At 46.5% G+C, this 144,179-nt stretch overlaps 2 protein-coding genes across 6 annotated transcripts; both read left to right on the forward strand.

Moving 5' to 3' along the window:
* Window positions 1-10,452: 10,452 nt before the first annotated feature.
* On the forward strand, window positions 10,453-90,932 carry LOC126526684 (phenoloxidase-activating factor 2). Of its 5 annotated transcripts, none has more exons than XM_072289583.1 (7): window positions 10,457-10,543; window positions 43,022-43,113; window positions 43,225-43,550; window positions 57,614-57,720; window positions 61,053-61,324; window positions 63,664-63,824; window positions 90,565-90,932. In XM_072289583.1, the coding sequence occupies exons 2-7, from the start codon at window positions 43,038-43,040 to the stop codon at window positions 90,748-90,750; spliced, it is 1,128 nt and encodes a 375-aa protein (XP_072145684.1). In that variant the 5' UTR covers window positions 10,457-10,543; window positions 43,022-43,037; the 3' UTR covers window positions 90,751-90,932. The 5 variants fall into 5 exon arrangements, with proteins under 5 accessions (XP_054924324.2, XP_072145684.1, XP_054924325.1 ...); XM_050174543.3 differs by lacking the exon at window positions 10,457-10,543 and adding an exon at window positions 32,138-32,337; XM_055068349.2 differs by having other exon boundaries at window positions 10,453-10,543; window positions 43,022-43,550.
* A 24,548-nt stretch (window positions 90,933-115,480) lies between these two features.
* Window positions 115,481-121,868, forward strand: LOC140219968 (uncharacterized). Its single transcript, XM_072290138.1, has 2 exons — window positions 115,481-116,145; window positions 121,856-121,868. The coding sequence occupies exons 1-2, from the start codon at window positions 115,481-115,483 to the stop codon at window positions 121,866-121,868; spliced, it is 678 nt and encodes a 225-aa protein (XP_072146239.1).
* The last annotated feature ends 22,311 nt before the right edge of the window (window positions 121,869-144,179 follow it).

Here is a 144,179-nt window from a genome sequence, read left to right on the forward strand (position 1 = left end):
TAGCGCGAAGTGAAACACGGACACAGAAAGGAAAATTTAGTTTAGAGTTAGCGCTCGTCCTGTCTGCTCCTTTCTGTGTCCGTGTTTCACTTCGCGCTAGAAGCCAAAATCATGCGTTTGTTATCATGAGCTCGGCTTGTTGATGGGTGTGTTGTGCGCAAACAGTTTACTGATTCACGAGCTGTGCCAGTTCAGTGCTCAGTGTTGGCCACAAGATTGAGCACTGATGTCCAACACGCAGTTTGCGCAGCACTTCTGTTCTGAGCGACTGAGGGATTACCAGCCTTGTTCCTTTTAACAAGAGACCATCTACTGTGCTAAGAGATGCTCGATCTTGCCAGTCAGGTGCGAGGAGGGAATGTTTCGTTTTCTCAGCCAATTATTTCTACACAGTATGCGCAGATGTTTACAAATGGGGTCAATAATTTAACAATCTCGCACTCGAGACAAGTAAATGTCACCCGTTTCCAAACCAAGCTAACAGGTCTTCGAGTACGCTGCGATGTCCGACACACTCAAGCCTTTTTTTGGATCGCTGCAGGTAACAGGGGACCGCGAAAGAGTGTCGGCTGTGACTAGCGCTTTGGCGGAAGCGTACTGCACACTGAAGAGATAGCGCATTAGGCGCAGCCGGAACCGCTGAATTAGAGGTGGCATATCATCAATGGCCATCTGGCCCAGCAACGATACTAAAGTCTTGTGATCAGTTTCAAAAACAACATGTAGGCCACGTATATGTACTCGTCAAATCTTTCGGCTGCCCATGTCAGTGCCGGCACTTCTTTTTCTATCTGGGAGTATCTCGTACCTTGGCTGTAGTAAGTGAGTCGGGAAATTTAACCACTCCTAATGCCTCCAAGGCTGGCAGTCTGAGAAGTACGTCGCGGAAGGCGCGAACGACATAGCACGTCTGACGAGCAGTTTTCTCTTTGCAGACAGTCTCTGCGACACATTTACCTAATAGAATGAGCTTGTTGCCCCCAGCCCCTGTAGTATTTCGTCTGCCTTATCAAGGTGGTTGGGCAATCCTGGAAAAGTAGACGGTAAAACCGACAATTCTGCTTCCGAATTATCCTTAGCAAGAATAGGCAACAAGTTTATCAGAATCTGGCTTTCCTGGTGGCGTCAATCGCACCAATGAAATTTCCCCCGGTGTCGTGTTGGGCAATCGAGACGTGAACCTTTGTTTGTGCTGGCACCTCTTCCTTGAGGCATGCTTTCGCGAAATGTCCTTTGTTGCCCCAGTTATGACACTTCGAATCTCTGGCCGGGCACGCCGACCTTGGGTGGGCGTTGCCGGCGCAGTAGTGACACCGTCCCCTGTTGTGATGTGGGCGTCTCTTGTGGCCAAGGGCGTCCACACTGTCTCCCTGGTCCTCAACTTCTGGCGAGCTCCCGATGTGGACAGTTTCCAGTCGAAGGCTCTGCTGCTGCTGCCGCACGGTTTCCTTGAGGCGAGCCTTGGCCAGCGCCGTAGCCAATTTCAACTGCCGATACATCTGCAGGGTCTCGGTCAGTTGCGTGTCACGGAGGCAGGCGACAAACCTGCCACGGATGAGTCGTTTCTTCATATCCCCGAAGTCGCAGTGGTCTGCCAGCACGTGAAGTGCAGTTGCGAACTGATCCACCTATTCTTCTCGCCACTGCTGGCGTCTATGATAGCAGGCAGTTTCATAAACTATGTTCCGCTCTTGACGATATGACTGTCGAATACGCTTGACGACATCAAAACTCTTTGCTTCTTCGTCGGTCAACCCAAATGTAGCAAAGACTTCAAGGGCTTGGCGTCCGCTTGTGTACAGTAGTGTGCGTGCCTGGGCCTCCCCCTTGCGTTCGCTGAGAGGTGCGGCGAATCGGTATCTATTGAAGTGGCTGATCCATACCGGCCAGTCCGACGTTTTGTCGAAGTCCAGCGGTGGCGGCTTCTGGAGCCCCGGAGTTACCCTTGCGGGCTTTTTTCTATTATCTGTGCTGCCGTTCACAGCCTTAGCGGGGTAGTTGACCACCGCCCACTTCTGACTCCATGCGGTGACATTGCATATGACCCCGTATGCGTGCCGGAAAGAGTCAGTAGACAAGCTGTGCTCTGGGTGGCAAAAGCGCCAAAAGCTTATGTTTACTGCGATGGCCAATAATATACACTTCGGGGGACATCACGTGGTAGCTTGGTGTGCGTAGCGTCGGCCAGCTATCCGTAGTGACGCCACACGCAGAACACAGGCAGGAGATGTCAGCACAGCCAGAATTTCCGATATTTTATTCAAATGTGAAAAAAAGAATAATCTGCAGTTTCTCGCTGCAAGTAACACAAGATCTGCGCAGAACAATATATTCATTGGAGGGGTCACTTCCTTGATTCGACGTGACATTCAGTCATAGAGTTCCGTGATATCTTGCCACTCGCACAAGGCTTCCCACTCAGCTCTGATGAGGCCCTGCAGTGCGTCCGCAGTCATGACAGCGGCCCGCCTTGAAATCTGCTTCTTCATGATCCCCCACATATTTTGGATGGAATTTAAGTCTGCTCCACACGGTGGCAATTCGAGCTGACGCACACGATAGTGCTCGAGCAGTTTCCTCAGGCTGCGCGCTGTATGGGCAGTGCTGCGGTCATGATATAACAGCCAGCTTCAAACGGCCGGTCGAAGGCATATGGTACGAGTGTATTGGTGAGTATCTCACGGTATCGTGACGCCATCAGTGAACCATCGAACCGCATAAGTGATCCAAGTCCATTATTGCTTAGGGCGCCCAAGCACGCACCGAGCACCAGCTACTGCTGAGAACATGCCTGTAATGGTGTAGATGTCTAAAAATAAAAGAAAGCTTGGTGCAGCGGTGGCGTAGAGGTAGAACACCCGCGTCGCGTGCAAGAGGCCCGTGATTCGAATCCCGGTGCCGCGCAATTTTCCACCGGATCAAAAAGAAAATCCGCGTGTTGATAAAATTGCATAAACAGGCCTGGAGTCTTACCAGAACCGGGAGTGCGTTACCAGAACCGGTAACGCACTCCCTCACCAGAGCAGGATTGGCCACCCTAGTGCAGTACTTGGCCACAACCTCCTATATGAACACAACAATCAAACCCCGGCCCCTCAGTCCCCAGCAGCTGCGAAGCAACTGACCACGGCGGCGGTCAGACCTGCGACGCTGCAGAGGGTGCTAAGAATCCCTGGCTCCGGACAGGCCGCCATTGGAATATGAACCTGGCAACGAATATCAACCTGGCAACTGCAATGCATACTCACTGACCTGGAGAGGCAAACCCGAAGGATGGGTCTAAAATTAATCTGCAGAAAAGTAAAGTAATGTTTAACAGTCTCGGAAGGGAACAGCAGTTTACAATAGGTAGTGAGGCACTGGAAGTGGTAAGGGAATACATCTACTTAGGACAGATAGTGACTGCGGATCCGGATCATGAGACTGAAATAATCAGAAGAATAAGAATGAGCTGGGGTGCGTTTGGCAGGCATTCTCAGATCATGAACAGCAAGTTGCCATTATCCCTGAAGAGAAAAAATTATAACAGCTGGGTCTTACCAGTACTCACGTACGGGGCAGAAACCTGGAGGCTTACGAAAAGGATTCTACCTAAATTGAGGACGACGCAACGAGCTATGGAAAGAAGAATGATAGGTGTAACGTTAAGGGATAAGAAAAGACCAGATTGGGTGAGGGAACAAACGCGAGTTGATGATATCTTAGTTGAAATCAAGAAAAAGAAACTTTCTTCTGGAATTTTGCACGTTGGTTATCGCCACCTCCCTGTCATCTACGTATTGATAGACATGTCTTTCGCCGCAGCTGCTGCCACTCTTGCTGCTTTTGAACTAATGCTTTGTTGTAATTCGTGATACTTTTTTTGTTCCTTCTTGGTTCCTGTTCTTGCTTTTTTTTTTGTCGGATAAGCACTACGTTTGCTTTGGTTGGCGTTCGAGTACCGGTGGACGTAATCTGCCATGAGTGATGTAAGTGTTACCGATTGTGCAAAGTGTGAAAAGGCTATAGAAGCTGACTGTCGATCATTAATATGCAGTGACTGTTCGGGAAAGTATCACCTAGGTTCCTGTTCTGGCGTGTCAGAATCTAGGTATAGATCTAAAGGGAACGACTATAAACAGTCTTGGAAATGTACGACGTGCCGTAAAACCAAGACCACTGCGTCCAGCTCTACGGAACCCGATGACAGCACTGTCACGGCGCTTCTGCTCGACATAAAGGGGAAATTAGATGAGCTGCTTCCTCTCAAGAACACTGTAAATGATATGGAGGCTTTAATAAAGCACATGTCCGCCCAGTATGACAGCGTCCTCGCCTCCGTCGCAGAACACTCTGGCGAAATTAAGCAACTAAGGAACAGAGTCTCGAAACTTTAAGAAGTTAAAACAGACGTTGAACTCAGGAGAGTGTCTGCGGCTGTAAATGACCTTGAATACCACAGTCGAAAGCTAAACCTTGAAATTCATGGGCTGGCTTACCATGAGAATGAATGTCTTATAACCATAATAAACGCCCTTGCTGCCAAACTGGAACTTGATCCTCTTAACGAGCAGACCGTCTCCGCCATTCACCGTCTTCATTCACAAAAAGATAAGACACCAGCCGTGCTCGTTCGCTTCACGCGACAGTCGACAAGGGAAAAATGGTTTGAAAAAAGGAAAATTATATCAAGGGTAGAACATGATACCTATATGTCCGAAAACCTAACCGGGTATAATAGATCGCTGCTCAAAGTTGCAAAGGAATGGGCACACGTAAACAACTTCAAATTTGTGTGGCATCGCAATGGAAGAATATTAGTCCGGAAAGCAGAACATGCCCATGTACATGTAATCAGGACCGCAACCGATCTTGAAAAGCTCAAAGTATGATCCTGAAGTGTTGTCCCTACGTTTTCCTGTTTCGACATGGCTTCTGTTGACTCGTTACCCCCGTCTGATTTTTTGCATTTTGTTGGACCAGACCATAAAAAATCCACACGATGCTTCCATCTCAACTGCCAGTCAGTGAGAAACAAGCATGACATGCTCGACCTTTTTTTCAGCAGCTTGAACTTTCAGTTTGATATCATTATGTTGTCTGAAGCGTAGTATGACTAGCACTCGGTCGTATGGCAACTGCCTAAATATCAGTGCTTTACTAAAAACAGAGAAACGTCGCGAGGCGGTGGTGTCAGTGTGCTTGTCCGTGATAACATTGATGCAAAGTGCATCAATGAATTTTGCTGTGTTACTGATGACTATGAAGTCCTAACAGTCGTGAGTGCTCGAACTGTCTACTCAGTTTTCTACCGTCCACCAAGCGGTAATTTAGACAATTTTTTCCAGTTTATTGAAAAGTTCTTCCTTTACGTCGGTGAATTGCAATTTAAACTCGTGTTGGGTGGTGATTTCAATGTCAATATGATGCTCGACAACTCCATGAAGCGAAATTTTGAGGCAGTTATATACGCACATGGCTGTTTCAATGTCATATCATCACCTACCAGAACTACTCATAATACATCTACGTGTATCGACCTATTTATTACAAACATTGCTTTGAGTAAGATTAAATCGGGAGTGTTTTCCTGTGGCCTTAGTGACCATATGCCTATATTTCTGAGCCTGAATCATGCATGTCAACGATCAACTGCTACCGATACCTTCGTACAAGTGATTACGCAGAATGCGTTAGAAAATTTCCATGCTGAATTAGGAAGCATCGACTGGACGGATGTTTATGCCACGCAAATACCGGATGTCGCATATGAAAGTTTCCTCAGGCTATTTTCCTCGTGCTATCGCAAATATTTCCCCTTTACTATTATGAAAAAGAAACCTTCCAGGATACGCAAGCCGTGGGTCATAAACAATCTTCTCCATCAAATAAAGAAAAAAAATGCCTCTATGATAAGTTTATCAAGTCACGAGATCCGAACGACTGGACGGAGTTTAAACGTTTTCGCAATCGTCTCACGAACGAGCTTCGCAACGCGAAAAACCGTTATCATACTGACTTGTTTAACTCTTGTGAACGGGACAGCCAGGGGATATGGAAACAGCTAAATCTTCTGCGCAACCATACACCTATTTCCCAGTCACGTATTAACATTGTCAGTAACGGTGTTCAACTAACCGATGAGTCACTACCGGATGCATTCAATGATTTTCTAGTCGGTAATAATAATATTCCTGTATGCACGAGTGCCTGCGATTTTATAAGGACAAGTGTTGCAGACACGATATTCCTGCACCCGACCAATGAATCGGAGTTAATATGCCTTTTTTCTGAGCTGAGAAACAGCCGCAGTCTGGATGTGGATAATCTGCAGATAAAGCCAATTAAGTATGCCCTAGATATTGTTGCCCCATTGCTGGTATACATATACAATTTATGCCTCGATACCGGAGTCTTCCCGCATAAAATGCAAGTCGCTAAAGTAATCCCGTTATTCAAGCGTGGGGACAGGACTCTTATGACAAATTACAGGCCCATATCCATTTTGCCAGTCTTCTCAAAAGGCCTGGAAAAGGTTATATTTAAACGTCTTTCTACATTTCTGGAAAATAAAAACCTCTTAACTGACTGTCAGTACGCCTTCCGTAAAAACCGGTCAACACAACTTGCCTTGTTGGATCAAAAAGAATTTATTCTCAAAAACATCGAAGAGTGCTTGCTCACACTTGCAGTATTAATAGATTTTACAAAAGCTTTCGACTGCATTAATCATGAACTTCTACTCAATAAATTGTTTAACTATGGAATTCGCGGCGTCGCCCTTGACTTAATTAGATCATATCTAAGCTCCAGAGTTCAGTTTACACACGTAAATAACCTGTCATCTCAGTTAAGGAACACATGGATAGGAGTGCCGCAAGGGAGCCTACTTGGCCCTCTACTTTTCAATATCTATGTTAATGATATTCTCAATATTGACAATGACACCAAATACATCATCTATGCTGATGACACTACACTATTGTTTTCGTCTCACCATACCTCAGACTTGTTAAGGACTGCCAATGCAGTACTAGACAAACTACATGTGTGGTCCGTTAAAAATGGTCTCATAATTAACACTACTAAAACTAAAGCCATATTATTCCAAGCCAAGAACAAAAACGCTACGCTGCCTGCTGACATTACACTAAATTCGGAGAAAATTGAACTAGTGAGCTCAGTTAAGAGCCTAGGGATCATTTTCGACCACGATATGTCGTGGAATAGCCATATATTATCACTTGTCACTAAACTTTCACAAATAGTTGGACTGGTTTTCTCCCTTAGGTACCTTCCACGACATGTAAAAATGCTAACATATAACGCCCTTTTCATCAGTCATCTGAATTATTGCTCCCTTGTCTGGGGTACCACATCTGTTACAAATATAGGTAGACTATTCATAATTCAGAAAAAAATTCTCCGTGTGATATGTGATGTACCATGGGACTCCCCAAGTGAACCTCTTTTCCAAGAACTGAAAATACACAAAGCGCATGATTTGTACACTTACAGGTTAGCCCGTGCATACGTTAGAGAGTGTAAATCGAATAATTGCTGTATCCGTTCCATAGCTAACCTTAAACAGAACATACGCCATTATCAAACACGATCTCCAGAATATTGGCACGTAATGCACCTGCGCACTAATTATGGAAAGCAAATGATTGCTTATACGCTGCCTGTCCTGCTTAACACACTGATCGCCCTTGATATCGATGTTTTACAGTCTTCGTTAACTAGTCTGTATAATTATTATTGCTGCTAGAGCTGGTTTTATGCCTAATACTTTGTACTTGTAGATCACAATATTACTTTTGCAACACTATCTGCTGTTAGTACGTGTGACTGATCTGAGTGTCGTTTTTTTTTCATACTGCTGATTTCTTAATATGCAAGCTAAGTAACTTGTTTTGGTTTATCAATGTTTGTGTTTGTTTCTTTGCGTTAATTTATTCGCCCTTTTCTGCTTAATTGTTATCATTTCCATATGCACTGTTTTCCCCCCTGCTGCTGCCATAAAAAGGGTTTTAGGACTTAGTCAAGCTGCTGACGCAGCTTTTTTCCTCAAGACCTGTCCATATTCAAATGTATGTTGTATATGGGAATAAAGCACTTACTTACTTACATTTTTTACAAGCGCTGCTCAAGGAGGGCACATGTAACCGGCAAACGGAGGCCTCAGGGGAGCATCTGAGGTTATATTAAAGCAGGCGACGCACCCAGGGCACCCAAGGGGTAGCGGGGGGATCAAAGCTGGAAGCAGGGCGGCCCGTGGGTTGGGGCCATGGAGGCCGAAGCATGCCAGGAGTTGTTCGCATAAAAAATTAGCTGTCCGCGAGAGCGGACAGTCCATCTTACACTGCCCTGGCACACGCAGGGCTCTGCGAGCCCAACCCACGAACCAGTCCGGGTTCTAACTTTGGTGTCCCCGTCGCCGCTTTGGTGTCCTGGAGGCCCCGCCAATAATGCAAAATAATGACACGTCACTTTAACTAGTAAAAAACACGATTGAATAAATATAATTGCGTGGAGCCGCTAACTTGCGATGCTAATTTGAGCACTGGCGCGCCCCACGACTTCTGCCGGCGCGCCTAGGGACAAGCGCATACAACACGCGCTAAGAAATTACTCCGTAGTGCCTAGGCAGAGTCGTATATTCGAGGAGCAAAAGTCCCCACATTTCCTCTAAAAAATAAAAAAAATCATTTATGGGGTTTTATGTGCTAAAACCACTTTCTGATTATAAGGCACGCCGTAGTGGAGGACTCCGGAAATTTCGACCTCCTGGGGTTCTTTAACGTGCACCTAAATCTAAGCACGCGGGTGTTTTCGCATTTCGCCCCCATCGAAATGCGGCCGCCGTGGCCGGGCTTCGATCCCGCGACCTTGTGATCAGCAGCCTAACACCATAGCCACTGAGCAACCACGGCGGGTCACATTTCCTCTCTCGCACCCACTCCTACTCGCGCATGCGCGCAATCGTCCGTCGTCTCCGTAAGTGCCATGCCCCGCTGTATCTACTAGCAATTGGAAATACGCTGCCCGGCGTATCCTAGCGAACGAGCGCTGCAGAAAAGAGAACGCGGAGCGCATGGAGGGTGAAAAAAGCGGCGAGAGCGCAAATGCGCGAGGAGGAATGCGGGGACGGGTGCAGCGGAAGCATGAGGTGGAAAGTGCAGGAGGAAGAGATGACGAAAGCATGAGAAAAAGGCCTAGTGCCGCGCAAGCGTAGTGTCTGCGGCGACGACCGCTACGAGATGACGTTAGAGTAGTTAGTTCGCCGTTGTCTGTTCACCGATGACTTTGTCTTCGATCGTTGCTTTTCACCAGCAAACAAATGTTGCGCATTGTACCTAGACATACGAGGCGCTTGCATGTATTAGAAATTTCTCGAATGTTATCTATTGCTCTATCCGTTGGCTGTTGTCATCAATGCTTCTTGTGATCTGATTGTATGCGTGACGCGAATTGCGTAGTACTTCTTGGAACCAAGGAGGACATTAGCGATTACACAGGAACTTTCGAACAGTCATGCATAAAAGCCGACGCGCTTGACTCGCAGACCTGATTTTCAGAGATCGCCAACTCTGCTACACGTCTCTCTCGAATTGTTTGCCACAGTATATCGCGAAATGAAAACACGTATACAGTTGCACTCGAATTTCCCATTATGTTTATCGTAATCATCATCGAATTTTTCTTGTTCGTTTCTCCTTTTTCCGGAGTCCAGCATTATTGACACTGAAATCTTTTTTTCTTGATTCCAGTTTTAGTCTTCTTACAAATCAGTTTTGTTTCTTTCTATTCTAATCATATGCTGTTAGTGCTGTTCTGAGTTTTACATCTGTCAAGTCATGGTTAGCATAAGTATGGCTTGTTCATTCATTTCTAACCGCCTTTCCTTGTCGACCGGCAGAGTCACTTAGATAACGTTGTGCCCTTTGTGTCTTCAGCCTTATGTTGCTTCGAGTAAAGAATACGTTGATAGTAAGCGCATTGTCCTGTCTGTTTTTCACACGTTGAGTCGTCTGCGCTGTTAAGCCATAATGAATAACAAGAATTTACTGTTTAACTACACTTCACATTAAAACAAAAATAGGTATAAGTGGCAAATTGTAATAGCAATAGCGTGCTTTCATTTGACTTAACGAAATGCTGTGCATATCACGGATTCTCGCGCACATTAGCGACCCCGAACCTGGAACAACTGCTTGAACCAGCTGCAGAAGTTGATGCCTTGGTAAGACGCCATCGGGAGTGAAATGCCAAACCGGTTGCCGCTTGAAGAAAAGCTGGGCGCGCCGTCTTGGCGATCTACGACGTCATGCAACGCCACTAATCGACACCACGTCACAGCCTGTTTTGTTTCCTACGTCGAGACATTTGCTAAGGTGGCGCGTAACTTTAAGGAGGAAACCCGCGGGGCACTTTCCGAGTCGAGAGGCAATCGCTCTCTCTCTCCCCCAGCTGCTCGTCGCTTGCCGTCGAGCCCAGACCAAGGACAGCCACGCTCGCTCGACGCCGCTGTGTGCACCGCCGCGAGTCTAGTCAACCAACGGTGAGTTTCGGTCGGCGTTGAACCACGGACCGCGCTTCATGCGGTCAAGTGAGAACGGCATGGCACTTCCCATACGACTTTGCTTAAAACTTGAATGGTCTGCTTCAGCTCGAGCGCTCATCCGCGAATATATCTATGCATTGAAGTCCTCAATGCGCTTTTTCTAAGCTTATGTGTCGAAACATATGGCGGCGAGTAACCATGATACATGAAGGCTTTCTAACTGCCTTACCAGTTTAATAGCAGGATGCACAGCGTTTTTTTTTTTCTGCGGTATTCTTGGAATTGCCACATGCATGAGCGTCAACTTCGAAGACTGGGAGGCGAGTCCGGAGGAGCTTCCAAGGTTGAACCCGTCCCGCCGCTAGAGACGATAAGGTCTAAATTCACAAGCGTGGAGATTAGCATCGTGATTGCCCTGACGTGCTCTTTCACAGAATGGGATCTGCGGCGTTTCTGACCGCAAGAGTGAGCTGAAAATGTTTGCAGGACAATGCAAATAACGAAACCCCATGGAAAATAGAAAATAAAAAATGAAAGTGATTGATATATGTAGTTCTTTTACTGTTCTCACTGTAATCCACGCAATATCTTTAACGGACGTCGAGATAAATGCCGCCTGAAACGTTGTTGTGGTTAGCATTAACGGGAAAGTACTTTTTATATTAGGCTCATGGTCAGTCCTACAGAGACAGCAATATGTCGACTGCTGCCTAGGCACCTCGTATAGTTTTTTTGCGTTCTGTACACACCAGTCAAATGGCAACATATTCGCTTGTGCAACACCAAGTTGCATTTTCGTTGCATTCGCTTGAGCGTTGATAAAAAAAGAGTGCAGCATCAAATTATTTGCTCACAATAGAAGTCCGCTTTCCTGTAAAGTGCTATGGCTGATGCTGCAATAATTTCAACGACACAGACATAAACATTACCGACTGCCTCAAGCTGCAGCCAATTTAGGACATAGGGCTGCATCGAAATAACATCTGTGTTTTTCAGTGCGTTTCGTAAGAGCCTGCTTCGGCTAACGTTCACGACGAAGGCGCCCAGAAAATTATAAAGAACTTTTGCAATCGAAAAGGTTTGTGGATTTTGCGGCCTACGGAGGCTGATCAATGCATTATGCGATGAGTATTCTTACACACGCCGCTGTGTTTGGGGCAAAAAGATTGCGGCGCGGCGCAGTACACAAGGCCGGAATGTGTGTTAGACGTTCGCCTAAACTGGCTATATTATACTGAAGGTGTTCGCGTGTGGCAAATAGTACCTGTTGTTCGCCGCGAACATTATGCAACTTTACGTGACGTTGACGCTATAGTATTTTAGTGCTTTTTTTTTTCTAAATTTCATGGTTAAGACGAAAGCTAGATGGCTCATGGGTCGAAGAATGGACTGTCCAGCGTTTAGCACCAAAATTCAATGACATCCAAATTGATGGTGCCACCGACGATCACTGCTGGCAGTAGAACCTGTGACCGTTGGTGTTAATTAAGGCAAATTACGGCACAGTTAATTCGGGTAGAATTGAAGCACAGGAACCGCGACCTATCAAGGCAAAGTTAATTAAAATAGAGTTAACAGAGGCGCTCAAGCCCACGATCTTTGGTGGGAGAAAACAAGTAATAGGAAGTAACAACGAATTCAAATGAGAATGTCAAGTAATTTAATGAATGTCTGGTGCCTGCGCAAGCTTTCGTATACATCCTTTTAGATTAGGCTAAAGGGACTGTGAACTTTTAATAACTTATTCTTGCAATGATTTCTAACTCTTACGGCAAACAGAAATGGAACCTTCTATATCATTTATTATATCACTGACCACTACACATGCATTTCATTTGGAAACCAACTCTCCCTCTTCGAACAGGATCTCTTGACTCGGCCTATATATTTGTGAGTCTACCTTTGCGCTCGCTTCTAAGACGGCGAAATCGCCTTGCAGGCGACTTCGCCGAATAGCAATGAGCAGACGCGAAGCTATGAAGGCAAGACCGATATGGTCCCTAGGGCATTGAAACGTGTATTGTGTTCGCTTTCGCTGCAAAATGACGTCCTCGTGAAGATGAACTTCTCTCCAGTTCGTGCCGATCACCTTCTTGTTGTGTATTCGGCCAGAGGTTCTGCACGCCTTTCATGACGATCCAACCTCCGGTGCACCTTTAAAAATTAAATCATGGGGTTTTACGTGCCAAAAAACCACTTTCTGATTAGAGGCACGCCGTAGTGAGGGACTCCGGAAATTTTGACCACCTGGGGTTCTTTAACGTGCACCTAAATCTAAGTACACGGCTGTTTTTGCATTTCGCCCCCATCGAAATGCAGCCGCCGTGGCTGGGATTCAATCCAGCGACCTCGTGCTTAGCAGCCCAACACCATAGCCACTAAGCAACCACTGCGGGTCTCCGGTGCACCTTGGCTTCTCCCGTACGCTTGCGAGGATTGAGGAGAAGTAATACTGGCTGCGCCTAACCACCCCTTGAGTTGAAACAAGCCGTGACTGTCAGCGACGCAAGACACAACTAAGGCCGGAGAGATTGCTACAAATAATAGCGCCTCCTTGCTGACGATTCCAGAAGATAGGGATGGACTTACTTGTAGTTTTTCTGAAGTCAACATATGGAAATACGTGGATTGTCGTGGCCACCGACTCGGCTATGAAATTAATTCAATCATCCTAATGAATACCAAGCTTATATCCGCGGCATGTTTCACTCGTGTTCTCGCAATCATTGTCTACCGGATGATTGGAAAGTGGGAAAGGTCGTTGCAGTATTCAAAGCAGGTAACAAAAGTTCCTCCTTAAACCATCACCCCATTTCATTAACTAGTGTTCCTTGAAAAATCATGGAACATGTCATATACTCGCATATCATGAACTTTTAGACTCGGTAAGCATCTTTTATCCGTCTTAACATGGTTTTCGTAAAGGGCTTTCATATGAAAGAGCAAATATGGGGCTTTACGTGCCAAAACCACTTTCTGATTATGAGGCACGCCGCTGTGGAGGACTCCGGATATTTCGACCACCTGGAGTTCTTTAACGTGCACCTAATTCTACGTACACGGGTGTTTTCGCATTTTGCCCCCATCGAAATGCGGCCGCCGTGGCCAGGATTCGATCCTGCGACCTAGTGCTCAGCAGCCCAACACCATAGCCATTGAGCAACCACGGCGGGCAAAGGGCTTTCATATGAAACACAACTAGCTATCTTCGTTAATGATCTCCACGCTAATCTGGATAACAACGTTCAAACCCATGACATCTTTCTAGACTACTCTGAAGCTTTTGACGAAACGCCTCATAACCGCTTGCTAATAAAATTATCCATATTGAACATGAATCCTCACGCAGTACAATGGGTAAAAGAATTCCTTACTAATCGTTCCCAGTTCGTCCTTGTCAATAACTTCTCCCCTGAAACCCTCCCTGTCACTTCAGGCGTCCCTCAAGGCTCAGTCTTAGGACCACTTCTTTTTGTAATATACATTATCGATCTTCTGTTGCATGTACCTTGCCCTATTCGCATGTTCGCTGACGACTGTGTGACTTATCGTACTCTGACCAAGCATCTCTCCAGAATGACCTCACTAACGTGTGAGACTGGTGCAACCATTCGCAAATGGCCTTGAACCCTAACAAGTGCAAATTCATTTCGATTTCCCGCTGTCGTAATCCTTATCTCCCTACTTAAACAATTGCAAACGTCCCAGTAGAATCAGTTGTAGCCTATGAGTACTTATGCGTAACCCTGCCCCCCGATCTTTCCTGGAATGCGCATGCCACTAACGTAATTTCTTCAGCGAACAAGACCCTTAGGTTCATGAGGCGTCACCTTCGTCATGCTTCACAGGACGTCAAACTACTCGCGCGTAAATCATTTGTCAGAAAACAACTGGAATATGCCGCCGCCATTTGTAACCCTCATCAAACATATATCAATGCATTCGAGTCAGTTCAGAATCGTGCGACTAGATTCATCCATTCTGCATATTCATACATCAGCATTTCACACTTAAAGGCAGAATCTAGCTTGACATCTCTTGTTTTTCGTCACGCTCTCTTGCATATCGTCACGCATATCGTTACGCTCCCTTTATCAGAAATATCTTTACAGCTCGCTAAGCCACCCATCTTACATCACGCCATCATCTTCGCGCATGTCACAGCGCACCAGCCATCAACCCCAAGTTTTTCTTCCTCGAACACGAGCTGTCACTTTTGAATCACATATACACACACCCCCAATAACAAGCATTAAAAGGGGGGATGTATCGTATCAGGTATCAATACTTGCCTGTTATCAACAGTCGGTTCAGTGCAACGTGCTCCACTTCCCTCTCCGTTGTTAACTCCTACCTTCTCTCCCCACGGCCGTATAAATGTACGGACCGCAATAAACATGCATTCATTGTTTCCTGAGTTCGTGCCGTTCATCGTCACGATACACTCCATAGCAACCTTCTCCGGTTGTACGGCAAACTGGCACCCGTAGCTAAGCATGGGGCGTACGGAATCTGAAATCCACGCGCATAAAATGGAATGACAACGTCTTTCTACACAAAGAGGGTGTGTATAGGTTCGTCTATAGCCCCTGTTTTAAGCGACATCTTTTTAGCTTCAACTGACAACCTGTTAAAGCAGTGCTTATCGAGGGCAAATGTGATGCAGATCTTTAGATTTGTGGATGATTTTTTTGTGTTGTTAGATTGTGACAGTCCGGAATTGGAGACCCAGTCACCATCAGTATTGTCAGACTTTCAAACAGCCTTGCACCCTCTAACCCTGACTCACGAGCTTCCGGCCGATAACTGTAAGGTTTTTAGATTTGGAGATTACTTTCGCATCGTGTCTTCTATGGTGGCTGTTCAAGCCAAGGGCTAGCAAACTCAACCTCTCCTACCATTCAGCTCACTCACAAGTAATGAAAAGAGGCATCATTGAATCATGTCTCACGAACGCTCTTAACAAGTCATGTGTACATCGGCTGCAACGCAGTTTTATTGTCAGGTCAGCCGCCTCAAAGGGGCAAGTTAACCTCACCATGTGATCACATCTGTTGCAGAAAAAATGCTCAGGTAGCTGAAGGAGGCTAACCAGGGTCGAGCAGGCTCTTCAGAAACCAGATGTGCTGTCATTCCATATGTTCACGGGATATCTCACAATCTGAAAAAAGTAGGCAAACGAGCTGGTGGTCGGGTTTTATTTTCCGCTCCGAAACGTCTTGGTTTGATGTGTGCCAAGGTGAACGCAGGTCAGTGGGAAAATAAACAGGTGTGCGCCGAAAAACATGGGCAGAAGCATGTCGGATGTGTAAAGAAAGTAGTTTTTTCGGTTCCCTTGTCGTGTGGTTCATCATTTGTAGGCCAAATGGGCAGATGTCTGAATGATAGGTTGCATGAGCATCGGTACAAAATGGAAAACCAGCTCTCCGGTCACACAAGTGCGTATGGTAAGGCTCACAAGTGCATTCCAGATTTTGATAGAACTTGTGTTTTGAACAGAGCTGATGATCAGCTGACAAGGGAGATATTGGAAGCGCTTGAGATGAAAAAGCGTGGTGATGATTGCATCAGTGAAGGCTCAGTTTCCCTTTCGACATAGGAACTGGCGTATCTTGGGAGCGGCACTTAGCAGTTGTTCTGTATTTTGGTTTCCTTGTGCGATGCAGATGACGGCCCTGTTTCTTCTTGCTGTTTTGATCCTTGAAAGCAGGTATTTATTCCTGTGTCAAGAAATAAAACGCTCAGTTGTTAGTGCGCCTCCGTGGTTGTCTCGTGTCTCCTCGCTTCGTCCGTTGTTTTATTTGGCGTCTTCGCTGTAATCGATTGATGTGGGCATAGACACATCGTCTGCAAAATGTAAACGGTGAATATAGCTTCGAATTATTCTAACCAATAATAAAGTGCGCGTGCGCGGAGCCAATCGCAAAACGTATCACCTCGCGACATCGACATTCAGGCAGGGATGTGAACTAGCTAGAAAACGCTACTTCACGAATTTGCGCTGTCACCGGGGCGGGCCCTCCGGGAATGTTTCTCCACGCTCCAATAGCTCCGATGTTCTTTTTTTCGCCGCTGACGGCAGCGCGGAACATCAGCTAAAATTTATTTGCGACAAGAAACAACTAAGAGTAAAGTGACCTCGAAAGTGTGCATATCATGAAACGTTGCACGAAATAGTAAGCCGTTGGCACGATTTTGACTCGCAAGCGGTCAGCGCAGCCGCCGCAGCAATCGTCTCTGCGAAGCGGCTCTCCAAGCTAACGTGTTTTCTCATCCCTACCAACGGCGTCAGGAAAACTAATATTATTGTCATTTATAAGCGACATAAATGTACAGACGTTGTTTGTGTTGACGGATATAGGTGCTTTATTTAGAGTTGCGGACGGATCGCATGTGTTGTCGGCCTCGGATCCGAACGGTCAACGATCTAGGTCTATGCCGTTTCCTAGCGATCGCCAGCCCGCCTGGCTTGTGTTCCGGTTGGCATGTAGCACCCCGTGCAGAAGGATGCTCGACCACCATGCCTCATCGAAACGAAGGGTCAATTCCGAATTTGTTGTGGTCGTCTCGAGGAGTTACCGGTCTTGCTGGCATCCTGCAGGGCTTACAGGCCCCTTTGTGTGTGTGCGACTTTAGAAGAACCCTTTCCTCGAACTGTCAACCTCTACAGGAGAGAGCGCATCAGCCACACTTCCGCAACTAGATGCCGTTTCCCCGAACCAACGTCGACCTGCGGGTTGCCCCTGCGGCGGCGGGCTCGTGAAAGATCACCGGATGCGGGGGCGCCGTCGCCAAGCACCGTGGAACTCAGTGCGCACGTCACGTGACGTTGACGTGCGCAAGATCTAGTCTACGACTTTGGTGGGCCTACTTAAAGGGCCCCGCTACGTACTTTTCTTGAACTTCATTCTCTTCTCCTATTCTTTCACGAACCATTAAGTAAACCGTGCAAGTTTCGCACTAGAAATCGTCTCGTCCTTGCCTGGTCGCCTTGGTCTACCGGAGGCCTGCAGCCCGCCGACAACGCCACGCTAACCAATAGCAACGTCGGTCGAGCTTCGATAAGCAGGCGTCGCAGCAACTCGGCAGCGGTGAGATACGCTACCCTCGGGCCGAACCTTATAACGGTTCGGTTGGGGAACCGTTCCTTTGGCCTCACCTAATTGGTCAAAATTTTGATTGCGTCACAGGTCGCCAGAGGCAGCGGGGCGGTATCCCAATTTTTTAATACGTCACGCATCTGTCCATCATCTTCAAAGCGAGCCGGTCGTATATATGGAACCGGCGAAGGGGTAGTCCGCTTTGGGTTCCGTTGCTGTGGCTTGGCTGTGGGCTTGCGACCCTGGCCGCGCGACCCCGAAGACACGCGGGCGTAGCACACGCGTGCGTTGGTGGCTTCGGAGGCTATTATGCCCCAACCACTGGCACGCGCCGGAAAGCTTCGGCGCGCGCCGAAGGGTCAAATGCGTCAAAGCGTCGGTCGGGAATTCGCCGAAGCGGAACGTCGCGCAGCGATTATGTCTACTGCCGATGCTAGAAGTTTGCTGACGCGCGGCGAAGCTGCGCCGGCGTGCACCAATGAGAGGCTGCGACGCCTCGCAGGCGTCAACCAATGGGAGGCTGCGGAGCCTCCGGCTGCTAGGCCTGTAATGGCCGACTGTGCGAAGGCGCCGGCACCGACGATCGTCCGAGTTTTTTGGACGCACGACGCGTGCGACAGTGTTCCTGAAAGACAGTGTTGTAATAGTAGGCCGACAACGACACGACCGACGACCGTGAGTTGTGGCAGTGCGACGTGGATCCGAAGCGACTTCGAACGACGCCGACTAATCCAACCTGCCCACTGGGTTCCGCCGGGCTCGGTACGATCGTCTGCTAAAACAGCCAACCGAATCACGATTGCCGCAACGTCTGTGCTTGTTGTATGTGCATATTGTTGTGCCCAAAACGAATGGAAACACGTTTACGAGCTCCGAAGTCTGGATAATCAACACTCGCCTATCGCCGATGTTGTTTACGTTACGCGTAGGCCTAGCGCGTCCATCGAGTTCGTAACTGGCGAGTGAACGAACTCACCTGAGAAACTCTGTCGAAGGAAATGAATTTTCAGGTCCGTTTGGTGCTGCAGTGATTTAAAATATGGCACTCTTGACTTCGTGTGACCTGTGATGTGGTGAATGAACCGTGTGGAAGTTGGGTTGGTCAACCGCGGCGTGTTTCGTGTGGTGTCGGTTGACTCAAGTTTAACGGGCAAGCTCTGCGCTGTTTCCAGTGGTAAAAATAACTTCCGAAAGCGAAATACACTAGTAGCCGAACTATTGGAAGTACTTACATAATCAGCCGTGCCGCCTGTTTCAGCTGACACTGCGCTCTTCTATTCGGCATGTGAATCCAGTTCAGTACAAGTTCACTGTACTCATTCACTCACTTCTTTCTAGTGCGTCCGTCTTTTGGGCTAGTTGGGCATAAATCGCTCGTGAAGCAATCAAGAACACTGACGCACTGAAGCATACGTGACAACGCAGTCATGTTTGAGTCAGTGTGTCGTTATAGTTGAGCACTGCAAAAAGAAATTATCTGTTTGCAACGTGTCCCCTGTGTGCAGTGCATAGCAGGACCTGCATCATGCAAGACCTATGCATGTAGCAGCGTATACCACGATTGCTTCGATGCCCGCTTCAGAAGCAGCAAGTACTGAGTCAATGAAACTGTAATTGATTTTTTATCTCACTTTTTGCTTATAGAAAGTGTAGATGGTGTGAGTGCATTGCGGGGAACGTGACAAGGTGTCATCAGTGTTTTGTGCAGTCAGTATGCTTAAACTGCTGGAATGCCTTCAGCCTCTACTAAAATGTTTCTTGCTGCGATACTATAAATTGTAGTCAGGACAAAGAACTACTCAAAACCAAGTTACTAATGCATCTGCGCAGAATGTGTTTCACTAACAAGTTAACGCTTCCACAACAACAATATGCCGATGCACAGCATACGTGCTTACAATAAATACATTCCGTAAAGGTGAACGACTGGGCCTACAATATCAAACTTTGTAGTAGCACCGTAAAAAGGGCTGCCATGCGTATCAGCTACAACGAAACTGCTGCACGTCCAACCTTCTTCCTTGGAGGCACTTCTATAAAGACTATTCGGGCCCTTCCCATTCTGGGTGTAGCATTCAGCTGTTCTCTCAACTTTTCCGCATATGTCACCAGCACTGTATGTAAGCACCGGCCCTTTCTTGGGTTTGTGTCCCGTGTCTCCCTTCCCTGATGACCTAAGGTTTTCCGAGCACTCTACACTTCTATCATTCTGTCAGTATAGTTCCCGTACCAAACTCGCGACGCTAAGAAGCTTAAGCTTGTTCAGCGCCGGACAATACGCACCCTTTACTCCCGTCTTTTCGGTTGTCACAAGCTCATGCCAGCCTTCGAGGATTGCCTCAAACCCCTCAAGTAGCACACCCTGCAATACCAACGCAACATTGCACAAGTCTATACTGCAGGGTGTTTGACGTCTTTCTGGACAGCACTAATCTTTCTTCAGTTCGTCTGAACAAGTGGTCAGCACAGCCCGAGCCCTCATCACGCCTCTATGGCCCGACACCACAACTCCATGATTATATCTGGCATGCAGAGCTTTCTCTCCACCCCACTGGCGATTTGGATTCTCCTTCCTTGGAACCAGACTTCATTGGCACTCCTGTGTGTTGTGCACCTGTCGAATGTGTGCGTGTGTGCCGTGCTGTGTTATTGAGCAAGTGTGTGTGCACGTGGAGGGGAAGGAAGTGTCTTCTGCATCCTACAAATTCCTGCTTTAGATGGCTGGTTATCAGATGCTCTAACATACTGGCATCAGCCTTCTTTTTAGTCTAGTGTGCGAAGTTACCACTAAGATTATTATTATTATTATTATTATTATTATTATTATTAGAATCATCACTTTGACCACATTGATTGTGTTGAAGCCAGCGTGACACATAATTTAAAATATTTCTGGTGCTTTGTGGGCTCTCTCTTCTAAAAGGAGTGCCAAAGATGTACGTCTTCTTCATGAACATAGTGGTGTTGTATCGAACACTGCTGATGCCTTTGCAGAACATTTCTGTTTGCTATATGGTGTGAAATATGCTTCAAGTAACCTTCCTTCTCAGTCTGGCGCAGTGTATGCTAACAGTCAATGAAAACCTCATTTCCAAGTATATGAAGTGCCTTAAGCTATCCCTTTCTTGTGGTGTTGATGGTATTTCCTCCACAGAGCTTAACCCTTTGAGACGCTGTCTATACAATTGGGCACAGCAGGAGCGTGCATCAATAGCAAAAGCACTGATGAAAGTAATGGTATTTAAAATGTGTTTCATACATCTTGAAACACTTATTATTGGAACTGTGCTGCAATTTTGAATAATGTGCAGAATGTTTTAACAAAATGAGTGGGAAGGTAGACGGCTGGGTGTTGTTACTCTGTGTCAGTATGTTGTATGTAGCGGGTTCACTTCTTTCATTGTTTTTTACAATGTCGTGCACCAGGCATAATTGTCAAGTGGCTGGATAAGTGCTTTTCAAGCTTTTCAAAACACGAAATAGTACATGTTTTCATATTTTGTGTTCCTGTAGTGAGTTTTCGCATGGAGTCGAAATTTTGTAAACTTGACAAAACTCGCTAAACAATTGAAAATTCCTAATATTTGCTGCAGCTGTACACTTTCTACGATTCTGAGGATGCAAGAGATGTGGTGAAAGCAAATTTTCAATCAACGGGATAAAGTGGTGTCTGAAAGGGTTAAGACGTATGGAAGCATACTTGTTCCTCGTTCTCACAAGCATCTTCAATAGTTCCCTAAAGTCTAGTACCTTTTCTAGCACTCGGAAGGTAGCATGAACATTGCCCATGCACAAATCAGGTGCTAGATGTGCAGTTACTAACTGCCGACCTATATCTATCCTCTTCAGTGCGTCAGGTGTTCGAATCGATATGGGATTCCTCGCTTTCTGTTAGTGCTGAGAGCATTTTAATAAATGAACAGCATGACTTTGTGTGCCGACATTTCAGACTTTCAGATTATTTCAGACTGTCAACAGTGTTCACCACTGCATCGACTTCCAAAAAGACATTTTTTCACTCTCAAACTGGTGCAGAAGCAATAAGTACTCTTAAGTGCTTCCAACACTATGGCATTAAGTTATATGCACAAAACGCACCATGTGAAATTTTGATACACCCTACTTGATGCTCCACTCCTTAGGGTCGATGAAATGAAAGATCTTGGTGTGTAATTCGACAAAATGCTAAGCTTCTCTTCACATAGATAATTACACAAGATGCCCTTCACGCTCTTGGAGTTGCATGCCGTATATTGCATGATTTCCACTCACCTGTTGTGTTTCTGAAATTTTGCTGTGTCCCTCCAACTACTAGAGTATGCCTCTGTAGGAGGGGGGTGCAATGAGCAAATCTAATTCTGACTTCATTGAACGCATCCAGAATAAATTGATATGTATTTTAAAGCACCACTTTTGCCATTATGGCGACCACAGTTGAGCCTTCTCAAATATACTTCAACTCGCACCTCTAGATTCAAGTCTTAATTAATCGCACCTTTTATTCCTGTATAAGGTGGTCCATGACATTATACATTCCTTAAAGCTTCTTGATTATATGCATTTGTTTGTGCCGCAACAGTATAACAGGTAGCATTCCACATTCGTTGCCTGGGCTTGTTACAAGATTGTGCTAATAAGACTCGACTCCAAAACATACTTCAGAGTTCATTTCCTGTGTATTGTGTATCTGTAGATAATCACGTAGGATTAACTCCCTTTTACTTTTCCGCATTTCCGTTTTTCCCTATTTGTCTCTCTATCTTCCATTTTTTTTGTCTCCTACATTCATGTTTTCTCTACATTTTGTCTCACATAGTGCTCGTTAAGTGCACCAGTACAAAAGCTCTCTAGCTGTTCCTGGGCTCTACAATAAAAATTTGAATGATCGATTATTATCGTAGTATAAAACTGTGCTTTTTAAGTATGTACTAGTATACTATTTTAGTGCAGTAGCTTTCGTGCAATTAAAAAAAGGGCATGAATTAAGAAGAGAGTGAGAAAATGATAAATGAAAGATAGGGAGGTTAACCAGGACTGAGCCCGGTTGGCTGCCCTACACTGGGGAAAGGGAAAGGGGGACGGAAAGATTAAAAGAAGAGAAAGTCCACTGGGGATATCAGTCGGTCACTCAGTCTGGATCACAGACGCTGACTCAATCCGGTATCTTTCAAATATCGCAGCAGCGCTTTTGTGGCCTTTTGTAGCTGCGATATGCGAGGCCATGTTCCCAAGATCTTGTTCAAGGTGAATGGCTTTCCATCTAGCTGATTGAGAGCTCTGCAGAGGTCTTGCCTTTCATCTTCAAAAGATGGGCAGTAGCACATTAGGTGTTCTATGGTTTCCTGGACACCGCAGGCATTGCACTCGGCGCTATCAGCCATTCCAATCAAAAATGCATATGCACTGGTGAATGCGACGCCCAAACGTAAGTGGCACAGCACTGTTTCCTCATTTCGCAGAAGACCTGGTAACAGCCGCAGTTGCATAGAGGGATCGAGGGAATGCAATCGATGTTGAATGAATTCAGGTGTGTGCCACTTTTCCAATGTCAAAAGAGTGCGCTAGCTTGCCTAAGTGTTGGGCTACGTCAGTCCGCGATAAAGGTACAGAAACAAGGGTTGCTCCTTCGTGGGCTTTCCTAGCAGCTTCGTCAGCGAGGTCGTTGCCGGAGATACCGCAATGGCCAGGCAGCCACTGAAACACGACGTCGTGTCCTTTCGCTATCATACGATGGTGCGTTTCTCGTATCTCCGACACTAGTTGTTCACACGACCCGCGACGAAGAGATGACAGAAGACATTGTAAGGCCGCCTTCGAATCGCAGAATATTGCCCACCGATTAGCGGGTTGGTTATTAATATAATCAACGGCACCTCGGAGGGCAACAAGCTCCCAACCTGTCGATGTTGTCAAGTGAGAAATCTTGTATTGGATGCTTAGTGATCGTGATGGTATAACCACTGCGCTGGTGGAGCTGGTCTGAGTGGAAGAACCATCCGTATATGTGTGGACTCGATCAAAGTAGAAAGTGTGCAAATAATCCAGAGCTGCTTGCTTCAAGGCCAAGGTAGGCAGGACGGTCTTCTTTCTTATCTCTGGAACCGTAAGACGCACTTGAGGTTGCTTTAAACACCACAAAGGTGAGGTTGAACGTGCTGAGGGTGTGAAGCCCGATGGTAAGGAGGCACGATGGATGCTGACCTTGTTGGAGAAGGACGCCTGTGGTCGTCGTTCTGGCATAAATTAAGAAAGTGCAATAATATGCTATGTGCCTGATCATATGCATTGTGCAATTAATTTCTTCTGAGTTTTAATAATGGCTGGCTACTGTATGCAGTGTTGTGCAATAAAATAATATGCCACAGCAATTATTCCGTGCCTCGCAGAAAAAATTGAATATATCTTTCTCAGTCAAAACATCATAGCAGGCTACAAACAACTGCAATTTTTCTTTTTGTGGTGACGAAGTGTATAAATTGCGAAAATAACCTGTTTATCTATTTCTTATACTATGCAAATGAGCTGCTCCCATACATTCGAATAAGTGCTTCAATAGTACGACTTGGCAAAGGGCAACGAAAGACTCCTATTAAAACCCTCTAATTCTCAAGCATTTATTATCTGACGGTATGTCATTTCATTAATGTAAAGAAAGGCAAACTTGATATGTGGAAACCAGTTACAATAGAACATGGCCCTTACACTGTGAAAATGTTTTGTAGCAATACACTCAATGTGAAGGCCTCCGGATGCGGTGTTGATGCATCAAAACAACCTAGAATAATAGAGGTGCTCCATGGGCTAGATTTGACAGAATCAAGAATTGGGGGGAGACAAGATACGAATTACATACATTTTAGCTATTCTAGTTTTTTTTTCTGCGAGTGCTACAGGTGTTTCAATTCGTTTGTGCTGATTTTCTCAGAACCCACTTTTTCACGTTTCTTTCATGTACCAACAAGCATAATTATATTGACACGGATGCTTTATCTGTGTCCGGTTACCGTATTTCACCGGCTAAAAAATGTTAAACGTTATCGCTCGCTGCACGATGCGCCTGAACGTATCGGAAGTTTCGCGAATGTTATGGATGGTTCTGTCTGTTGTCGACGAACCTTGCTAATCTGATTGCATACGCGACACGATTTGTGTTGTAGTTTCTGGAAGGCGCGCGGGCACCAGCGAATAGGCTGTAAATTTCGACGACTGCCGTATGCAAACCGACGCGCTTGACCCGCAGATGAGATTTTCTTCGATTGCCGACATTGCTCGCCGCTATCGTTGCGATTGAGCCGGCACTATTTATTTACCGTCACTACTACGTGGCAATATTTCCAACACAGATTTTTTCAGTTATACATTGCACGCCTAATTCTTACATAGTTGGCTGTGCAATAAGCTACCAAAAAATGAAATGGTGCAACAGTTTTTGATATATGGCATCGTCGTGCAGGTGTTTGCAAAGCGATCTTGCAGACAGACGACGCGCGAGCGCTGATGTTGATATTTTGTACACTATTGTTACTTCAAAAATAAACTGTTGCGGCAGGTGTATTTTCATTATTCAAACGTGTTTTTTATATCTAAAAGCGCATACAGATCACTAACTTATTCTTTCAAGCTTAGTTTACAGCAGGCTGTTTTAGGCCGGACTTTGACTGATGAAGACGGAATAGTCCAGCAACAGTGCGCCGCAGCCGAGGAGCGAGCTTCGGCGCGCGTCGGAGCTTGTCTCCAGTGGTTGCGCGCCCTTTCCCTCCAGCCGAAGCGAAGCGGCGCGTTCGCTTTCCAGCGCGCGCCGAAGCTTTCGGCGCGTGCCAGTGGTTGGGGCATTACTTGCCTTCATCGTCTGCTTGGCGTTGCAGCGTTGCTCTTTCAGTATCAACCACGGCTGGAAGTGCGATACGCGTTCGAAGAAATGACGGATATTGAGTTGCACCGCCCCTGCCGGCTTTCTAATACCCCTGCTACACGGGCGACCTTAACCGCGGTTATCGCTAAACGCGGTTGCGGGCTACGCTATCGAATGGAGGAGACTCGCGTGCAAGCGTACCAGTGGTCATTCCACGCAAAAGAAAGAATATCACGCGCTGCGGTTCATCGCCCCCGGCCTCCAGCTCCCAGAGGTCGGTCGGATGTGAAGCATTCATCGGAATGACCTAGATCTCCGCTGCCGACACTGTCCACAAAGCTGCTCTCGCACTTACTGTGTTGGCCGGTAGAAGGGCTTAGTCAGCTTCCCTTGACTTCCGCTTCAAAGCCAGTGCCAAGGGGATATTTGCAAGGTGAAATCGAATTCCCCGTGCTATCGCCAGCGTGAATAGATCGCAGATCGCCGTTCAGCAATCAGAAGGGTTAAACTAGGCTGGTTCAACGCTTCCTTCGTTCGGCTGATAAAACTATACAGTCAAGATGGGAAGATATTGTGGAGATCTCTTATTTGGCTGCCCTTCTTTTTCTAGTTCGGGAGCACAACACTTTGTTCCTCAATTTCATGGCACAGCGCGCACCGCCAGCACCACACTCTTCGATTTTACTTCGCGCAGGCAATGCAGGGCCCGTGTATCGTAATGTTCGATTTCAAGTTCCATTGCTTTAATCACGCGACGCGCCGTGGGGCAGATCGGAGGGATAGCGGCAGCGCGGCGGCGAGCGAGTCATGTCCGAGCCGATGACGAAGCGCGAAAAAAAAAGGAAAATTGATATAGTCGACTAGTAAGGGCGTCCCTAAGAACCAGTTCACGGTTCTGTCGCACTTGCTACTTGAGAAGTGCCGGCAGTGCGTTCCTGTTGCGTGCATCGTGCGAGCTCTTGGTAGCAGACGACATAGCGCTGCGCTCTGCCAACTCATTTACGCTTGCGATACCGCCTGTCGGCTGAGAGTGAAAAAGAATGACATTAATATATTACTTCAGCATTGCGTAAACGCTAGGCACCACACGTTTATACTTCAGAACTTGGCGTATAATATTTAATATACATTTTACATTTATTTAGCAAGCAGAAACATTCTGCAATTCTTCGAATAGCGTGTCATATAATGACGTACACTTCAGAGGTGGCACCCTCTCATCTATTGGTCGCGTCCTCCCCTTCTTCCACCACCGGCTTGGGAGTGGCACATTTAGTGACGTAAGCGGCGAAGCGAACGGTTCGTATTCCGAACCGTTATAAGATTCGGCCCCTGGAGAAAGCAGCACTTGCTCGTTCGCTACCGTCGGCGTCGCCGAGCGGCAGAAGTGGCCCGAGTTCGTGCGTGCCGCTGGACGCTTAGAATGGACCCCGTTGAAGAGCAGCCAGATTTGCTCATTTCGAGCATGCCTGGTATAAGCAAAAGAGACCGTGCTTCGAGCAGTCTGATCTGCGAAGACTGCGTAACCCCAAGCCTTATGCTGTGCTGACTTTTACCCCGCCTTGTGTCCTGCTTCGGAATATGCTTCATTCTCAAAGCGCCCTCTACGAATCGTTCGTACTACTTGTAGCAGTGCGTATGCATATTGATAGCTGTTGCTGGCCGCACTTTCCGAGTCTTTGATTTGTAGTGGATCCAATCAAAAGAAGTTGGCCACGTCTACTACGGCGGCGACTCCCGCCTGCAGGGAATAGTCGCCGCTGCAGGACTAAAACGGAAGCGATGATGACGGCGAGGACATCGCAAAGCACGTGCATACGTAGCAGGAGAACTAGCAACACGAAGCTCGCCCGTCGGCGAGAGCGCAGGCCTGCGTACGTCACAATTTTGTGCGATCAGGGACCCAGCAGTGTTTACATTCCTTCCATGGCCATCTCCTTGCTCTCTGAAACCGAAACTTGGACTGGTCGCTACAAACAAGACTCCAAGTAACTACCTGTCATGCTCTGGAGCAAATGATGTTTCGTGCCGTGATTACTGGGTCATTAGCTACTTATTGCAGTGGAAAAACCAAGATGGAAAATTTTTGTGTCAGTACTCTTTTGAAGGGCGACTCCAGCGATTTTTAGATGTCCACTGAGCTTAATAAAATTTTGACTATACGTTCTCATTTGCACTCTGATTATCTGTGCCAAACAATATGGCTGCAAGTCATTTAGTTTTCCTGAATATGAATTTTAAAGATTGGTCGCGTTCTCTGCTCATTATTTTTTATTGGCCACCCTGTGCTTCTGACGTCAGAGACTACACCGCCACTGTCGCGGAAATCGCCGCTGTCCAGTTCGGAAAATCTGGGAAAGATTCTCATGTTGTCGGGAGACATCATGAGATTCGCATCTTTGATGTTAGCGACATCTGTACTGCGTGTTTAGCACGCGTTAGGCGTGTTCACATTACGGCAGTCTAGGTTCAGATGTTATTGACTCATCGTGACGTCACGCATAGCATCTAGCTGTCTCAGTTTCAGTATCTCGTTTTTTATTTAATTAAAAGTATTGATGAATTTCTAAGCAAATTGAACCACCCTAGCGGTGACAGGACTGTGAGTGCCCTTTGAAAATGACAATATCCTAATATGGTTAGAAAAACGCCGGAGTTGCCCTTTAGGAGGTTTTTTTCGTCGTTGTAAATCGGCACATTGCCGCTGGCACTTACCTAGTTACCCAAGTTGGCGTCAACGACGTTCATTGAAGAGCGGCACACGCTACTTGCACATAACGAAGTTGGCACCGCAGATGGTCATTGAAGACCAGCGCAGACCATGTAGCACATACCCAGTGTGCGTCAAATAGTTTCCTCGTGAACTGGTACCTACTCCGTCCTGTGTCGTCTACAGTGGATAATGTCGGCGCGAAAGAGGTTCGTTGAAGAGCGGCATGACCGCACACAGTGGCACTTACTCAGTGATCTAGGTAGTCGGATGGTTGGTTTCGAATATTCTTACCTTGTTAGTGCGGACTGCATGGCATCTGCCAAGCCTGTGTGCGTTTCGATTTTGGCGTCCTTGAGCCTCAGCCGAGATGCACATATTTCACTTTATTTTTTCAGAAGCGCCAGGCAACTCTGTGCTTTAACTATGAACGATACCGTGATACACCACTTCCGTTCTCCAAATGAATTATATCCTGGCATTCTTTTTTCTGTAGCCAAAATCCAGCAGCTTTTACAAGATTAAAAGATACTTCAACATGCACAGCTACTAACATGCGTCAACGGAGGCACGCTGAGCATCGCCAGGCGGCTCCACTATCGGCTGTGAAAAAGTGCCACCGCAGGTTTATTTTGCACTTCTTGGGAGAGGGTGACTTTGCTTCACTGAAAGGAAGCTCTACCCTCAACAACACTGTACCCACCGGGGGCAAGGAACTACCTCTTCGCGGAAAAAGCGCGCCGTTTCGCACAAGCCATTACACGCCGAAAGTCCAAACAGCTGTCGTATTGTCACATCCAAACAAATTAAGCGGCTCCGCAATGTACTTCACCCTTTTTTGCCATTTCGTCCTCAAACATGTTCCAAATTAATCGATCAAATTTTGCAACGCAATATCGTATAGACGCGCATAGAATATAAGCGCGAAGCTACATCTTCAAGGCGCTGACGGTTAGATTCGCTTTTAAATACGTAAGCATTTCTATGCTTACCGAATGAGAAAAACCGTCCGCCCATCCGTCACGTAAGCCGAACGCTTGTAATATAGGGCCCGCAGCGGCGAGCGAATTCACTTACGTGCAGCCTCTCGCTTCAACGCAAACTAAGCGGCGAGAATGCAGCGTACACGAAACTATCAGCAGTTGGCGCTCTCTGTCTCCATGGCCGATCGCTTTCCAGGTGGGGCCTGCAGCGGCGAGCGAATTCACTTACGTGCTGCCCCTCGCTTCCACGCAAACTAAGTGGCGAGAATGCAGCTTACACGAAACTATCAGCAGTTGGCGCTCTCTGTGTCCATCGCAGGTCACTTTCAAGATGGGGCCTGTAGCAGCAAGTGAATTAACATTCGTGCTGCCGCTCGCTTCAACGCAAACTAAGCGGCGAGAATGCAGCGTACACGAAACTATCAGCAGTTGGCGCTCTCCGTGTCCATCGCAGATCACTTTCAAGATGGGGCCTGTAGCAGCAAGTGAATTCACATTCGTACTGCCGCTCGCTTCAACGCAAACTAAGCGGCGAGAATGCAGCTTACACGAAATTATCAGGAGTTGGCGCTCTCTGTGTCCATCGCAGATCAGTTTCAAGATGGGGCCTGTAGCAGCAAGCGAATTCACATTTGTGCAGCCGCTCGCTTCAACGCAAACTAAGCGGCGAGAATGCAGCGTACACGAAACTATCAGCAGTTGGCGCTCTCTGTGTCCATCGCAGATCACATTCAAGATGGGGCCTGTAGCAGCAAGGGAATTCACATTTGTGCAGCCGCTCGCTTCAACGCAAACTAAGCGGCGAGAATGCAGCGTACACGAAACTATCAGCAGTTGGCGCTCTCCGTGTCCATCGCAGATCACTTTCAAGATGGGGCCTGTAGCAGCAAGTGAATTCACATTCGTACTGCCGCTCGCTTCAACGCAAACTAAGCGGCGAGAATGCAGCTTACACGAAACTATCAGCAGTTGGCGCTCCCTGTGTCCATCGCAGATCAGTCTCAAGATGGGGCCTGTAGCAGCAAGCGAATTCACATTCGTACTGCCGCTCGCTTCGACGCAAACTAAGCGGCGAGAATGTAGCTTACACGAAATTATCAGGAGTTGGCGCTCTCTGTGTCCATCGCAGATCAGTTTCAAGATGGGGCCTGTAGCAGCAAGCGAATTCACATTCGTACTGCCGCTCGCTTCAACGGAAACTAAGCGGCGAGAATGCAGCGTACACGAAACTATCAGCAGTTGGCGCTCTGTCTCCATCGCAGATCGCTTTCAATATGGGGCCTGCCGCAGCAAGCGAATTCAGTTTCGGCGCTGCCTTGCCTCATCTGATGCAGAACGACAGTGAGGGTAACGACTTCTTGTCTGCTATTGTGACGGTGGATGAGTCATGGTGCCGCTAATAGGTTCCTGAACCACGACGGCAAAGCTCACAGTGGAAACATTCGAATTCACCGCCCCCAAAAATGCTAAGGCCGTCCTTTTCCGCCGGAAAGGTGTTGAATTGTCTTTTTCGATCGTCAGGAGCCATTACTGATCTAATTTCCTAAACCTGGAGAGATTATCAATCGTTTCGGATATGGTGAAACGCCGGATCGGCTGCGTGTCAATCAAGAACACACTAAATGGAAAATTGAGGAGTGGGGTCATCTTCGTCCACGACAATTCCCGACAACCTCCACGACATCCCCAAGTCACTGATGTCACGAATACAAAACTGGCAAAGTTCAAGTGGGAAAAGCTTCAAAATCTGCCATACAGCCGAGACCCGTCGGCCTGCGACTTCAACATTATGGAGCATCAGAAAAAACAGCGCAAGGCAACCAGATTAGTATCCTACGATGACGTGAAACAGGCAGTTATTCCTTTTGAAGGAGCAACCCAAGGAGTTTTACGAGACGGGAATCGCGCGACTCGTTAGTCAGTGAGACAAATGTCTAAATGCTCATGGAGACTTCCTTTAAATAAAGTAACCCGTTTGTCATATATTCACATCGGACTTTCATTTGACTCGCCCTCGTATGTTTTGGATTATTCCTGCTTTTGACACGTGCTCTCTGTTGTGACTTTACTTTCGGTGCAATTATTCCCAATACACAACCGGTGACAGCTGCTCCGGTGCAATACATTGTAGCAAAGGACAGCCTCATTGAGATTTTGCCTTGGTCGTTTCATATGTACTAATATGTAAGCAAGGTTCTTTAATGACAAACTTTCATTGAAATATTTGTCCTCCACTTGTTCATTTCGTGACCTTGACATTTTTCATATCAGCGGCATGCGCTACTTTGCTGGTTTCAAACTGATATAGTTCTTAAGCTTGTGTGATATTTTCTTTAGGTATTAAATAGACAAATAACATAGAAGCATTGATATCAGTTATATCGGGCATAACTTTTGGGACATACGAGTACAATATTTTGTGAAAAATACATATTCTACTTGTCTTGACAGTGCGTAGCGTTAAAGAATTTGTTTGCAGCATCTTTGGCAATGGAATTACAGTTACTATTCATTTATTTGTTCCGTCGACAAATTCGATAAGTAGGATGTCGAGCAGCAATGTAAGCCCCCCCCACCAGCAAAATTTTTGGCTACGCCACTGGTAGCTAGTCGCAGAAATGTTTCGCTGCTGTTGCAAAAACTGGATAGCATTTTTCGCCGGGCTGTAGAAAATCCAAAGGCAGGCCGGGAAGACGTGACGCGTGCAGAGACGTCTACTAATCTCGATTACAAACCGAGAGCATCTGTGTCGTCGCTGAGTGGCGGCCAGCAACGGCGCGACACGTGCTGGTCAGGCGTTTCCTAGAAAGCGATTGATGTGCGGGCTTCGACCGGCGCCACGAAGGTTGCGTACTACGCCCGTGATGTTCAGACCCTTTCACCGACACTTTCTGCGCGACCAGGCTGACTAGCCAGGTGAAGGCCGTGGGGTGGCGTCACGTGCACCTTTCCCCTCGCCGCCGGCTTGGAACCGGCCTTGCCACTTATTTAAACAGCCGCCAGCGCGCCGACTGCTTTCTTGCTGCTGTCGCTGCCAGTGCACGTGTGTTTCCTTGCTGCGAGCTCGGTTGTCTGCGGCGTTTTCCGGTCAAAAGCCGCCTCTTCTGCTTGCCGGGGGCTTCGGCGTCGCAAGTGTCTGCAGCAAGGTACGTCGCCTCTCGGGGGCGTGGCTTCCTCGGCGCCCACTGCATATTGAGCTGGGCCCCAAACGAAGCGTGTATTTCCGCACGGAGTAGTTGACTTAGGTTGGAGTTGTTGGTGTGGCACAACTTTCCGACACTGTACCTAAGAGCGGCACACATGACGCTAACATTTGACGGGTTTATTATGAAAGCGTTCACGTACTCATCTCTCGGTGCGTAATAGAACAAGTGCTCGGGGCATACTGACGTCTATCGCTGCATATGTGGGACCGATTTTGTAACAAAACATGTATGCAATGCGCCGAAATGATTTTCTCGATAAGAATATAGATTATTTGTTAATGCAAGCGTCACCGTAGGTGGCTACGTGTTCTGCTTCAATGATTAGCCTGGTCAACTCGTGGACACTTTTATCCAGAATCGCTGTATGGTTAAAGAGGGGTCGGTAGGTGCATTCCTTGCAGTGAAGCGCAAGAAAACCATCAGATTGCTTCTTGCTTACTTTGCCTAAATGTTCACGTACCCTATCGTTGAGGCCAATCTGGCCGATGTAGCCAGCTCCCCATGTCGTCGTAATATGCTAAATGATGCCAGTTTTACACTTGACAAACCTTTCGCTGTGTTTATTTCCACAGCTTGTTTATTTTTTGCGACCTGGTCTTGCCTTCCTGCAAAGACTGCTTAGCTTGTTTGTGGCTGAAAACGCAACACTTATGTTACTACGGTGTTCAATTTTCTTGAGGCGGTGCGACAGTCGATGAGTGTATCACTGCTGACGCTCTCTCTATTGGGACATGTCGTTTCTTTGAACTGAATCTGCTTTAGCAGCACTTCCGCTACCGATACAGTCATACGATTTGAATGACCAGCCGCAAATGCGTTTCGATTGTTGCGTGAAACTAGCGTTGACCAGAAGTTGCCATGATTTTTTTTTAAGGCATGACTTAAGCACGTTATCACAATTCCTCTGTTGAGAAGTTTACAGTGCGCTGGCCAGACTGCCAGACGCCTCAAAGATAGGCTGCGTGAGCACAAAAGCAAAGTAAGGAAGATTTTGCTCGATAGTTTTCTTGCACACTACTGCAAGAAATGCACCTGCCGATCCGTCGTTAATGACAGTAGTTCTCGGTAAGAGCACGAACGAGTTGACCAGGTTAATTGTAACATATAGTCATCTATGGTGACTCTCGCATCAGCAAACTATACGTCTTATTATACGGCATGAACCTTTATCACATGGTAGGTCCCGCTAATGTTACGATAGACATTGCTAAGATAATAAAGCTCACACCCTTGCGGCTTATCTTGTTCGACAGCAATAATTGTCATCTGCCTTGATTGCGTGTTCTTTCTTGAAAATTCGGCGCTCGCCAGTTTCCTGTCGAGAAGGCTGTGCCATGCTCTGTGACCGCGCAGGCCGTGACTTGAAGTACCGGGCTCGCAGAGTTAAGGAAATGCGGGCAAGACAGATCACGGTAATTGTGAGACAATACACGACCTAAAGGGTGTATACCTCTTATTTATTAGTATTATGCTCCAAGAAAAAATTCTATTACGCCCCTATATTTAATGGCATGCATAGGTACGCATTGATCCCGCAAATAGAATCGTTGTTTTAAAGATAGCACCATGTACTATCGTGAGGAATGAGGGAGCATGCGAACGCCTGGCAAACAGCCTCGACGTGGGTTGAGTCGCGGCGGCCGCTGTCGGGAACGAAGTGGAAAGGGCGCAGCGCTTGCGCCGACTGTTTGCACTCGCTAGTGTTGCTGCGAATCGGCAGCTGATTGCGTGTCACCGGCCGCTAGCGATGACACCAGTTCATATCATCGCGCGCATGCAGTCGCATCCAATGAGCCATCAAGCTGCGTAACCACTGAGGGATCGGCTGTGACGTAGCCTGACGTGATAGACAGGATTTCTTAATATTGACGCGTGTACTTATCTTTATCGGGCAACCATGTTTCGCCGCCTAACAAATGTAATCGCACAGCGTGGGACGCGCCTGCATGTATCCGTAGTTTCTGGAAAGTTATCGATGCTTCTATCCGCTGTCTGTTGTCGCCGAACCTTATGTTATCTGATTTCATTACCTGACCCGAACGGTGTAGAACTTTGTGGAAGGCACGCGGGTTCGAACGATTAGTCTGGAACATTCGACGACTGCTGTATAAAAGCCGACGCGCTTGACCCGCTGATCAGATTTTCGACGATCGCCGACTGTGTTCGCCGCTGTCGTTGTGCATTAAGTGTAGCCTGTTTTTGTGGGCACAGGTTCGCCCAATAAAAGCTAGTTTTGCCTTTCACAGTATTGCTACTGTGTTCTTTGACGTCACGACCACGTGGCAAACACTGAAAGCTTCGAAGAGCGGGCACAACTGACGTTATCACCTCAAAACATTGTGCTAATGATCCGGCGGCATAGTACGTACTATTGTAGAACACGTAGTCGCAATGCGTCACAGTGCATCACAGTTGGTGTGTTGCTTACGTTCACCAAGAACCTATGTAAAACGCAATAATTAGCATGTCGTAACATCATTGCCATTGCCAAAGATGCTACAAACAAATGTAATGCAAAAGGATAGAAAGCGGGGCGAGTTCGTACGGTAGCATGATCTTGGATTGTGCGCGAAGTGAACACGGACACAGAAAAGAGCAGACAGGACGAGCGCTAACTCAACAAAATTTTAATAGAACGAAGAACATATATGTATATGTATGTATGTATATATATATATATATATGTGTATATGTTATATGTGTGTATGTATATATGCGTGTATGTATATATGTGTGTATGTTATATGTGTGTATGTATATATGTATATGTATGTATATATGTATATGTATGTATATGTGTGTATGTATATATGTATATGTATGTATATATGTATATATGTATGTATATATGTATATATATGTATATGTATGTATATGTATGTATATGTATGTATATATGTGTATGTATGTATATAGGTGATTGCAAAAACCGCAGCACAAGAACATGACAAGGTAAAAAAAAAAACATCAGTTAAATATTTCAGGAGGTATGGCAGTCAAAGAAGGAAACGCAAGAAAAGATTACTTCAGATTACTACACGTATTGTGACGGTACTGAAATTCGCAATCTAACAGTCAACAATGCATGGCTAACGCAAGTGTCTCCTAATCTTTTGATGTGGAATGCCTCGATAATTTCCCGTGTGGTTTGGCATTTGTGTCTGGAAAGAATTTTTGTCTTCAAAGAAAGTTTTACAACCACAATTGAAACAATGCGACGCTAAATGTGATGCATTAGGGTTGTTTAGTAAAAGTTTGCGTTTTTTTTTGTCTAATATTAATGCACCTGCCGCTCTGTCCAATGTAAGCTTTCCCCCACTTGAGTGGAATCTGATAAACTATACCGGTGTTACAAGGCACTAAAGGGGACACATGTTTAACGCCGCAATCATCCTTTTTTTTTTTTCGCCACCCTGTTCAAGTTTCCTATTTATCATGGGGCACATGTTAGACAACTTGCGAGGGGCCGAAAAAACTGTATCGACGTCATACCTATTGGCCACGTTCCGTAAACCATGGGATAATCTATGTATGTAGGGTACCACAGCAATCTTTGTTTCTTTTTTCTGTTTTTCTTCTTTCTTACCGGGGCTTTTATGATGTTATCGCCCTTGGACTTTATACGAAACATCAGGGTGAGGGCGATGGCAGTAATGCACCTGGACTGTCCGTATGATATCTACCGCAATAATATATTAAGGGTATCCGGCAACTGAAGCGTCTCGTGGCCCATTACGTTCCACAAAAGGAAAAATAGTAACAAAATCAAACTTTCCCCAAGCGACAATTTGCTGCCCCGAGACAATGTTTTCTTTTTTATTCTGGGGCGGGGTCACGAAATGAGAAAACGCGAAGGAAAGCAAGTTGGCCGGAATCGATTGCCTGCTTTCGGCACCTAATGTGGCTACCGAAGGAATACCGAAGAAAACGTGAGACGCTTGGTCCACAAAGAACCATACGCATACTGCTCGGTATCGTACACCGGCGAGACGAAATTTTCCGGTGAGGTTGCACTCAGGAGAACACGTTGCAATCCGTCGAGTCCCTGCAGCAGGGTTGCCAGGTCTTCGGAAGAAAAGGTAGCCGACAAATTCCGAAAAGTAACCAAAAAAGTCGCCAACTGCGGCAAAAGCTTTAATTGGTAGCGAAAAAGCTGGCCACGGTGCGACAAACTAACCTTTGACCATTTTTAACGCGAAAATAAAGAAAACAGATGAGAAAGGCCTGTAGTTTCGTGCGGCGCTGATGACAAACAAGAATAACAGAACAAAATAGTAGTTATCACATAATATTGCATCGTAATTTACCATTATGTCTGGCCGACTGATGTCCTTTGATAATTTCTACCACACACTTGTGTGCGTTCTCATAGCCGAAGTGGTATCGCCAGTTTCAGTAGAATAAGCTTGCTGAACGCGGTCCTTGCACAGATAGTTATATTAACTCCATGCCACTATGACTTCAGTTTAAACGTTTCCGTGCGAACGTTATGACGACACACACGTTCTCCGCTCTGGTACGCAGATGCATATAGTGAAGTAGACATTGGCACCTGTAATGTCATGGCTCCCATGACGTGTTTTTGGCTTTGCCGTCGTTTCTGACACGAAGAACCATGATTCTCGAGATTCTCTATAAAGATAACCGTCGCTGGGGTGATATCAGGACATCACCTATTGCTTCCGTCCTTCGAAGGACGTAAAAGCATTGCCTATAACATTAATTCCTGTTACTCGGCGGGAGCTGCTTGGGCCTGTTCAATTATCCGTCAATGACAGTCCCGAAGCGCCCGAGGCGTTGATTTCAGCCAATGAGCGTTGCATATGAAGCATCTCGGGCAGTCCTCGACAGCCCAGGGTGATAAGTCGAGGAGCATGTGGGAGCCATCATACATTTTCAGCTCCTCACTTTGCTTTCGGAGCTTGCAAGTCACAAAAGCGCGACCTTGAAATTCTGACGTTTGGGTTTGTTGCTTCGAGGGGGCCGTCGGGGGGAGTGGGATTGGGCCACTATCTATAGCAATTATCACCTGCGAAAGTAGTCATAAGGTAGCCAAGTCGCCAAACACGATTTTCGGCTGCCAGAAGCTTCTAAAGGTAGCCAGAAGAACTTGTGGGTGAGTTGGTACGTATTAGCGAACATTGTTTAACTGTGCTAACAAATGGACCACAGAGACAGCATGGGACAAGGAGGGGCGCAGTCCTTGTCCCATGCTGTCTCTGTGGTCCGTTTGTTAGCGCAGGTAAACAATGTTCGCTAAAGGTATCCAATTTGGCGAGAAATCGCCAAATCTGTCCACCCTGCCCCGCAGTCAAGGCGGCGAACGACCATGCATAGTTTCTTTTTCTCGTCTGCTAGCCAGAAAGCGTCGAACACTTTGCCAGGCAAAAATCTACTCGGTCAGAGAAACAAACGTGCATCGAAGCGCGCCGCGCGATGGTCGGGGCAACACGAAGAAAACGCATGCGCTCTGGCAGCCCGCCAGAGGCTCAATGTGTCGTCGCGAATAAGTCAAAGCAGAAAAATAAGAATGGTTACCTTTGCTGACCTTAGTGTCGCGATATGGTTGCTTTGGGGCAGGTGAAAAAATATTTTCTGTGACATGACGGCAAAAACGAACCACCACAACGCTTTGTCTCATCTGACCTCGCTGCATGCTTTGTCAACTTGTCTGATAGTGTGTTGATTTTACTTGTCTCGTTGTATGGTCCGATGTACGACTTTAGATAAGTCAATGCACCTTTGACATCAAACGTTTATAACATTAAACCCACAAAGTTTTGGAATTGAAAATCTACAGCACGACTTTGAAAATGTCAGTGCACCTCTCGCATGAAAAGTTTGAGAACTTTATACCGATAAAGTTTCAGAATTGAAATTCATGTGCTCCATAGATTCCGCGGCCTCTGCGAGATACCGCGATGAGCCCGCTCGCCATCAAAACGCCCTTGAAATTTTGTGCTCGGATGGGGATCCTTGCGTTATGTGACGCCCGTTCCATGGGCGTTGCCGCAAAATCCAGCCCGATTTCCGAATGTTCGCGCTGAAATATTTTTCGAGCGTGAACAGAACATTCTAGACAAAATCCAGAATGGTTTCCAGCGCCGGGGGTTGTCTTGGTCAGCGGTGCATGACAGCACGAAAAAATTTCGGGGGGGGGGGGGGGGGGCTGCAGCCCCATAAGCCCCCCTGGCTACGCGGCTGAATGAGGGCGATCAAGTACGAGGCCAGGGCTCGACACAGGCCTTCGGAATGCGGTGCTCAGGGAGAGTGTGACGTGACGAGGATGTGTATGGTCAATCGAAAAGGAATTTCCATCGTATGATTAGGAAAAATTAAGAGATGTGGACCCAGATCCTAAAAGGCTAGTGACCGGTCCAATACCAAAATTATCAGCAATTTTGTACAGGCTGTTAGTGGTAATAAATACAGATAATTGCTACATATAAGTACTAATTGGTAATCAGTTATTTTTACAACGTGAACAGCTACATAACCTACATCAACAATCCCCCCCCAAAAAAAAATAAATAACACACAGATGAAATATGGCCAGTACACAAAGTAAAGTACATTAGGAAAAGGTCACGCAATGCTTACTTAGAGAGCAAGTGCATGTCGGAACTTTTTATAAGTTTTATTTGAAGGTGTAAGCCGGTCAACTTTTCCCCGTGCACATCGAAGCACACAGGGGAATCAGGATGGCTGTTGCGTGCCTGTCGTGCGTTTAGCTAGGCAAAATGATGTTACGAGGCAGATATGTGTTAGTGTTTATTATTAACTTATTTGACAGATCTCGTAGGTCCGTATAACAGAAAGCGACACGTAGTCTCTCAAAGAGAGTACTAGCAGGGAAGGTTCCAGGCAAATCGCGTCATGAAAGTCTTTGAATTGCTGCGCGATAACTTTTTCGAAAATGTTTATAGTGCTTACTATGGATATCGACCTGTGGCTGCCGGAAAGGCTAAGGTTGCCGCCAATAAAGTGGGCGTCAAATCTAGGATTAGAGTATCTCAGGTGTAGCGTACGCGCACCTTACTGACGCCGGCCGTAGTGCGCAATATTGTCGCGATTGCCACGAAAGAGGGGAGTACGGTAGCGCGATGAAAAGACGGAACAAAAGACGCATAGAGACACACACATCGCTACAGTCGCCGCATACAGTCTCATACAGTCGCCGGACAGTTAGCGCTGTGTGTGTCCCTATGTGTCTTCTTCTGTCCCGTCTTTTAATCGCGCTACCGTACTGCCCTTAGAAGATGCATTACCAACAAGCCCACATTGCAACCCCCACGAAAGAGGGCGCGTAGAGCGTCATGGAGATGGCGGCGCCCTCGCTGCCATCGGCGCCGTGCTAGGCATGGCCATGGGAACTGCAAGAAGCGGCACAGGGCTAGGCGATGGACACCTGTTCGTATTTCGCGAGAACCGGTGGTCGTGTGGCCGTTTTTCGTGGCCCTGCGCGTCGGCGCTCGCTACCAGCAAGGCGTCACAAGAGCCGGGTGAAAGCCGAAGGCAGTACAGCGTGTCTTGTTCCGATAATTACTATCGCCGGCTGTCTTAGGGCCATGAATGGCGGGTGCCTCGAAGGCGATCAAATTGTGGCGAACACGATCGGCCTCCGTCATGTCTTTATTTATTTATTCATTTATTTATTCATTTCCTCAAAGGTCTCTGTTGAGACATTACATGAGGGAGTGGGGAGTTAGTGACAAAGATAGATACTACAAATTACAAAGGGATATTTTCGATGAGTCGCTTGAATGCAAGTGGGTCGATGATAGTTGCAACTTCGGCAGGCAGGCCATTCGAGTCTCGTGTTGTGCGCAGCAAAAATGATTGCTGAAAAGTAACGGTATGGGCTTGTGGGGGATATACTGTATTAGAGTGACTGGTGCAGGCAATGCGATGTGCTCTTTTTATGTACGGGTTGTCAAAAGGCAAGGAATGAAAGAATTTATGAATTCTTTCATATCAATTTATGTATTCATATGAATTGCAAAGAATTTATGAATTCACTTACTGAGCGGCGGCAGAGAGCCCGGACGTCCAAAATATATGATGTGTAGGATTCTTCCGGCTCTTAGGTACGCGTCGCCAGCTTTCGTTTTGCTGCTTCTGAACGGCAAGTTGATCTGTTGAATTTTGGGGCAATTTCTGACTGAACAACGACCAGGGAAGTCGGGTTCATGGTTTAGGGACCATGTTTTCGGTAAGGTAGAAAGTGACGTTCGGTAGTTTATGCATGCTTACCTCTAGCGTTGGCGGTTTCTGTTCCTCGTTATTATTTGCATTTGCGCTACTGGCCTGTTTGGCAAAGCATCCTGCCAGTCCTTTTAAGTCTTTGAAAGCGTCTGCCACGACATTAATTAAATCGTATTAGATCCTTGAATTTCGTTGTCGCTCTCCTTCGCGTGGTGCGAAGATACAAACGAAACGTTTTCGGCGCTGCTAACTGGCGCAGAAGCTGGGATCATGCACTGCTGACGATTCCAAAATGCATGCGCGAGTTCAACATCTATTCCTCCAGCACGGCATTAGGGGAATCGCACCAACCGAAATTTGCTTTCACGTCCCTTAGGCCCGCACATCTGCTGGCACCGTTGCTACACGCACCGGTTTCTACCAGTATCACTATTTTTTTCCGCTCACTTGGTATGTGACCTTCAGTAATTCTTCAACCAGTCTTTTAGTTTACGTTAGGTGAGGGGCGTTTTGCATTACCCAGCCGTGCTCCTGCACGCGGAAGTGTTATGGCTCTGGCTTCAGAGCCCTCTCCGATGAGCAGCACTTTTGCACGTTACCAAGATTCCATTAGCGCATTCACGCGCATTGCATCGGGCTCCTGTCAACTAGCTGTTGGCCCCAGAGAAACTTTGCGCGGAAAGAAGTCGGAGGTGGCGTCGCTGGTGGCGGCAGCGCCCGTTCGTGCAGTTGCTTCACAGCGAGCGGCGCCATGCCACACTCGATCGTCCTTTTATATTTTACTCGTTAGACGAGGTCGTTGTCTATGTTATGCTTACTAATAGTGCTCCACTTCTGTGGCACCAATTTTCATCGGTTCGTATTCAGTAGGGCGGCAGAACAAGCTAGCAGTAGAAGGGAAGTCCCTGCGCCAAGTCATACTTGCCAACTCGTAAAGGTTGAGAATTTGGGCTCGTTCTACCATTTTACCAATGTTGAGTCAAGTTTCGCGAGTTCTATTTTCGGAAAAGTAAAAGAGGCGCTGAAGATTGGCGCGACGCAAGATTGCACGAAATACATGCCGAACGGTAAATAACAGGAACAGCCATAATTATGTTGCAGCGCAAGACTCCATATGCCAGAGGGCTGCTTGCCTCGAACAAGTTTATTAAGGCAAGTTTGTAAAGCAGCCGAAATCAGCAAGGGCACAGTCGCCGGAAAAGTCACTGATATAAAAACAATGGTCACTTAGCACTGGCTGCGGTTCGAACTTTGCTCCATGCTACATTTATGCTGCATCTAGGCTTAAATTAACAAACTACGTATGCACTCGAAATAGGCTTGCGCTCAGGGTGTATTTTTAAAATTTGCGCTATTTCCTCCCCACACACAAACTCCTTTGTAGAGTCTACAGGGCATTCACCAATATTTTGCCAGCTATGGATGTATACAAAAAACTGAAAGTTCATTCGCAGACGAATTCCTGTACATATTTAAAAACGGTCGCGAAGTATGCTGTGACATTGCGTCGTATTCTTCTGCATGACCAGCATGGCTAAAATTCCTCTTGCGCTCTAGGCCAGCAATTGCACTCTCCATAGACAGGGCTGGCCTATTCACGCACACACTGTCGTGTTTAATAAAATGGGCTCCTGCTGCGGGCGACCTGTTCGAAATGCGGAACGATGACGCGCTGCGGTCGCTCCCTCGAATGTGCTCACGGAGCACATCATCAGCGACACTAGCGATTTGCGCTCTATTGGTCCGCGGCGGCCAGCAAAAACTCAACAGCACCGACGGGTGGCGGCTTTCGCGAAATCTCCTCGCATACAGTGAACGTCCGAGCGCTAAACGCAGACTGCGTGGAGACAAAGACAGAACAAGTTTCCAAAACATTTCCCTAGCTATGTCCCTAACACAAATTATTTGAAATGCGCGACGTATGGCGCTAAAGTACCGGTGCGAAGTTCAACAAATGGAACTTAGACCTTCTCTTTTAGTAATCAACCTTGCGGCGCAAAAGTAATGAAAATCGTTTTACAAGAAGCCTTCATTACTTTAACCACATCCGGTGTTTCTCTTCATGTTGTGCTTTTAAGGTCCGTTAGCCCGATGCCGCCACAGCTCGCGAATACCTTGTATAGACTACACCCGTTTTGCGCGAGGTTAACGGGCTGGTCTGTCGTATACTCTGCGATGGCAGCGCGGACGCAGGAACTAGTCACACGCTAGTGTGAAGGTGTCGCACACCTTTGGTTCTGTAGGGTTGATGTAGCCTAAAGTGTTCGCCGTAATTATTTTGCTTAGTTGGCATCGTAACGCCTTTCAAGGCAAAACCAAGGGTCAGGCGAGCCTCACTTTCGTGGTACCTCCCCACAAAAGCCGGAGGTCCGCTGCGCGTGCTCGATAGCTGTACGCAGTCTGCTGTCACTGTGCGCAGGGACGCAGCTTGCATCATGTGGCTCTTGCTGGCGACACTTGGGGCGGCCCAGTGCTTGGCAGCCCTGGCGCAGCTGGGCGACGGCGTGGCCGGTAAGTACGCCTTCCGGCGGCTTCCCCCGCCGCAGCCTCTGCCCCCGCAGAAGGACTTGGCCTACCTAGGCGAGCTGCCTTCACCTCCTCTGGGTGGGCACTCACACACAGGCCCCGAGGGAGGTGTCCCGCCGCTGGGTGACTGCGTGTGCGTGCCCTACTACCAGTGCAAGGATGGCAAGGTGTCCGAGGACGGCGGCGGACTGCTGGATGCGCGCCGCAAGCTGCCGCCCAAGGAGGAGATCCCGCTGGATGGGCTCGGCGACCGGAACCAGCAGTGCCCGGGCGTCGACCAGGTGTGCTGCGCCGAGCCGTCGGCCGTCACCGAGACTCCGTACGTGGCCTCGTGCGGCATCCGCAACGACAACGGCATCAACAGCCGCATTCTCACCAAGGACGGCAAGGGCGAGGCCGAGTTCGGCGAGTGGCCGTGGCAGGTACGCTTCTTGCCCGCATTTGTCGACATCGGTGCGAGCGCACGTCATAACTGCGGTCACCGAAGCGAGGCTTATCGACACTTGCCGGCTACACTGTTGCCATAGAAAGCGCGTAACTGTTTTCAGAGCCCATTTCCGTACAGATGGTTTTCATATTGGAGTGGCCGCATCCTGATGCAGACGGAATGCACAAATGGTTCACCGTTTTTTGGCCCAGCGCGCAGAAGCAGTGCCACCGGCAGTGCTGTGGCCCTCCTCTCGCGCACTTTATTCCCGTGCCAGCTGATCCTCACAGCCCGGTTAGTGGCAATTACAGAAGCCATATCCGCTGTTTCACAGCGAGGCGGCACATGTCCGTCGTCCGCGAACTAGTTCGTTCTCGGCGCAACCGCGCGCTGCTGCTCACGCGTGCGTCGCCTCCTTCCACATAACTGGCTCCGTTGCCGCTCGTCATTCCAGCGCGGAATTTGGTTTCTCTTGTGTCGTCATAATGAGGAGGCCGCGTTAAATCTTTTCATTTACCAGGTATATGTACAATTGAGTAAGGGGTATGAGCCATTCGTTGTCTTACGTGACGGACGCGTTTAATAACAGGGATGATACGCGAATGTGTGTGCGTACCTGTCGTCGCGATGACGAACGATGACAATAACTGTATCGTGCTGTTTAGCCCACGACCTGTGTCGTGGGCTAAACAGCATCGCTGGTCATCCACCTTCAGAGTGCAATTGCTCATAAATCTTCTGCTTTGCGACGTCCAATGCCATGAATGGTTCGCGAAGGCACAATCGATTTCACTTGACATTTAAGCGGGCTAGTCACTTTTACGTGCTAACTATGGTAGCTTAAGCCAAAAGTAATGAACGGGCTTAAATTAACAAAACAATGACGGGCGTTTCGTGTGCATTCATTAATTTGCTTTAAGCTACCAGAGTTGGAATGCAAGAGCGACCACCCCAGCAGTCCTGCAGTTGGTTTTGCTTTTTGCGTTACTCGATGGCCGCGAGCTGATCACGCACCTACAGTCGCCGTGGGTCTTTTAGTCCCTACCTTATTAAAAATCTGCGCGCTACAACTGTACTAGTAGTGAAGCCCGAGAACAGATTGCACGCACCTTATTCTTGCGCCCGGCGCGCGTGAATCTGTGTCAACATCGTTTCTGTTCCCGCTTCAACACGAGCAGCCAGGAGGTGGCGTGTGCATCTTGCTTTTTCTTCGGAGATGCCCGCCTGCTGTCGGTGAGTGTTCGCTTTCGCAATGGGTGCCCTGCTTCGAGGACGAACGTGGTGCAACCTGTGGGCCCGCCGCGTGGCTGACTCACCTGCAGCGAATTCTCCGCCGCGAAATCGACATGCTGCGTACACTTGCGCAATTGTTCCGGCCGCCTAGTTCGTCTCGTGTGCACACTTCCCCCTTTTAATTAATTCATGAGAAAGTTTCGGGTTACCTGCTTCAGGGTGTCTGCAGGCCAAGACGTATATAAGTGGAATCAGCTACATTGATTGGATATGTATGCATGCATGGGCGCATGTCTATAACGCATTACAGCTGTGAAGAGAGCAGTATTAATAAAGTAGCAATGATTTTTTTACAATATTCAGAGCAACTCATAAAGGTCCTCAAAAAAAGGAGTGGTAACTTTCAACATTGCGTGTTATGGGAAAGTTGAAGTTAAAATGCTACATTAAAATGCGGAAACATAAACGCAGTATCCAATCAGTATTCTTTGTCTTTGTTTATCTGTTTGTTTCTACGTCTTCCTTCAGTTGCGCTTACACACTATCATGGATTCAAACCAACTAGCCCGCGAACGTGTCTTAATCGCTAATAAAGCTAAACTTAAAAGTGAATGCACAAAATCTGACTACAAAGAAAACGATAGAATAAATTATATTGATACTATACATCAAGGTTTTATTTATCAATCTGTCCTATTGTGTTAGATAAAAGCTCTCGACTACAAATAAAAGCTTGAACTGGTTCTCAGCAGCACATTACAGATGACATTAATTCAGCGGAATTACTTCTTCTGCTTGTTCCTATGAGTGGGCAACGCAACCCGGACGAAAGACACGATACGAGCATAGACTAACAACGTTTTTTTTTTTTTTTCAAGCAAGGGAATAATATATACAGAAAACGTAAACACGTGTGAAGTACATATTCTGTATATTTTATTCCCTCGTTTGAAAAAAAAGAATAAACCAGTTCTGCACTCGTATCGTGTACTTCCTCTTGTCTTTCGTCCGGGTTGCGCTGCCCACCCATAGGAACATGGTCAATCACCAACTCACCCAGGTTGCCGTGTTAATTCCTGTGCTTCTTGGTCGGCAGAAGGAGCGCTATATTCAGAAGAAAGTAGCCGGAAACGTTGGCCAAATAAGTCATCCTGTCCTGTCCCCCACTTTTATTGTTCCAAAATTACGCGCTACTTTCGTCGTCTTGGACATCAGTGCCAATATAAGGTGGCAAGAGATTCTATTCAGTAATTTTGTATGCAAGCATAAAGGATTCCTTCACACCTTATGCGCATAGCCCTAACAATAATGGCTTACACAGGCTGAATTCACTAGTCACGACACTGACAAAGACGGGCTGCTAGAGGTGATAATGGTCGTGTGAGACAAGTGACGCGTTGTTGCACAATGTTTACTTCATCTTATGCTACGGTTCCCGTGGTACTTCTGGCTCGAAGGTTGCCTTCATTGTCTAAACTGTTAGACAGAATGTATATGGCGGACTTGTACAATTGTACGCAGACTGCTCTAATGACAAATAGAATGGAGCTAATGCAGCGGCGTACGTGATACCAGGTAAATGTGTTATCGGCTTGACCGCGTCGTGTCTTCTACAGCACGTGAAAGTGTCGACATCCAAGGAGCCTTGTGGAACATGAGTTCCTATCAGCGCCAGCCTGTTCTCTTTGCGCACAGCAAGGCTGCGCTGCAAATATTACTGCGCGTGTTCCCCATAGACAACTGTGCCTAGGATGCATTACATGCGTTTCAAGAATTAGAGTAAGCCAAATTTACCGTTGTGTTCCACTGGGTAGCTTCCCATATCGGCGTACCAGGCCAACAGGTCGCTCACAGTCTGGCGCGCAAAGCGCTGCAGTACAAGGAAATGAAGGACGCGAAAGGAGGCCATCTTCAACCAGTTCCGTTCCTTGTGGTCTCCACCACACAACAGCAGTCGTGTGTGATTACGGGACTTATCCGTACAGGGTTCGTCCAAACTCCAGCTTGGCGGTGCAAGACAGGACTTGACCCATCATCGTCGTCGTGCGTGCATGGTGAAGGCCTTGATGTCATTGAAAATTATATACTAAAGTGTACCGAACTTGAAGCAGTACGTAAAATATTAGATGGACTGAAGTGCACGCGAAATGGCACCACACTCAAATGCAATGGGTATGCTTCCCCGGAGGCATTGGGTATTTAGAAGAGAGAAGCTCCGCTCCTCCTAAAGTTCCTCCGAGATGCAGAATCGCAAAATGAGCCCTGTGGGTCGTCGTGGTTTCGAAAAGGCGCATCCCATTGGGCTTAGTCTTGTAGCAACTTAGTAGCAACTTAGTTGCAACTTAGTGTAGCAACAATAGCAACTATGTGGACACTCCAGGCGCGTTTCTGTCATCGAATATCTGGCGTTGCCGTGATGTTCCGTGATAAGCACAAGGGCGATAACATCGTCGCCACCCGTCGTATGCGCGATTGAAAGTGCGCCAGCCGGTGATAGCGGCTCAGTCTGACTCGCGCAAGGGAGGAAAGCCGGGACGAAGTCTTCCACCGCGCTTAGGGCGGCTGCGTGTGGCACGGCCGCACGTGGCTATTTTGAAAGCGGTCTGCGACTGGTACAGAGTCTAGGTTCGGCGGGGCTTTGTGTGCGCTGTGTTCTCGCCACTTAGTTCGCCTTGAAGCGAGAGGCAGCAAGCTGGTCAATTCACTCGCTGCTGCTTACGCTCTTCCTCAAGGCAGCATTCTGACAGCGAGTGCCCGCGCTCATCGAGTGAAATGTTTGTTTGCCTGCGCGCGCGTGGCACCATGCTTCTTAATTTAGTTAATAAGCGGATGTTTACGAGTTTACACGGCCGATAAAACTATCCTTACTTCGTGTGGCTGTCTACTAATTTGCTTTCGCAATCGATGCTTCGCTTGTCGGGCCAAACGGCGACTTTTTGAACGCAGCTCTTAGGCGCAAGTTACGGCAGCGGGCGTCGGCGTAACCGAGCGAACGAGCAAGCCAAAGATGAACGCGAATGGGATGAAATACGCGAGGAGCAAAGTGGAGAAAGGTGCAGTGGTACCGTGAGACGGAAAGCGGAGAAGGTAGTTGGGGTAAGAGCATGAGAAAAGGCGGCGACGATCTCTACGAGATGGCCCCCGAGTAGCGCGCGTCGTCTTGTCTGCAGCGGCTGCTGTGAATCACGCGTCACCCATGCTGTCTCTTGCAATCTAAGGTTAGCGAGACAGTCGCCCAAAACTTCGCTCCGTTTGCAACGTTCTGCACGAGACAAATTGCCGCGCCTGCCAATATATTGCGAAATCACAACACTTGTAGAGCTGCGCTCAAATTTTATAGCACTAGCTCTGCTGCTCCAGGTACAAATCCAGAAAACGCTTGTTCCGAAACCTGACCTTCAAGCTCAGCCAAGGTCAAACTGGGACTTGGCCTGCGACTACCGGCGGCTGTTGCGTACGCTGCGTGGGCGTCTATATCTTCAAAGCGATTTCCGATGTTGACGAAGTGCGCGGGGGCCTCATCTTGAAAGCGATGTACACTGTGTACAAAGTGCGCCGACTACTGCTTGCTTTGTATGCGCTGGGCGTTCGACGCTTAGTTCGTGTTGAAGCGAGACGCAGCATCAAGGTCAACTCCCTCGCTGCTGCTGCCGCGCCCATTAGCGCCTGTGTGTTTTGTGTTGTAATTGCAGGTGCGCTAGTTGCTGACGGCGCCGAGCACCGTTTTTGTCCTTTCCAAAAGCAAGAAAAAACCTTGCTGTCGCTCGAGAAATTTGGTTTACCCCGCGTTCGACCACGGCAAATGCTTTTTAGAGCGAAGCTCTTAGGGGGCCCGTTCCTGCGTCAGCGTTCCCGACGTAACCGAGCGAACGCGGAACGCAGCGAGGGATGAAAAAAGCGCAGAGTGCAATGAGGGAAGCGAAGCAGGAGGGTACAGCGGAAGCATGAGGCGGAAAGTGAGTGAGGAGGGCGTCGCGAAAGCGTCAGAAAAGCGTAATGCCGCGCAAGCGCGGTGTCTGCTGCGACGGCCGCCACGATTTGGCGCCAGAATCAAGACCGCGATATTCCCATAGGGCCAAGGGGGCCATAGGGCCAACCGACGCTAGCACCGCGTGGATTCTAAGGGTAGTTGCACTGGTACCAGGAAAATGTTCACTAATAGTAGATAATGTTTTGAATATTATTCACTTACAATCTAAATGTAAAAATGACAGGCGACGTCTGAATATATATGTCTATATATATATATATATGTCTATATATATATATATATATATATATATATATATATATGTATGTGTCTATATATATATATATATATATATATATATATATGTATCTATATATATATATATATATATATATATATATATATGTATCTATATATATATGTGTGTGTGTGTATATGTATACACACACAGAATTAGCTTGTACATTTACCTTTGAAGGTTGGCACTGCTGCATAGGCCGAGCGAAATTATGACGCTAATCACACTGCCTTGCTGCCAATAAACAGCTTTATTATAACATCATGGATGTTTACATGAAATAAGAAGCACGTGAATAGCGTTCAGTCTCGCCACGCATTTGTGGTGAACACAAGCTGTCCGCCATTAAGTGAAGAAATACATCCGACCACATAAAGCCGTCGCACGCTGGTATGTTGCTAAAGTTCCTCTAATTTTTTAGGTCAGAGATGTCACGCCACTTCGTTTACAATATTCATAAACTGTAACTTGATTTGAGCGAGTGCCTCCTGTTTGAGCAGAAACACGTAGCTTTCACAACGCTCAATTCTGCCGCGACTGTTCGTCTTCTGGTCCCGAATGCCTGCTCTCTCTCTTGCAGTTAACCATTCGAGAAGCCACGTTATAAAAATTTTAAGCGTTTAAGCTGAATTCGCTTCGAAAAGTTTATAATTTCAGATAGAAATGTTTTTCTGTGCGTGCTGGTTTGATGCGCGCTGCAAATAAAGTTTGCATAATAAAGGCTTAGCTGGCGTTTCGATTACCGCTGCCGGCGGTGCGCTGCCGTAGTTTCGATGGTGGCCCCACCCCAAGGCTTGGATGCGAAGCACGCCACAGGCTTGCCGGAGTACTACGCCGTCGTCTGTTCACCGATGACTTGTTCCCGTCCTGGGTCACTGCCTTTCACCGGCTAGGAAACGTTAAAAATTATCGTTCGATGCATGACGCACCTGCATTTATCGGAAGTTTCTCAAATGTTATTGACAGTTTTTCCGTTGGCTGTTGTTACCAAAGCTTTTAGTAATCTTATAGTACGTGCGACGCGAATTACGTATTACTTTCTGGAAGCCACGCGTGCACAATGAATTACACTGGGACGTTAGACGAGTCATGCATAAAAGCCCATGTACTTGACCCGCAGGATCAGGTTTGCGACATTCGCTAACTCTGCTACATGTCTCTCAATTTTTTTTTGCCTCAATATATCGCAAAATGAGAACACGTATAGAGCTGCGCTTCAATGTCCAATAGTGCGTATCGTCGGTGAATTTTTTTTTTTTTCATGCCTAGTGTTAGATGAACTACGAAGTGTTTCAGACTGTACCCCGTCTGAGAGTTCAGGCGCAGTAATTGCCAGCCACTGCCTCCCCCTGCGGCGGGCAATCCTTGCCCAAAGTTACTACGTTAGATAGCCTCGTGGATCCAGGAGGCTTAGCTCGCATACTTTCGTCAAATACTGTGCTTAACCAGAGTTCCATTTGGCCCGAGCGGGCACGGACTGCGGACACATTAATAAACCGTAGCCACGCTTACGTATACAATATTTACGGGAGTGCGCTTAGTTGCGTTTAAGTAGAACGGATGCTTTGCTTGAGGCCAAACAAAATTCAAATTGACGTAAACGCAGCAATGGCTGTTACGAAACAATGCTCGGATGGATTTCAATGAATTTTATCGCATTTGTGAGAAGATACTAGTGACAGCAGTAAGCATAATTTTTATAGTTTCTCAATGTTTTCTCGAAAATTTTCGGTAGCAGTTGTCTAAAACATAAACAGAAGTTGACCTACCGGTTATGTTGCACTTCCGTAAACTGCACTCATTAGAGCATCGTATAAAGCGGACAAATTTGCTACATGAATTTACAGCTTACGTGGACTTGTTACACGATTTGTTTTGCAAGATTCGTACTCGCAAATTACTGGTGTATTTCAAAGCGGCGTACGGTACATTAGATTCGCCAGCTTTAGGTGTATTATTAGATGCAGTTTACAGAATTGTGATTTTTTTTTCGTAGCTAGGGCAGTTCTAAACTTACTAGTTTCAGTTACTGAACTTTTTCAATGATGATCAATATTGCTGCAGATCCTCATCCCGCCCAACCTATTTCTGCTGTTGGCCTATTTGGACCATTCCATCTCTCCGCCTTAAGAAATAAGTAGGTTGCCGTCGCTACCGATTATGTTTGACGGTATGCAATCACACGAACACTCCCCAAAAGTTGCGCTGCTGACGTAGCGGATTTTATCCCCAACGACGTGAACAGTGGGCTAGGCCAATTACTTACTGACCATGCCCATAACTTCCTCTCTACGCTCTCCACGGTTCTATAAAAAGAAAATACTTCCTAAATGAACACATTCCTTGGCACTGCCACCTAATTTTAACTGGTTATTTTAAATACCAGGCGCCTCGTCACATTTCATGCAGCTCACAGTAGCCGAGGAAAAGGATTCTTAAACGTCCCTAGCAAGATATTCCCCTTAAGTTACGCTGCTAAGGGACGCCTAAGTATAATAGGTTGCCGCTTATATGCTGAGATAGGAACTTGAGTTCGATCGCTGTAACACAAGATATTCCTTAAGAAGGTCTAGAGGTATTGCGTGCTCGTATTCGCTGCGTCTAAGTGCATTCGAGTTATCACAATAGTGAAGACATGTTACTATTAAGTGGAATGTGTTAATTCTCCTAGTGTGTGCTATAATATGTACCATCTCTTTCTAGTTTAACACAAGCTTACCTGTACGTGCGCATATTTTTACCCTCGGTGGTGAAACCGCTCTGTAAGGCCACTAATTTAATGATAAGCATTACTCGAAATCGGCATGCCAAATAAATCACAATTTTTTCAAGACGCTTCCGGAATATGGCAGCAATAAGTCGCGGAGAACGCGAACTTGAAAGGGTCTTCACTGTGACGTCGAAAGCTGCTGTGTTCGGTAGCCTACACAACTGCCACCGATGCCATTTGCACTGCCACAGTGGCTGCCTTCAGCAGTCGTATGCCTATTTAACACCGCTGGAGCGTGTTGCACAATGCACGCATATTGCAGTAAAAGACGGTGCACGAAATGCACAGCAGTAAACAACAAAAACGGATGTATATATAGCACAAACGACGCAGTAACGCGAAATAGCGATATATATTTTTTCGCAGTGCGTCCTTGTTGGAGTGGTCGATGATGGCTTGTCGGTTGTTCTTGAAATGAGCGAGTTGTGGCGGGGACATGAGAAGGCACTTTCTCCTGTGTATGCTCGCTGGTTTCAAGAGACGGCCGTTCACAAGAACGTGTGCCACATACGTTGTTCCATTCAATATGTGGAAAGTTGGGCTAGTTGGTGATTGATCATCATACCTTGCTAGTGAAGCAGCGCACTGACACGGACACAGAAGACACACAAGATGACACTCGCTGAAGCAGCGAGTGTCGTCTTGTGTGTGTTCTGTGTCCGTGTCAGTGCGCTGCTTCACCAGCAAAGTATGATCCATCCTATATATTCAAAATAATTGCCAGCTTCGTCTCAGCTGTGAAATATCAGTTTGAGAGATCAGTTTGTGATCAGATATTGTAACGCTTGCACCCAATAACTAACCTGTGAACGTTATTCTAGCGGGTGATTCAATATTCCTAATGAATAAACGTAGCATGACTGACTGTACAAGAAATGACTATTTAATATGTAATGATGGGCCGCTAGGCAAAATGCAGTCATTCTTTCACCTTGACTTGCTTCTATAGTCTCCAGCACCTTGGCGTAAAATAACTTCAATTTCACACATTTATCTACATCATCATCATCATCAGCCTGGTTATGCCCACTGCAGGGCAAAGGCCTCTCCCATACTTCTCCAACTACCCCGGTCATGTACTAACTGTGGCCATGTTGTCCCTGCAAACTTCTTAATCTCATCCGCCCACCTAACTTTCTGCCGCCCTCTGCTACGCTTTCCTTCCCTTGGAATCCATTCCGTCACTCTTAATGACCATCGGTTATCTTCCCTCCTCATTACGTGTCCTGCCCATGCCCATTTCTTTTTCTTGATTTCAACTAAGATATCATTACCTTGCCTTTTTTCCCTCACCCAATCTGCTCTTTTCTTATCCCTTGACGTCCGTGACTCCCTCGGCCGTTTCCCAGCAGCCCCATTTGGCGTCGTCGCCACTCTGGCGTTCACAATCGCTTGCTGCCTGGTTGCACCACGGCCGTGCTCGACCCTTGCTGCAGGCTGCGCTAACCATGTCAAGAATGAACAAGCGCAATTAATAAAAAGAAGAATGTGCCACTCCACGCTAGTCGCAGCGACAAAGGAAACCCAGTGCGGGTTTCTTATGTAAGGCTGCACATATGAAGTCGTATTTCGCCGGGGGCAACTTTTTTTGCTTTATTTTCTGCGAGGCTTCTATTGTGTTTTCTTTGTAGCATTTGCCACTGTGGGGCTGAATAACATGATTAATCCTTTACCTTGCGGGCTTCCGCAGAGTTCTACGGAACTCAGTTGACTTCCAATTACGCTGTCTAAGACTGCTGCAGGTATTAACAAACCACTGAACAGCCGGCAAATAGAAGAGCGTTGTCCTATTTTCTCGCACATCTTCATACTTGTGTTACTTGGTCTTTTCGGTAAGGCGGTGTGTTCCTTGCAAACTTCGCGACCTTATCCTGTGTTGTGATAAAAAAAGAAGATATATTGTAGTTGGCATGTTTTTTTGTTTTGTTTTTTGTTATCGACTGAAGAATCAGTCCTACACCTTTTATGCTCAGTTCTACAAGTCCTGAATTCTTCCAATCTTGCCAAGTAATTCTTTGCAAGCGTGAGGGGTTTCTTCGCAAGCTGCAGGTACAGATTGGATGGAACAGCAACTTATTTTTCCGGTCACGTAGCAATTCATGACCAACATGTCCACTTTGCCTCTTTCAGACTTAATTAATTTTCTCTTACATTTCGTGGCAATGTCAATACTTGGGCGTTCTGCCATCTGCAAAATACGCCGACGGCCTGTATGGGAAGTGCCATGGTTTATATAAGAGACGGTTAACCAAATGTCAGCCCAAATGACGTCGAAGGGTTTAGACGCTTCAGTCCTACATGGAAGCCTTGTTTATCGTCATCAGGTCTGCATAAAGTAAGAAACTGTTCACTTAAAATTCACTTAACTTAATTCAATGTTCACTTAAAGCTGCTCGCATAAACGGTTGCCGTATAAAACTGTTCTTCTGCGGAGCTGTATCATCTAAGAAGCACACGCGTAACGTGGCTCATTTTTACTCATTTTTAGTCCTTGGAATGTTTGCTGTTCTATGCCGATGAGCAGAAGGGAAAATAGAACTAGGCGGTATTTTTAAAAATGTATTACGTACTCTGGAATCAACGTGCAAGCAGTGTAGGAGTCATAATTAAACAGAAAATGTAAATTTAGTGAATAAACATTGAAGAGTTATTATTGGAAGTAATAGCGGTAAGGAGTTTATTTTGCAACAAGGTTGCGAGGTTTTTGACCTATGCAGAAACCAGCTTGAGGGGAGCCTGGCCAGCTCATACACATGGCAGCTCCTTAGCGGTTAAACAGAAGCAGACATTATGCATGAGCTTCATGCTAAAAGAGAGCAGCCACGCTCAGAATTATGAACAAACTTATCGTAGAAACATTTGGCGCAGCTTTAAGGGAAGAAAAATTCGTGTTTGGTATTCTACGTGGGGAAAAAACTGAAAGCATATTTAACGCCAGCTAACAAGGACGGGACGGAGACGACACCACATTGCGCTACCTGTCGTCTCCCTTCCGTCCTTGATAGCTGGCGCTAGATATGGTTTAATTTTACCAGCACGCCCAAAAAATGGCAATGCCGAAAAAAAGGACACTTAAATTTGTTCGTGGAAAATAAGGTCTTGGTGAGTTATCAGGATGGTGTATGGGACGTCTAGTCATTAGGGGTGGCACAAATTAGGAGGGTTCAATTGCTATAGTTCATTGTAATTAAGTATATGAGCGAAACGCAACCTCAGTTCTTTGCTTCGTACTTATAATGATTGAATTTATTAACAAAATACTGCAGGCCCATGTGGGCCCAAGCAGGAGTGGTAAAGTTACAAAAAATAATCGTGCATGGATTCAGAAGAAAGCAAACAAAACGCTCACATCTCTGTTGCGAAATTAAGTCAATGCTGTTTAACAATGAAAATGGTAGTGAGTTTCATTCTTCATTTGTACGGAGGGAAAAGAAAATTTGACGGCGTTAGTTGTTTGATAGGGAGCTAAGGATTCAGTTTGGGTGGATCGAGAGGTTATTTTTGAGGAGAAAAAAATTTAACCCTTAGGATCTTTCGCCGTAGTTCCAATGTCTGTATACCATGAGTGTGCATGATACTTATTGGCGAGTCGGTTATACCGCACATAGAAAAAATTCTAACTGCTTTCTGCTTATGTGGATCCCAGACGTATTTCAGTTTCGGCCTAATGAGTGACCTGTGTGCATGATGTTTAGTTTCCGGGGGCACTTTCAGTTTATGACGCCGAATACAGAGTTAGCGAAATTATGCAGCACACACATTAAGGATATGAGAATTCCAACTTACATTGGTAGGTATTGTCAGAACTAAATATTTATGTTCAAGTACTTGAACGAAAGGATGAGTAAGAAAACTATAGGGAAACATCCACCTACATCTTTTCTTGGTTATCTGCATGTATACTGGTTTTTCGTCATCTTGCTTCATGTCCCATTGTTTACACAATGAATAAATGTTATGAAGGTTAGCATTCAGTTTTCTATAGTCTTGGCAAGAAAGCTCATGAAACAAAATGCAGTCGTATGCAAATAAAGGTATTTTTAGTGGTTCAATAATAGCGTTAACAATATCATTATTAAAAACAAAGAAATGTGGTCCTGGTAGGCTACCTTGGGGTACCCCGGGAGCAGCAGGCAAACGACGCGAGTGGTGATCATTAACAGAAACCGACTGTGCACGATTTTCTAAGTAGTCGGAGATCCAGTTTATTATGAAAGAGGGGAGGCCAATGCATGTTAGGTTCAATATTAACTTTGTATGTGAAACATGGTTGAACGCTTTTCGAAAGCAAAAAGAAAATACGTCACTTCGAGCAGACTTGTCGATAACACTTGCAAAATTGTGGATTACCGTGGTTAGTTGTGCAACCATATAAAAGCACTTTCTAAAACCATGTTGAAGAGATGTTGTGTGTTAAAAACTTCAGCATATTGTCACTAATCATATAATCAAGCATCTTGCATCTCGAAGAAGTCAGACATATATAGGACGATAATTTGAGATCAGCCAAGTCTCGCCTGTCTTGTGTACCACCCGTGCCGTTCGAATGTGCATCCGCGAATATAGACGAAAGAAAAATGCGTGCAAGGAATCGGGCCAAGGATTTCAGCGTAGCAACGAAAGAACGCATGTGGAAGACCATCAGAACTAGGTGATGCTTTAGTCTTTAGGTTAAGAAGCATAGCCAGAGAACCTTCTACTGATACGATATCTTAGAGACCAGAGCACGATACAGGGATGAGACTGACTGCTTGAGAAGGGACAAAGCACGCTGTGAAAATGCAAGTTTCAATGGGCTCTTTGTCAAGAAAGTGTTGAGGAGATACAACTCGTTGGCGTTCCAATTGTCTAGTGCCATCGAGTTGTATCTGGTCAACACTTTCTTCTGACTCAATACCCGCCGTGGTTGCTCAGTGGCTATGGTGTTGGGCTGCTGAGCACGAGGTCGCGGGATCGAATCCCGGCCACGGCGGCAGCATTTCGATGGGGGCGAAATGCGAAAACACCCGTGTACTTAGATTTAGGTGCACGTTAAAGAACCCCGGGTGGTCGAAATTTCCGGAGTCCTCCACTACGGCGTGCCTCATACTCAGAAAGTGGTTTTGGCACGTAAAACCCCATAATTAAATTAATTATTCTGACAAAACAAGTCCCAGAACTTCTGACGGGATTCTTCTAAAAGATTTGGTAGGGTATATTGAAAGTAACTCCATTTATAACGTTTCAAAGCCTTATAAAACGCTGTTCGAGCGGCTTTGACAATGTTTGCAGCTGCACCGCGTTTTTTTTTTTTTTTTTGGAATGCGCTTAAGCTCTCTTTAGATTTGAGACCTCTCTTGTTATCCAGAAATTCAATTTTTGTTTTTTTCAGTGCATTGTTTCTGTGGGAGAGTCGGATACGGAAAATTCGTTAGATAAAAACCGCGCAGCCTTTCTTTGCATTCTTTATAATGTATTAGTGTACACGCCGTTCTGTGCTATGTCGTAGAGAACGGCGCGTACACAACACGGTGAAGTAGGAGCCGAGTTCATTCTGTCTGCTGCTCTTTCTCTGCTTTATGTAATTCGCGCTGTTTTTTACCGCGCGCAAATGACGACAAAACTCGTGCGCAGGCGCCTTTCTCTCTCGGCACCGCGCCGCCCTTCGACGCCGCTCCAGAATTGCCGTGCATTGTCAATGGTGTTCGGAGCGGCGTGTTGCGCAAGGTTCCCGAATTCTCGTCGCGCGGTGCGAATGTGCTGCTGGTCTTCTCCTTTTTTTTTTTTTTTTTTTTTTTTTTGCTAAAGGCTGCAGTGCTGAAGTACGAGAGTGAGATCCTCAAGTTCGAGTGCGGGGGCACGCTGATCGCCAGTCGCTACGTCCTCACGGTCGCTCACTGCGTCGCTCGGTTCACGTAAGTGCAACGCAACAACGTCTTCCATATTGCCCACATATGCAGAGCGTGAGCAGAAATCGCTAGTCCATGTATGTTGTGTAGTGGATAACCCGTGCGCAGCGCGCGGGTATTTGAAATCCTCTTAACTAAAAAATATTACCATTCAGGCAGCGTCACCTTTGGTCGACGTAAAATCTACCGCATGGCAACAGAATGCACTTTCGTTTGTCGGTGACCCTTGGATAGTTTATTTTTCATTGTTTTTCGAGCTTACTTGGTGCAGTAAAGGCAACCTGGAGACCTGAGCACTGGACAATCTTTTTTTCACTTGTTTGTTAGCTTGAGTGCATGGCAGCCATTTTTCGTCGTTTGCTTTTGACCTTATTGGTGATCCCACTTTTGGATCGCTACAATTAAGAATTCCTTCTGTTACGGAAACCAAACCAGCTTCATGCAGGCGTCCGCTTTGCTGGCTGCGACGTTTTGGAGCACAACACTAACATTGCCATGCTGTTCATTGCAAGATTTGCTCTCGCATGCCTGTTTAAAAATTAGGTGGTGTGATGAAAGGAGGAAAAGTGCAGGCACAACTTGTAATGAGTCAGCGGAAGACCAGTAGTTGTAGATGGCTGTGAGAGACCCTCGCCCTAAACTGGAGCTAACACAGCCGGCTGATGATCGCAAAGCACACGTTTCACCAGTGCTGCGTCATGGGCACAGCCACAGAGCAGCTAGTGTGAGAATTGCAGTGACAAATAACATTTTTCGGCAAAATTTTGTGTATCACTACATCCCTGTTGCTGGTGGCATAAAAGAAACTAATTTCATACGATGTTTCGCACGCGCAGTAATATGAACGTTCTCGAAGTGAACAACAGGAAATCAGCAGTATGTATTGTCATATTTCATTTCTGCCCTTGTCTGTCGGGCACTACTTATTGTAGTTCCTTCTCGTATATATACCACCACTGCTGGCGACATTTTAAATAAGTTTGTTAATGTGAACATATCTCTCACTGCGTTGAAAAACAAATCTTGCAAATATTGACCAGGGATCGAAACGTTCTCTTCGAGCCCCTCAACTTGCATAGACCGCCTTTACGTATTGCCTTTCGTAAAACTAACCAGTATTTTGTTAATTTGTCCCTCAAGCAAGTGAAGCACCGTTGCATTTTTGCCACATTCATGACATTGGTAAACTAACTTACTTTACTTAGTTACAAATATGTTGCAATACAACAGGTGTCTGAGACCGGTGGGCGCCTGTAATTTATCTTAACTCTCGTTATTGCTGCATTTTTGCTTAGATGTGCGTGCGTATAATTGCTCCACTCCCTGTCGCAACGCCCTGTGCGCCCTGAAAATATTTCAATAAAGGGAAATAGTTTGAAAAAGCGGTATTTTCGAAAGTGCAGAAGCTCATGTTTAATACTGAAACCTGCAATTCAATTTTTTTCAAGAAATGAAGTAAACAATTGTTTGCGCTTACCACAGTTGTTTTCTCGCACATTTCTCAACGAGATTGCATTCATTAGCCCGCATCGTTCATCAAAGCAGTTCGTGTTTTTGTTGGTGTTTCTACTTCCGAACAGGTGCCTGAAAGACGATATGACAGGTGACATAACTGAAGCCTCCCTTCATCTACATTTCTAGTTTGCATTCATCTATTACATTTACGCTCAAATGAGTGCCAGAGTGAAGCAAGAAGGCTTGAAGCAGGAAAGCACGCGTGCCAAAAGTACTTCAATGCCAGAATAGTAAAATAACTATAGTACAATGCGATTTCAGCGAAACGAAGAAGTGTGCGCAGGATATTACTTTTAATTTATCGGCATCAAAGCACAGCCATAGTACTTGCGTATACGCGTACACATTTTAGCAATGTGAACCAAAGCTTCAGTTCGGCCAGGCTCGAGCCGGTCAATGCAGCATCAACCCGCACGCAATGGCTTGAAGCGTGACTTTCGACATGTTCTGCACACGGCGGTGGCATCGTCTCGGATACCGTAGGTGCAATTGGTATTCCTTGGTTCGGATTGCACGCGGTATCGCACATTGTGCGCATTGCTTTCGACAAAGAGCAGTTCGTTTGCGTTGTCATGGTTTTAAAAGTAAGCTGCACTGCAAAGATCTCCTACAGCAATGTAATTGGCGCTAGTTCTGCTCCGTCTACGTTTGCGAAAAAACTGGAAAGTAGTTTATTTGTAGCGTTTTTTCGAGTGTTGCCTATCTTAATGTGACGTTTGTTGTCATGCTCAATTTCTACTCCGACTCGATCGTCCTGACCAGAGTGGTGTTGTGTCAAAGCAGTTGTCTCCGGTGTTGTCTCGGCAGCTCGTTGAACACAAATACAGGACTATGCATGGTGAATCATTTACGCATAGAATTCTTGTGCAGTAAACAGACATCTACAAATATCGCTTCCAAGCATGGCGATTAGAGACCAAGTACCAAACTTGGTTGCAACGTCAACAAACGCAGACGAGGCACACATGATGAGCGCTGGCTCACAAATAAAAAATTTAAATAAAATCTGACATATATAAGTGATTGCAAAACAGCACACTCAGATCCATCGCAGTGCCAGAATCTGATTGGCGTGAGCCCTGTTTAAGTTACAGAGGTCTTGTCTATGTCTGCGTCGCGAGGGCAGTGATGCCGGTCGACCGAGAAACGTGAATGAGGTGTAGGGCACAGTTAATGATTCATGCACAGTTCTAGGGAATTGCTCAAGATGGACACAGTGCCGAAGTCGCCTGTTCCGCCATTTACTAGGCCAGACACGTCTTGGCACCTGCTTGGCACTTGCTAGGCAAGGTAGCAGCTGTCTAATTGACCCAAGCTGTCTGCGAATAAACGGCGAATTGCACCTGACCCCAGGGAAGAACCAACGAAAGCTTCGTTGTGTGTGTGTGATCAGCAACGCGAACACTAAAGCAAGAGAAATGCGCACATGCGCCTGACGTGTAGGGCAAGCGCACGTCCTGAGCAATTGATCCTATTCTTTGTCCGATAACGAAATATACGACTGGCAGACACATTCGTCCCATGTTCTATTGCGTTGCTGATGGAGTCCTCTGATTGGTTACTGTTTTGCAATCGCTTGTGCTAATTAAATCCTCAGTTGTGAGTCAGCGTTCGTCCTATATCTCGGCTACTGCGATTTCTATAGAAATAAGTTTAAGTTCGATAGAATTTATATATTTAACCATGCCCTTTGCTTTGTACCTAGTCGCACTGATTACCGCCTACTTCTTTGATGTTAATAGTGGTATCTGTGCTTCTTGGGCATGCCAGCAAAAGGACGTGCTGGCAGCACTTGGTCTAACTCCGCAGAGCTCTGTTCTCAGGGGTGCCGACCGCGTGCCCTTGAAGGTCCGCTTGGGCGAGTGGGACACGCAGTCGATGAAGGAGTTCTACCCGCACGAGGACTATGATGTCGGCAACATCTACATCCACCAGTACTTCCGCAACAGCTCTCTCTGGAACGACATCGCGCTGCTCGAGCTCACGCGACCTGTATCGTTCGCACCGCACATCTCTCCCATTTGCCTGCCGAAGCTCGAGGACGTCTTCGAGGGCAGCTCCTGCGTCGTTACCGGATGGGGAAAGGATGCCTACCGTGAGCTTATATTTCCTGTTACAGAGCGCGCAAACAAATCAAATTTTTATTTCCAGTAAGCACATTAGATGGAGGACAACGAACAAAACCTTGCCAAGGCAGCTTGACGAAAACAGTCAAAAACAAATGTAAACGCCAGATCAGTGCAGAACAAAATGAAGAGACAAGTCTGAAAAAATGCCATGATAAGGAGAATGTTTTCTTTTCCTGAAGTAAAGTCAGTTTTATTTTTCTTTAAACATAGAGCTAAGTTGATATGTTAGCAGTGATGGTAACAAAGGCACTCCATGCAACAGTTGAAACAGGGTGCAACAGCGTTCCCATTTTCTCCATGTCTGTGGAGCACGACATGGAGAACACGGGAAGGCTGGAGATGAAAAACCGAGACGGTGAGCAAAACGAGAACACGGTAAAAGCAGGAGCCGACGTTTCGACAAGTGGACTTCTCCTTTAGAAGGCGCCATATGCATTCCTCGGCCCAGCATGTATAGGTAGGCTACTTCTAAAGGGGAGAAGGGGTAAGGCGGGTGGGAGAGACAACGACCGAGGGTGTGTTAGCGGCAAGCATGTAGAAATGAAAAGAAAGGGGTGCTATTCAACGTCGGTGAGGAAATGTAATGTAGCGCCGTGTCAGCCGGTTGACGTGTCATGTGGGCCCCTTTTTGTTATGGAAGGGGCCTGGATGTCCACTGAGGGCATGATTGGGGTTAGTTGCCTGTGTGCTGATCAGCCAAGTTAACATTATCTGGTGAAGGCGAATATCAGGATCGAAATAACAAAAGCTTAGGCCAACAGAGATGTATTGGCGCCGGCCAAGACCTTAGGTCGGGATTAACCAGTCAAATTACCGGAAGTCTATTGCACTTAAATTTCGGCTGCTGGGGGCCAAGGTAAGCTGAAAAATTTCCCCACATTCTGTTTCTTCTGGATGTTCTGGTATTTTTGTACAGGTACAGTGTGAAAAAAGATTGTATTGGAAAACAGGCGGGTGTTGTCAGATGTTTTCTTTTTTGTTTCTATTAAGAAATTTTTACTGTAAATGCCACGAAAAACCAGGAAAGGTATACCAGGCAATATTGAGAAATGAATTCTCTACATCATCATTGTAAAAATATTTCCATCAATAAGTTATATAAAAGCACCCAAAACAATTTATATCGCAGGTTATTTCAGTTATTGTTCTACAATAAAACATTGCATCAGGCCAGCTGGAACAGAACAGCTTTAGGAGAAACACTGCGCGATAAAACGTGCTGAGAATAAAGGCACATAAACTAGACAGGAGCGCTTACAAAGAAAAAAGCTCAACGAGCGTATCTATTGTACGCAGCTATCTGCGTTTTTCCTAATTCAAACCACCACAGCATGCTCTATTAAAAGGCACACGCCAAGACGAAATGCATTATCTATCTCGCAACAAAATGCAACCCTTGCCTTACATATCAATGACAAAGCAATACGCACATCCTGTTATAACGTCAGGCTCTCTCCTGGAAAAATAGGATATTGTTGAAAAACCACCGCCTGAAGAAAATCAACAGAATGCTTAAACAAATAAGGCAGTGGCCCATAGTCAAAAACCACCTACAAGAACACGTACCCGATGTGATTAAAACATGTCTTCCTCGCTTTGGATCCGGAAGGCCCAAGTTTAGGGCGTGCTATTGCCCAATCATTATACAGAGGTCAAACACCCTGCAAAAGAAGAAAAATCCGTGGGTAGTTTTGATTTGCGAGCATGTAAATGCACTGGTGGACGCTATATCTACAACCTCGCATTTCCTTGGGTCTCTGGCGGCTACGCTCAAGAACTTCAGTTTCGCCTAGTTGGTGTTTACTGCATACCATATTGACCGCAAATAAAGACGCGGACATGCGCAAGAGACACGTAAACAACACGGGCGGTACCGCCCGTTTTGTTTATGCCTTCTCTGCTGCTGGCCCCGTCTTTATTTGCGGTTAATATGATATGCGGCTACGCTTAAGCTCTTCGTAACAATTCCGCTTAAATTTCCTTGCGGTCATTTGCAAAATACGGGGTGCTCCTGTATGGCGGGTGTGTATGGAAAAAGGCCGGAGCCCGAGCCGGAGGCACGCTCTGCCAGCCGAATCGAGCAGATCGTCCTTGTCCAAAACAGTATCATTTTTTTCCCTGGTTTCCTTCTCGGGGGACTTAGGCCGAGTTCGGGAACCAACGTCCTGACAAACTGCTGTATAAGCAAACTTAGCCATGAATTGCCAGTTCGTGGTCGTCCTTGTCTTGTTCGCCCGTCTTGCTGTTCGATCACGCGCGCAGTCTAGCCAGCGCGAGAACTGAGCGAAGCACTCTGTGATCGCAGGCACAGGCAAGTTCGCGAACATCATGAAGGAGGTGACGGTGCCAGTGATTGACAACCCGACGTGCCAGAACCTTCTGCGCCAGACGCGACTAGGCCGCTACTTCCGCCTGCACGAAGGCTTTATCTGCGCCGGAACAGAGGACGGCGTCGACTCCTGCAAGGTACGTAGTAAAAATTTTGCGGAGTCCAATGAAATAAATTCTCGGTTAGCATACTAGTGGACAAACTGAGCTAGTTCTGGGTGCCAACTAAATTGTCTCAAGAAAAAAATATTGCACCTGAATCAAGTCCAAAACTGATGCTTTGAAAGTAGGTGTTTCCTGATGCTGCCCCATACAATTCAAGTTTCGTTCATTTAGTATGGCGAGAGCTTCAAAGACTTGCCCGTTTCAGTTGAAACTCGGCTGGTTTTTGTGCAAAAGCGAGCGCTAAGGTGTTGTCGGAAGAAGTTGAGAAGATGAACAGAAAGGACGCTTATCGGATGTGTTGCGTTTAATTTTTTTATTTTGAAGTATACCAAGAATTGTGGAATCCTGTATACAATTTGAGCATTCAAGGCGCCAAGAGTGCGTTAACGCCAGGAGTGCGTTAAAAGCAAAAATATTGATGAAATTATTGATATTTGAAATGTGTCGTATGTATCTTAAAACTGTTCTGATTGGAATCCCGTTGCAAGTTTCGATAACGGACTGAAAATGTTTTAGTAAAACGAATGGGAAGGTAGACAGCTGCGTGTACTCGCTCGGTCCGAGTATGTCGTGTGTAGTGGATTCACCCCTTTCGTGGTTTTTCAGTGTGTGGCATCGGACATAATTTTCAAGTGCTGGGATAGGCGCTTTCGAAGCCTGCTATACATAAATAGTTGATGTTCTCAGATGTAGTGTTCCTTTAGTGAGCTTTTGCATCAAGTCCATATTCGGTAAACTTAACTCACTGAAAAATTGAAACTTGTGAATATATGCTGCAGCTGTATGCTTTCTATGCTTTTGAAAATCGAAGACATGCGGTGAACATCGTGCATTTGCAAAGTAGCAGAACATGCAGTACACAATCGAATCGTCTAACACGTTGAAAACCACGAACTATTCAGGCATAATATAATAGGTTTTAGAAAGGGACTCTCCACACAGGACTCAATGCTCCTCCTGAAAAGATCTATATTCGATATCGACACGCGGGACGTACGAGGTATCATTGCACTCGACCTCGCTAAGGCCTTTGATAAGGTGGTTCACGAACACATCTTGAACGAAATTTCCAATCTCAACCTAGGGCGGAAATTCTTTAATTTCACTCTCTCGTTCCTATCGGAAAGGAAAGCGTTCCTTCGACTGGCCACGATCTCGGGCGGTCCTTACGAACTGGGCAACTGCGGAACCACTCAGGGCTCGGTCCTATCCCCGCTGCTATTTAATATCGCCATGCATAAACTCTCCGAAAGGCTGGCCGCACTCCCAAAAATAGGCCACGCAATCTATGCAGATGATATCACAATCTGGTCCCCGGGGGGATCTCTGGCCGATCTAGAGCAATCTCTCCAGGCGGCCATAGATGTAACGGAAGAATTTCTCACATGCACGGGTCTCAAGCTGTCACCAACCAAATCCGAACTCCTCCTCTACAGACAGTCGAGGCAGAGCGTTAGGAACCTCGAGCCTCTGGAAACGCTGCCAGTTGAAATTACAACACGAGAAGGGCACCCCATTCCGAGAGTGAACTCCATCAAAATTTTAGGACCTTTAATCAACACAAAAGGCTGTAATGCAGAAGCTCTAAACAAGCTGGGTGCGCAGGCGAAAAACATATTAAGACTCATAACTATAATCGCAAGCAGAAGGGGGGGGGGACTCAAGGAGGACAACTTACTCAGGGTCGTCCAAGCTTTTTTCATCAGTCACGTTACTTACACGGCACCGTACCTCAAATGGAGCAAAATTAAAAAGAACAAACTCGACACGCTCATCAGGTCCGGCATCAAAAGAATACTCGGTATTCCACAATCGGCTAGCACAGTAAAACTACTTGAACTCGGAATTCACAATATCACAGACGAATTATTTGAAGCACAGTTTATTGCAAATTGATTAGGTATAAATAAATTATATTTATCAATGAAACTTGAAAATCGTGTGTGCAGAATTTTTTCGAAGGCCTTTGAGAACACAGGCCATATAGACACAGGTCTATAATTGCCAAAGTTATTTCGGTCACCTTTTTTGTAAAGCACGGTCACTTTTGCTGTTTGCATATTTAAAGGAAAAACAGTTAGTTAAACAAATGTTAAAGATATCGGCTAAAATCGGCGCGATAACATCAGACACGTCTTTAACAGGACGTATTTGAATTCCGTCGATATCACAACTGGCGCTATTTTTTATACTTTTTATTGCCGATAAGACTTCGTGGGCAGTGACAGGACACAAGCACAATGACTGAGCGTTGTGAGTATTTACGTATTCGCACGCATCAGCCGGGGTTCCAGTCGTTATCATACCAGTGCAAAAATTATTAAATGCGTCAGCCAAAGCTGATCCATCCATATCAATACCGTCTACTTCTAGTTTGGAAACAGGGGCGCTACAATGGCCGCGATGAAGGAGTGTGTTTAATCTAGACCACAGTACGTCAGAACGATTGCCAGGAACTTCAAGATATGTGAATTGATACTGAGTTCTCGCGGATCGCAAGCGTTTTGTAAGTTTGTTACGATAAGACTTGAAGGCCAGCCAGTCCTCCGGTGAATGAGTATGTAGGAATGTTTGGTAAAGTTTATCTCTTGTTTTGATTTGATGACGCATCTCCGGCGTTATCCATGGTTTTCGTGTTTTACAAGTTAATCTGCGCTCTTTTAACGGAAAATTCAAATGATATAATCGCTTCAATATTGCAATAAATTTATCGTAACCATTGTTTGCGTCAAGATATTTGCTTACATCGCTCCAATCTGCCTGCAATAGACTGTTACGAAATGCACTGAGCGCCACAGGTGTAATTAACTGAAACTTAATTATTTGAGGCTTTGTTCTACTTTGTGTCAATAGCTCCGCACATAAAAATATTGGAAGATGATCACTGATACAACATGACAAAACACCTGACCTAATATTATTCCCAGACAAATTTGTGATAAAAAGATCTAGGACTGACTCGCATTCAAGTGCCACTCTCGTGGGTTATGTTAATTGTATTTATGAAACCATTAGACAGTATGATAGTATTAAAGTCACAGCTAACAGAGCCTGTAGAACTGACGTCAATATTAGTCTCCCACAGCAATTATTGTATACTTATTTTCTGCCATATATGAAAGGAATTGATCATAAAAATCAAGAAACTTTGCAATATCGCCATTTGGTGGACGATAACAAACTGAAAACACTTTATTGTTTGCACGTACACAAAGCATTTCATAATCAGCGTTTGTCTGGGTAAAGTAATCCAATAGCTGACATTCAACGCTTTCGTAAACTAACAAAGCAACACCCCCACCACGGCCGTGCATGCGATTTAAATAAGATGTCCTGTAATTGGACAGTCTAAAGACCTCGCATTCGTTAGTGCTCCAAGTTTCAGTCAGCATTATGGCGGAGTATTGGAATGAAAATTCAGTGCAAAACTCTTCTAGGCACGAGACTATTTCTAATCCACCTCGCATTTAGGTGCACGCATCTGCATGAATTAGGAGGTAGCCGACATACAATGTGGTTTAGGTCATTTGGCAGATAATAGTGGTGATTTGTCATTTAAGTTACTTTCACAAAGGAACATAACTGCGATTAGATTGTCTAGAGTCAGTTAAGGTCACCATAGCTCCCAATGTGAACAGCACGTGCTCCCTTCGTCTTCCGCACCAGAACCTTACCGTGGCTATACCAGACGTATTCGTAGCCTTTATCCTTAGCCATTTTCTTTGATTCTCGGAGCAGTTCCCGGCAGTGCCGCGTCAGATTCTCTTGAATGAAAACCATCGGGTCGGACTGTTTCAGGTTACTTTTCTTCGTTAACCACGCATCCCTTGTTTGTTGCTGAACAAAGCGAACAATTATTCCTGGTATTGTCTCTGGTCTTGTTGGTAGCCTATGAACAGATACCACGTCCGATTCTATCACATGGGGAACTTTAAGTTTGTCAGCGACTGTGTTTAGTGATGCAATCAGGTTTCCATGCGGCACTACACGGACCCCATGAATTTCCAAGTTCAGCCTTCTGCTTCTGTATTCAAGCTCATTTGTCTGTCGCTCAAGATCACTTCGTGCGGTTGTGCGAGTAGCATCTTTTGCCTCCAATTCTGCTACCTTCTTTCTTAGCTCTTTAATTTCATTGTCCTGGCGACTGATTGTTTTCTCAAGATCGTCAAATTTGTTTGACATGAACTGTAGACTGTGCTCCATCTTCTGAACCTTTTCTGTCAAAATCGGAAGACTTTCAAGCTTCTTATTGATGGAAGACAGAATTGCTTTCATATCTGAACCATCATGGTTGTTACTTTCTACGCAAGCTGACCCCGAACTACGGCAGGGCGGACACCGCCAAGTTTCCTTCTGCGCAGCATTTTTACCTTTGAAAGATTTTTCTGTGATTCCTGCACACTTTCCTAAATGATACATGCGACGACATTCGCTACACTCTACAGCACAGTCGTCAGATATAGACAGATGACATGTCGAACACAATGTTGACATTGCAAGAAGCAAAATGTTTTCAAAATTTTTTTGGCAGCGGAAGCAGCAACAACACCATGCAAAAAGTGTTTGACTTAATTACTGACCTGCGACAACGTGAAGGCAGTGCCGAAAGTTAGCGGTGATTGCAGGGTGCTGCCGCCGCTGCCGAAATGACCGCCGCCGCAGGAAGGAACGCTATTTATACTGATGTGGTCCGCTGAAAATGGCGCCTGCGCAGTAGTCCCGCTGTAAAAGGCAGCGCGGTCAGGTTGGTCGAAGCTTCCGAAAATGTCGGCAGATGATTCCTCTTGCAGCTGACCACGATGGCGAAACTTTCGACGGGCCCAAGCGGCAGGCACTGCAATGTCCGAACCAGCGTCTATTCCTGCGACAACGTGAAGACAGTGCCGAAAGTTAGCGGTCATTGCAGGGTGCTGCCGCCGCTGCCGAATTGTAGTTAACATCTAAAAGCAACAACAGCATATAATAAGGAAGTATACAAGCAACAAAAAAGAACGGTTACAGAAGAAAATACAAAATTACAAAAAATAACATGGTTTATCATATCTCATAGGGTAGCAGGAAAATTGTGCGGGAACAAAATACCAGCAGTTTATTTACAACAAGAGAAGAAAAAAAAAAGGTATGAAGTCTGCATAGGTATGAGAATTTGGTGGGGTGCATCCGTTGCATGATAATTCCATGGACATATCGAAGAAAACGTGAAATTCTTGGTCCACCGAAAACCTTACGCATACTGCTCGATATCCTGCACCGGCGATACAAGACTTTCCGGAGAGGTTGCGCTCCAGCGAACGCGATGCAATCCGTTGAGTCCCCACAGTGATGTCGGTGAGCGACCATTGTTTCTTTTTCTCGTCTGCTAGCCAGAAAGCGTCCAGAACTCTGCCAGGCGAAAATACACTCGGCCAGAGAAAACCGAACGCGCACCAAAGTGCGCCGCGCGGTGGTCGGGGCAACCTGAGAAAAACGCATGCGCTCTGGTTGGCTCTGGCAGCCCGCGGGTAGGGTAGTGAGAACAAAAAAAAAAAAAATGAAGCGGCTCAATGTGCCCTCGCGAATAGAGGTCAAAGTAGTAAAAATAACGTAGTGAACTTTGCTGGCTTTAGTGTGTTGACATGGATGCTTTGGCGTAGGTAAAAAAAAAAATGTTGATATTTTTGTCTGTGACATGGCGGCACAAATGAACCACCGCAACGCTTCGTCTCATCGGACCTCGCTGCGTGCTTTGGCAACTTGTCTGATAGTGTGTTGATTTACTGAATACTGAAAAGATTTTGCGCCAGAAGAACACACACAAGAAGAAAGACGACGACACCACAGGCGCTACTTCAACTGTTTAATGAGGGTGAAAGCACTCGACATATATAGCCCTCCAATACACCGCGCATGCGTACAAGGCAACATGGAGTACAAGGTTTTTATCAGAGTAGGCGCGATAGAAACTTCAGCTCAGCATCATAAAGAAAAACCGACGTATCACTAACACAGTTCGCACCCGCGTTCTTGATGTAGAAGGCTTCCAATGTTTCACGCGATGTCTGATGCTTGCCTCTACCCAAAATCCTCGCATCGCGGAACCGTTGAAAACGATCGGTGCAAGCCCTACAGTGGTCCACAAGTCGCTCACCTTCATTATTCTTTATATCTTTTGCATGTTCCCTAAGTCGGTCGTTGACACAACGCCCCGTCTGGCCAATGCAGGATTTCCCGCAGGACAGAGGGATCTCATATACCACGTTTGTGGCACACTTTACGAAACGCTGGCCATGCTTCTTCTGACAGCCAGGCTTTTGGCTTTCGCAAGTTATGCGGCGGCTTAGCTGTGCAAGCTTTTGGGGAGCGGAGAACACCACCGGTACATTATACTGGTTAGCCACTTTTGTCAGGCTGTGCGTGACTTTATGGATATATGGGACCACTATAGGCCACTCTTTCTTCTTCGGCTCTACCCTGCTTACCCCAGCCTTCAACTTCTTCAATAGCATTTCTGCCACAGGGACTAAGACCGACTCAGGGAAGCCAGCTGCAACGAGCCTGCCCAATTGTTTGTCAAAACTTGCTTGCATCTCATGGACACACGACTTCCGGAGCGATGACTCCAGGAAGAGGTTGGCCTCATTTCACTACCTATGAGTGGGCAGAATTGTACGGCAGGAGCCCTTTTTGCGCCCGAGGGGAGTAAGCCCGACAAATGTGCCCATCTGAAAACTTTAACTGTAAATCTAAAAACTGAAACAAACCATTATCCAGGAGCTCATAAGTAAAACAAAGCCCTTTCCCCAGGTTTCTAAAATCATCTAAAACACTGCTCACTGTATCCTCATTCGAAACGGTGCACTGCTTGTTTAAAACCACTAAAAAGTCGTCCATGTACCGAAGCACTTTAAGGACTTTGTCATTAAGAAAATGGTTAAAACGATCGTGTAGAGATGGATCGATAGATGATAAAAAGATATTGCAAAGTATAGGGGCTATGCAAGAGCCTATGCATATGCCTTTCTTCTGCAGGTAACGTTGCTCGTCAAACAAGATAAAAGTACTTCGGAGATAAAATTCTAAAAGGACTAAAACGTTATCAATAGTTATACCAGCGGCGCTTTGGAAAGCCACCGGGCCGCTCTCGTCTATGCAATCTTTAACAGAGGCAAACAGGTCCGGATAGGGCACTGAAAAAAATGGTCTTCCACATCAACAGGAAAAGCATAATCTATGTCATTCTTTCCTTCGAAAAAATGGGCTACTTCCCCTGAACGTTTTGTAAGAAAGGGATCAGTTATTAGTCGGCTATTCAAACTTTTCTGAAGGAGCTTACTCACGCAATGTTGCCAGGTACCAGCTTCACTCACAATGGTACGGAAGAGAGCTTCGGGTTTATGCGTTTTAACGGAAAAGAAAACATTTAACGCCCCCCTCTCACTCTTAGTTATATCTTTAGCTAGTCCTTGCAGATCTAGGCGCTTGCAAAGTTTAATCGCTGTGCTCTTAATTCTCGTTTCAGCTTTTTTCACAATCACGAAGTTTTTGTTTACCGCCTGTGCTGCTTTCTCTCTATACATGGTTCTAGGCAATACTACGAAGCCGCCTATCTTATCTGCCTGCAAAAGGCAGAGATCTGTGTTGAAACTGTGTTGATTTAGCTTCTCTTTGTATGTTCCGATGTACAACTTTAGAAAAGTAAATGCACCGTTGGCGTCAAATGTTTATAAGAACAATCAGCCCCCAAAGTTCCGCAATTGAAAATCTAAAGCACAACTTTGGAAATGCCAATGCACCTTTCACATCAAAAGTTTGTGCGAACTTTATACCCATAAAGTTTCGGAATTGACATCCATGCGCTCCGTAGGTTCCGCGGATTCCGCGAGATGCCGCGCCGACCCCGTTCGCCAAAACGCCCTTGAAATTTTGTGCTTGGATGGGGCTGCTTGCGTTACGTGACTCCCGTTGCACGGGCGTTGCCCTGAAATCCAGCCCGAGTTCGCAATGTTCGACATGGAATGTTTTTTTGAGCGTGAAAAAGACATTTTAGACAAAATCCAGAATGATTTCCGGCGCCGATGGTTGCTTTGGTCGGCGGTGCATGGACAGCACGAAAAAATTTCGGGGGGGGGGGCTGATGCCCCATAAGCACCCCCCCCCCCCTGGCTGCGCCCCTGCTACAAACTGATACACAGATGACACTTCTGGCACTGTTTAACTCTGTTTGGGCTGGTGGATACCTCCCATATTCATGGAAAGAAGCTATCGTAGTACCGGTCTTGAAACAAGGCAAGGACCCATCCGATGTTTCAAGTTACCGTCCAATAGCACCGACAAGTTGCTTATGCAAACTCTTAGAGAAAATGATAAGTCGTCGTCTTTTACATTTCCTTGAATCGAATAAAATGCTCGACCCTTATCAGTGCCGCTTCAGAGATGGTAGGTTGACTACTGACCAGCTCGTGCGCATTGAGGCAGGCATTCGCGACGCCTTTATCCATAAGCAGTTGTTTCTTTCTGTTTTTCTAGACATGGAAAAGGCATATGACACGACTTGGAGATATGGGATTTTGCGAGACCTCTCAGAAATGGGTATTCGAGGGAATGTGCTTAATGTAATTGAAAGTTACCTATCAAACCGTACATTTCGCGTTAGGGTGGGCAATGCTCTATCCAGGCCATTTACACAAGAAACTGGGGTGCCGCAAGGAGGCGTATTAAGCTGTACCCTTTTTATGATCAAAATGAATTTCTTGCGCTTATCTACACTACAGAGCATGTCTTATTCGGTATACGTAGATGACGTACAATTAGGTTTCAAGTCATGCAACCTTTCTATTTCTGAGCGACATGTCCAGCTTGGCTTGAACAAAGTCTGTAAATGGGCAGAGGAAAACGGCTTTAAACTGAATCCTGTCATGAGCACTTGTGCCCTTTTGACACGAAAAAGAGGCCTATTTGCAGAGCCCTATGTAGAACTACATGGACAGCACATACCAGTTGTCACACAACACAAATTTTTAGGAGTCATATTAGATTCAAAACTGACCTTCATTCTTCACTTAAAGCACCTAAAAGAGAAATGTCTAAAAACAATGAACATTCTTAAACTTTTATCACATGCAACCTGGGGCAGCGACAGGAAGTGTCTGATGAATGTGTACAAAAGTCTTATACGCGCACGCTTAGACTATGGGGCCGTAGTATATCAATCTGCAAGTCCAAGTGCCTTGAAGATGCTTGACCCTGTTCACCACTTAGGTATCCGCTTGGCGACCGGTGCCTTCAGGACAAGTCCTGTAGAGAGTCTCTACGCTTGAGCTAATGAGTGGTCGCTTCATCTTCAGAAGTCATACTCCAGTTTCATGTACTTTCTAAAAGTTAACGCAAACTGCGACCATCACTCTTATGCAAGCGTTAACGACGTGGCATCTGCAATGCTCTTTATCGACCTGCAACCAGAGAACCATCTTCTCTGCGCATTAGTAAGCTTACTGAGGAAATGAAAGTTCCAATTCTTCAGCAAAACTTGATGGTCCCAGCTACGCCATTGCCGCCATGGCAGTGGAAGCCCATAGAATGCGATACATCATTCGTAGAGGTGACGAAACACGCCCCAGAGGCACATATTCGAATTTACTTCTTGGAACTTCAAAGTACTCGTGCATAGAGTTTTACACTGACGCTTCTAAATCACATGCCGGCGTGTTTTATGCTGCAATCGGACCATCCGATGGACTGCATCCGGAAACAAGTATATTCACCGCGGAAGCTTATGCAATTCTATCTGCTGTAAAACAAACCAAGAAAGCAAAGTTGCACAAATCCATTAAATACACCAACTCTCTAAGCGTCGTAAAAGCCCTAATGTTCCTCCCCAATCATCGAAACCCTGAACTTACCGAGCTTTATTCCGTTATTTGCACATCGTACATGTCTCAGCAGCAAGTCATAATATGCTGGGTGCCTGGACATAGGGGCATTGCAGGTACTATGCTGGCTGACCAAATTGCCACATCAATTGCTTCACAAGATATCCATTCTACCACTGCACTACCTGCCTTAGACTTAAAGCCTTTCATCTGAAAGAAACTCGGAAGCCACTGGCAGCGCTTATGGGATGCTGAAACAAATAAGCTTCACTTGATTAAACCAAAACTGGGCAATTGGCCCTCCGCAACAAATACACGACGAACAGATGCCCTATTCTGTCGTCTCAGAATAGGACACACATATGCCACACACAGTTTTTTGCTAACTGGAAATGAACCACCATCCTGCGGTAGATGCAGTGAAAGGCTCACCGTCCTCCACGCCCTCCTGGAGTGTCGGCAAGCCGAAACAGAGAGAAACTTTCCGCTACCATACCGGCAGCACATCCCCCTTCATCCTGTAATGCTTCTTGGTACAGAACCGCTGTTTGACACCAGAGCAGTCCTAATTTTCTTAACAATGTTCCCTTACATGTTGTTAGCCCTACTAATTTGTAGCACATCCTCTCTCAAGAGGAGGCCGCTGCGATATTTTTGTACAGCACATGCCTTCAGGCCCTTCCGTTTTAAGGCTCTCTTAGGCAGTTGTGCGTCTTGCAAACGTTTGCTTTCAAGTATTTTAAAATATGATCATTCTATCACAATGTATCTTTTGTGTTCCTATTAGTACTCATTAGTCATTGCCATAATTTCATTACATATAGCTTTTATGCATTTTACAGAGATCGCTTTTAGGCCCCTTTACAGCTACGTCACAATACCTTACTGAATTCAACCACCCACTGCAAACCCATCATCACTGACCTGGCGCTCTTGGGTCATAATTTGCACTTGCGCCATAAAACAACAAATTCATTCATTCAGATGCAGTGGCCGGTTTCAGGCGTGGCCGCTTTTCACTTGACAACGTTATCGACTTGGTGACTTACGTCGAGCACCAGAAGTCCTGCAAAAGACTATCTGCTGCCCTGTTTCTGGATGTTAAAGGAGCGTACGATAACGTAACGAACGAAGAAATTTTCCACGCGTTAGAGGCAGTAGGACTTGACGGCGAGGTCTATGTCTGGATAAGTAACTATCTACATAAGAGATCCTTTTACGTTACCGAGGATGGCCCGACCTCTCAGCATCACAATAACCGTGGGGTGCCTCAGGGCGGAGTACTGAGCCCAACGCAATTCAGCCTAACACTCATTGTGCTCTCCGACATCCTACCATGCACCGTTAGGCTCTTCATCTATGCCGACGACATTTGCATTTGGACGTCTGCTGTGACGCGACTGTAGCTTCGCGCGCGGCTACAGAAGGCAGCCGCTTTAACATCATCCTACCTTCGAGAACAAGGACTTGATATATCATGAAAAGTGTGCAGAGGTGGCGTTTACCAGGAAATCAATGTATCCATACGTGATATCTGTCGACGGACAATTGATCTCGTACAGCACGAGTCATATTTTTGGGGGGTGGCCATTGACAGAAATCTCTCCTGGACCCCTCATGTGAATTATGTGAGAAAACGCCTGACAGGAATTTGTCATATGTTTAAGTTTCTAGCAGGAAAGACTTGGGGAGTGCCTATACAATCTATGCTGCAACTGTACTGGGTCCTCTTTAATGGATCCCTGCGGTACAGCCTAGTGGTCATGTCCAACACCTGCAGAACTAACCTGAATATAATCCAAAGCATCCAAGGCGAAGCGCTCAAGATATGCCTTGGCCTACCGCGAAGTACGTGAACGACTGAAGTTATAGCAGCCGCTCAAGATTCCACTCTTAGAACGCGCATTAGCATTGAAACAATGCTTGTGCACGTAAAACACTTCGCCTGGACCTCTACCCACCACCTCGCAAGTCTCCCAGTAGATAGGCCCCACACGACATTCAGTGGGAGTGTCTTCACGCACCGTGCTTCTCTCAGGTCAAGGTCAAGTTACACACCTGTGGCAAGACCTTCCATTCCTCCTTGGTGTGTGCGCCGTACTCAAGTAAATCTTGCAATCCCAGGACTTCAGAAAAAGTCGGACTTGCCGTCATCAACACTAAAGCAACTAACGTTACTTCTTTTGTACAAGAAATACAGCGACGGCACACACATCTATACTGATGGATCAACTACATCAATCAGTTCCGGTGGTGCTGTAGTTATACCAACAATGAGCATAACCCAGCGGTTCAAGACTTCCCATGTCACTAAGTCTACAGCTGCAGAGCTCGCGGCTCTCCGCGACGCGCTTCATGTGATAAGCGCTGAAAGTGCTAGGAAATGGGCAGTCTTCTTCGATTCAAGGCCGGCCTTGCAATGTGTGCAGTCGTTTCTCTGACTTGGAACTAACGACCAGCTCACGCGCGAAATCATGGAACTTGTCCATCATTTAGGAGAAAAAGGCCATGATATATCTTTTCAGTAGATACCAGGTCATTGCGGTATCATAGGAAATGATGAGGCAGACAAGGCAGCTTGGATGTCAAACCAAGAAGACCGCTGCGTCCCCATTCCTCTCTCAAGGACCGACGCCGCGAGACAACTTCGCAATCTAGCTCGCAAGATCTCCTTAGCAGAGTGGAATACCGCACATGCAAGGCGCACAAGACTGCACAGACTAAACCCGTCACTTGAACTCAGACCTCCGGCCGGACTGCACCGACGCGAAGCGTCTCTTCTGTATCGGTTGTGGCTTGGATTTGCCTTCACGAATGCCAACTCAGCACTAATTAGAGTGGCTGATAGTCCTACGTGTGATGTTTGCGGATGCGAGAACAATGACCACTTATTGTGCCATTGTCCTCAATTTCAAACACAAAGACGATCTTTGTCTAGCGCATTCAGCAAATTCTATGATCGGCCTCCGAGTGAATAGACATTACTAGAGCACCGTCCACACCGATCATCTGCTCAGAAGGCAGTGAAGGCACTTTTGTGCTTTCTCAGAACGTCAGGTTTGCGAGAGCGGCTTTAACTCAAGTACTGTTCGTACACGTATCTACACCTTCTCTCTCGCTTTCTTTTCCCCTTCTCCCTTCCCCAGCGTAGGGTAGCTAACTAGACCCTTGACTGGTCAACATCCCTGCCTTCCTATATTCCTCTCTCTCTCTCTCACACAGTGGAATTCCCACAACCAACCCAGTGGAATCTAGCGTTTGATAATGGGCCGTGTAGGGGTCGATGAGGATAGCAATAGTGGCTTGTTGGTACAGCATATCGTATCTTGTTATAGCGCAAGCTTGACAAAGACGAGAGAAGGCACATCTAACAAACACAGTGAAGTTAGCGCTGTGTGTGTCAGATGTGCCTTCTGTTGTCTTTGTCAAGCTTGCGCTATAACAAAATAAGATATGTCGTGGAGGAGACTGTAATAACGCAAACATTAACAAACAAAAAAGCAAGCATAATGAAGAAAAAGGCGAAAAACTTCCAGAAACACGCATCTCACGATGACTGTCAGCGTTAGTGCGGCTAACCTTGCCTTGCAGAGACACACCCTATTTCCACCTAAACGCGTCCTGTATGAAACGTGCTGAAACACGCTGTGCCTTCTTTGCAGCGCCGCCATGAAATCTGCGCGCGGCGCCTGCTTGAATTTATATTCATGCAAGATTGCTTCAATATTTATTTATTTTATTTTTCAATACTGCAGACCACTGTGTTGTCCACGCAGGAGTAGCATACAAGTATTAAACAGATTGATAACAAGCAAGTAACAATGAGAAAGGAAAGAAAAGAACAAAGATAGAGAATGCAAGAAATTTATTTATTTCACTTATTTCAAGGCCCGTTGGGCGTTACAGAAAGGAGTGGTTGTTTATCAACATATTACATAACGAAAAAAAATCTGGCAAGATACATGGGAAATCGACAATTACGATGACAGCAAAAGCACCACATCTGTCATGTAAACTAAAACATGTCACACAAAAATGTTACAATATTAAACAAAATTAACAAAGAAACACGGTTAATCAGGTACAGAGAAATGATCGACAGCGGTTTTGAAACCAGCACTATCTGCAAGATTTGCAATGGAGGACGGCAAGTTATTCCATTGTTTAGACGTCTTTACAAGAAACTAATAGAATGAATTGATACGGGCGAAGGGGACACTTATTTTGTGCGCGTGACGAGTACGTGAAGATAGGTATCAAGGTGCCGAAAAGAACTCGTGTTCTAGATTCGTTTTGTGATGGTAGATTTCGTGGAGCAAACCGAGGCGAAACAATTTCCTGCGAAAAGGGAGAAGAGGCAAATCAAGCGATAGTTTCATGGAAGATACGCTAGAAGTACGTTAGTAGTCTGATAGCATAAAGTGTGCCCGGCGTTTTTGGACAGATTCTCTTCATGAGCCTGGTTACGCCCACTGCAGTGCAAAGGCCTCTCCCATACTTCTCCAGCTCCGCTCATGTACTAATTGTGGCCATGTCGTCCCTGCAAACTTCTTAATCTCATCCGCCCACCTAACTTTCTGCCGCCCCCTGCTACGCTTCCCTTCCCTTGGAACCCAGTCCGTAACCTTTAATGACCATCGGTTATCTTCCCTCCTCATTACATGTCCTGCCCATGCCCATTTTTTTCTTGATTTCAACCAAGATGTCATTAACTCGCGTTTGTTCCCTCACCCAATCTGCTCTTATCCCTTAACGTTACACCCATCATTCTTCTTTCCATAGCTCGTTGTGTCGTCATCAATTTAAGTAGAACCCTTTTCGTAAGCCTCCAGGTTTCTGCCCCGTAGGTGAGTACTGGTAAGACACAGCTGTTCTATACTTTTCTCTTGAGGGACAATGGCAACCTGCTGTTCATTATTTGAGAATGCCGGCCAAACGCACCCCTGTCTATTCTTATTCTTCTGATCATTTCAGCCTCATGATCCGGATCCGCGGTCACTACCTGCCCTAAGTAGATGTATTCGTTTACCACTTCCAGTGCCTCGCTACTTGTCGTAACCTGCTGTTCGTTTCCCAGACTGTTAAACATTACTTTAGTTTTCTGCAGATTAATTTTTAGACCCACTCTTCTGGTTTGCCTCTCCAGGTCAGTGAGCATGCATTTCAACTGGTCCCTTGAGTTACTAAGCAAGGCAATATCATTAGCGAATTGCTAGTTACTACGGTATTCTCCATTAACTCTTATTACCAATTCTTCCCAATCCAGATCTCTGAATACCTCTTGTAAACACGCTGTGAATAGCATTGGAGAAATCGTATCTCCCTGCCTGACGCCTTTCTTTATTGGCATTTTGTTGCTTTCGTTATGGAGGACTACGGTGACTGTGGAGCCGCTATAGATATCTTTCAGTATTCTTACATACGGCTCGTCTACACCCTGATTCCGTAATGCCTCCATGACTGCTGAGGTTTCGACTGAATGAAACGCTTTCTCGTAATCAATGAAAGCTATATATAAGGGTTGGTTATATTCCGCACATTTCTCTATCACGTGATTTATAGTGTGAATATGGTCTCTTGTTGAGTAGCCTTTACGGAATCCAGCCTGGTTCTTTGGTTGACAGAAGCCTAAGGTGTTCCTGATTCTATTTGCGATTACCTCACTAAATACTCTGAAGGCAACGGATAGTAAGCTGATCGGTCTATAATTTTTCAAGTCTCTGCCGTCCCCATTCTTATAGATAAGGATTATGTTAGCGTTCTTCCAAGATTCCGGTACGCACGAGTTCAAGAGGCATTGCGTATACAGGTTGGCCAGTTTCTCTAGAACAATCTGCCCACCATCCTTCAACAAATCTGCTGTTATCTGATCCTCCCCAGCTAGCTTCCCCCATAGCATAGCTCACAAGGCTTTCTTTACTTCTTCCGGCGTTACTTGTGGGATTTCAAATTCCTCTAGAGTATTCTTTCTTCCATTCTTTCTTCCATTATACGCTTAATTACCTCCGTCGCAATTTCTCTATGGCACCCGCTAACTTAAACCTACTTCTATACAAAACACTAATACGTCCTAAGCTTGAATATGCCTCTTCTGTATGGGACCCTGGCTTGGATTACTTAACAAATGCCATAGAATCTATACAAAATCGTAGCGCGCGGTTCATTCTTACTAACTGTTCTCTGACATCAAGCGTAACACCTATGAAGGCTACTTTAAACCTCCCTCTCCTCTCATCCCGTAGGAAGTTAGCACGCTTATCACTGCTGCACTAAATTTATTATTACAATCCGGAATTAAAATGTGAGCTTTTGTCCGAACCTGCATATATATCATCTCGTACTGACCATCGGCATAAATTGAGCGTTCCACACTGTCGCACGAACCTATTTTTTTATTCATTTATTCCTAAAACTACCAATGAATGGAATCATCTGCCGGCCTCAATTGTTAACATAACCGAACATCTGCTTTTAGAACTACTATTGAAGAATACTTTTGTTAATCCGCACTTTCTAATTTTTTTCTTGTTATTATTACACCCTGTTATCTGCACATGCTGTGTATTTATCTCCACTCCCTTCTGTAACGCCTTCGGGCCTTGAAGGTACAATAAATAAATAAATAAATAAAAATAAAAATTATCGTCGTGGGTGCCACTGGTACTGTGTAAATCTCTATCGAACTTCTCAGCTACTTGAACTATCTCATCCATATTAGTAATGATATTGCAGACTTTGTCACTTAACACATACATCTTATTCTTGCCTATTCCTAGTTTCTTCTTCACTGCTTTTATTTATTTATTTACAAATACTGCTATCAAATTTAGAGACATAGCAGAGGTGCGTTACGTAACTTATGAACACAAGATGTCAACCAACAAGGTTAGGCAGTTCTTTCTGCACTTGATTATTCGGCAATGAACGCAGAGATCTAAGTCATTCCATAATGCAACAGTGTGTGGACAAAAAGAAAACTTATAGCAATCTATTGTTGGAACGAAGGGATCTATGTTTAATGGGTGAATACGTCGGGTTACTCGCGCAGTAAGTGTGATTAGCGATGTAGGCGCTTCACTGTTATTCGATCCGTGTACGATTTTGTGCAGCAGGATTAGACGCTCACACGTGCGACGAAACGACAATGGGTCCAGTGGTAAAGTGTGTGCGTGGGATGGCGGTGAAAACATACGGTCGCAACGGCCATAGATAAATCTAACTGCTTTTTTCTGAATGGATTCTAATTTGTAAATATCCTTTATGCGATAAGGCGACCACATACAGAAGGAAACTCCAAAACAGGTCTAATTAGTGATTTATAGGCCGTAAGCTTGCACTCTTTAATGCCGTGTTTTGAAGTTCGTTTCAGGCACCCTAATTTTCGCATCGCTTTAGAGCAGACTATATTGATGTGATTATGCCAACTAAGGTTAGTTGCAATAGTAAGTCCAAGGTAGTTGAACTCGTTAACTTCGTTAATACTGTATCCTTGTGTGCTGTTCGTAAATTTTAGGGGCTGTCTCTTATTAGTAAAAGACATTGCCACAGTTTTGCTGAAGTTAATGCTCATCTGCCATGTGTTACTCCAGTCTTAAAACGATGAAAATATGTTGTTAAGCACTTCTTGACCACGAAGAGTACAAATGTTAGAAAAGATCACGCAATCATCTGCGTAGAGACGTATTTTCACTTTTGTGTTTCCGGCTACTTCAATAATGTCGTTAACGTATATGATGAATAAGAGTGGCCCGAGAACTGAGCCCTGCGGCACCCCTGACTTGACCTGAGCTATAGAAGAGGTTTTGTAATTAAATGTTACGGATTGTAATCGGAGGTGCAGGTAATCGCATATCCAGTCAATTAGTTTGTTACCAGGAAAAATTGCAGCAAGTTTTAGAAGCAATTTTTATGGCTTACCGTGTCAAATGCTTTTGAGTAGTCGATAAAGAGGCATGAAGCTGACCGCGGTTATTTAGGGATGTGGCTATGTCATGCGTGAATTCACCTGATGCACCTGATGGAAAATAAAGATTTGATAATTGCGTTGTTGTAGAAAATCCTGCTTGAAAACCATGCTGCTGTGGGTACAGAAAGTTATTTGCCGATAAATATTGTATGTGCTTATGGATGATGTGCTCGAGAAGTTTGCAACACGTGGGCAGGGACGATATAGGCCTGTAGTTATTGATTAGCTGATTGCTGCCAGATTTGAACACGGGAATAATGTTAGCTTGTTTTGAAACATGGGGAACTGTCGACATCTCCAGAGATTGGTAAATATAACGGTCAAGTACCGGGCGTTCCATTCAGTGTATCTCTGTAAAAATTTGTTTGGCACTCCATCAGCTCCAGAACTTTTTGTAGTATGAATTGTTAGTAATAGGTTGTGAACACAAACGTAAGTTATAACGAGAGTAGAAAGTTCTGGTAAAGTGTCGTTGACTCAAAAAGGGGGATCGACGCCGTCATCCTGACAAAATACAGACTGAAAATAAGTGTTGAAAGTTTTGGAAATATTCACCGGATATGAGCAAGGGTGATCGTTTATGGTGAATGAAGTGTCATGAGCAGCCGGAAGCACCGTTTTCTAAAATTTTGAAGGGTTTTCTTTCAAGAATGTTTATAACGTGGTGTCGAAATGAGTGTCAGGCTTCGTGCATTTTGGTTTTTAATTTGGACTGAAACAGATGCAGTATTGAGGATTGGTTGCTCCGACTCACGTTTTTACGTTTGCGGAGCCTCTTGATGCGCCTGATAAGATGAATAATGTCCCTATTATAGCAAGGGTGCTTCGGATTGCGTTTCACACACTTCTTGGGAACAAACTGAGAGATGCATTTCTTAAAAATGTTGCAAAACATATCAAGCAGCTCGTCCACACTGAAAGTGCTGCTAAATTGAAGAAAACCGTCGGAAGAGGATGCTACAATATCAACAATGGAATTGTCATCAGCACGGGAAAAATCATTAACAATCCGAAAATCAGGTCTGTTGCGCTCACAAGTGACATCTACCTTCAGCAGAACTCCCTTGGGATCGGACAGGCCTTCTACGATTTGGCAGTCATATCCGTTTTGTGGTAACTTCTGGTTAAGGAAAATCAGGTCTAGGATCGAGCTTGCGCGGGTAACGCCACTAACAATCTGTCAGATCTAACGACAAAACCAAGTCAATAAGCGAGTTACAAATCTGTCTGTCGCGCCCATACGAAGCCAATGTGCTCCAGTTAATACAAGGAGTATTGAAATCACCAGCAAGGATCAATTTACAGTCGTGAAGCTTGTGTTTTAATATATGATCGCAACAATCTGGAAATGCATTTTTTTTCAGAATCGGAAGGCCAGTAAAAAGCCCCAGCAGCCACCACAAGATCACCTATATATCATTTGCACCATACCGAATCGGTGTTAGGAAGACTCGGTAGCACTACAACATCAATGCCTTTGTGAATAAATAAAGCTATTCTGCCACCCCTACCACATAACCTGTCAAATCGCAAAACAGAGTAATTAGGAGGCACGAACTCGCCTTCCGTGACGGAGTCGTTTAGCCATGTCTCACTGACACAGATCAAAGATGGTTGATGGAATTCAATTAGCCAATTGAAGTGAGCTAGCTTGTTCAATAGGGTGCGTGCCTTTATATTCAAAAGGTTTAGATTGTGTCTATCACGAAGTCACTCTGTGCTGCTATGGGTACGTAGCTGGAAGTTTTGATAAGCGACTTGCTAGTGTCATCCCACGAGTAGCGGACCCTGTCTACTATCAGGGTGTCGAAGCTCAGTCGAACCTTGTTCGCCTTCTTCCTAAGCTCGACTGAATTATCCTATAAAGTTTTGGGAGTCTGGCGCACACAGAAAGAAAAATCCTGACATGAGTATCTGACCCTTTTAATTTAACAGCATTCCTTCGTATCGAAGTCTTCACTCTGAAATCAAGCAACTTAAGTATGATAGGTCTTCCCATTTTTTGTGCGCCGAGCCTGTGGCAGCCGTCAACGAAGTTGCATTATATTTTCTATTTCGTGGAAAAGAGCTTCAGCACAGCGGCAAGTAGTTGCTCAGGGGATTAAGCTGATGGCTCAGGCAGGCCATAGCTTAAGTTGTGCCGACGTGATCGGTTTTCTAAATCATTTTTTTCTGTCCAGTAGTTTGATGGCTTTTCTAAGCTCGTCGACTGTTTCTTCTAAAGTATGCACACGGTGATCGACGTTAGCGGTGGCCGACGCCCACGCTTCTTTCTTCGAGATCCTATATTCAAATGCATCAATTTTAGCGGTCCGAATCACTAAGTCTTTGCTTATTCGTGTTTGCCCCTCTAGCAGTTCCGTGAGTATACGTTCAGTTTTTGTCTGTGCCAGGATTTGACTCTACATCACCCGACATAATTAGCAAGATTCTCAAGGAATGCAACAAACAAAAAAGGTACACAAAAGGCACTCTGGGTCCGGCAGCAGCAGCAAACAACGATCGTCACTTCTGAAGCAATGTACACGGTGTCTATTGCTTACCTGCAAGATGAAACAAGCAAAGTTCAGACAGCCATTCGCCATGCCGCTACTGGACCCATTGAAGAGCAGAAGCGGCGAGTCCGTCTTTATATCGTCCTGTGACCACGTGAGCGTTCCAGCAGTAGTCTGCCATCCCCTGTTTGACCAGCACCTATGAAGCCCGTCGTTGTTGATAGTCAGGTTCTCATGTAATACGAAATCACACGTGCCGTTGAAGGTGTAATCCAAGTTCAGACGGGCCGGAATGCCATGCAGTGGACAAACGGAAAAAAGCAGTCCTCCGGATTGTGGCGGCCTACGCAAGCAGAGATCTGCAACATGAAGCAAGCAAGGTTCAGACAGCCGTTCGCCATGCCGCTACCGGACCCCAGGCTTCCTCCGTTCTTGAGAGCATGTTCAATTCTAACCATATTATACTTCTTTATGTCCTACGGACGCTACGTACAGAGTAGGGGTAAGTAACCTGTGCGATGCAAACAAATCTCATTGTTCGCAATCTTGGTCGATGCACTTCACCGTGCCACTGACGAGACCTTCACCTTTATACTGTTGCTGCCCGACGACGTCACAAAATCCTGTTCATTCTATGTGGCTCTTATGCTTGTGGATGGTAGGCAGTGAAATCTTGTCTTCAATGGCAAAACTTCCGGCATCGATATTGCTCCGCGAAATGGCAGGAGCAGAGCCTGTACGATCAAAATAAATCGCGTGGTTAGCGCTCTTTGTAGATGGGCTTCGCCATGCCCACTGCCAATATCAAGAGTTCGATTCCGCCCAGCACCGGAGAAATCCTACAACATTTTTAAAATGCGATTAGCGTTCTTTGCCTACTTCAGGGATATTTAGTGTGCGTCTGTCTGTGCCAACCTAGGCGTCCAAGTTCTTTACCAGCTTGGGCCACAAGGCATGTGCTCATGGTCGTTACATAGCCTTTATTCAAGCTTCGTCATGTGGTGCGCCATCGGAAATCTTTATTCAAAAGCTGCGTTCAGTGTGCATTCAGTTTCGCCTGCCGCGATTGGACTTGCCGGCTCCGAGTCGTCACCGAGCGCGGCTGACGACCCGGCGCGGCCTAGTCCAATCGCGTGAGGTGAAAGTGAACACAACTGAACGCGCGTTTCGAACAACAATCTCTGATCGTGCCCTCTATTCTTGTCATGCTGTCCTACACACGAATTTTACGCCGACACATTGGTCCAAGCTCTCAGATACCTAGGGTCATGAAGTACGTGCTCATGGTAGTGATGCCGACGTGATCATTGCATTTTTTTCCATTCCAGCTTCGTCATGCGACACTCTTCATGCCGACGTCGTCACGCCATCGTCTTCATACAGTGGTCATATATTTGTTGTGATACCGTCGTCGTCATATTTTCGTAGCTATCACATTGTCCTCATTGTGTTGTCATGATACACTCTTCTTCATATTGTCCTGCATGCGTCGTCACACGTCGTCCTGGTAACATGGTAGTCGTTCCATCGTCATTAGCTCTTTTTCATTGGAGTCTCGCCTTCCCGCCGTCGTCACGTCCTACCATCGTCAGCAATTCATAAATGTCGTCCCATCATCGACATGCCTTTGCTGTCAAGCTCCTCCCCCTTCCACTCTCTTTTTATCCTCTTAATCCTTCCCTCCGTGCAGGGTAGCCAACGGAACTGCCTCTAGTTAGCCCCCCTGCCTTTCTATGCATCCTTCTCTCTCTCTCCCGTTCATCGCTCCATCGACATTTCTTCTCTCTTCTATCGTAATCATGCTGTAGCCTTTCAATCGTGGTCATGCCTTCGTTGATATGTTATCGTCGCCATCGTGTCATCTTCAAGCGGCCGTCGTCATGCATTCCTTGTCGTGCAGTTGTGGTCATTGCATCGTCATCGCACACTCTTCGTGATAGTCATCCTCACGCCACCATCTTCGCACACTCGTCGTCGGCCCGTTGTCATGCCAGTGACATGTTGCTGTTGTAATTATACCAACGTCATCATTTCAGGTTCGTCATCTTATTGTCTGCATGCCGTCGTCGTGATATCACCTTTGTCGTTCCGTCGATGTGATTCCTTCATCATTCCATAGTCGTCACTGCGTCGTCATACAGTCATTCTCAAGCCGTCAAGCTCATATTCGGCTGTGTCAAGTGGGTGCCGTAGCAAAGTTGGCTGATACCTGACCACTGTATTTGTGACGTAGCTGAATTAACAGAATTACCGAAATAACTACTATAGATTTAGAAGGATGTGTCAAAATCAACGGATGAAACAGAACACAAACAGCGCCATTCCTTCAAACATCAAAATCATTTTGCTACGGCTTTCTGAGTGGAATGCCTCCTGTGTGATCTGCGCCTTTGTTTCTTGTTTAGTGATGCCATATCGCTCTGTATAACAAAACGCACGTCATGACAATCGCGGACAACGCAGGGTCTGTGCGCTCTTTCATGCGCGTCGGATATTTTACCTCTATATTAGAGATGCTGCAAGGGCTACTTTCCCCACTATCCGGTCCGCGTGTAGAAGAGAATCCCGAAGATAGTGCAATACCTGGCCGTCACGCGGCGGAGGTGAAGCAGGCGTTAAGCACACCCCATACCTGGCCTGTTCCCGAAGATAGTGCAACACCTGGCCGATACGTGGCGGAGGTAAAGCAGGCGTTAAGCGCTCCCCATACGGGGGCCGAGCCCGAAGACAGTGCAACACCTGGTCGACACGTGGCGGATGTGATGCCGGCGTAAGCGCTCCCCATACGTGTGCCGATCCCGAAGTTTGCGCCATACCGTGCCGACCCGCTGCGGAGGTGCAGTTCGCCAATAAGGGGGCTCAGATACACAGCTTCGCTGGGCATCCTTCTTGACAGAGCGGAACGGCACTGAGTTTTTTTCCGTGGCCATGAACCAATTCGCCTGCCAATCAATTTTTGCTGCGATGGGCGAGAATTCCGTCACCGATTGATTTTCGACCTCATCGCTTGACGACAATGCTGAGTTTTTCCTTTCCCTTCTGCTCGCACACCTGTCCGGCGCTTACTTGCCCCGCTCAACACAAATCGTGCGTAGCAGTGTTTTTTTTTTTTTTTTTTGAAGTGCAAAGCATCGTTGGCGTCTATTTCTGTCTTCGTGCGGTGAGCCTGGTAATGCAGTCTAGCCTACCAAGTGTTGTGAGTCGGCGCACATTACATAATGAAACAATAAGTCACAAAATAAAACCTCTATATTTAATGACTGCCCACGGGCATCCAGAACGAACACATACCTGTCAATAAAATAGCGGATGTTCAACCTCTCCCTTGGTTTCAGGTATTCTCGATTGTATCAACCAGAGTATCTGGTGGCGCAAAGATCAATTTTTACCAACAACGTAATGCCAGTGAGTGCTTCTCTGTTCTCTGTGATGTCTGGCCACTCAATGTACGGCCACTGTGCGTATTCTTGACCAATCCTCCAGAACCTGTATATGATACAACGTGTATTGAATGCTTAGATTCAGATATGTGGAATAACACTTCTTATTACCACTGTTCTCTCGACACGCATACTTTTGTTATTATACAGCGCGTTTCAGCGAAAACTTTAAAATAAAAAAGGCAAACATCGCTTGGAGAGCAGACTTTTGGGCTGGTTGGTTACGCATAGCAGATCACCGTCAAGCGTTAGGATAGATAGTTGGACGTGTTTGTTAAGCATGATCTGAAGGGAAGGCGCCATGTGTATGTGTGTTCCTTCTTCGTCCACGGGCGACGTTGCGCCTTCACTTCAGATCACGGTCAAGCGCGCACAAACAAGGACCAAGTGAGGAGCAGACAACACAAGCGCTTTACATTATTTGCACAAAAGTTTTAATTGCATCGTCGACTAAATAACGTTCACTAAGGAAGTTTTTAGCTAATTACCTTATGGCATATATTGCAATATACAAATTCTAGGGAATGGGACTTCAAGGCATATCTACATGAAAATAATTGAGGGTGACACCATTGACGAGATGCGCACCGTCAAACTTGCCCTAAAAAACTCGCTGTCTCTACACTTACTTTCTGAACAAAACCTCGTTTCATGCATTGAAGCACGGAAGTAGCTGGAACGCCATGCATTTGTACGGCTAGAATTTGTAAATTGCAATATGTGCCACAACGTAATTAGTTAACCTTAATTAGTCGTTTTTTAATTAGTTTATGCTACACTTCAATTGTTTCCCTAAGTAATGCCCGCTTCTTCGCGTAGACCAGCTCACGGACTAGAATTGCGGTAACTTCCGAGGGCAATTTAAAACAAAATTCTGCGTTCGCTGAATCATACGGTATATCTCCTTAGTCAGGTATCCGCATCGACGTCTCACACTGAGAACCTGCCTAATTTGGTGTTGGAATTTGGGCCTAGCAGCTGCAGAACCTTGAGATCAAATTGCGCACTAATAATGACCTATATAGCTATGGACGCACTCCGGGCGCATGTTCGCCGTATATCCAGAGTCCCTGACCACCATCTCGCTCGCTTGCCTGAGAAAAGACCCAAGGCAGCGTTCTCCTGATCAATTGCGGCTAACCGGCACTCTTTGTCTTTGAGGTACTCACCCGCAACAAGAACGACATCCCTTATGTGGTGCTTAAAAAAGCTTCCTGTGTACCTTGCTGTTCTAGGAATAGTGAAGAAAGCTAGTCTGACCACCGCGGCTCTCAAGCAGATCACATTGGAACTTCTGCATTGTTCATACGCTAACCGCATCCATGTTAGCACGGATGGTTCCGTCTCGGAAAATTCTACGGGCGCCATTGTTCTACCATCGCAATCGGTCGTCATCAATTTTAAGACTTCACACGTAACATCTACAGGTTCCGAAGTGGCCTCTCTCCACGCTGCTGTCTAATACATTGAAAAAGAACCGCCTAACAAATGGGCAATATTTTGCGATTCGAAAGCAGCCCTCCAGAGCTTGCGAAGTTTACGACGCGGCAATTATGAACAGCTGGTGTCACAAATAAACGAAACCTGCCATTGCGCTTCTGTACGAGGACATGATATCATTTAATAAAGCAATGAAGGGGGCTAGTTGCTGAACGTTCATGGTTATATTGCGCTCAGTTTTACACAGACGATATTAAGGAAGGAAGGACAGGACGTGGACGGACGTAGCGCAAACTACCAACTGTTTAATACTGTTAAATAACGCGCCATATAACTATGAACATATCATATTTCAGTGGCTGCCGGGACATTGTGGCGTCGTTGCTAATCACCTCGTCGATGACGCTGCCCGACGTGCCCAGGCTGGCTCACCGACACTCCTTATACTTTTATCGAGAGTCGACGCTCCAAGAGAGCTTCGCAGTCTCGCTCGTACCATCACGCTAAGTTACTGGTATACACCACAGAACTCTAAGTGTCGTTTATACAGCCTCGACCCATCACTGAAACTTAAATTACCAGCGAACCTTTCACGACGTGACACAACACTGCTGTGTCGGCTGTGGGTAGGAGTAGTATTCGCCAACTCTTACAGCTATCGTATTGGAATGGCCGATTCACCAATGTGCGCCAAGTGCAAGTGTGAAGAGACGATCAGTCATCTTCTGTGCCACTGTTCCCGCTTCGATAATCAACGTGGGACTCTATAGTGTGCCTTGAATAGACTGGATGACAGGCCATTTACGGAAGCGAAGATCTTGGGAGCCTGGCCTCACAGTTCGATAGCCCAGAAAGCAGCTCGAGCGCTTTTTCACTACCAGACTTGACTGCCCAGACTTGAGTGCCCGACTATAGACATCCTACACCTAAGTTTCCTCTCTCTCTCTCTCTCTGCGTACTGCGGCATTTCCTTGCCGGAGTTCAACAAAGTTGTCAGCGGCGCTTTGCTGCTGCTGTCGTCACATAATCGCTCGGATTACACAAATCTTTGAACGTGCTGCATGCACAATTGAGCCGTGTCATCGTTTAGTGTTCGACGAAGACGCTCATTTTAACTGCTCGGGATATTTCGGTGCACCTTGGCGAGCGAATGTGTAATACTGGTGCTCGCACGCTGAAGTGTTTCGGAACTTATTCTAGCTATGCACTTAATGCTGGTTGGCGATGCAAATGAGCGGTAATAACATAAGCTCAATTAATAATTAATCATATCAGTATGTAGCACATCACGTTATTCGCGCTGGTTCATGTTTTCCTGACCTTATACTCTGCCACTGCTTGTTATAAGGGACCGCAGGCCACGTGAAAGCATGCAAAAGCTTTTTCCGTGGTCTCCAACACTTCGATATTGAAAGTGAATTGAATGAGTCAGTCCATTTTACTTACCGCTGTGCTGCGCCAAATGACTCTCTCGCATACCGAGACCTTTAGCAGGTGCGTCATATTGCTGGGCTGGTTACGCAGGGCGACGGCGGTGGGCCCCTGTCGTGCTACGCTGCGGACGGGCGCTACCACTTGGCCGGCCTGGTCGCCTGGGGCATCGACTGCGGCACACCGGACGTCCCAGGCGTCTACATGCGCGTCGCCAAGTACCTCGACTGGATCTCTGAGGTCACCCACCTCCCCATCTCCGAGTTCTACCCCAAGTGATCAGTGCCGGCGGCGATCACGAAGCGGGCACTTTCTTCCAGTTTTTAGCCACGTTGCTCTCACCGCTTTCACGTTGCCAAGTTCAGCCAACCGCATGGAGCTCTGTTTCATCACGTACAGCTGGGCACATTTGTCAGTGCAGTCCTGTACATAATTTTAATAAACGGAACAATCTTTGTGTTTCGGTGGCTTTAATTGCTAGTACTGTAGTGCTAATTGGCGCTTCACGGTCTCCCTTTCTTCTGTCCCTTTTCCAGAAAAGTATTTTGCGCCACAAAGTATACCTAGGAAGAACTGTAGTGCTACCCTAGGGCTGTCACGTGGGCACCAAATAAGAATCGAGTTACACATTCCAAATCATAAACTCAACTGGGAGAAAGCACCGCTACATTAAATATTATGACTGTTTAGTCCTAAAGTGAAGCACAGCGATGGCAAGCCTTATGCTTCAACTCTTCGGGCGCAGTTTTAAGTGTGCGCGGGTAGGACATGCTGGCGCGACGCAAGGCAGCTCGACAGAAAGGACTCGCGTGATGAGGTGTACGAGGCCGACGGGAACCCTTAGTCGGCGCCTAGTCTCTCGGATAACGTGACGCTTGGTGTTCACTTTAGCAGGGAGGAAGTTTGGGCGTTCTGGTGGGATACATAAAAACTGGGATACATAGCGCGAAAATGACACAGGGACAAGCAGGAACACAGGACGAGCGATAGCGCTCGTCCTGTGTTCCTGCTTGTCCGTGTCATTTTTGCGCTATGTATCCCAGTTTGTTTGCTGTTCACACCTAGAGCCTGTACGCAGCATAAGCGCAAGCCAGCTTATAGCCCGCATGCGTACAATGTTGAGCTTATAATATTTTGAAAATGTTAACACAGTTTATTTGACAGGCATGGCACGCTGGTTTTCGTAGATTTCACTATGGACAAGCCTTTCAAGTGCCTATAGGTGGCGCCCATTACTTTTTATGATGGTGAGGAGACTGGGAACGCCGCGGGCGGCAGTGGTCCACAGCGCATTTGCGGTCGCCCGCGATGGATGGTTCCGAAAGCACTGCAACCGTCTTTTCGTCTACGAATGCCTGTCAGTGCGGCTTCTCTAATGGGATGACATTTCAGCTGACGGAAACATACCACGCGGATAATTTAGCGAGAGGACCTTGCGATACCATCAGCGTCGTCTGCGTTACTGCAGTTGCAACGTCGTGCAATTGGCCGAGGATGTTTCCGGAAGATCTGCAACATTATACACGTTTTTTTTTTTTTCCTGAAGGGGGGAAGGGGCAGAACTTTTTGTTGGGCTAGTTGGTGCATGTTACTGAAGTACTATAGCGCCAAACAGATGACACAAGAAGAGACACGGACGAGCGCTTTGAAACACTATGAATCATACTAGACGACATTCAGTACGCTATAGGGTCATTCCTCGCGGAACGCAGGAGGTCCCTAAAGTGTCCATCGCTGATTCTAATTAATAAAAATTCGTTTTCTTGGTGATTGTGTGCGTGAGGCTTGACCAAGGTATATTTATCAAAATATTTTTGGTGACGTAAGCACTCTTGCAAGTTCACGCGAAGAAGCAAAAGTTGGTTGGAGCTATATTCTTTTAATCAAGTGCGCAACTGGGTACTATGACAACCTTAGAATATTATACTGATGTTTCTTTCATAGGTTGACACATTAATTTATTTCGTTTATTTCGCTCAGTTAAAGAAAAGGCAACAAATTGGATTTTTAACTTTTCTCCATAAACCATTAGGGTAGAGCCACAGCATTCTAGTATTTTGCCCCATTTCTATAGTTTATTTAGAACTGAGGTTAAACAGCGCAAATAAAACAGGGACAGGAGGAAATACCACAGACAAGCGCTGACTGCCAACTGGAAGCTTATTTGAAATTCCCCAGCAATTTTATACCTTTTTTTTTTCACATAGGCATGCGTACACCAATCGCAAGAACATCTGCGAATCGGCATCATAATCTTTCATTCAAAAAAGCTGTTTCTTTACCCGACAAGGCGAGAGAGGGAGCGCTTACACATTTGTCTTTCTTTTCTAATGTAATAGGCGTCTATTTCCCTTTTCCTTTTCCTATGAATTTTGTTTTTTCAAATATGGGAGTGCAGGGACACTTGTTACAATGTCCTGCTGAATGACTCCCATAATCACTCTGTAGGTTACTGCTCTGCTGACGAGCTCTTTCATTGAAACACTGTCCCGTTTGACCTATGCAAGTTTTTCTACAGCTCAGCGGTAACTGATAGATAACGTTGCGCCTGCTGTCAGTGAAACGGGATTTGATTGGTAATGCGCAGGGGCCTTTCGGGCTTGTTCATGCGATTGCATATCGAGGACAGCTTGCACGGGGCACTGAAAAGCAAATTAATGTTATGTCTATTGGAAACATTCTTTAGATTGTGTGACAACTTGTGCAAGTATGGCACCACGTGCGCTTGTCTCTTGTCTTTATTCTTTTTTTTCGGTGATGTTTCGGAAATTATTCATACTTATGCATACGGAACGCATACTGAAGTGATCACAGAACTGGGAAAGCCTGCGTTCTGCAATCTCGCTATCTGATTTGAAAAACTTGATAGCACTAATGTTCACGCGACTGCTTCAGTGCTGCCTTAAAGCACGTGGTTGCTTTGCCTGTCTTAGTCAATTTAGAGTGTGCGCTGTCGAAGCGCAACAAGGTTTTCTTCCATCTAGGATGATATACCCAGCATACATGCGCGTCCAAAGAAAAACAGATTAATATCGAGAAACTGAATGCGGTTGTTAATTGGCAGTTCATAAGTGAACTTAAGTCCTCCCGGTGAGTTAATGAACAAGTCCAAAATTTCTTCGACCGCGCCATGAAAATGCATACAGGTATCTTCAGCACAATTAGGTAGTCGTCAACGTATCTAAACACTAGCGTCACAGGCACGTCCACCAACTCAACTAAAATTACATTGTCAACCGAGGATAAAAAAATTTCGCCTAAAATTGGGGCTATGGCTGATGCTATACAGATGCCAGTGCGTTGATGTAGAAATGGCCATCATAATTAATAGCAGTTGAATGAAGAAAAAAATCTAAAAGCGTTCAAAATTTGTCGCTGTTGACACCTACAGAATTATGAAAATTGACTTCTCCAAAATACTCTATCCTATCACGCACAGCGCACATCAAACCATCCCGCGGCATAGAATAATATAAGTCCCCTACACCTATCGAAAATGCGGTTAGTGCAGTCCCATGGTGTTCATTTATCACCAGGAAAACTTCTTGAGAGCTTCTTACCAGAAAAGGGTCATTTATTTGCAATTTCTTCAAATGGCCTTGCAGAACTTTTCCTACATGACATCGCCATGGCGTCTTCTCCGACACAATAACCCTGAAAGGGTATTCAGGTTTGTGGGTTTTGCAAGTGCAGAAAACTCTGAAATCATGTATTTTTCCGGAAAGGTACTTCCAAGTTTGGCATAGTCACTTTTTGACAATCCTCGGAACTATACTAAGCATTAAGGCCGTCCAGATATGCGCACCTGCCTTTCAGCTTGTGATCTAGAAATTGCAATTCGACCAAAGTTTGTTTGAGGCGAGAAAGAGAAAAAGTTCCGCGACCGCCGGCAGGCCTGCTTCGGCTGCCGAACACGTACGTGCCGCCGGCTGTTTGCGTGGCACGCATGTTCACTGTGGCCAGTTACCAAGCGAGCGAATGCCGTGTTACTTAACATCAGCATAAGTACATCGAAAACTGCGTATGTTCGTCAGTTCGACCACTTGTAGTTTTGAAGGTGGTCAGGTAGGCGACCACAGCATAGAGGGGAGCTGTGCAAGATAGTGGCTAACCTCATTTTGTCCCAGGTAGAGGCAGAGTGATCCCACGATCATTTTTTTCACTGCTGCTTCGTACCAGAACGACCACAGTTATTGCTCAGGCCCATGCACACTCGCAGTGGACTGCAAACTGGAAATGCCTTGCCGTTTCTCTTCTATGCCATGGTTGGCACCGAATGATTCAGGTTGTTGCATGACTCATAATCTGCGAATCTGTGTTCCTTACAAAACAGTGAAACAGCACCGTGCACAAAGTCTTGTGTCGTACAATTATCGCTCCTGAGGACGACCTCGAAGCAGTCAGGGTTTACTTTCATCCCCTAAATATATTATATTAAGCGTAGTTACGAGGGCACCAACATTCAAACAGTTAAACGGATACTTCGACGTCACTTACAGCGCATAAAAACAAACATGCGATATCTTGTCCTTGCAGTTCGTAAGCACGGCACATATTCATGTGTCGCCCGCACGCGTGTTGCAATGAAGGGACAATTCGGGAGTGCCTTCCGGCGAGATTGGTTATGAAAATTTTTCTCGCCCCAACAACATTCACTCGAAATAATATGTTTAGATCGCAAGATAAAAGATTAGTGCGTATAATGAGCTATTTGACGTCCTTTAGTCTGCAGGGCTCTAACCCTTATTTTCGTCTGGACATCTTCAAAAAGTGCATTTTTGAGAAAGTGGTACTAACTTTGTGGGAAATTGGTTTCATAGTCGAACATTATTTTAGCATATAGTTATAACGACGGAAGAAAGATAGAAAAAAAGCATTTTGTGGCTGAAACGTTTACGACCTTTATGCAAAAAACTTTGAAAACGCACAATTTTTCTTTATTGAGCCTATTACACGCGGGGAAGCCAGAAATGTGTCCACTTATGATTTCTTGCTGTGTTCAACTTAGCAAAATAAACGAGGAAAATTACCGTGTTAACATGTGAAGGAAAAACACCAATATAATATTCTACATATAATATGTAATTGCAGGTAGTTTCAAACTTGATCAGAAAGCAGTTCCGCGAACCAACTTCTGCTTCTTCGCTGAAAGTTGGAAGATCGCTTACATCGCAAAGAATGCTTTTTCGGGAAAATACTTTGTTGAAACCTTATTCGTACAATCGCCAACTAGTCCAAATTTTTCCTAGAGTTTCCAGTCGATGGTCACTTTTGGTATCTGGGACGTTGCGTGTTGAATGACCCTATATGTAGTTTATCGAAAGTATCACATTGTTACAGAGAAAACGTGTATTTAGAAATTATAACTATATACAATGTTACAATAGCCACAAGCAGCGGCGACTGATGCAAGGCCTTTTCGCGTGTCTCTGGCCACTTCGTCGCCGTCCTGTTCGTTCTACCTACAAACAGCCCGTTCACTGTCTCGTGGCGCTATCACCGCCCGCCCCCCACCGCCCCATAGGGGGCGATAGAGCCTACCCTGTGCTTGTATGACTGACCAAATGGCCCGTTACGTACGGCTTTAGTCTCGCTACGCGCACGATTTAACAGTCTGGGAAGAGAACAGCAGTTTGCGATAGGTAGCGAGGCACTGGAAGTGGTAAGGGAATAAATCTACTTAGGGTAGGTATTGACCGCGTATTCGGATCATGAGACTGAACTAATCGGAAGAACAAGATTGAGCGGAGGGGCATTTGGCAGGCATTTTCAGATCATGAACAGCAGGTTGCCACTATCCCTCAAGAAAAAAGTGTATAACAGCTGTGTCTTACCAGTACCCACCCTACGGTGCAGAAACCTGGGGGCTTACGAAAAGGGTTCTACTTAAATTGAGGTCGACGGAACGAGCTATGGATAGAAGAATGATGGGTGTAACGCTAGGGGGGGGGTAGGAGAAAAGATTGGGTGAGGGAACAAACTCGAGTTAATGACATCTTATTTGAAATTAAGAAAAAGAAATAGGCATGGGCAGGGCATGTAATGAGGAGGGAAGATAACCGATGGTCATTAAGGGTTACGGACTGGATTCCAAGAGAAGGGAAGCGTTGCAGGGGGCAGCAGAAAGTTAGGTGGACGGATGAGATTAAGAAGTGTGCAATGACAATATGGCCCCAATTAGCACAGGACCAGGGTAGTTGGAGAAGTATGGGAGAGGCCATTGCACTGCAAGGGGCGTAGCCAGGCTGATGATGATGATGATGATCATGACGACGCGCACGGTAGAAGAGGGCGGTGGCGTAGACGGCACTGGCTTGACGACAGGTTCGATTTCGTTCTAACGTCGGTGCCTTAGCGCAGAACCCTGTTAGGACCGTCGTAGCGGGACAATAGCTTTTTGGAAACACCGATGCGGCGGGACACTGTGAGCCGAATCTTGGGAAACTGAGCCGTTCGCGAGCGATCTGGAGAGGTATGTTGGCACACGCTATGGCATCGCGAACACACGTAGTGGATCAGCTTAGATCAGCGGGAAGTGAAATATCGCTGGGCAGATAAGGTTCTCGTCCGTACAGAAGATTAAACGGTGAGGAACCAGTGGTGTCATGCCTGCACGAGTTGTAGGTGAAATTAACATATGGCAAAGTAGCATCCCAATCGAAGTGGTCGGTGGAGGCGTACATTGAAGGCATATCGGTCAGAGTTCGGTCAACAGCTCTGAGTCCATTCGTTTCTGAGTGATAAGCAGTTGTGAGCTTCTGACGGGTAGATCATGAACGAAGTATGTCCTCGATGACGGGAGACAAAAAGCACCGCCCTTGATCAGTAAGACACTGTCGAGGAGCACCATGATGCAAGGTGATGTCATGAAGAACGTCGGTGACATCCGTAGCACAGCTGGTTGGGATGGCGCCGGTAATGGCGTATTGCGTCGCGTAATCGGTCGCAACGGTGACCCACTCGTTTGCTGATCTCAAGGTTGGAAAGGGGCCAAGAAAGTTGAGCCCAACACGAAAGAACGGTTAGGCAGGAATGTCGATCGGATGAATCAGACGGCAGGTAGCGTATCTGGTCGCTTGCGGTTCGGGCATTGGTCGCAGCCAGCGACATACCGTTGCACGGAACGGTGGAGACCAGGCCAGAAGAAACGGTGCCTCACGCGATCACAAGTGCGGGTGACACCGAGGTGACCAGAAGTAGGCTGATCGTGAAGCTACCAGAGGACAGCTGACTGCAAACGGGCAGGCACGTCGAGGAGGCGTTCAGCGCCGTCACGATGCGTATTGTGGCGGTATAAGGTGCCGTCGCGAAGGCGGACCTAGGGCAGTGAAGGGTCCGGTGTGGAAGAGCTAAGGCTCTCGATAATAGAACGTAAAGCCGAGTCGCGGCGTTGTTCGTCCCGTATAATAATGAGGTCCGAGATAGACAAGACCCAGGCGTCGGTGACATCAGGGGAATAACATCGCCCGGAGACATCAGGGGAATCCACGGGATGCCGTGACAGGCAATAGGCATATTGAAGTTGACCGGACTTGTGTACTACCGAAAACGAGTATTCTCGCAGGCAAAGAGCCCAACGACCAAGGCAGCCTGTAGGGTCTTGGAGCAGGCAAAGCCAACAGAGGGCATGATGATCAGCTACGACGGTAAAGGTGCGGTAAAATGGGTAGGGAGGAAATGTGGCGACACCCCAGAGAAGAGCAAGACAATTTCGTACTGTGATCGAGTAATTCTTCTCCGGAGCGGATAGGAGGCAGCTAATGTAACAAATAACGCAGTCATGTGAGCACTGACGCTGAGCGAGCACGGCACCCATCTTATGGTCACTGGCATCTGTGCGTAGTTCTGTTGGTGCATTCGGATCAAAATGCGCTAAAATATGAGGACTCGTGAGGGCATCGATAAGCGCCGAAAAGGCAACAACCAGGGGCGAGCCCCATGCAAAAGCACGTCTTTGTTGAGGAGCGCAGTAAGGGGACGCGCAATGTCAGTGAAATTACGGATGAAACGGCGAAAATAAGAGCGCAATCCAACGAAGCTTCCTACGTCTTCAGCCGAATAAGGGAAATGAAAATTGGCCAATTACTGTTATTTCACGGCGTCTGAAACAGCATTTTGAGGCGTTGAGCTGAAGGCCAGCATTGCGGCATATCTCGAGAATCGTAGAGAGGCGCTGAAGATGACTGTCAAATGTTGGCGAAAAAACGATGACATCGTGTCGAGGTAGCACAAGCAGGTTGACTATTTCAAGCCACCAAGTAGCGAATCCATCATGCACTCGAATGTGGCCGGCGCACTGCAAAGACTGAAAGGCACGAGTTTAAAGTGATAAAGGTGATCTGGAGTTGCGAATGCAGTTTTTTCGCGCTCCAGTGGGTCAACAACAATCTGCCAATAACCTGAGCGAAGGTCAATACACGAGAAATATTGGGTGCCGTGAAGAAAGTCGAGTGCGTCGTCTGTATAGACGACGGACTCGACTTTCAACAAGGGACAAGGGATAAACTTCTTTCTTCGTTATCCTGCTGAGGTGTCATAGGTGTCGATAATCAACACAAAAGCGCCAGGCGTTGTCCTTGTTGACCAGCACTGCAGGAGCGGCCCATGGACTAGAAGTTAGTCCGATGATTTCCTTGGCCAGCATTTTGTCGGCCTCTTTTTGTGTTATGGTGCGTTCCACAGCAGAAACGCGGTAAAGACGCCGGTTAACCGGTTTAGCATCGCCAGTGTGGATGACGTGCTGAACCACTGATGTTTGGCCTAAAGCACGATTTTCGAGATCAAGGGTATCGGTATACGGCAGCAAGACCCGGCGAACCTTGTCTGCTTGCGTAAGCGGGATCTCTGCAGAAATCATTTTTTCGATATTGGCAGATGGCGGCACGATGGCTGAGCCGGAAACACTCCGAGGGCCTTCGACGGCTAACGCAGAAACACCGCATTCCTGCAGTGACGACACGGTGGCAAGCGCGATACCGGCAGGTAGCGTTTGGGTAGAGAGCCCAAAAGATGCAGGCAGGTTTTGTTTTCGCGTATGGTGACCACATTATGCGGAAGGACGACGAAGTGCGTGAGGACCACGTCGAGGATCGGGGAGACAACGTATTCACCATCGCACACATGAGGAGAGGGACGTAACGGGACGTACGTAGCGGCTTGCGGTAGCAGATGAATGAACCCTACAGAACATAAGCAGCCGGGAATGTCGGACATCACGTGCGCGTCAAAAGGGAGTTCCAGGTAAAGCGCATCTGAGGAGCTGTCGATAAGGGGAGAGTGCCTCAAGAGAAAGCTTAGGCCGAGGATCACGTCGTGAGGACAGCGCAAGCACGGCAAACAAAACAGTGGTCTGATGGGCAACATGCACACTCGGGCAGTGCACATTCCAAGAACAGTAGACGTGCTGCCGTAAGCGACGCGTACTGTGCTCTAAATAGCAGGTGTAATAACTCTGCGGGGCTGACTGCGGAGAGGGTGCTCATTATTGAAATCTGCGCTCCGTCGTCTACGAGGGCCATAACGGTAACTTCGTTTCAGTGCGTAAGTAGAGTAGACAGATGATTTTTATACCGGGTCACTGATGCAGCGTCACCTCCGGGAGCTGCACGGCTTAGTTTTCTGGAGCGTCGGTGCACGGCCGTGCAAGGGACGAAGACCGGCACGGCTGTGGCGATAGAGTTAGACGGCCTTGTGGGAACGGTGAGCGGCTCAATCCAGAGTGTGGACGGCGGCATCGGAAGCAAGTGGGTCAGGGCGAGGGGGAAAATGTTGCATGTTGCCCCAGGACGACGCGAAGATAGAGTGGTCCGGTTTGAAGGCGATGACCAGCGACTGTGGCAGTGACGGAAAATGTATCTAACGTGCGAGCAGTTGGAACTCATCGGTCGGTCGTCTGCCATTCTCCAGTGAGCCAGGTTTCTGAAGCGCAAAGGGTAGACTTGATTCTGGGTGGCATTTGCAGGAGTCCGTGCAGGCGCACGGATGAAAGAGACGGCGGAGGATAAACCCAGGCTCCCGAACTCCTTGCGGACGACTGCCTGTATGAGTGACATGGTGGACAGGTTGGCTTACTGGACGCCTGGAGGAACGCCCCTAGAAGGGGTTGTTTCGATTTCACGGCGCAATATACGAGTTGCATCTTCCGACGCTGTAGACTGCGCAGTTATCGGTGGGTCCTCACATGATGATATAGCGGCGGTGTTAGGCGGCCGAAGGAACTGGTGGTTGATGTGGCGGCTCTTCGCTTGTTCAAAACGTTCGCATTACTAAACTATGGCGTCAACCGTCGTACAGTACTTGAATGCAAGTAGATCAAACGCGTCGTCGGCTCTTGCCTTCAATTGGCGCGAAATCTTGACAGCTTCGGTGATTTTTATGCCAGCTTTTTGACAAAGGCCCAGTACGTTCTGTATGTACGAAACGTACGTTTCCGAGCTCGGTTGGACGCGGGGTCCCAGCTCTTCTTTAGCGGCCTGCTGACGGCCAAATTGTTTGCCAAAAACTCACGCAGCTTTGCGTTGCAGCCGACCCAACTTGCAAGATCTTCGTGTGTCTCGTACCACACGCGCGCCGTTCCTTTGAGGTAGGAATCACGTTGGACGACATCATCGTAGGGTCCCTTATGTTGTGGCCACTGACGCGCTGGTACATGTCAATGCACTCTTCGACGTCCAAGACATCCCTGCCGGAAAAATGTTCCCGGGTCTCGTGGGTGTAAAGGAATCACAGGAGCCGGTGGCTGCTGCGCCGCCGTCACTTAGTTAGTCATCGCGGAGCAAACAAGACGGCGACCGCTTCGAAGTTCCTTGCTGGGTGGGCGGAGCCGGCACGCTGTCAGGATTACACCGCACCTCCACCAAAAAAGATGTTACGGGGATAAGGTGTACTTAGAAATGATAACTATATGCAAGGTTACAATAGCCACAAGCAGCGGCGACTGATGCAAGGCTTTTGCGCGTGCCTGTGCCCATTTCGTGGCCGTCCTCTTCATCCGACCGACAGTAACAGCCCGTTCGCTGTCTCGTGGCAATATTTGTGCCACGTGGTGTCGGTATACATTGTGCTGCTTTTAACCACCTTTATCATCGGAACTGTCGTGTTATTTTAGCAAAGCACGAGTGGTGCAAATACAATAAAGTTATTTTCTGTGTTTTGCATGCACTCGCTGGGAAACCACTGGCTCCTGCGCGTTTATATAAGACCAACAAGAAACAGGTATGAGCAGCATTTTACACTTTGAACGGACACATTCAGCAACATGACCAATTAGTGGGGCAGTGCAGTGCGCACGAGATTGAAGCATTATATTTTATGTCTCGCGTACAGCTAGTTACACGGGCTATGAGTAAGGGTGCTTTAGGTACTGATCAAACAAAAAATTAAGACGCCGAAAGGTCATAAATGACGCTTTAATGCGGTTTTAATGCGGTAACCCACAGCGCGGGAAGGCAAGAAGTACAACATTGCGTAGTCTACAACAAAAAGACGCAGCCGAGCAAGCTTACTCGGTGCGAAGTCACTACCCTATGGTGTTCTCTTCTCAGGCGCCGCAGAAAACTTGTGCAGCGAATACAGCCCAGAAAAACAAAAGCCGCTTGTGTTACCGTGAAACTCGCAGGGCATGAACAGCTTTCGCTTTGGCTGGCTGTTGGTGAAGCCTACGAAGGCACAGTGCCATCCGGATCAATCTCCTTTCATAATAATAATAATAATAATAATAATAATAATAATAATAATAATAATAATAATAATAATAATAATAATGAGCCTGTTTTATGTCCACTGCAGGACGAAGGCCTCACCCTGCGATCTCCGATTACCCCTGTCCTGCGTCAACCAATTCAACTAGCACCCGCAAATTTCATAGTTTCGTCGCACCACCCAGTCTTCTGCCGTCCTCTACTGCGCCTCCCTTCTCTTGATACCCATTCTGTCACCCTAATGGTCCAACGGTTATCTAACCTGCGCATTACATGACCTCCACAGCTCCATTTTTTTCTCTTGATGTCGATTAGAATATCGTCAATACCCGTTTATTTTCTGATCTAAACCACTCTCTTTTTGTCTCTTAACGTTATGCTTAGCAATCTTCGTTCCATCACTCTTTGCGTGGTGCATAACTTGTTCTCAAGCTTCTTTGTCAGTCTCCAAGTCTGTGCCCCATATGTCAGCACTGGTAAAATGCACTGATTGTACACCTTCCTTTTCAACGACAATGGCAAGCTTCCAGTCAGGAGCTGAGAATATCTGCCGTATGCGATCCAACCCATTTTTATTCTATTAATTTCCTTTTTGCGATCAGGGTTCCCTGTGATTAGTTGACCTAGGTAAACGTACTCCTTAAGAGACTCTAAATGCTGATTGGCGATCTTGAACTCGTGTTCTCTTGTCCGGCTATTCATATTGCTACGGAACAATATGTGCGATCACGAAAAGGCGAGCAGCGCGAAGACGACGACGACGATGAGAAGCTAGCGCGGGCTGTTGCCTCTTGGTCAAGCGCAGCGTATTTTCTTGTAAATATACTTGTACATAGCTTTTCGTCTGCGTCTTCCTACGTAACATATCTGGTGGAGGTGGACGTTCCCTGTACCTCGTCACGGAGCTTCGCAGTGGACGGTACGTCGAGCCTTCCTTCGTGGCGCTCGGCGACGACAACCGGACTCCCCCGGCTCCGACACCTGCTGCCACTTCGACGACCTACATCACTCTCCCCGGTCCCCATGATCCTGGCGTATTCTCGGGCAAAGATGGGGAAGACGTCGATGACTGGATCAGCCTGTATGAACACGTCAGCCGCAATAACCGGTAGGACCCTACTATTATGCTCGCCAACGTAGTCTTTTACCTCGGTGGCACACCTAGAGTTTGGTATCGCACGCACGAAGATGAGCTCACCAGTTGGGATTCACTTAAGACACAGCTTCGGGACTTCTTCGGCAACCCCTACGGTCACCAACTTGACGCGCAGAAGGCGCTTTCCGGCCGTGTGCAGACGTCAACAGAGCCCTATGTCACGTACATTCAGGACGTCTTGGCTCTGTGCCGCAAAGTTGACGCCCACATGACTGAGTCAGACAACGTTGCCCACATCCTCAAGGTCATTGCCGATGACGCCTTGAACTTGCTCGTTTGCAACAACGTAGCGACGGTGGATGCTGTTATAAAAGAGTGCCGCAGCCTGGAACTCGCTAAAAGCCGACGTATTGACCAGCAGTTTGCCCGTCTGCCCAACACCCCAGCGACATCTTCCTGTGCCGACACTCCTCGTCCCAACAACACTAGCGATGTTACCAGGATCGTCCGGCGTGAGATCGAGGCCGCCTATCCGGCTGCCTTCGACCCCAGTCCCACCAACACATCTGCAGTCACGGTCTCACTGATCCAGGCAGTTGTCCGCCAAGAGTTCGAAAACATGGGTCTTCACACCATCTGCTCGGCCCATCGTCATGATACCAGCCCGGCTTCTTCGATTCCGCCCCGTCCCGCACCTTCTTACCCGCCACGTTTTCGCAACCCATCCGAATGGCGCACTGCTGACGACAAGCCCATTTGTTTCCACTGCCATCGAATCGGGCACATTTCTCGGCACTGTCGCAGTCACTGGAGTTCCCCGACCCGGTCTACTTATACCGCCTTCTATCGCCCGCCAGGTGGCCCTTCTCGTCCCTATGCCGCACGCTCCGATAACGCCGCCGCTGATTCTCCTGCACCGAACCGCTCCTATTCTCGTTCGCCTTCGCCCCAACAACGACAATCTCGCTCTCCCCAGCCCCGTCGCTCCTATTCGCCGACTCCCTTCGGACGCCGCTCCCAGCCGGAAAACTAGACGATGCAGCGCCTCGAGGTGACGCTGCATTGCTCCCTACGCCGCCAAATCCTCTACTGACGTTGCCCACTCATCTGAACATTCTTGACGTGCAAGTCGACGGTGTTTCTGTGTCTGCACTCATAGACACTGGGGCGCATTTGTCCGTAATGAGCGCTGACCTTCGTAACCGGCTCAAGAAAATTATCACGCCCGCCACTACGCCTGTTGTCCGTGTCGCCGATGGCGGAAAAGCCCCCGTAATTGGTATGTGTACCGCCCGCGTCTCCTTCGCCGATCGCTCAACAATCGTGCTATCCACAGTCATCGCCCACTGTCCCCATGACATCATCCTCGGCTTAGACTTCCTCTCCGCACATTCTGCTCTCATCGATTGTTCCGCCAGTACTCTCCGCCTTGACCTGCCTGTTCTGGATCCTGCTGAACCACACCCCAGTCGCCTCAGTTCCGTCGACTTCGTTCGTTTGCCACCTTCGGCATTGACCTACGTTGACCTAGTGTCTTCCCCACTAGTCCCCGACGGTCACTACATCGCGGCTCCTATGCAAGACGTCCTCCTTACACACGGGATCACAGTACCTCATACAGTTTTATCTATTACGGCGAATTGCGTCAACTTTGGCTTGACGACACAAGTGCTGCCACGCGGGATGTCTCTGGCCCAGCTTTGCTCATTCGCGGATCACTCAGTAGCATCCATTACAGTAGACGACCCTTCATCCGATGCTCCTCTACCATCGCAGTCGGCAAATTGTACCATCGCTGACTTACAGAAAATGATTGCACCCGACTTGCCGTCCGAGCGCACTCGTCAACTCTACCGCGTTCTGTTTTCCTACCACGATATTTTTTACTTTAACGATCGTCCTTTGGCCAAAACTACAGCTGTCAAACATAGCATTGATACCGGCGATGTCACTCCTATTCATCGCCGCCCGTATCGAGTGTCACGAGCTGAGCGTCAAGTTATTCACGCAGAAGTTCGCAAAGTGCTTGCCAAGTACATTATTGAACCATCAAATAGTCCATGGGCGTCACCTGTTGTACTGGTCAAAAAGAAGGATGGCTCATGGCGCTTTTGCGTGGAATATCGGCACCTTAACCGGGTTACCAAAAAGGACGTGTATCCCCTACCTCGGATTGATGACACCCTTGACTGCCTCCACCGTGCTCGCTATTTCTCCTCTATTGACCTTCGCTCCGGCTACTGGCAGATTGCCGTGGACGATCTAGACCGCGAGAAGACTGCCTTTGTAACACCCGACGGTCTTTATCAATTCAAAGTGATGCCGTTCGGTCTATGTAACGCCCCTGCCACTTTTGAACGCATGATGGACTCCCTTCTTCACGGTTTCAAATGGTCCACGTGCCTGTGCTACTTGGATGACGTTATCATATTCTCCCCTATGTTCGCTACGCACCTCGAGCGCCTCTCAGCAGTCCTGGACGTTTTTCGTCGAGCCGGTCTGCAACTCAACGCATAGAAGTGTCAATTCGGCCGTCGCCAGATTACTGTCCTTGGACATCTCGTTGACGCGAACGGAGTGCAACCGGACCCAGGCAAGATCCATGCTGTTGCGCACTTCCCTGTTCCGAAGTGTGTCAAGGATGTGCGCAGCTTCATCGGCCTTTGTTCGTACTTCCGCCGTTTCGTGAGAAATTTCGCCGCCATTGCACGACCACTAACCGAGCTTTTGAAAAAAGACGCCCCTTTCCAGTGGGGCGATAACGAGGCCTCTGCATTCTCACATCTAATCGACATTCTCACAACGCCTCCCGTTCTGGCCCATTTCGATCCTTCTGCGCCTACCGAAGTCCGTACTGATGCCAGCGGTCACGGAATTGGCGCAGTACTGGCACAACGCCAGCATGGCCACGACCGTGCTATCGCTTACGCCAGCAGGCTCCTCTCACCCGCGGAGCGCAACTATTCCATCACTGAGCGTGAGTGTCTGGCCCTAGCTTGGGCGGTTGCGAAATTCCGCCCATACTTATATGGCCGACCCTTTTCCGTTGTCACAGACCATCACGCGCTTTGCTGGTTATGCTCACTGAAAGATCCTACAGGAAGACTTGGCTGCTGGGCCTTACGCCTCCAAGAATATTCGTATACTGTCACCTATAAATCTGGTCGTCTACACAAGGACGCTGACTGCTTGTCTCGCTTCCCGGTCGACGAGCCTGATGACGCCGACAGTAGTAGCGCCAACGACATTTTCTCTGTGTCTGCCTTCGCTAACATCGCCAATGAGCAGTACCGAGACCTATCGCTGCGAGCACTTATCGAGCGCCTGCGCTCAACGCCTACCGACGCATCAGTTCGCCGATATGTCCTCCAGGGCGGCATTCTGTATCGAAGGAACTTCCTGCCTGACGGCTCTGATCTTCTTCTTGTGCCAAAACACCTACGACAGACTGTGCTCTTTGAGATGCATGACGCACCCACTGCAGGACATCTTGGGGTAACCCGCACGCACGACCGCGTCCGCCGCCGCTTCTATTGGCCTGGTCTCGCTCGCTCCGTCCGACGCTATGTTGCTGCCTGTGATCCCTGCCAGCGTCGGAAAACACCTCAGGTGCTACCTGCCGGTCATCTCCAGCCGATCACCGTCCCTGTAGAACCGTTCTTTTGTGTTGGATTAGACCTGCTCGGTCCCTTTCCCACGTCATCCTCTGGGAACAAATGGGTAGCCGTCGCGACTGATTACGCCACCCGATACGCTATCACTCGGGCTCTCCCTACCAGTTGCGCCACTGACGTCGCGGACTTTCTCTTGCGTGACATTATCTTGCTTCATGGCGCCCCGCGACAGCTGCTTACTGACCGTGGTCGAAACTTCCTCTCGAAAGTTATCGCTGACATTGTGCGTTCCTGCTCCATTCAACACAAACTGACTACCTCATACCATCCTCGACCCAATGGCCTGACAGAGCGGTTAAACCGTACTCTTACCGATATGCTGTCCAAGTACGTTTCCACAGACCACCACGACTGGGACATTGCCCTTCCTTACGTAACATTTGCGTGCACATCTTCCCGGCACGACACCGCCGGATTTTCTCCATTTTATCTACTGTACGGTCGCGAACCGACCTTGCCCCTAGACACGGCACTTCCTCCTGCTGCGATCTCAACAAGCGAGTATGCGCGCGATGCCATCGCCGTCGCCGACCATGCACGCCAGCTTGCCCGTGCTCGACTGACGGCCTCACAAGCCACTCAGCAGTGTCATTACAACGCCCGCCATCGTGACGTACAGTTTTCGCCTGGTGCGCTCGTGTTCCTGTGGTCGCCCTCCCGTCACGTCGGATTTTCAGAGAAGCTCCTTTCGCGATACACAGGGCCCTACCACGTGCTGCGCCAGGTGACGCCTGTGACTTACGAAATTGCTCCTATGGGTTCAACCTCGTCCTCTCTTCTGGCATCAAGTGATGTCGTGCATGTCAGTAGGCTCAAGGCCTACTACACTGCTTCCGAGTCCGATCTTTAGTCGCTCCGGGACGGCGCTTTTGCAGCCGAAGGTAGTGCAACGGAACAATATGTGCGATCTCGAAAAGGCGAGCAGTGCGAAGACGACGACGACGACGACGATGAGAAGCTAGCGCGGGCTGTTGCCTCTTGGCCAAGCGCAGCGTATTTTCTTGTAAATATACTTGTACATAGCTTTTCGTCTGCGTCTTCCTACGTAACAAAATTTAGGTTAGTCTTCTGCTTATTAATCTTCAACCCAACTCTTACACTCTCTCTGTTAAGGTCCTCAATAATTAGTTCTAACTCGTCTGCATTGTTGCTGAATAAACAATGTGAACGAAAAAACCAGTCAAAAACACAAAGGACAAGTGAAGAGGTTCACACCACAACGACTGGACTATCAACTGAGCTTTATTAGAATCGGTGTAGTCCCAGCAAGGCCAGCAAAGCATACGCAACTGCATCATTGCTAATCATATGCATGGAAAGACAAGAAACGCTTCTATCGTGACCGACCTAGAAATTCAAATTCTTTTTCAAGTAACCGCACCGAGGTTGTACTAACGCAGTCGTCACCTAATAAACTGATGTAGTACGCTTCCAAGATTTCTCGCTCTTCTTTGCCCTTGCCCCTACGAAGAATCGTCACATTGCTGAAGGAAGGGTAACAACCACACTCATTGCAATGGCGAGGCAAGTTTGCACCGTTACCTGACCCCAGGGAGGAGTGGTGCTCACGCAGGTGGTCATTAAAACATCGACCGGTTTGTCCTATGTAAAATCTTTCGCACGTGAGAGGGAACTTATAGACAACCCCTGCAGCACATGCCGTAAAACGGTTTTCATGCTGCGTTGTGCAAACGTGGTTCCTTGCCCTGCCTCGATAAATGCGCGAGCACAGATACGAAAGCTTACAAGGGGCAGAAAACACAACACTTACTCCCTGCTTGGCGGCAACCTTCTTGATGTTGTGGCTCACTTTATGCACATACGGCATAACTTCAAGTTTCCTACGTTCAGTTGCCCCACCACCTACCAGCTTCGTACATTCCTTCTTTAGCCTCTGAAGCAATGATTCAGCCACCGCTTTCAAAAGAGGCGGAGGGAACCCTGCGGCTTCTAAACGTTGGAATTGTGCGTCAAAGCTACTTTTAATAGCGGGGTGACAGCTTCTTTCAAGTGCATTGCGGAAACAATTCATTGTAATCTTTGAATGTGCAGATCCAAATGGTAAAAGAGCTTTCTTGCCCCTAGGGGAAAACATCCAGCACAAATGCCCGTCATCAAAGAATGTTAGTTCCAGTTCTAGGAACCTGATGGAATGATTGCTTGGAAGTTCATGAGTGAAATTAAGAGTGCGTGAAGAAGCTTTAAAAGCAGTCAATACATCGTCTACTGCTGCGGGGCAGAGTGTCATTTGGTGAAAGCTCTAAAAGTACTAAAAAATCGTCCACTTACCTAAAAACTTTGCATACACGCTTGTTTAGAAGGAAGCCTTGAAGTTTCCTGTCAAATTTTGCTAAAAATATCTGGGAAAGCACTGTGGCAACACTAGAGCCAATACATATTCATTTTTTCTGAAGGAACAAGGAACCTTTGAATTCAACAACAGTAGATGACAGATAAAAGGATAGGAGCTCTAGAAAGGCATCCACCAACATACCACATGCATTCTAGAAGTTTACAGCACTGCAGTGGTCAATAAGTTCACGCACAGCTACAAAGAGTTCATCATGGGGAATGCTGTAGAAGAGGTCTTCAATGTCAACTGAAAAGGCCATGTAGGCACCAGGGATACCACTATTAAGGACCTCTACCAACGCTGAAGATCTAGCCACGCTGAATGGATCCTGCACTGGGAGGGCCGTCAACTGTCGCTGAAGAAACTGACTCACTAACTTCTGTGTTTTCTGCCCCTTGTAAGCTTTCGGGTCTGTGCTCGTGCATTTCTCGAGGCAGGGGAAAGAACCACGTTTGCACAACGCAGCATGAAAACCGTTTTACGGCATGTGCTGCAGGGGTTGTCTATAAGTTCCCTCTCACGTGCGAAAGAGCGAGAAATCTTGGAAGCGTACTACATCAGTTTATTAGGTGATGACTGTGTTAGTACAACCTCGGTGCGCTTACTTGAAAAAGAATTTGAATTTCTAGGTCGGTCACGATAGAAGCGTTTCTTGTCTTTTCATGCTATGTGATTAGCGATGATGCAGTTGCGCATGCTCTGCTGGCCTTGCTGGGACTACACCGATTCTAATAAAGCTCAGTTGATAGTCCAGTCGTTGTGGTGTGAACCTCTCCTCTTGTCCTTTGTGTTTTTGACTGGTTTTTTCGTTCAAGTATGCACCAACTGGCCCAGATTTCAACCCTTCTTCTAGAACAATGTCATCGGGAAACCGAAGCTTGCTGGATATGCGCTGTCGATCCTTACTCCTAAGCCGGCTCAGTTTAAAAGTTTGAATACTTTTTCCAAGCACGCAGTGAATGTCATTGGAGAGATTAGGTCTCCTTGTCTGACCCCTTTCTTTATAGGTATATTCCTGCTTTTCTTGTGTAGAATTAAGGCAGCTGTGGAACCTGTCAAGATATTTTCCAAGGTATTTACGTAAGCGTTCTGTACTCTTTGATTACGTAATGCCTTTATGACTGCTGGTACCTCTACTGAATCAAATGCTTTTTCGTAATCTATGAAAGCCATATAGAGAGGCTTATTGTACTCTGCGAATTTCTCGATAACCTCATCGCTAGGTATAGGAGGAATAGAACTTGTGTAGAACTTGTTGCTGGGCGAGTTGGTTGGGATCTAATGAATAAATTGTTGCGCCAGAAAAGGAAAATAAGGACTTAGGAGGGAGAGTACGAAACGACAGATTGAGCGCTAGATCGCTGTATCGACGATTGAGCGACAGATCGAACGAGTTTGTGTATGTTGTTCATTACCATTTCGAATCGAGGTATCCTGACTCCTCTGAGTACTGTTCAGGTCAGTATAGAATTCTTCCGCTGCTGTTAGTATATCTTGTAGATTGCTGATGATATTACCCTGCTTATCTTTCAGTGCATACCCCTTGGTTTGTCCTATGCCAAGTTTCCTTCTCACTGATCTCGGGCTGCGTCCATTTTTACGGCTTCTTCAGTCTTTCTCATGTTATAGTTCCGAATATCCCTTATTTTCGCCTTGTTGATCAGTTTTGACAGTTCATCGAATTATATCGTATCTCCTGAGTTGGGCACTTTTATTCTTTGTCGTTGCTTTATTAGGTCCCTTGCTACTTGGGAGAGCTTGCCTACTGGTTGCCTTGGTGCCTTGCCTCGCACTTCAATTGCTGCCTCTGAAGCCAACCTAGTAACGGTATCATTTATTAGCTTTATGTCATCAGCATCTCTCTGCTCAAAGGCTGCATATTTGTTTGCAAGTACCAGCCTGAATTTGCCTGCTTTTAGCCTTACTGCCTCTATGTTGATCTGTTTGTTCTTGACCAATTTTACTCGTTCTCTCTTGAAATTGAGGTGAATCCGAGCCATCAGTAACCTATGATCACTGCTCGTTACCCTACCTATCACTTCTACATCCTGCACTATGCTGGGATCAGCAGAAAGTCTGAAATCAATTACATTTCTTTTTTGACCTTTCGGGCTTTTCCAGGACAACTCTCTGTTGCTATGCTTCCTGAAAAAGGTGTTCATTATTCTCAGCTTATTCCTTCCTGCGAATTCTACCGGCATCTCTCCTGTAGCGTTCCTAGAATCGATGCCGCAGTTGCCAATTGCTTGTTCACCAACCTGCTTTTCCCCATTTTTGCATTGAAATCGCCGATTACTTCAGTAAACTGAGTTCGCACTTTGTCATCGCTAATTCAACATCTTCATAAAACTGATCTGCTTCATCATCATTGTGACTGGATGTTGTAGCGTAGGCTTGTACTGCTTTTAATCTGTACCTCTTATTAGGCTTGATTACGACTACAGCTGCGCTCTCATTAATCGAAGCAGGGCGTGAGACCGGCCTGGCTCGTATTCCATTGCTGAAGTGGGTAGCGCAGAAGCAGACACGGGGCACAAAAGGGCGACAAGGAGAAGCTTGTCCTTGTCGCCCTTTTATTTTCCGTGTCTGCTTTTGCGTTAGCCCCTTCAGCTCTCATTAATGCTATATAATTCGTCAATGCTACCCCCTATGTCCTTATCGATTAGGAATCCTACCCCTTATTGCTTCTTATCTTAGCGACCTCTATAGCAGAGGACATGGCAGTAATTAAGCACTGTATAAGCCTCACCAGTTCTTTAATCTCATTAAGGCCGATGATATCTCAAACCATGTCTGATAGTTCCTCAAAGAGTCCTACTAAGCTAGCCTCATTGGACAGAGTTCGGCAATTAAAGGTTGACAGGGTCAGTTTCCATTGGCGGCCTGTACGGATCCAGACATTCTTAGCCCCCTTTGCTGCGCTACAGGTCTGACCACCGCCTTGGTCAGGTGCTCCGCAGTTGCTGGGGATTGAGGACCATGGGTTCATTGTAGGAATCATTTTGGAGGTAATGGCCAAACACTGCACCAGTGAGGCCAATTCCTGATCGGGTGAGGCAGTGTCTTTTTTGACGCTTAGTGGGTCTTCCTAATTTGGTTGTACCTCGATTAGTATAGGCCCACTCGATCTCGGCATCTTTTGCCGGTGTCAGGCGTCACTCCAAGCCTGCAGATGCACTGCGCTTGAGGAGGTGGATATTAAGCTCACCATCGTAAAAAAAAAAAAAAAGCTAACAGACGGATTCGAGCTTCCTACTATGGCAACCGAGCATTCGAAATAGCTCAGTCAGGTAATCCCGCAGGCGGCGAGGCCACCTTATCGCCGACCTGTACAGCCCAGAGTGCCCTACCTGCGTAAAGACTTCTTTGATTTATCCGCAATAGATGTGTTTTCCTGACCGCGATGGGTAAGCCAATATAGGACGATTTCTAAGCGATTATTACCTTGTAGTTTCGGAATTCTGGCGTGTGCAGGCGGCCGTGAACTCAGCTAGGCAAACTATACAGGCGTTCCAAAGTTCCCGTAATCACATGTGGCAAGAAGGCGTCTAAAGCAAACATCTAAACTGATCCGGCAAGAACACGCCTGCGAAAACACAACGCAAATGTAGCCATTTTCTCTCGTGTCGCGCAGTTCCAGCAGGCCACACCAGATGGCAGCGCCAGGTGTCGACACAGTAGAGCAGCAACTCCCAGGTTTATTTTATGCGGACGACATTGTGTTGCTCGCTAACAAGCAAAGCGATTTGCAACGTCTGGCTAATATCTGTGGACAGGAAGGCAACAATTTAGGTTTGAAATTTAGTGTTAGAAAATCAGGTGTTATGGTATTCAATGAAAACAGTGAACAGACAGTGGAGATACAGGGCCAAGAAATACCTCGGGTAACAGAATATAAATACCTTGGTATATGGATAAACGAAGGCAATGGATATATGGAAACACAGGAAAAAACCATAACAGTCAAGGGGAAGAGAAATGCAGCCATAATGAAGCACAGAGCGCTATGGGGATACAATAGGTACGAGGTCCTCCGAGGTATGTGGAAAGGGGTAATGGTTCCAGGACTTACTTTTGGAAATGCGGTTGTTTGCTTTAAATCAGGGGTACAATCAGGAATCGACGGGAACCAAAGGTCAGTGGGTCGCCTCGCATTGGGCGCTCACGGGAAGACTACAAATGAAGCTGTGCAGGGGGATATGGGCTGGACTAGTTTTGAAGTGAGGGAACCTCGCAGTAAAATTGAGTATGAAGAACGGCTGAGGAATATGGAAGAAAGTAATTGGGCTGGGAGAGTGTTCAGGTACCTGTACAGGAAAAACATTGATTCCCAGTGGAGGTAAAGAACCAGGAAGCTTACCAGCAAGTATGTGGCCTGTAGAGTGGGGAACACAGCAACAAAGAAGGTCAAGCGGAAAGTCAGAGGGGCTGAAATAATCTCATGGGTGGCGGAATGGAAAGGAAACCTGCCATGAGTAACTATACTTAAGAGGAAAAAAACGAAATCAGGAATGAAACCATTTATGATAACTCAAAGGGAAGCTCCTTACTTTTCGAAGCGAGATCGGGATGCCTTAGAACACTCACCTATAAAGCGAGATATAAGAAGGAAGAAGAAGCATGTGCTTGCTGCGGTAAAGCTAGGGAAACGACGGAGCATATTTTATTAGAATGTGAAGACGTCTACCCAGCGGTCGATTTAGGCACCACTGGCCTCCTTGAAGCCCTTGGGTTCAGCTGGAGCAGTGGTAAAGCAAACAGGTCCGCAATAGACATTAGTAAGAGGCGATTGGAGGATTGGTGGAAGAAAAGTAGGGAAACGACAAAAGACGGAGACGTACAAAAGCACAATTCGCAATAGGGGATCAGAAAGTTTGGACGCGGTAGTTCATAGTGTTTTTTTTTCTTTTTTCATTGGTTAACCTAAGTAGGATATTAGGCAGCATAGTAGCAAGAGCTTGGTGGCGCAACCCACCGCCCCGTTCCAAAGGGGACGCTCATAACATCCATCCATCCATCCATCCGGTGATTTTGGATATTGTGGCGAATGGACGTGCTTTTCGGGGCTCCGCGGCGACGACGAAATCATAAGTTTTTGTGCATGCTTTGAACTTGCTTCTGTATTAATTTGCTGGTTTTTTGCATTTAAATAGTAATTGGGGTGTTTTCCTTTTCTTTCCTTTTTTTGTCTCGTATTTCGGGTGTGCGGGTGTGCTTCGTGTACATTTGCTTTGCAGGATGATTAGAGCGTCCTTTCGTGCCACGTGTTCCAACACGTGCAGCCGGGTGGGACGTTGAGTGTTTGTAGTCTTTAAATACTAGCTTGAAAGTGGCAAGACAAATAGCTATTAGTGGTTTTACTGTGCGTGTTTGGTAGAAAAGTGAGAGCGCGGCCGCGTGGTTGAGCCCGTGCGAGAGCGTGTCATACCTTCGGTCTCCGCGGCACTGATTGTTTTTGAAACAGTGGTGAGAGTTGCTTTGCGGCATTTTGAGGATTTGGATCCTGTGCGTATCGGTTTTTTCTAAAAGGCACGTGCTCTGCATTGATAGAGTATTATAGTATTTGCCAAAAACCCGTGCAATACATGGCGAGAAAGCCGGTAAAGCAGGCAGTACGGGGGGTCCCTCAAGGCAGATGAGGAGACGGGTGAGAATGGAGAGGGCGTCGAATCAACCGGCACACAATGTGATGTCGATGCTAGGCTGCAGAAAATGGAGGGTTTCCAGGAATAGCTTCTCAAACAGGTGCAAGAGCTCAAAAATGAGCTAAACAGGGAGCGTGATGCATGGAAGGCCGTAGAAAAGAGACACGAAGCCCCAGAGGAAAAGCTAAACAGGGCCGCCATTGTGACCGAGAATATTCGTTACAATGGAACGCAGACCCCCGACACGACAGGCGCGGGAGCGTCACAGAAATACGTGGAACGCAGGCAGGGTGATGAAGGGTTAGCTGGAAAGAGCAGCACCTACCTTGAGGCCGCTACACAGAAAAAGCAGGAGCACAGTAGACAATGCCCCTTGACGAGTCCGAATCACGCGGAAAATAACAAAGGGAAGCAGGGAGAGGTAGGAGAGAGTGAAAGGGTGATTATCGCTGGCTGGGTGCTCAAAAGCAATTGTGGAGAGGGTGAAAGGCGACAAAAGAGTGGCGGTAGGGACAGTTCCAGGGCATACACTGGGTTCTGTCATGGAGCGAGCAAAAGAAATCCTTCCCCTTGTCGGCGTAATCCTTCCCGCCGACAAGGGGAATGCAACAGTGCTAATTGACACGGCTGTCTACAAAAACAAGACGTTGGCTCTGCTTAATGACCAGGACACTTACGTCCGGCTCACTCGGGACCCGACCTTGAAGGTTCAGAGGGACTTCCAGACTCTCCTGGCTGACGTGTTCCGCTTCGTAGCTCCCGAGCGCAAGTCTTTGTATTTCAAGCTTCTCTGTCATAACGGTGCTGCACCTGCACTTTATGGCCTGCCAAAGGTTCATAAGCCTAACGTCCCCCTACGTCCAATCGTCGACTACACTCGCTCCCCTCTCTACAAATTGTCCGCATACCTGCACCAGCTTCTGGCTCCACTCGTCGGGAAGAGCTCCACGCACGTGAGCAACTCCTGTGACTTTATTGAAAAAGTTCGTGACGTGTCTCTAGACGACGACGAGGTGATGGTTTCGTTCGACGTGGTATCACTGTTTACCTCAAATCCGACTGACTTGGCTGTGGAAGCATGCACCTCTGCTCTGGAATCTGACAGGACCTTGCCAGACAGGTCGCCCATTGACGTTCCCGACCTCAAGAGGCTCCTCTGTTTTTGCCTTGGAAACACGTACTTCTGTTTCGACAAGGTCTTCTACAGGCAAGTCCACGGTACGGCAATGGGTGCATCCGTCTCTGTTACTGCTGCCAATCTTACGATGGAATGCTTGGAAAGGCGTGCTCTCGCGTCCTTCAGCCCTAAGCCAAAAGTTTTTCTGCGCTATGTGGACGACTGTTTCTGTCCGATTCGGCGCAGCGCTTTGGATTCGTTCACTGCGCACCTAAACAATCAAGAAAAGGCCATCCAATTCACAGTTGAGACAGAGGTCGACAGCAGACTTCCTTTTTTAGATGTACTTGTCACCAGACGCGATGGACGGCTCTCGTTCAGCGTGTACCGTAAGGACGCACACACTGGCCGCTACCTGAACTTTCAATCTGTTCATCCAGACGCTCACAAAAGGTCGGTTGCTGCCTCACTGCTCAACCGTACGAACCGCATTTGCACCACAGCAGAAAGCCGTTCCACTGACTTGGACCACGTGCGAGGTGATCTCTCGGCAAGCGGCTACCCCACATCCTTTTTGACTGCTGTGGAGCGCCGTCTGTCCAATCCAGCTCGTCCGACCAATCCCCGACCAAGAAAGCGTGCCGCCATACCTTACGTTCCAGGGATAAGCGAAACCTTGTCTCACGTTCTACGCAGTTATGACGTTGAGGTGGCGCACGTGCCCGTATGTAAGCTGAGGCAAGCGCTCGTCGGCGGTAAGGACAGGCTTCCGAGAGAATCGTTTCCCGGCGTGGTCTATAAGATACCCTGCGCAGATTGCGACTACGCATACATCGGTGAATCGGGCAACTTCAAACAGAGACTGAGGCAGCATCAGAAAGATGTCGAAAAGAAGCGTACAGTGTCGAATGCCCTTGCCGAGCACACGGATGCAACGGGCCACACTATCGACTGGGATCGCTCGAGAATTATCGGCCAAGAACGAAACCAAAAATCGCGTCTGTATCTGGAATCACTGGAGATACAAAAAACACGTCACACGCTTAATCGAAATGAGGGAACCCTCCCCCCGTCATACACGCGCTGTTTACGTCACGTTCTAAAGCCTACATAAGCTTCCACGAACCTTCCGTCATCCCATTGTGAACAAGGCTTCCGTAGCGAAGCCGAAACGTCTTTTAGATTTTTCATTTTTTAGCACTTCTATGTTGGTCGGTGTCCTTCGTTTTATTTCTTCAATGCTTCATCCCGACCAGACGGGCTTCCGTCGAACCCTCGATTTCAAAAGAAAAGCTCGCAGAAAATGCCCACGTGCGCAACCTCGTCATAGTAGCAGGTGGGCTAAATGACGTCATAAACAGGAAAGGGCCAGGACTAGCCCAGCGCTTGGCGAAGGGGGTGGACGACTTGCGTGAGCTATCCCCTCACGTGCAGATCGTGGTGTGCACGGTGCCGGAGGTGCCTGTGCATGACACTCATGTACAAAGAGCCGTAGTGGCTGCTTATGAGGCAATATGGAAAATGAGCCGAGAGAAAGGCTTCGAGGTTGTCGAAGTAAACAGGGAAGTGAGAAGTTGTGGTGATTTTAAACGAGACGGGATCCACTTCAATTACAGGCGAGCACGAGAAGTGGGCTGGCGACTTGGTGGTCGCGCTGTTGCTTTTTTAGGGGGCCCGCGGGCGCTCAGGAGGTTAGAGTAGATAGTAATGAAGAAGGTCCCCTAGGGGAACATCAGAATAGCGTCGCCGTCGATAACAGAAAAAGGAGGAAAACAAGAAAAAGAGCTCGCCATGCAATAGGCTACATAAACATGCAGGGCGGCAGAAGAAAGGAAAAGTTGGCAGAGATTGAGGAGCAGTTACACAGAGAACAAATAGGGGTGTATGCGGTTACAGAAACGCACCTTAGAGACTCAGAAGAGCCGCCAGCTATTGAGAATTATGTTTGGGAAGGGTGCAACAGAACTAAGTCGGAAAGAAAGGGAGGGGGAGTCGGAACGCTCATCCATCACGAAGCCAAATGGAAAAGAGTAAATTCACAATGTCAAGAGCATCTTTGGTTATCAGGTACGATCAGTGGGAAAGAAACTTGGCTGGGCGTTACGTATTTGTGGACCGGAAAAAATTGCACAGAGAAGAATAAAGAGTTAGTGGAATGCATAAGCGCTGATATTAAGGGTTTCGGGAGTGGTGCTGAAATTGTCCTATTAGGTGACATGAATGCCCACATACAGGATTTAGATGGCTATACCGACAATAACGGGAAGTCAATGGTGGACCTTTGTGAGCAACATAACCTCGTGATGGTGAATACAGGGCCTAAGTGTGAAGGACAGATCACGTGGGAAGTGGGAAACCGGCAATCGGCCATTGATTAATGTCTGATCACAGAAGGAATTCATGATAAGTTGAGAGAAGTGGACATTGATGAGGAAGGGTTTAACAGCATAGGGAGTGTCCATAAACGCATCATCTTGAAAATGGGATATGTAGTTGGGGAAGAGAGCAAGGAGAGCAAAATGGCCAGTCCAAATTTGAACACTGAACAAATAGCAAATACAGTCACTAGCGTTGAGGAAGAACTTGGCAAATGGCCAAGTAAAGAGTGGGGATATGGTGAACTTTTAAGTGTAATAACGACAGAAATACGGAAAGAAAAACAACGTGCTCGTTGGAAAGAAAAAAGAAACCGAAAAGCTGGTGGAACAAGGAGATACGAGAAGCGATCTCATTTTATTTCATTTTATTACCTTAAAGACCCACGAGGGGTACTACATAAGGGGTGGGTACATATATTTTGGTTAGCGAGTGTTAACGCAATGAAACATGATTGGTAACATTATCGGCAAAGTTGGATGAGCACGTGATGGCTGCGATGTCGTTGGCTAGGTCATTCCAGTCTGCTGCAGTACGGGAGAAAAATGATGCGGCAAAAGTGGTAGTTCGGGCACGAGGTCGGGAAACTTGAAGCGGATGACGAGTGCGATGAGATATGCGGGCTGGAGGGACGATGTAGGGTGGGCGACCTAGTGAACTATGGAAAAATTTATGAAACAAGCAAAGGCTGGCAATGCGGCGACGAAGTGATAAGGGCAATAAGTCGGATTCAGCTTTCAAAGCTGACACACTGATGTCGTAAGAATATGATGAATGGATGAATCTGGCTGCTCTGTTTTGGATTGATTCGAGTGCATTTATAAGGTAAGCTTGGTGCGGGTTCCAAATGGGTGAGGCATATTCTAATTTTGGTCTGACAAGGGATTTGTGTGCTAATAATTTCACATGTTTAGGGGCTTGGCGAAGATGACGTCTTAAAAATCCAAGTGTTCTATTAGCGGATGAAATGATGTTCGTAACGTGTGTACTCCAGGACAAGTCGCCACACAAGGTAATGCCTAAGTACTTGTATGATAGAACCGGTTGTAGAGGGACGTTAGCTATGACGTATGGGAAATGAAGTGGGTTACGGCGACGCGTGAAGGACAAGATATTGCATTTTTGAGGGTTAAGTTCCTTTAACCAATTGGCACACCATTCCTGAATGCGGTTAAGGTCGTCTTGAAGAGATGTTTGGTCAGAAGCGTTATTAACCTTGCGATAAATTACACAATCATCGACGAACATGCGAATATTACTAGAGACATGCGTTGGTAAATCGTTAATATAAATTACAAACAGAAGCGGACCGAGGACAGACCCTTGCGGGACACCTGACGTTGCTGGGATAGGATTGGAGTTGTGGTTGTTAACGGTGACGTACTGTGAGCGGTTAGTCAAGAATTCTTCTATCCATTTAAAGATATTAGAGGGAAGGTTCAAATATGAAAGTTTTAGTAGTAGGCGTTTGTGAGGAACCTTGCCAAACGCTTTTGCATAGTCTAGAAAAATAGCATCGGTCTGTACGTTAGAGTCAAGATTAGCCTGCAAATCATGAATAAAAATGGCCAGCTGTATTTCGCATTAGAAGCCTTTTCGAAAACCGTGTTGCGCAGAATGAAAAAAGTTGTGACAATCGAGAAAGCTCATGACATTGGAGTAGATGACGTGTTCCATGAGTTTGCAGGGTACGCTGGTAAGGGAAATGGGACGGTAGTTAAGGGGTGAATTTTTTTTTACCCGATTTGAAGACTGGAACGACCTTACCGCTTTTCCACTCGCGTGGTAGTTGACCTGTTAACAGTGACTGTGAAAAAAGTGAGCATAAAAATTGCGCACAGGTATCCTTGTTATTCTTCAAAATCTTTGGGTTAATATTGTCGATACCGGATGAAGATGAAGTTTTCATGGTTTCAATTAGGGACGAAATGCCAGATGACGTAAAGACAACTGGTGGCATAGCATAATTTATCACTGAGGGTGGTGCTGAAAATGATGGCGGTATTTCAGTTTCTTTCGTAAATACGGATGAGAAGGCAGAGTTAAACATAGTAGCGCACTCAGCATCAGTGAAGACTGTGCCTGACTCATCTGTGAGGGTTATTTCTGGTGCGTGATGCGGATTGATAACTTGCCAGAACTTTCTGGGGCTACTAGTTAGCATATTCGGCAAGTCCGAGTGAAAAAAGGTATGCTTGGCATCAGAAATAGCGGCGAGATATGATCGTTCAGCTTCGTAATGTTTCACCCATGCGCTATGCGTCCCCTGAGACCTGGTTGAACAGTAAAGACGCTTCTTTTTGTTCTCCAAACGTTTCAGTGTTTTAGTAAACCATGGCTTTTGTGAATTAGAGTGAAAACTAATTTGGGGGATGAATCTATTAGTTAGACTTTCGAGTTTGTCTTTGAACAGCAACCAATTTTCTTGAACACTGCGGGAATAAAAACGTGACGAGAAGACTTGAAAAAACGCGTTAAGTTCATTATTTATGGCGTTATAATTTCCTTTGTTATAAAGACGGATGGATGGTTTTATGGTATTTGCGGCGCCGGTTTGGCGTAAGGAGAAGGTTAGCGTGAATTACTTTGTGGTCGCTTGTTTCAGGTAGGTATGTAATGGGCTGAACGCTGTCTGGGTGATTGCTTAATAAGAGATCTAAAATATTTGCACAGTTCTGTGTTACACGGGTAGGTTCAAATATTACCTGAGTAAGGTTGAGGTTATTACAAAAATCTAGGAATTCCCTTGTCTCTCCATTGTTAGCTATAGGTGCGGGCTGGGTATGCCAGTCAATATTCGGAAAGTTAAAATCGCCGAAGAGGAAGATGTGTGAATTCGGATGCTTTGCGGACAGTTGACTTAGTACGTTATTAAGCTGACGGGAAAAATCCTGGCTACTATGTGGCGGCCTATAACAAACGCCTAGTAAAACTGTGTTAGGTGCTGCGTGAAAAATTAGCCAAAACATTTCGAGGTCAGATGAATCTTGTATTAGGGAACATGATAAATCTTGGCTAACGGCAATGAATACGCCCCCTCCTCGTGAATCCTTACGGTCTTTCCGAAAAACTTGAAAGTTTGGTAGGTCAGTCAGTATTTCGTTGTCTGTCATGTCACTGTTCAGCCAAGTCTCAGTTAGTATAAGCAGGTTGCTGCTTGATGACGAAACAAGGCCAGAAATAATTTCACGCTTAGGAATAAAACTACGAATGTTAGTGTATATAACGGAGAGCGAGAGGTTACATAAAGAAGCGTTCTTGGCGCGGTTCCCAGAGGATTCACGACGAGGTGATTGCTAATCTGATTGTGAGGGCCGAGTTGCTATTTCCTTGACTGTTTGCGTGGTTTCGTCGAACATGTAGCGCTTGAGACCAATATGCAGTGTCTTAAAATTCAGAGCAAACTTTGTTCTCTTTTCTTCAGCGAACGCGACTAGATGCTTTCGCGCATTTCGTATTTTTAGGGAAAAGTCCTCGCCGACGCTGAAGTTAGTTTCCTTAAACTTATGACCATTCGATAATATGGTGTCTTTAATCTTAGATGAAGTAAACTTGACGATGATTGGACGAGTGTGGTTAGATTTGTAACGCCCAAGGCGATGGGCGCGTTCAATGTTCTCAGGGTTAATTGTTATACTCATGTTCTGACAGCAATGGTTGATGACTGTTTCCTCAGAGCCTGCAAAATTTTAGGATGGGTAGTATCGGGAATGCCAAGATTATTGCGGCGCGAGCGATTTTCTGCATCCTCAATTCGCGCATCTAGAATGTTTAAATGTCGAGCAAACCCAGCACTCTCAGATTTCATTGCTTCGAAGTCGGTTTTTAGATCTGAAAAAGCTTGGAAATAGGCCTCCAGATTGGTCATTCGCTTAGTCAAGCCGGCTATCGCAACTTCAGTGGAATTGATCTTAGTTTTGAGGTCTTGTATTTCGAAAATGAGCTTGGTTTGACCGGCGGATACATTTTTTAGTTCAGCGAGCACATAGTCGATAGTGTTAGGGCCGGGGTTAGATTCCATATCACCTGCCAAGAGCAGCAAGGCACGCAAAACATTGCCGCAATCAGCTACAAGAAAAACGCAGCACTGCGGGCTCGGCAGCTCCACTAAGAAATAGTTGCTAGTTTTTTTTGCAAACAGCGAATAGTTGTTAGCAACCTGCATGATGAATACAAGAGGATTAGTGACTTGTGCGGGAGCACAGCCACCGAGCCCACAGAGCGGCGGTGGTGGTCGCAGCACTTTTATTTCGGCGGGTGATGACTGTGGTGATGCGGCTTTCCATTGGGCATCCAGGAATATAAAACCGGGTAGTGGCGTTGTCGGACAGGGTGAAGCGTTGATGTTGGGTGGAAGCAGGAATAAGGTGCCGTTATCACAGCAGCTGGGTGCTGTAGTCGACACAGTGGCGGGGGAAAGGGCGAGATGAGCAGCGAAGAGCGCGTTGGCAGCGACGGCAAACACCTGCATGATGAACACAAGAGGATTAGTGACTTGTGCGGGAGCACAGCCACCGAGCCCACGACAGAAAGATCTCGAGAGCACAGGCAGGCAAAAAAGGCGCAGTTCCCACAGGATGAAGTAACCAGTAAATGGGAAACATACCGGGAGAAAAAGTCTATGGTTCAAATACTGGTGCGGGCAAAATTAAAAGGTGTAAGTGAACGTTGGTTCTCAGAAGTACGCGATAAAAAGAATGCCGCACATAGAATATATTGGAACCACATAAAATTATTAGGCAGGAAGTCAACAATAAACAACATATCCTAGACGAAGATGAAAAAAGACTGGAAGGAAAAGCGGCAATAAATTACATCCGAAAAGCAACAGCCCAATCTTTCCAAGGCAATGACGAGGTTGTACTTGATGAAAAAAAGAGCACGAAAGAGACTCAAGGGGAAGAGGAGCTGGTGCTGACAAATTTAAACTGGAAGAAAGCGGAAGAGAAAATTCCTAAGCGCACAGCCACAGGGCTAGACGAGGTTCCCGTTAGGCAGATAAATGATCTTGGTCCAAAAAGTAAGGAAGCTCTGGTGAAAGCAGTGGAAAAAACTTTAAAGATAGACGAATACCAGAGAGTTGGCGACAAAGTAGAATAAATTTAATTTATAAAGGTAAGAGGCAGAAAAATAGAATTCACTCGTATAGACTATTGACCTTTACAACGGTAATATACCGGCTACCAATGCAGGCAATCGAATTAAAGCTTCAAGCATGGGCAGAGAATAATAGCATTTTGGGAGAGCTTCAGAATGACTTCAGAATAGGTAGGCGTTTGGATGATAACTTGTTTGTTCTTAGTGTATTCAAATATCAAAAGCAGAAAGCAGACCGTTGCATGTGGCCTTTTTAGACATTGCAGGAGCCTACGACAATGTAGACCGCAACATTTTGTGGGATATTCTGGAAGGAGAAGGCTTAGGTAACGATTGTCTACAGCTTTTGAGAGAGATTTACCTATAAAATACCGTTTGCGTTGAATGGGAATGGATGAGGTGCCAGAAGAAAGTAATATCAACTATGGACTGAGGCAGGGGTGCCCTTTATCCCCACTGCTGTTTATGATGTACATGGTGAGAATGGAGAGGGCGCTAGCAGGAAGGAATATCGGTTTTAATCTCTCATGCAAACAGGCAGGTACAGTAGTAGAGAAGCAGCTCCCAGTTTTATTTTATGCGGACGACATTGTGTTGCTAGCTAACAAGCAAAGTGATTTGCAACATCTGGCTAATATCTGTGGACAGGAAGGCAACAATTTAAGTTTGAAATTTAGTGTTAGAAAATCAGGTGTTATGGTATTCAATGAAAACAGTGAACAGACAGTGGAGATACAGGGCCAAGAAATACCTCGGGTAACAGACAGAATATAAATACTTTGGTATATGGATAAATGAAGGCAATGGATATATGGAAACACAGGAAAAAGCCATAACAGTAAAGGGGAAGAGAAATGCAGCCACAATGAAGCACAGAGCTCTATGGGGATACAATAGGTACCAGGTCCTCTGAGGGGTGTAATGGTTCCAGGACTTACTTTTGGAAATGCGGTTGTTTGCTATAAATCAGGGGTACTATCAGGACTCGACCGGAACCAAAGGTCAGTGGGTCGCCTCGCATTGGGCGCTGACGGCAAGACTACAAATGAAGCTGTGCAGGGGGATATGGGCTGGACTAGTTTTGAAGTGAGGGAAGCTCGCAGTAAAATGGAGTATGAAGAACGGCTGAAGAATATGGAAGAAAGTAAATGGGCTAGGAGAGTGTTCAGGTACCTGTACAGGAAAAACATTGATTCCCAGTGGAGGTAAAGAACCAGGAAGCTTACCAGCAAGTATGTGGCCTGTAGGGTGGGGAACACAGCAACAAAGAAGGTCAAACGGAAAGTCAGAGGGGCTGAAATAATCTCATGGGTGGCGGAATGGAAAAGAAACCTGCCATGAGTAACTAATCAAGAGGAAATACCGAAAGCAAGAAAGATTCCATTTATGATAACTCAAAGGCAAGCTCATTACTTTTCGAAGCGAGATCGGGATACCTTAGAACACGCACCTATAAGCGAGATATAAGAAGGAAGAAGGAGCATGTGCTTGCTGTGGTAAAGCTAGGGAAACTATGGGGCATGTTTTATTAGAATGCGAAGACGTCTACGCAGTGGTCGATTTAGGCACCACTGGCCTCCTTGAAGCCCTTGGGTTCGGCAGGAGCAGTGGTAAAGTAAACATGTCCGCAATAGGAATTAGTAAGTGGCGATTGGAGGATTGGACGATTGCAGTGGAAGAAAAGTAGGGAAACGACAATAGGCGCAGACGTACAAATTCGCAGTTCACAATAGGGGATCAGAAAATTGAGGTGTGATAGTTCAAAGTGCTTTTTTTTTTTCTTTTTTATTGTTTAACCTAGGTAGGACATTAGGCAGTGTAATAGCAACAGCTTGGTGGCGCAACCCACAGCCCCTTTCCGGAGGGGATGCTCATAACATCCATCCATCCATCCATCAGACAATTTTTGAGATTTGAGATTTTGTGGCTAATGGACGTGCTTTTCGCGGCTCCGTGGCGTCGACGAAATCATAAGTTCTTGTGCACGCTTTGAGCTTGCTTATATTTTTGATTTGCTGGTTTTTATGCCTTCAATAGTAATTGGGTGGTTTTCTTTTTTTCCATTTTTTGTCTCTCGTATTTCGTGTGCGCGGGTGTGTTTCGTGTACATTTGGTTTTTCAGGATGGTTAGAGCGCCATTTTGTGACACGTGCGGCCGGGTGGGACGTTGAGTTATTAGAGAGACTAAGACCTATTAGTAATAGTCGACGCTACTAATAGTTGATTTGACTCCTAATAGTCTAGTAATGGTTGACTAATAGTTCAGACTAATTGCAATTAGTGGTTTTACTGAGCATGTTTTGGTAGGAAAGTGAGAGCGCGGGCGCGCGGTAGAGCGCGTGCGAGAGTGTGTCATATCTTAGGTCTCCGCAGCATTGATTGCTTTTGAAACAGTGGTGAGAGTTGCTTTGCGACATTTTGAGGAATTGGATCCTGTGCGTATCGGTTTTTGCTAAAAGGCACGTGCTCTGCATTATTATATTATTATAGTATTTGCATAAGAAATAGCCAATGGAGTACATGGCAAGAAAGCCGGGAAAGCAGGCAGTGCGCGGGGCGTCCCTCAAGGCAGATGTGTGCACGGCTGAGAATGGAGAGGGCATCGAGTCAACCGGCACAGACTGTGATGTCTATACTAGGCTGTAGAAAATGGAGGCCTTCCAGGAAGAGCTTGTCGAACAGGAGGAACAGCTCAAAAATGAGCAAAAGAGGGAGCGGAATATACGGAAGGTAGTTGAAAAAAGACTTGAAGCAGCCGAGAAAAAGCTGAACAGGGCCGTCATTGTGAACGCGAATGTGCGTGACAATGGAACGCAGTCCCCCGATGTGATAGAAGAGGGAGGGCTAGGAAAGTACGTGGAATGCATGCAACGTGGTGAAGCGTTAGCTGGAAAGAGCGGCAGCTACGTTAAGGCTGCCACGCGGGAAAAGCAGGGGCACAGGGGACAATGCCTCTTGTGGAGTCCGAATCACGCGGAAAATGACAAAGGGAAGTAGGAGAGAGTGAAAACGTGATAATCACCTGCGACTTAAACCTGGCTGGGTGCTCAGAAGCAATCGTGGAGAGGGTGAAGCGCCATAAAAGAGTGGCGGTAGGGACATTTCCAGGGCGGACACTGGGGTCAGTCATGGAGCGAGCAAAAGAAGAGCTCGCGGAAAATGCCAATGTGCACAACCTTGTCATAGTAGCAGGTGGGCTAAATGACGTCCTAAACAGGAAAGGGACAGGACTAGCCCAGCGCTTGGCGAAGGGGGTGGACGACTTGGGCGAGATATCCCCTCAGGTGCAAATCGTGGTGTCCATGGTGCCAGGGGTGCCTGTACGTGACAGTCACGTACAAAGAGCCGTAGTGGCTGGTGATGAGGCGATATGGAAAATGAGCCTATTGAAAGGCTTCGAGGTTGTCGAAGTTAACTGGGAAGTGAGAAGGTGTGGAGGTTTTAAACGAGACGGAATCCACTTCAATTACAGGCTGGCACGGGAAGTGGGCTGGTGACTTGGCGGTCGCGCTGTTGCTTATTTAGGGGGCCCACGGGCACTCACGAGGCTAGAGTAGGTAGTAATGAAGGTCCCCTAGGGGAACTTCAGAAGAGCATCGCCGTCGATAACAGAGAAAGAAGGAAAGCAAGAACAAGAGCTCGCCATGCAATAGGCTACATAAACATGCAGGGCGGCAGAAGAAAGGAAAAGTGGGTAGAGATTGAGGAGCAGTTACATAGAGAACAAATAGGTGTGTATGCGGTTGCAGAAACGCACTTTAGAGACTCAGAAGAGTTGCCAGTTATTGAGAATTATGTTTGGGAAGGGTGCAACAGAACTAAGTCGGAAAGAAAGGGAGGGGGAGTCGGAATGCTCATCCACCAGGGAGCCAAATGGAAAAGAGTAAATTCAAAATGTCAGGAGCATCTTTGGTTATCAGCTACAATGAGTGGGAAAAAGACTTGGCCGGGTGTTATGTATTTCTCAACCGGAAATAATTGCACAGAGAAGGATAAAGAGCTAGTGGAATGCATAAGCGCTGATATTAAGGGTTTCGGGTATGATGATGAAATTATCCTGTTAGGTGACATGAATGCCCACATACAGGATTTAGATGGCTATACTGATAACAATGGCAAGTCAATGCTAGCCCTTTGTGAGCAACATAACCTCGTTATCTGAATACAGTGCCTAAGTGTGACGGGCAGATCATGTGGGAAGTGGGAAACAGGCAATCAACCATTGATTACTGTCTGATGACAGAAGGAATTAATGATAAGTTGAGCGAAATGGTCATTGATGAGCAAGGGCATAGCAGCATAGGGAGTGAACGTAAACGCATCATTTTGAAAATGGGATATTAGGTTGGGAAAGAGAGCAAGGAGTCCAAAATGAGCAGTCCCAATTTTAACGCTGAACAAATAACAAATAGTCACTAGAGTCAAGGAAGAACTTGCCAAATGGCCAAATAACGAGTGGGAATATAGTGATCTTCTAAGTGTAATAACGACAGAAATACGGAAAGAGAAACGACCTGTTGGTTGGAAAGGAAAAAAATAAGCCGTAAAGGTGGTGGAACAGGGAGAGAAGAGAAGTGATCACCGAAGGACCGAAAGCATCCCACGAGCACAGGCAGGCACAGAAGGCGCAGTTGCCGCAGGATTAAGTAGCCAGTAAACGGGAAACATACCGGAAGAAAAAGTATATAGTTCAAATACCGGTGCAAGCCAAAGCAAAGGTGAAAGTGAACGTTGGTTGTCAGAAATACCTGAGAAAAAGATGGCCGCACCTAGAATATTTTGGAACCACATAAAATTATAGGCAGGAAGTCAACAACAATGCAACAACATATCCTAGACGAAGATGAAAAGGGACTGGAAGGAGAAAGAGCAATAAATTACATCTGAAAAATAACAGCCGAATCTTTCCAAGGCAATGACGAGGTTGTAGTTGAAGAAAAAAGAGCATGAAAGAGACCCAAGTTAAAAAGGACCTCGTGCTGACAAATTTTAGCTGGAAGAAAGCGGAAGAGAAAATTCCTAAGCGCACAGCCACAGGGCTAGATGAGGTACCCGTTAGGCTGATTAATGAACTAGGACCAAGAAGTAAGGAAGCTCTGGTGAAAGTAGTGGAAAAAACTTTAAGAGATAGACGAATACCAGAGAGTTGGCGACAAAGTAGAATTATTTTAATTTATAAAGGTAAGAGGGAGAAAGATAGAATTCACTCGTATAGACCGTTGACCCTTACATCGGTAATATACAGACTAGCAATGCAGGCAATCAAATTAAACCTTCAAGCTTGGGCAGAGAATAATGACATTTTAGGAGAACTTCAGAATGGCTTCAGAATAGGCAGGCGTTTAGATGTTAACTTATTTGCTCTTACACAGTGTATTCAAATATCAAAAGCAGAAAGCAGACCGTTGCATGTTGCCTTTTTAGACATTGCAGGAGCCTACGACAAAGTAGACCGCAACATTTTGTGGGATATTCTGGAAGGAGAAGGCTTAGGTAACCATCGCCTACAGCTTTTGAGAGAGATTTACCTATAAAATACCGTTTGCGTTGAATGGGAATGGATGAGGAGCGAGGAGAAAGTTAATATCAACTATGGACTGGGGCAGGGGTGCCCTTTATCCCCACTGCTGTTTATGATGTACATGGTGAGGATGGAGAGGGCGCTAGAAGGAAGGAATATCGGTTTTAATCTCTCATACAAACAGGCAGGTACAGTAGTAGAGAAGCAGCTCCCAGGTTTATTTTATGAGGACGATATTGTGTTGCTAGCTAACAAGCAATGTGATTTGCAACGTCTGGCTAATATCTGTGGACAGGAAGGCAACAATGTAGGTTTTCAATTTAGTGTTAGAAAATCAGGTGTTATGGTATTAAGTGAAAACAGGGACCAGACAGCGGTGATACAGTTCCAGGAAATACCTCGAGTCACAGAATATTAATACCTTGATATATGGATAAACGAAGGCAATGGATATATGGAAACACAGGAAAAAACAATAACAGTGAAGGGGAAGAGAAATACAGCTATAATGAAGCACAGAGCGCTATGCGGATACAATAGGTACGAGGTGCTCCGAGGTATGAGGAAATGTATAATGGTTCCAGGACTTACTTTTGGAAATGCGGTTGTTTGCTTTAAATCAGGGGTACAATCAGCACTCGACGGGAAACAAAAGTCAGTGGGTCGCCTCGCATTGGGCGCTCACGGGGAGACTACGAATGAAGATGTGCAGGGTGATATGGGCTGGACTAGGTTTGAAGTGAGGGAAGCTCGCAGTAAAATGGAGTATGAAGAACGGCTGAGGAATATGGAAGAAAGTGAATGGGCTGGGGGAGCGTTCTGGTACCTGTACAGGAAAAACATTAATTCACAGTGGATGAAAAGAACTAGGAAGCTTACCAGCAAGTATGCTGCCTGTAGGGTGGGCAACACAGCAACAAAGAACCTCCAGCGGAAAGTCAGAGTGGCCGAAATAATCTCATGGGTGACGGCAATGGAAAAGAAACTTGCCATGAGTAACTACTTAAGAAGAAAGAACGAAATGAGGGAAGAAACTATTTATGATAACTCAAAGGGAAGCTCATTACTTTTCGAAGCGAGATTGGTATGCCTTAGAACATGCGCCTATAAAGCGAGAAATAAGAAGGAAGAAGCATGTGCTTGCTGCGGTAAGGCTAGGGAAACTATGGAGGATGTTTTATTAGAATGTGAAGAGGTCAACCTAGCGGTCGACTTAGGCACCACTGGACTCCTTGAGGCCCTTGGGTTCAGCGAGAGGAGTGGAAAAGCAAACATGTCCGCAATAGGGATTAGTAAGAGGCGATTGAAGGATTGGTGGAATAAATGTACGGAAACGACAAAAAACAGAGATGTATAAAAGCACAGTTCGCGATAGGGTATCAGAAAATTTGTTTGTGGGATATTCATAGTGTTTTTTTTTTTATTGTTTAACTTAGGTAGGGTATTAGGCAGTGTAATAGCAAGAGTTTGGTGGCAAAGAGGCCGACATCCGTCCATCAATTCATTAGCGGCCATAGAGCTCCTCACTAAATACCCGCAGTGAAATCTGGCGCTGCTGCGATGCTGTATGCATGGGAATGCCTCTGTCTGGTGACTTCGGATTGGCATCGTTCTCGGTGAGCCAGGACAACGAAGTAGCATAGCAGAGGAACGTCGACTCCGCCCGTCTGGAAGGAACACATTCTGCAACGCTGGTTGCTGCTGCAGAGCGTCATCGTCAGACGGCGCTAAGAATGAGCGAAAATGGTGGAGGGGAGAGGCGGGTTTTCCATGAGCACGTCAAAATTGGATTTAACCGCTCTTTTTGCGCACGGGTTGGGATCAGTGGTAGCGAGAGAGCAAGTGGGGACTTTGGGGAATTGAGATTTGTTTTCGCAAAGGGATTACGGGCGAGAACGTTGTTTGCTCCGTTCATCACTAGCCGAGCTGGCTACACAGAATCGACAAAATGCGTGGCTTGCGCGGTGATGGAGCCATGTCCAAGTGAGTTTGCTGCATTTTTTAAAACTGATGTTAGCGCTAAAAGGGACGAACATACGGTGAAAAGACGACACGATGACGAAGGAACGTGATGACAACTGGTTTATTTTTGAAAAGGGTTCAAATTGAAGACAAGCACAACACATGCGCACAACCGAACAGCGCCAGCCTTCTTTTACAAATAATGATATCGCAATATCTCAAGAAGTCACGGGAAGTGAAATGATAAAAATTCCAAGCAGCAAGAAGTGAAACAAATGACCAATAAAAGACAGCGGCGGACGAAAAGGTACATGCTACCATTTTACACATCTCTCCAGAAGTGTGAGCTCAGCCGAGAACAAATTTATCGAAACATCGCTGACGCACAGAGCCGCCTTTTCTGATTGTGGAATGGTTTCAGCAAAACTCTAGCTTTTGCGCTTGCATTTCTGCCCAGAATCTTTGCGTCTTTGAACCGCGGCACTCACTCGCAAACCATCACATGCGAAACTAAATTCGCAAGCTTGTCTTGGTTTGTTTAATTTTGAGAATGTTCTCTTAAAGGCAACTGAGGCAACGAGACGTCTGCCCGATGTTGCACTTGCCGCAGGAATAATGTATACCACTCCTAGGGCACGCCTAGGAGGGGTTTGTCCGTGTCTAAGGTGTTCACCGTGTGTTCGTCCTTTTAGCGCTAGCATCAGTTTTAAATAATGCATCACCAACTAGCCCAACAGCAAGCTTTATTGCTGCATTTTGTTGCAACGGTAGAACATATAAATTCTTGCGGTCGCAGGAGGATTCGTTTAGAATGAAGTGTCGTTTCGAATGACTTTACTGCCAAACTATAACGTCGTGCCGATGTCGTTCATTAGTGTCGTTCATAACGTCGTTCATTGGTGTTGTTGAGCACATCGCATACTTAAGCAGATTCGCGGGAATGGAAGCAGTTTCTGATTTCAACTGTTTGTATGTGAAAGTAAGAAAACAACGTCGCTAAGCACTTTAATAGCCGTTGATCACTTGATTACCCATCTTTATTGTTAATCTTAATTAACGAAATGCTTTATCGATTCACGGCTGCATATGACCAACGTTGTCCTTCCTTCAGAGCATGACGCAAAGAGAGCTGTTCAAATAAGAGCTGTTGCTTCAGTTCTCGTTTGATTTTGGTTTGCATCGTTCGTTATTAACTAAGCATGTTGATTTTGCCTGATTCGCGCATAAAACAGTTATCGCCACCGAACGCACAAGTCGCCATCGCAGAAGCTTGAAGGAGCCTGTGCTGTTTTCAGTGCCTGTCAAAAGTCTACGTGCACGCCTCAGATAACGGCGCCAAGTTTATTTGAATAAGGGAGAGTAACGAATGTAGTATTGCTGCGAAACTTTATCGAAAACAAATTACAGGTGCGCGCAAAATCTTCTTCTCCAAAGTATTGGTGCACATGTGCATGGACTTAGTAGCCTCGATGTAGTGTATTGTATAAAATTGACACCACAACTCGTCGGACAGTACAAGCTTGATACAGAAGCACTGTATGATGCCCAGTTATTCTATGGTACAGTCACGCAGCAGGTTGGGTTGTCAGTTGCAGTCGGCAGAAGGTTCTGGTTCTCAGACTGAAATACTATGTGCGAACATTCACCTCTTCTAATATCACTGGTAATACAGCTACAGGAAGCTGGTGCTAACATGTTAGATGACAGCTGGTTGGTGTAAGGTAAGTAGCGTCTGAAGTGCCAGTGCTGGTGCGAGTGGTTGTCTCTGCTGGTACGCTAGTGTCTATAGTAGCCGATGGGCTTCTATACGGTGTCTGTAAGATGTATGTAGTGATACTGTAGACCAGTAATTGTGCAATGATCGTACATGCAGTCAAAATGGATGTATATCGGCAGCAGTACTCAGATTAGCTGATGTTTCTAGCTTTAAGGGCAAGAACTGTTTAACAACCACCACTTCCATATTCCCCATAATTTCTGGAAGGGTACGCATGCGTGAGCACAATTGATGGTCACAATTGATCGCTAGTGTCTATGGGCTGTCAAGTATAAAGCGGCCGCGATTGTTGGCAGCGCTCTGTGGGCTCGGTTGCTGTAACACATTGCAGACAACTAGCCCGCTGCTCTTCGCCACGAGGGTTCGTAACAAGTATTCTCTTTTGCAAAGAAATCCAGTAATTACCCTCTGGTGCAGCTTCCGAGCCCCCGGTGCTGTGTTGCTATTGCTGTTGAGTGTGATTTTGCCATTCGCTCTTTGCTTCTCTTGTCCGGAGACGCCGAATCTAACCCGGGTCCCCATAGTACTGACCGTGTACTAAAAGAGCTGCAAGAACTATCAACCAGCAAATAGGAAATATTCACAGAAATGAAAGACGTTAAAAACCAACTACTGGCGACGGATAGGTTGGTGTCGGATTTCAATTCCCGTGTAACAGTAGTCGAAAAACTTTGCCAAAGCACCATCCCGTTATGAAATGAAATCGAGGCCGTAAAAGCTGCTAAAATTACTGACCTATTCTCTTGCTTGGAACGGCGTATCGACGACCCTGAAAACCGATCAAGTAGGAATACCTCAATCTTTTACGGTGTTCCTGATACTAATCCCTCGGAAATATTCGCCCGGTCTGAAGAAGCCATAACCCAGCTGTGCTCTCAGCTCCTCAAGATTAACATAGACACAAAAGAAATTGAACGAACACATCGTCTCAGGAGGCATGCCGCTGGGCGCCGTCGCCCTGTAATGGATAAATATAGATACTTCCAGACAAAAGAGACTGTCTTATCAAATGGCCGTAAGTTTAAAGGCAATGAACGCAGTGTCGGCGAAGAGCTTTCTGAGCCTGTGCAGAACGCCCGCAGGCACCTTGTTGCTTTTGTGAACGCAAAATCTGCTATATTTTCATTGCATTACAAAACATTGCACCTAGGTGCTAAACGCTACATATTTGACGAGACATCACTTCTCGAGAGCTGGAAAAGCCAACGCTTGAATCGCAAGCTCAGAAACAAGATAGCCGAGATCAACAAGCAGATCGACGAGCACTGCCAAGCCCTGTCTAGGCAGCAATGAGACGAAATTTGCAATTCATTCGACGGGCAGATGCGCACGGGAGGGAAGTGGAATCTTCTCAAACACTTGCTCGACGACTCCGGCACCAAGTCAAACCAGAGAAGTGTCCTCGCTAAAGCGCTCCACGAAGCTAAGAAGTCGTCTTCGGAAAAGGACATGCTGGAGATGTTGGCTAAGAAGTACCTGCCGCTCAAAACTGTGGCCGATGAGGCGGCATACCCAGTATACAAAGGGAAGCCGAACACCGCGCTGGATGAGCCTTTCAATATCAGTGAAATCCGCCGCGCCCTACACGACCTCAATAGTAGGTCAGCACCCGGCCCGGATCACATTAACAACAAGGCTCTCAGAAACCTAGAGGACGCATCGATCGAGTTTCTTACAGATGAGATAAATCGGATTTGGGAGCAGGGAATTGTACCTGAAGAATGGAAGTTGGCGAAGGTCATACTAATCCCAAAGCCCGGCAAACCGCCGAGCGTGGACAACCTCCGCCCAATCTCACTGACGTCATGTGTAGGGAAGGTGGCCGAGCACGCCATCCATAACAGAATTGCCGAGTATATCGAGACCAACGACCGTTTCCCTCACAACATAATAGGTTTCAGGCCAGGCCTCTCCACCCAAGACGCCATGAAGCTTATCAAGATCCAAATCCTGGAACGCTGCACTCGGGACGCGAGAGCCATCCTTGGTTTGGACCTGGAGAAGGCCTTTGATAATGTCCGTTACGAGTTCGTTCTCGAGGCCATCTCCAAACTCGACCTGGGCTCGTCCTTCCATGCCTTCGTCAGGTCTTTCTTGAGCCAACGATGTGCCATCCTCAAGGCTGGAGATTTGGAATCGGAGAAAATGGAGCTGAGAAGCAGAGGCACCCCCCAGAGGTCAGTCATCTCACCGCTCTTCTTCAACATCGCAATGGTCGACCTCTCAAGGTATCTAGGCAAGGTCCAGGGCATCGGTCACACGATCTACGCGGACGACATCACTGTCTGGTGCGCGGGTGGCCGTGACGGACAAGTCTAAGCCGCTCTCCAGGAAGCTGTCGACACTACAGAGCGCTTTCTAACCGACACGGGACTCCAGTGCTCTCCAAAGAAATCGGAGCTCCTTCTCTACAGCCCAAGTAGAAAGGGCCGCAAACCACAGAACTGGAAACCCCCCACTGAAATCGACATTAATCTCTACACCAATTGCGGAGATCCCATTCCCAAAGTCGCGTCCATTCGAATCTTGGGAATGACACTCGAAGGGGCGGGCACGAATAGCATCACCATTCACAAGCTAGCAAAAAATACGGATAGCGTCATCGGTCTAATCAGGCGGGTAGCTAACAGAAGGAGAGGCCTGAGCGAAGAGAATCTGTTAAGGCTAGTGCATGCTTTCTTGTTGTGCAATTTTACGTACGTAGCGGCCATGCACGTCTGGAAGAGGGCCGAGCGAGAGAAGCTAAATGCCATGATAAGGAGGGGGATCAAGAGCGCGCTCGGACTACCAAACTACACACGCACCGACCAACTCCTGCAGTTTGGTATTCATAATACCCCGGAAGAGATTGCAGAAGCACAAGAAAGGCCACAGATTCTCAGGCTCTCCGGCACCAGGGCGGGCAGACGACTCCTAACTGAGATGGGCGTCCCCTCGGCCACTGTCGAAGACGCCTACCAGGGCCTTCCGAAAGAGCAGAAAGATAACTTCATCATATCGCCCGCCCCGCGCAATATGCATCCCCAGCGCAACGTAGAAAGAAGGAAGGCCAGAGCGGTGGCGCTCCTACGCCGCGCAACAGAACTCCCTGGCGGCAGCTGCTTCGTTGCCGCGGCCCAGTATGACAACAGCAACAATTTCACGGTAGTGTCAATCAACCACAGGGGTTCGACCGTTAACGCCACTTCGGTACGCAGCACGTCGTCGCGTGCGGCCGAGCAAGTGGCCATTGCCTTGGCCCTCCTGGACGACGGACATGCCAATATTTTTAGCGACTCCAGGGCAGCCATCCGCGCCTTCGGCGTTGGCGCCGTGTGGAAGGAAGCCTGTCGCATCCTCGACGGCAAAAGCATCGCCACCCACACTCTCACGTGGTTCCCCGCTCACATGGGATCCATCATGGCAGGCCCCACAAACCTCAACGAGCTGGCCCACTCCAGGGCGCGAGGTCTCGCTTTCCGCGACCATGGAGAACTCCAACGCCGGCCCGCAGTGGCGGAGAACAGAGATCAACCGACCACATACAACGAAATTGCGCAGCACTTTTATCTCGGCAGGAGAGACTTTCCCCTTCCACACAAGAAGTTAAATAGAGCGCAGGCATTGACCCTCAGATTATTGCAAACAGGCTCATATCCCAGCCCGGCTTTATTCCACAAGAGAGAGAGAGAGAAGGGAAGACAGAAAGGCAGGGAGGTTAACTAGACTGAGTCCAGTTTGCTACCCTACACGTGGGGAGGGGAATGGGGAGTGAAAGAGAGAGAGAGAGAACTTAGGTGTAGGATGTCTATTCCACAAAATTTATCCCGACACCTATGCCACTAGTTCTTGCAGGCACTGCAATGACATCGCTAGCCTAGACCATATGCTCTGGCGTTGCCCCTCGTTACGAGGCACAGAACAAATCAATGAGGACAAGTGGCTCTCCGCTATCAAGAGCCCCGATGCCGGGGCGCAACTATGGACTGTCCAGAGGGCACACGATGCGGCGGTCGGGCAAGGCCTGACTGTCCCAACGTGGGAGCGGCCCGCACCGCGCTGAGTCGCGTACCTCAGGACCTTATTAAAGTTTTGCATCCATCCATCCATCAGAGACCGTCAAAGAAACAGCATAGCAATTGCATTATCCTACAGACCTAAGAACTCGCCTGTTGCCCAGCGTAATAATCTGTCTTTTTAGGTAATATTCAGAAACATACGTAGCTTTCTACCAAAGCGTGAACACTTATCAAACCTTATGTCATCATCCGCCAGTAACGTACTGATGCTAACAGAACCATGGCTTACAAAAGAAATCAGTCCTGGCCAATCTTCCCAACTTCGACGTTTATCGATGCGATCGGAGAGACGCACGTAGCGGAGGTGTTCTGATTGCCGTGAACCAACAATTGCCGTGCACACGAGTTAACACGCTCTTACGTGGTCTTCCTCCTTCCATGGGCGGCACATTGCGAGGAAGTGCCTGGGGTATTGTGGCCGTTCGTCCAAAGTCGGTGTGTCCTAGGTGCTGACGTAAAACTTGGGCGTACGATATCCGTGGCTGACGCTCTGATTGTGCGCGGGGCCGTACCTGAGGCTCTGACTCCCAAATTACTTGCCGGACTTCGCGTATGACATCGGCAAGTAAGGACGCCGTAGGAGGGCTTTGGGCCAGCTGCAGTTTCTGCAGCTCTCCCCTTACGACCGACCTGACCCTTTCGCGTAGGATGTCCATGTTGTTGGGGAGGGCTAGTGACCCAACGTCAAATGATGCGACGCTTACATCTCTGTTGTACTGCCTCGCACGCTGCTGCAGCGTCTTCTCTATCGTCGTCGCCTCTGTTCGAAATTCGGCTACAGTGCGGGGCGGATTACGAACCAGGCCGGCAAAGAGCTCCTGTTTCACACCGCGCATTAGGTGCCGCAATTTCTTGTCCTCAGCCATGCTTGGATCGGCTCGGCGGAAGAGGTGGGTCATGTCTTCAATGTACGTACATGGGCTCATTTTCGTTGTTCCGCTGGTTCCCCGCCTGAAGAGCGGCTTCTGCCTTCTCTCTGCGGTCCGTGGTCGGGTACACAGCAAGCAGCTCTCGTCGGAAGTCGTTCCACGATGATAACGACGCTTCGTAGTTTTGAAACCACGTGCGTGCAGATTCCTCCACCGCGAAGTACACATACCGGAGTTTCTTTGTTTCGTCCCAACCGTTACATCTGGCGACACGCTCGAAGTTTTCGAGCCAGTCCTCTGTATTCTCGATTGTGTCGCCGTGAAAGGATTCTGGCGTCCGGGGTGAGTCAACGGTGACGTGAGGAGGAGTACTTGAGTAGGCTGACAGCCGCCGCTGCCCTTGGTGAATCGGCCAAACTCGGCCAAACTCGGGGGCATCACCTAGTATGCAGCGGCTCGTGCGTTGGTGGACAGGCGTTAATTCCGTTGGCTCCAAACTTCGGGGATCCGGGCTAACTTCCCTGGCGTGTGTGGGGCTTGGAATCATACCCAGCACCTCCACCAGATGTGTAACCAACAGTTACGACAGCCGTTTCTATGAAAACTAATTTATTCTGGGCGAATCCGTGCCCGTCAACAAAAACCGACTGTGCACTCAATAAAGACTTCCCTCGATAAAAACGTCCCTCGAGCTTCGCTTCTTCAAACGTCGTTCTCCTCTTTGTCGCCTCCTGTCGCGTGCCAGTCCGATTCGCGCGCACAAGCCGCCGGTCTGTCAGCACCGGCCCAGCGTTGCCTTGCGGTACTCTGCTTGACGCTTACGCTGTGGCGGCTCTTTGAAACGCAGTTGACCGGCCGTGGTTGCTCAGTGGCTATGGTGTTGGGCTGCTGAGCACGAGGTCGCGGGATCAAATCCCGGCCGCGGCAGCCGCATTTCGATGGGGCGAGATGCGAAAACACCCGTCCACTTAGATTTAGGTGCACGTTAAAAAACCCCAGGTGGTCAAAATTTCTGGAGTCCTCCACTAAGACGTGCCTCATAATCAAAAAGTGGTTTTAGCACGTTAAACCCCACAATTTAATTTTTTTTAAACGCAGTGGGATGTGGCGGTCGTCTTTTTTGTTCTCGTAATGCTGGCGACAATATCTTTATCGGCCCAGGTGTTGCAAAATGCTTGAGCGCATAATCACTTCACACGTGTACAGCCACGTAGGTCACAATTTATTTTTTTTCTAACCAGCATGGTTTTAGGAAGAGATTTTCCTGTGACACACAAAACCTGAACTAGTGACTAACTTGCACTCTTTTTTTATTCACATACCCTAAGGGCCCTTTACAGGCATTACATAGGAGATTAAGAAACACCAATAGAGTAATCATATTGCATAACACATTGAAAAATCAGAAAAGTATAAACAAACACGCGTTCAGGAAAACAGGGAACATATCTGAATGAAAGAAGTGTTTCAGAACACGTACACACGTGGACCACAATGCTCAAGAGAATGTAAAAAAGAATACACTTCTGATAATAATCTATGAAGGACCAGCACAGAGTAAGCACTACAGTTTGTTCACAAATGCTTCGTAATTATTTTGGGAAACAATTTCTGCAGGTAGTTTATTCCAATGTTAAATGGCAAGGAACAATGCGAATGACACATAAGTTTGGTGTGAGCCATCTTGGGTTGCACTTGGAGGCAGTGGTCTAATCGGAGGAAAATGCGATGTGCTGGTTTGATATGAGATTCTGTGAACAGTGAAGGATTGTGATAGAGCTTGCGAAAGTGACATAGCAGGGTGACAAGTGTTCGCTTTTCAAGTGAGCTTAAATTTAGAGATGATTTAATATCTGTGATGCTGTAGTAGCGAGCGTATTTCCTTGTGATAAACCTAGAAGCCTTATTTTGAAGTGATTCCAGTTTATCGGCAAGGTAAGCTTGATGCGGGTTCCAGATGAAACCGGCATATTCTAGTTGTGATCTGACTAAAGTTGTGTATGTTAAGAGTTTAGTCGCCTGATTTGCAAAGTACAAGTTACGCCTAATGAAACCGAGCGTTTTGGATGCTTTGGTGGTTATATATTCAATGTGTTTGTGCCATGTCAAATCAGAAGAAATGTGGACACCTAGGTATTTTATTGCAGGAACTTTTTAAATGGCCACGTTACCGATAGAATAAAAGATGGGTTCAGTGACTTTAGCCATCGTAAATGTTACAAGTTACGTTTTCGAAACATTTATTTCCATATGCCATTGTTCGCACCACTTAGCGATTTTGTCATGAAGGTCAGTAATCTTTCTGCATATAACACAGTCGTCCGCAAGTAGCCTAATTGTAGAAGTGAGGTTGCTGCTTATGTCATTAATATAAATGAAGAAGCGGATCGGCCCGAGTACCGAACCTTGAGGCACACGAGACTTTACATGGGTTAATGCGGAGCAAAATTCATTGACAGACGCAAACTGCTGTCTGTTAGTTAAAAAGTTAACAATCCAGTTCAAGACATTGCTGTTTATGTTTAGATTTCCAAGTTTGAATATAAGACGATTGTGAGCTTTTCCACGCTTTTGCAAAATCAATGAGTACAGCATCAATTCTCATTAAATGGTGTATAGCGTCGTGCAGGTTGGCCACGAGTTCAAATAACTGTGAGTCGCAGGAACGGCCACGCAAGGGCTCGTGTAGGTTTCCAAAAAAATTTCTCCTGACTGAGGTACTTCATTACGTATGACTAATTTTTGTCTAACCCACTCCTGCAATAGCCCCATAAAGGGGCTGCAGTATGTATGAATAAATAAAATAAATAAAAAGAATTATTCCAGATGATATGATGTGTTCAAGAATTTTGCAAGCTATACTCGTTCATGAGATGCGCCTGTAATTTGAAAGGACTGAAGAATCTCCAGATTTAAATATAGGTATAATGCGTGCGATTTTCCAAGCAGCAGGCACAATTCCTGTATCAATGGATTGCTGAAAATTCGGACGAGTATGCGAGCTGCCCCTGGTTTCATTCACTTGAGCAATTTTGGACATATGTCATAGGTTCCGGTGGCTGAATTACTCGGCAAACGATTAATAGGTTGCTCAATGCCTTCCTGCGTAATTAGGATGTCATTCATGTCCGCGTTTATACTAATTGCATTAAAACCTGTGGGAAGTGGTGTTTCATTAGTAAACAGGGAACTAAAAATATAGGTTCAGTTCGGTGGCAACCTCAGACGGCTAAATAAAAGCACCATCTTTTACTATTGTCATCCGACTAGATGAAGGAGGCTTAGGATTGAATACTTTACAAAACTTTTGAGTATTGGTTTTAAGCAAAGTTGATATGTCATGATTAAAGAATTTATCTTTGGCTCTCTCAATTTCTGCTTGGCATATTCTCGACTGCGCCCGGTAGTTATTCCAATCGCCCTCAGATGCCGAACGTTTGATTTAGTATAAAGGCGCTTTTTCTTCCCGATGGAACGTTTAACGTTGGAAGTGAACCATACGCTATGTGATGACGTTGTGAGGATGATTTTTGGAATGTGTCTTGCTTTTAATGTTTTCAGTTCAGCGCTTAGTAGGTTCCAGTTGTCATTTGAACAGCGGCTTGATAATGATTCCAGGAACTGCTCACTGAACAATGACTGTTCACTAACCAATCGTTCGATACTCGCCCGTGCGTAATTGTAAATAGTTTTCCTAGGAATTTCCGGCTTATTTCTTTTCAATGTGTATTCGCATTGTGATCACTGACACATTCCAAAACATGCACTGCTATGTTTTCAGGCTGTGTTGTCAAGACAAGATCTAGGGCCGACTCGCCACGTGTCGGAGCAGAAACAATCGATGACAAACTGAACTGAGATACCAAAAAAGGAATTCTTTATATTCATTTTTCCTTGCAGTGCCTTCTGCTGTGTACGTGCGCCAATTTATGCCTGGGTAGTCGAAGTCACCGGCAAGAATTGTTTCTGAGGTCAGATATTGGTCATGTGTAAAACTCAGTGATTCATCCCGGTCCCTAAGAAACTCAGCAGGTGAATCAGGCGGACGGTAGCGAACACCGATGATGCAGGTAATAAAATCACGCAGTCGCAATGCAAACCACAATATTTCAATACATGAAGGGCTGTCTAGCAAGGTAGCTTGGAAATTAGTTTTTACAGCAATTAAAATTCCACCACCACGTGAGGTGCACCTGTCTTTCCTAAACACAGAATGGTTACGAAACAAAGTTCGCTATTGTCGATATGAGGGTGCAACCACCGTTTCAGTTCCCATTACTATATCCGCTTCACAGCATTCAATGAGTGCGGTGAGGGTTTCTTGCTTGCCAAGCAAACTCCCAAAATTACACATGATCAATGAAAGTTTTTTATCTTCACTGTGTTTCTTGAATTAGCCTGAACTAGCCTCCGCCTCGAGTCCTGGAAGAGGAATAACTTGCTGAGTTGCAGCATCGAAGGCATATATTTTTATTGAAAAGCTTATCGAACAGCAATTTGTACTTTTCATCGTCGGACTGCCGCTCACAGCGAGCAAAATCTCTGAGTTGTTTACTAATCAGTTGAATTCGAGGTGAGAAGTCTTCCTCGATCCCGACACGAGGCGAATCCGAGTCCTTTAAGTTAAAGGCATTTTTCAAAACAGTGCTCTTATCCTTAAAGTTCAGAAACTTCACAACAATACGGTGCACATAATCTGTTTTTTTTTTCGACCCATTCGGTGAGCATGTTCGATTTCACCTGTTTGGACACCACGGTTTTGCCGCAAACTCCCTTACCAATTTCTCAGTGTCTCTGGACTGCAACATGGACTGCGATTTTCAAACTGACTGTATATTTCTTGACTTTACTAAAGCTTTTCGCCGCGTGCCCTCTGCCGCTTAATTTCTAAATTACGTGCCCTACGACTTGACTCATTAACATTATCCTGGATTCGTAACTTTCTTTGTTTTCGAGAACGCTTTACTGTTGTTAACAATTTCTCTTACCCGCCTTCTTCTGTTAGCTCTGGTGTGTCACAAGACAGAGTCCTCGCCCCTTAGTCTTCTTAATCTACAATAACGACTTACCTACCCTGATTACTTCCTGCATGCGCCTTTTTGCCGATGACTCTATAATGTACTGGTGTAACAAATGACTCATGACACTAAACTTCAAGAAGTGCGAGGTGATGTGCTTTAGCCGAAAATGTGTAAATTGTAAATTTTCACATAATAATATTATGCTTTCCCACACTTCATCTTACAAGTACTTTATTGTTCTTCTTACAGAGAATATTTCATGGGTCCCACACATCGCTTCTACATGCGCCAAAGCATCACGTTCTCTTGGCTGTCTACGACGCAACTTGCGAAATGCCCCGACAAACATTCGAAAACTCGCTTTCCAAACATTAATTTTGCCACAGTTGGAATTCGCCTGCTCAATTTGGTGTCCTCATCAAAATTACCTAATCAATGTGACGGAAAGCATACAAAATAGGGCAGCCCGGTTCATATCAGGTAACTACGGTATAAACTCATGCATTACGCAAATTAAACTGGACCTTCTACTGCCGTCAGTAGATAGACGCCGCAACATTGCTCTTCTGTGCTTATTCCACAAATATATTGGCACTAATAAACGAACCCGGCTACAACTGCCAATTCCCCCTTTTTTTTTACGCAGATTACATAATCAGTTCAGTTTCATGCTTATAAACGGTAAAACAAATGCACTTAATTTATCTGCACTACCTCGTTCTATTCGTATTTGGAATGACCCTGATAGCCTCCATATCTAACCCCAACACGTTCCACTGTCAGTTACTCACGCTTTACCCATTTAATACCGTTCATGAGTGCCCAGTCCAGTGTATTTGAACGCATGTTTTTGCAATGTTGTATATTATTTTCATAAACAGTATTTTTTTTGCTCTGTTAACGGTAACAAGGGTTCGTGCGCCTTCAGATATTGCTTTGTCTTCCCTGTGCTAATATGGTATCACACGGCAATCTTTTTATGGCTCTGTTCCTGCTGGAAATTTGTACTTTTTAAATCTTTACTGTTTAAAATGCCCCCCTTACATTATGCCCTGTCATAGTGGCTGTAAGATCCTTTTGAATAAACAAACAAACAAATAAATAAATAAATAAATAAATAAATAAATAAATAAATAAATAAATAAATAAATGCAGAATTTGTACTTTCCTCATCGCTAATTCAGCATTTTTATAAAACTGATCTACTTCCTCATTATCGTGACTGGATGTTCGAGCGTAAGCTTGTACTACCTTTCATCTATACCTCTTATTAACTTTGATTACGACTACAGCTACCCTCTGATTAACACTGTAGAATTCCTCAATGCTGCCCGCTATGTCCTTATGGATTAGGAATCCTACCCCGTATTGCTTCTTATCTGGGAGACCTTCATAGCAGAAGACATGTCCGCTATTCACCAATGTATAAGCCTCGCCAGTTCT

The sequence above is a fragment of the Dermacentor andersoni genome, chromosome 8, assembly GCF_023375885.2.
Source record: "Dermacentor andersoni chromosome 8, qqDerAnde1_hic_scaffold, whole genome shotgun sequence".
NCBI classification, from domain to species: domain Eukaryota; kingdom Metazoa; phylum Arthropoda; class Arachnida; order Ixodida; family Ixodidae; genus Dermacentor; species Dermacentor andersoni.

Excerpts from the sequence above, each read along its gene's own strand:
- LOC126526684 (XM_055068349.2), top strand. The coding sequence starts at position 43,038 with ATGTGGCTCTTGCTGGCGACACTTGGGGCGGCCCAGTGCTTGGCAGCC. Across the intron at positions 57,721-61,052 it reads CACTGCGTCGCTCGGTTCAC|GGGTGCCGACCGCGTGCCCT; the intron begins GTAAGTGCAACG and ends CTCTGTTCTCAG. Across the intron at positions 61,325-63,663 it reads ATGGGGAAAGGATGCCTACC|GCACAGGCAAGTTCGCGAAC; the intron begins GTGAGCTTATAT and ends CTGTGATCGCAG.
- LOC140219968 (XM_072290138.1), top strand. The coding sequence starts at position 115,481 with ATGGAGCGAGCAAAAGAAATCCTTCCCCTTGTCGGCGTAATCCTTCCC.